This window comes from Centropristis striata, chromosome 1 (genome assembly GCF_030273125.1).
Source record: "Centropristis striata isolate RG_2023a ecotype Rhode Island chromosome 1, C.striata_1.0, whole genome shotgun sequence".
Taxonomy (NCBI): domain Eukaryota; kingdom Metazoa; phylum Chordata; class Actinopteri; order Perciformes; family Serranidae; genus Centropristis; species Centropristis striata.
In genome coordinates, this window is record NC_081517.1 from 3,620,069 (window position 1) to 3,764,247 (window position 144,179).

At 36.3% G+C, this 144,179-nt stretch overlaps 3 protein-coding genes across 3 annotated transcripts; 2 read left to right on the forward strand and 1 right to left on the reverse strand.

Annotated features, from left to right (window-relative positions):
* Positions 1–710: 710 nt before the first annotated feature.
* On the reverse strand, positions 711–27,360 carry tmc5 (transmembrane channel like 5). Its single transcript, XM_059341487.1, has 21 exons — positions 27,238–27,360; positions 26,553–26,739; positions 22,832–23,040; positions 21,748–21,825; positions 18,283–18,399; positions 17,454–17,556; positions 16,508–16,589; positions 14,911–15,171; positions 13,631–13,773; positions 13,312–13,456; positions 12,259–12,411; positions 10,673–10,839; positions 9,173–9,248; positions 8,989–9,086; positions 8,792–8,887; positions 8,574–8,649; positions 7,893–8,026; positions 6,120–6,293; positions 3,645–3,723; positions 3,442–3,534; positions 711–1,436 (listed from the first exon to the last, which is right to left on the reverse strand). Exons 2-21 carry the CDS (start codon positions 26,624–26,626, stop codon positions 966–968), a joined length of 2,829 nt encoding a protein of 942 aa, XP_059197470.1. The 5' UTR covers positions 26,627–26,739; positions 27,238–27,360; the 3' UTR covers positions 711–965.
* A 2,249-nt stretch (positions 27,361–29,609) lies between these two features.
* Positions 29,610–116,439, forward strand: nomo (nodal modulator). Its single transcript, XM_059354245.1, has 47 exons — positions 29,610–29,747; positions 33,590–33,851; positions 35,011–35,159; positions 35,318–35,473; positions 37,475–37,560; positions 37,658–37,803; positions 39,138–39,285; positions 39,912–40,094; positions 41,143–41,288; positions 42,059–42,173; positions 42,774–42,871; positions 43,084–43,267; positions 44,663–44,793; positions 44,949–45,104; positions 46,585–46,663; positions 48,064–48,270; positions 68,717–68,941; positions 70,347–70,436; positions 70,520–70,565; positions 71,453–71,553; positions 72,653–72,759; positions 73,974–74,046; positions 79,248–79,400; positions 79,737–79,874; positions 81,498–81,587; positions 81,722–81,827; positions 82,764–82,914; positions 85,060–85,237; positions 87,814–87,955; positions 89,641–89,772; positions 92,859–92,995; positions 93,088–93,175; positions 93,374–93,437; positions 93,535–93,630; positions 95,195–95,416; positions 97,699–97,781; positions 98,652–98,811; positions 102,924–103,050; positions 105,746–105,859; positions 105,993–106,120; positions 107,444–107,585; positions 108,899–108,982; positions 110,274–110,384; positions 110,490–110,591; positions 112,780–112,899; positions 113,103–113,195; positions 114,291–116,439. Exons 1-47 carry the CDS (start codon positions 29,732–29,734, stop codon positions 114,420–114,422), a joined length of 5,997 nt encoding a protein of 1,998 aa, XP_059210228.1. The 5' UTR covers positions 29,610–29,731; the 3' UTR covers positions 114,423–116,439.
* On the forward strand, positions 50,698–67,660 carry si:dkey-75a21.2 (uncharacterized protein LOC794385 homolog). The gene is made up of 9 exons (XM_059354147.1): positions 50,698–50,819; positions 53,681–53,881; positions 54,737–54,864; positions 57,358–57,627; positions 58,716–59,718; positions 62,791–63,004; positions 64,359–64,457; positions 65,769–65,846; positions 67,089–67,660. Exons 1-9 carry the CDS (start codon positions 50,760–50,762, stop codon positions 67,316–67,318), a joined length of 2,283 nt encoding a protein of 760 aa, XP_059210130.1. The 5' UTR covers positions 50,698–50,759; the 3' UTR covers positions 67,319–67,660.
* Positions 116,440–144,179: the final 27,740 nt, after the last annotated feature.

The window sequence follows — 144,179 nt, forward strand, 5'->3', positions numbered from 1 at the left end:
AACACACAGTAATGTTAATAAGCATCTTGTAAGGACTTACAAGGGCCTTATTACTTGTTAATTAATGGTTATTACAAGGACCTTAATATAAAGCGTTACCAAAAATCTTTATATATAAATACTGCCCTAACAAGGATTTGTCATATTTTGTTCTTTTCTAATGTTAGTTATTCTTTTCTCATATCAATATATTTATTTCAGAAAAAGATTGGCCTATTTTATTTCATAGGCTATTTTTATTGAAGATATTTTTTATTCTAAATGTGCACTTTATGGAGCTTTGATTTTTTTAAAAGGTACTCCTGTTGTTATACAGTATTAGGTAACACTTTACAATAACCAACTAAGTGATGTTTATAGACCGATTATTAACCATTTACAAAATGCTATCCATATTTAATCTTTAAATGTTTTAAACCAATTTCTTAAAGGTATATGAATCATTTCAAAATCATTAACATACTTAATATGGTGTTTAAAATGTTATAATGAGTGCAACCAAAACTATTAATAAACTATTAATTATAATTTAATTGTTTGTTAATGATAAAATAACGATAAACTTACATTAATATACCATATATTTGCCATTTATAAATGATTTAGTTAGTTAAACATTAATAAAAATATATATTTACCATTCTAAATGGCCTATATACAGTTTATAAATGCTGATTAAACATTAATAAACTATCTGTTTACCATTTATAAATGATGGTTATTGTAAAGTGTTACCCAGTATTAATGTTCACTTAAATAAACGGTTTCAATAAAACTACTTATATGTCATATTTGGCTTTGACTGAACATTTGCTCTCACTTTGTGATAAAAATATCAGGATATATATCATGTATCAATATTGAGCCTAAATATATCAGGATATAACTTTTGGTCCATATCGCCCAGCCCTAGCTCATACAGATTCATCTATGGGTGACAACAGAATTTATAATCTGACAAACACTTAGTAACCATCATCATACTCATTCTGGGCCTGTTGCCGTGCCAACATGGCCTGTATGAGAGCGCTGGAGCCTGCAGGAGCTTGGTTCTGATGCCTGTCCTCCTCCTCTGCTCTCTGTCTGGCTTGCATAACCTGCATCATAACACTTGACACAGAAGATGGTGAGTCATGTGCATCATCTGCTCCGTGTCTGGCTTGCATCACCTGTGTGACGGCGCTGGATGTGCTGATAGAGCGCTCAGAAAATCCACTGCTGTAGTATTCATCCCTCTCTTGAGCCTCGGCCCTCTGCCGGGCCTGCATGGCCTGGATCAGAGCGCTCGGGGTGGAGATGTCGGAAGGAACGGGCACTCCACCAGCACCGCTTCTCTCTTCGTCCTTTTCAAGCTGCTGGCGGGCGAGTAACGCCTGAACCACGGCGTTTGAGTTGGAGTGACCGCCCGAGGGGTCGTCTGAACGCCGTCTGGTGTGCTGAAGAAGAGGAGAAAGGTTGATAACAAATCTCAGAATGAAAAGGTGATCAATTTGTATGGAAGAATTATCCTATCTTTATTCAAGAGCGTAGATTTTCAGTTTGAGAGCATAATTTGTCTTTCTCGTGCTCAGATTTGTTCTCCACATGCAACCTGGGATCACAGAAATCCGTGAAATAGCCACGGATTTGCTTAACTCAAAATCCGTGGAATAGCCACGGAATCGCTCAAATTTCCGCTTAACTGACACGGATTTCACTACAATGCAAGTTAATGACAGTCATATCCCGTGGCTATTCCAACATACAAAGTGATTATGTACATTCACTGAGTGAATATTTAGAAAATAAAACATATATTTCTCGCTAGAAATGTGATCAAAATCCATTTTTATGCAGAAACTAAGTCAAAATATTGATTTTTCACTAAAAATGAGAGAACTGTCCGCCATGTTTTTTGTTCTGACCGCTGGGACCTTGAAAGTCACGTGACTGGGGTGGTCCGTAGCATAGTGGGTTACACATGCGCCCCATGTATAGAGGCTACAGTCCTCGCTGCGGTGGAGCCGGGTTCGAATCCGGCCTGAGCTCCCTTTGCCGCATGTCCTCCCCTCTGTCACCCCCTTTCTATCTGTCTCTCACTTTCAATAAAGCATGTAAAATGCCAAAAAAATAATCTTTAAAAAAAAAAGAAAGTCACGTGACTTGGAACAAACCAATAGCCACGGGATATGACTGTCATTAACTTGCATTGTAGCGAAATCCGTGTCAGTTTCACGGAAATTTGAGTGATTCCGTGGCTATTCCACGGATTTTGAGTTAAGCGAAATCCGTGGCTATTTCACGGATTTCTGTGAGACCATGTTGCCTCATGCTCACATTTTGCACTCGAACTCTTCTTGGACACAAACATTTCACTCGCACTCAAATATGTCCTGTGTGCGCTCAAATCTAAAGTCTACGTGCTCAGATCTCAACTCTGCGCTCTCAAAACTTTTGTGCTCGCACCCAGAACACGCACGTCCTCTCAGGTTGAGGTGTCTGCTCAGACTGAACGATGTCCCGCCCTGCGCTTAAAACAGTGTGTTTCACCAGCCAATAGTGAGACAGCTAGATAGTGGCCCGTCTTAGGTGCGTTCCCTCGCCTTTTTGAGCGCTCCGTCGGGGCGGGTATATGGTCTGTTTGTAAAACTGCTTCTCTCTTAAAATACACCAATTTACCATATTAGCCAGCTATTTGAATCGTCACCTATTTAAGACGCAGCATATTTATGTAGAATTAATCTTAAGTAGTCCTAAAAAGAGTTATCGTAGTTTAGATTATATATACACTACCGGTCAAAAGTTTTAGAACACACCAACTTTTCCAGTTTTTTATTGAAATTCAAGCAGTTCAAGTCAAATGAACAGCTTGAAAGGGTACAAAGGTAAGTGGTGAACTGCCAGAGGTAAATAAAAAAAGGTAAGCTTAACCAAAACTGAAAAATAATGTACATTTCAGAATTATATAAGTAGGCCTTTTTCAGGGAACAAGAAATGGGTTAACAACTTAACTCTATGGAGTCTTGGGCTATTTTTTTTCCATTTTTGAATTATTTTCATGTCTTTGTAAGTCATCTTGTGTCTTTTTTTGGTCATTTTGTGTCTTTTTTTAGTCATTTTGTGTCTTTTGGTGTCTTTTTTTAGTTATTTTGTGTCTTTTTTTAGTCCTTTAGTCCAACATAAAATTTGATTTTGAATCTTTTTTTTACTTTCAAAACACTATCATGCTTAATAAAGAATTTTAAATGTTGCAAATGTGCATTAATTTCAGAGTACACTGAGACATTAAACTGCATCATTTTCAATTAAATTCTGGAAAAGTTGGTGTGTTCTAAAACTTTTGACCAATAGTGTATATAGGCTATATATATATATATATATATATATATATATATATATATATATATATATAAATATATATATATATATATAAATGTGAATAAAAGGATCTCTTCAGCAAACCTTTTTTTGTTTCTTCTGTTTGGATTTCTTATCAGGCTGAGACTTCTGCAGGTTCTGGAGTTTCTCTAACAAAAAGGACTTGTCTTTCCCTTCCTGGTGAGAGAAAAAGGAAGAGAGAGACAGATTGACTTTAAAATGCAGCCAAGGGATAAACAGGCATGGTACCAAATAAAAGCTAAAGCATAGTGTAAAAACACACTCACATTAACAATCTGCTGTCTCAGTAGACCAATAAGCCGCTTGCGGCCCTGAGTGATTTGCCAGAAGATGTATATAGTCACGCTGAGTAGGAAAATGTGACAACATCAATGACATAATATTGTAAACACACTTTGCATAATGACACAAAGATGTAAAATCATATATAAATACACACACGCGAACCCAAGCTGATTGCACATCCAGTCTTTGTCCGTATGTTTTGTTAGTCAAATGAATGTGAGTAAAGGATCGGCCACATAGTGACTGCTTGGTGTGATGCAGCTTTTATGTGGCTGAATTTAGCACCATAGTTACTCTGCATGGCTGATTTACTGATAATGTCCCAGGAAACCTTTAACTCAACCAACTGAAAGGTTACTGCTCTAGACATGACAGTCTATCACAGTAGTACATACACAACATGCCTAATTATCCATTTTATTGACACGTTACCTTGAGATTTCTTAATATAGTCACAATAAATGAGTAATCTTTTCTTTCCAGACAACACCAAACATTTTGCACACTTCCTTTTCTGTATGGCTCATATTCTATTGACATGTATAACAACATTAAAGCATGTACATAGAGTACATTTAACCAGTTATTATTCAGAGGTGTTTTGTTTTGTTTTTTCTTCCAGAGGGCGTAGCAGGCTCAATTTTAGGAGTATACTAAAGATGCTGCAACAACTTATGGGACATAGTTGAACATCAAAATGGACTTCAGAATGTGCAATAGTAATGTTTTTTTTATATAGTCTATGGTTATGACCCTTTATATACCCTTATAGGTTTCAATGAATAATTAATTAAGTAATTTTTTATTAGATATTTTTGACCAGAACAACTTGACACACTAATCTCTATGTGGCATTTATTATTGACCTGCTATCTCCCCCTAAACATCCACTGCCCACAACCACCAATTCTTAAAAAAAAAAAAAAAAAAGGACCCCGAATGGTAACTGGTTAAGAAACAAAATATCTAAATTCTATCAAAAAGCATTGTCATGACATACTGTCCATGGTCCCCTGAGGATGAATCCTTATGAATTAATGTTTAGTGCTAGTTAGCGAATGTTAGCATGCTAATACTCTAGGATCATAGACTGGAGAAAAAGTGAACATAGCCTCCGGGTCTGAAAAATGAAGCCAATGTGGAAGTTCCTTTAACCTGCATTATTTCTAATGGGCATCAAAGGGTGACTGGCTTCAAAAATAAGCCTTACTGTATAGAAGTCTATGAGAAAATTAGCATTCTTCTTACTTGATTTCTTACCTCAATCAAGATTTTCTTAATGAATTTATGATCTCAATCACTAGTTTCAAGTCTTCTTTAATACAGCATGATGTTAATTTGGTAAATTATGGCCCCATTGAGGGTGTGGCTACCATGTGATTGACAAGTTGCTACCATGGCAAACTGTCAAGGATAGTGACGAAAGGGACTTTATCCTTTCACAGTGTGGTTTTAGTTCATGAAAGTTAATTGTAACATTTTGATAACCACAGAAATGTCTGGTTTAGCATATTAAAATTGCTGAACATGTGTCTGTTAGCATGCTAACATTAGCATTTATCTAATTGCACTGCAAAGCCTGAGAACAGCCTCATAGCATAGCTGTACATTTAGAATTTTTTTCTGCAAATCCAAAACACACTCAAATATTCTGCTGATGAAAATCATGTGATTTGATGAAAAGCTCCAGAACAGCTACTACATGGGCCTTGAGGTGATCTTGTTTTGACCAGATCAAGAGTAGCATCTGAGAAGAATATAACCAGACTAACCAGACAATAAATTATGGTTGTTTGATCTGCAGGCACGGAGTGAGTGAAAATCATAGACTGTATAAAATATGGACGTAGTCTCCGTGACGTCACCCATAGGGTTCTGGAGAGCTCAAATGAAGCTTTGTGGGCGTTCCCACAGTCGCCATTTTGGCAAAGGTGACTCCGCCCAACTCCCCCGGATAATCCAAAAATGGGCATAGAGCTCTCGCTGAGGCGGCCAAAACACGCCCATTTAGCTTGAAGCTACCAAGCTAGCTTATGCTACTGGAGCTAACAAGCTAGGCTACATGCTACATCGGGACGGACAGCTGCCAGCCGGCTCGCTGACTAACACTGCCGTGATGTTCCCGTCTGTTGGTGTCCCAGTTTACACTGCTTAACTCACGGTAAGTTACTCTAAAACTTTACCACAGCAGCTTCAACTTGTTTTAGATATATAATTAGGGTCATTTGAAATACCGGTTTTGTCGAGACTTGCAGTAATGTCGCCAGTGTTACCTTGATAAAGATAACGTTTACGATACTGACATGAGGCAAACATGTTAACCTGAATTTTAATTTTAAATTGAAAACGTGTTCAGCTAAAACTGATCCACAGCTGGATTTTATATGCGCTTACACAATCCATATTGTACACACACACAACATATACACAACATAACACACGCACTATTCACTTACAGGATGATTAGTGAGATAAAAAAGTAGAAGATTTCACTTCGGATGACATTTTGGTAGATCCACACAGCCCAGTCAGAAGTAGAGATTGTTTCCAGACTATCCATCCACACTTCAACCACGCTGAAGGTGTTGTTGAGTCCTCGAAAAGGCCCACACTCCTCTGAGGGAGTCAGTCTTCAGAGGACGACAAAGTGGAAAAAACAAGACAGAGGTTTGGTTTCGGGGGGTATTTGTGCACTTGTGTATTTAACCCATAAGAACCCGGACCTATTTATCCTTGAACGAAAATTATGGGGGATATACCACAGACCAAGTGAACATTTCTGATGTTGTTTTTTTAAAATACTACCCCTAAATGTCAAAGATCTGCGATGTGACATATATGTCACCTTGGGTGTTTATGGTATTTATTTTTTATGATATTTCTTATTTTAATATAAATAAACTCAACACCTTTTCTGCTTACAGAAACACAAATTTGCCCTTTTCTCTGCATCTCCACAACATATATTTAAATTGTGACATTAATAGTGCAATAGTGTAACAACAAATTATTTTTCAGATTTGGTTTTAAGTAACAAAATAATAATAAATCAATAATAAATAAAAACAAATAACAAACCCTAATAGGGTTAAATGCAATAAAGGATTAGAATTGTTAAATGGGTTTAAGCTACTTTTTTAGATTTCTGTTTCCAGTCACACCCAGGGTGTTAAGTATGTGTCGCTTTGGGATTTAATGAGTTAAGGTGAAGCATAAAGCTGAATATGGGAGATTCTAGAGGATTTAAAGTGTTTGTTACACCCGTGGCACCGTGGGTTCTTATGGGTTAATTTTGTTATTGTTGAATAATATTCTTTGAAACCATGTGGTATCAAATAGGGCTGGGCGATATGTCAACATTAAAGAAATATCGATATATTCTTAAATGAGATATGGAATTAGACCATATTGCATATATCGATATAGTTCTTTTTTTTCCTTTCTTTATATATAAATGCTGCCCTTACTAGGGTTTGTCATATTTAGTTCTTTTGTAATGTTTGTTATTCTTTTCTCATATGAATATATTTATTTCAGAAAAAGATTGGCCTATTTTATTTGACAGGCTATTTTTATTTAACATATTTTTCCATTTAAATGTGCACTTTTTGAGCTTTGTTTTTTTTTAGAGGTACTCCTGTTATACAGTATTTGTGTTCACTTAAATAAACGGTTTCAATAAAACTACTTGTGACATCTCATATTTGACTTTGACTGAACATTTGCTCTCATTTTGCGATAAACATTTATATCGTATGTCAATATTCAGCCTAAATACAGTACAGGCCAAAAGTTTGGACACACCTTCTCATTCAATGCGTTTCCTTTATTTTCATGACTATTTACATTGTAGATTCATCAAAACTATGAATGAACACATGTGGAATTATGTACTTAACAAAAAAGTGTGAAATCACTGAAAACATGTCTTATATTCTAGTAAGCAAAGGGTGGTTACTTTGAGGAATCTAAAATACAAGACATGTTTTCAGTTATTTCACACTTTTTTTGTTAAGTACATAATTCCATATGTGTTCATTCATAGTTTTGACGCCTTCAGTGAGAATCTACAATGTAAATAGTCATGAAAATAAAGAAAAACGCATTGAATGAGTAGGTGTGTGTCCAAACTTTTGGCCTGTACTATATATCAGGATATGACTTTTGGTCCATATCGCCCAGCCCTAGTGTAAAAGTTTATAATGGTGAAATAGGTAATGTTGTCATACCTCCAGGCAGTGTATGCAACCATGGACAGGGCTCCCACAAAGCAGGGGAAGAAGAGGAGGGCGATGAAGATTGTTTGCATCTGAGCTGCTCTGCCTGACCGCCGTGGAGGCTGGCAGTTCTGGGTCAGGCTGACCTGGGAACACACTCAAATTAACAAAAACGTAACACAAAAACACCATTTATCAATCATTATCATTGCCGAACCTCATATAAAGTTGACAGAACCATGGGCTCATTTCAGCCTAAACATCATATCTATTTCACTCCATAATGGAGAACATGAGGATCTCATCTGAGCTTTGAATAGCATTGCTTCAAAGGTCATTCAGCATGTTCATGAAACATTCATCAACAGCCGATCCAGCCTGGCTCAAATTACAAATTGTACTGAATGAATTTACTGTGGATTGATTGACCTTGCTTGGAACAGTGCAACCAAAAGGTTGACTCCATAAATTCCAAACCCTACCTGTCTTTTTCCATAACACAAAGTAAAGCATGCTGTCAGTGTAATTAAAGGATTTAAATCAATTATTGAACCAGGTGCACAAATAGGGTAACGTGAACCTAAAACAGTATACAGAGCAGCTTGGGCAGCAGTGGCATTGTATCTGCCTTTGGCTGTATTTCCTTATGGCAGTTCAGTTTACAACCTCTAAACCATATAAACCTGCATTTACCTTCTTTATGTAAAACAAGATGAAAAATTTGAGGATCTGGATGGCCGGTAGCAGAGGAGAGAAGTAGATTCCAATCCTAAACAGAGAAAATAAAAGGGTAAGCCTAATTCAAACAGTAAATTAGCATTGAGACCAGGAGATAAAACATAAATCCTGATTTTTTAAAATGCCATTGAGTTGTTAGATCCTGTAGTAACTGTTGAATTTATTGTCCTTACCAGGCCAGAGTCTGGGCATAGATGATTTCAAGAACATTTCTGGCTACGTCAAACTCTGGAACCCCCAGGCGTGGCAGTAATCTCGTCCCAATCACACTGTTACAGAGAATGATGAATATAATTTAGATCTGAGGCTTATCTACCCCTTTTCTACAAGATATTTGTTAAAGAATACGAACTGAAAAGGTATCACATACTTGCTTAGAAACTCTCCAAAGAAGGATCCCAGCAACAGAAAAAGGAAATCAACAATGACCAGACGATACAAAGCCTGTCCCACCATGGACTCCCAACACTGTGGAGATTACATTAAGAACATGAATGTGCATATTGATGTCTACTGACAAGACTAATTTTGGTATTTAAAGCTGTCAAACATACCGAAAACTTGTTTGCCACCACATTCATCCAGTAGTAACACAAGACAGCCAGAATGGACAGCTTGAGTAACACGTTTCTTGAAGTGGAAAAAGAGAAAAAAAATATTTCAAACATTGTTGATGGTTAGAAGGAATAATTCAATATTTTGGGAAATATGCTCATTGATCTCTTGCCAAGAGTTAGATAAGAAGATTGAAACCATGTTTAATGTGGGTAAGGTAAATATGAAGCTGGAGCCAGCAGTTGGTTAGCTTGCTTAGCATTAAGCTAACCTGGCTCTCTGAAAGTAACACATTTGACATATTAAATGTAGTTGGTTTACCCTTCACAAAAATGTGTAGAAATAACGATAATAACAGGATAAAAATGGCTTGTTGTGGTGTTATGTGGGAATAGTCCTATGCAATGCTAAGCTAAGCTAATCAACAATCCTGGAACCCATTGGTTATTGGTCTAATGACAATTTAGCTTTAAGGACTGGTATTTCTGGGGTTCCAGTGTTGCTAGCAAATATCTGAATAATCAATTTTTGGGCGAAAACTTCCTCTACACAATTTACATACATAAATTGAGATGTGGCATCTACAACTGGATTGTTTCACAAATAGCCAGATTATCTAAATTAGCTAAACTAATAAGAAGCTAAATCATCATGAGACGATTGCCAATGGGCAATTGTGTTTCTAGCCCGCTCAAACTGAGCTGTAACACTTTCTTTAACAACATGATGGTCCAGTTGTCTAAAGCAGTAGTTCTCAACCTTTTTGAGTCGCGACCCACAATTTAACATGCATGTTGTCCGCGACCCCCGCTCACTGAACAGAATCTCGCGCGCACAGTTCAGATCACCCAAAAAAAGAAACAAAATGACAAAAAAAAGGAAACAAAATGGTCAAAAAAGACACAAAATGACCAGAAAAGACACAAAATGACCAAAAAAAGAAACAAAATGATCAAAAAAGACACAAAATTACCAAAAAAGACACAAATTGACCACAAAATGATCAAAAAAAGACACAAAATGACCAAAAAACACACAAAATTGACCACAGGATGATCAAAAAAAGTCACAAAATGACCAAAAAACACACAAAATGACAAAAAAACAAACACGAAATGACCAAAAAAAGACATTAAATGACCAAAAAGACTAAAACACATTAACACATGAACACTTTAACACAGTGGAGACAGAGCTGACTTCCAAAATGATTTGGCGACCCCCAGATATCATCTCGCGACCCCAATTGGGGTCCCGACCCCAAGGTTGAGAATAGCTGGTCTAAAGAGTTTACATTCATATGCAGAATCTTTTTTATAGAGATTTATTGGCTACTGGCTCCAGCTTTATATTGACCAGACAGATATGAGATGATGCCTTCTCATCTAACTCTTGACAAGAAAGCAAATAAACGTGTTCTGCTAAATTTCCTAACTCATTGTAAAATAAAGAGCTAATGTCCTTTAATTCAGAAACTATAGGTGTTCCTGCTTTCCAACCTGACTACCAGAGCGTAGATCTGTTTGCGCTGGCTGGAGTAGTGCTCAAACTTGTTGAAGAGGGAGAAGAAGAGCGGGACGACCAGGTTCATCAGAGACACCACGAAGGGAACCAGGAGAGTCTCTGCCTCCTGGAGCAGAGACCAGTGGGCTGCATCTGTTGACCGCTAGAAAGATAACAGACAGAGTAAGATCGCGATTAACGATGAATACTCACTCAAAAAAAGCCAACTGGGTGTCTGTTACCTTATCCTTAGTCTAACATGTAGCTTCTACTAAATAAAATTATGTTTTGAGGTTGAACAGTTTTAAAACATGTAGTTTTAGCATAAAATGCAACACTTTAAAATGTACTAGAATACTTTATGTTAAAACAACTTAATTCTAATGGGTTAAGATTGCAAATCAATTCTGCTTACAACTCCAGAGCAGTAGGTGGCAGTAATGTGCACATTCCTAATTAGTAGTAGTTCAATTTACGACCAAGGTGGCCTTTGCGCTCCTGTCAAAGTTCCAGTATAAACACAACGCTAACCCGACCCACTCCCCTTCCTTCAGACATGTGCATCAACACATGGCTCATTTGAATATTCAAATGAGCCATGTGTTGATGTGCAGCACAGGTAAGCTAGCGGGACAAGCTGTTTTGATATGTTGTGACTGAAGCATGTGGTAGTATTTGACAGGACTTAACATTTACGTTTTTATAGAAAGAACTATTGATAGGTAATTACTATTATATTAGCCTATTTAAAGTCGACTCGTTAACGTTACCTTTTTGCGTCATGAAAACTAGCGATAGCTAGCTAGTTGATAGCGCTAACATCTTCCTTACCTCAGGGACAAGGGCTCGACATTTAGCTGATGTAAATTTCACCTCAGCAGGTTCCTTTTTTATGGCAGGAGGAGGCATTTCTCTTTCTTTACTCTTAGATGAACTCAGCAGGAGATTAATTTTGCCATCTTTTCAAAATATATGCATTTGCCGTCTTTTCAAAACAGGTTCATTTGTCATTTTCCAAAAAGGTCCTTTCTAATATATTTAATATATTGTGCATTAATGTTTCTTGGTGAATGAGAATGTTAAGGTATTAATCTGAAAGGTAAAACCAGCGTAATTTAACCAAACGGCCTTTATGCCCTGTCATGTGGCCTTTGTGCCCTTAAAATAAGTGTGAAGAGGAAGGCCAAATGGCCTTGCCCCTAAAATGACGAAATTCCAAGCCTGGTTCTGGGAACAAGTTATTTTTTCGAGTGCTGTGTGCAATAAAATGAATGAAACCCTGCGCTGCCAGTAAATGACTTGACACTTACTTTCAGTAAGTTACAAGCTCATGACACATGCTGATGGGGGAGTCAAAGACCAAATACTTTATCATGCCATAAAGTGTTATGATATGCAGGTTCTTTTCACATGCAAAGCAAGGGGATTTGCAACTGAAATTGTTTTCCTGTTATTACTCTCCCAGATGCATCTCCCAGATGGGAAATCGCCTTTTTTTCTGTTTTCTGTAGTCTATATCCAGGAAAAACAATCATTTAACAATTTAACAATAAAACAAAAAATGCATTCTTGACTTGTGTACCTTCTGTTCATACTGGCAGAGATAATAGACGCTAGTTGCACAGCCAACAGCCAAGCTAGTGGAGAGGAGCCAGGAACCCAGATGAACCCCAAAGTGCTTGAGCTTTTCAGAGAGGGTTAGCAGCTCCCTCTGGGCCTTCTCTGACAAAGACTCCTGAAGAGATGGAAAGAGGACAAACATGACGATAATAAATAAATAATGAGCAGGTACAGGAATTAGCATCTGAGAGAGCCTCAAATGTTTTGAAAACTTATTGTGAAAATATCATTTCAGCTACAACTGATTTACTTACTTAACTTAGAGTGGTAACTTGGAAAATATAAAGTTGAAGATATGTACTGTACAGCAAAATCTGTAGTGTTGTTTTTTCAGTGTTGATAATTTTGAGTTGGTGAGTGTTGATTTTGGAGTTGTTTTAACACTTTAGTGATCAAAAAGCTCTGCCAGCGTTGTTACATCACCTGAGTTAGATTCACTTCAGTTGGAGTTGATTTTCAGATTTTGTGACTTGTATGTTAGGCTAAAGACAAAATTCCCCTTTAATGTATCGTAAAAACGAAACAATGAATGTTAATTATCACATGAGTGAACGGAAATAACATGATTTTAGGGTTAAAAATACACTTTAATGTGTCAAAGTAACACAATGAATGTGAAAAACTAACACTCAAAGTGAAAAGGAATAACACGATTTTAGTGTTTAAAATACACTAATACGATGGATGTTAAAAATGAACACTCAAGTGAAAAGGAATAACACAATTTCGAGTTAAAAGTGCACTTATGTGGTGTCATAAAACATTAAATACAATACAATATTAACACATTTCAAAGTGTAACTGTAACTCAGAATCCATCAGAACTATATAAACTCAGAAAAGTGTTAAATTTAACACTCTGTGAGTTGAATTAACACTCCCAATTTTGCTGTGTAGTGTATATTAAACATGTGATTCAGATTTGCTTGTTTCAGATATAATTCATGACATGTATCTTTTTCTTCACTTGGTGTCTTGCTCTACTAAATGGAGTCTGTAACAGAGTAATAGTCACCTTGAGCTGGACTCGTAGATTGTTCTTGCGCTGTTTCACTGCTCTCTCATTAGTAATACTAAAATCCCAGCTGCACAGAAGCTGCCACGCACTGTTGGAAGATGCGTCTGCTAGTACATAGTTTTTCCTGAATGAGCTGGCCATGCTGCGTAGGGAAAAAAGGTAATATGCTTGTTTTTAGATACAAACTTTAGGCGACCTGCAGGCAAAAATTGGGACAAATAAACAAACCTGACTTGAGATCAGAAGGGTAAATTCAAGGAAATGTACAATAAACCCCAAATATTGTAATCTGCATTACACAGACCATTGGACTGACCTGAAGATAAGTGCAATTGCACACAGAACCATGTAGACTGCAATGGTAAAGAAATAGGCCAACTGCATGTTGTAATCCACCAGACCCTCAAGGGTTCCATTGCTGTAGCCACCGTAGTACATGACGGTGTATTTGAAGTAACCCTGGAGAAACCCAAACACAGTTACATTTTTGCTGAGCGTCTATATATTGATTAGACATCCAATAATATATACACTACTGGTCAAAAGTTTTAGAACACTCCAACTTTTCCAGAATCTTAATGAAATGATGCAGTTTAATGTCTCAGTGTACTCTGAAATTAATGCATATAACAAATAAACAACTGAAGTTAAAAAATAAATCATAGAATCAATTTAGAAAGGAAAATGTATTCTAAACTGTTGACTCATGGAAGTAGCACCTTAACAGATAGAACAGCTGAACACACTCAATGGAAATCAAATATTCTTCAGAAAGTTCTTCCCAACTCTGTTGCAGAAGTTCCCTTAAATGTGGAGCAACTTGTAGGTTGTAAGTGATCAAGAAAAGTTGGGACACCTTTAGGAATTGGTAGCAACTTAGCAACTTTCAAGGCTTGATCAACCTCTATTGCTGCATAACTGCTTTAAGTTTTTAACCCATTTCTTGTTCCCTGAAAAAGGCCTTTTTCTATAATTATGAAATGGACATTCTTTTTCAGTTTTGGTTAACCTTACCTTTTTATTTACCTCTGAAAGTTCACCACTTACCTTTGTACCCTTTCAAGCTGTTCATTGGACTTGAACTGCTTGAATTTCAATAAAAAAAATTAAAAAATTGTGGTGTTCTAAAACTTTTGACCGGTAGTGTATATACACACACACATACTGTATGTATTTACATATGTATAAGAAGACTCGAAACTTACGAAAAGCTTTACTGGCGTAATAAATCAAGTAAAAAGTGGAGTTATTTCTCATTGATACTCATACAATTGGACTTACTTTTGGAACCAGCAGAGTCGCCCCCTGCTGGCCATTAAGAAAAGCAGCTTTTAAGTATATTTTTGTGTTTGTTTTGCTTTTCAGACCCAGAGCTTGCTGCTTGATATTGACACATCCAGCAAGCACAGAGTAATATTGATGTTCATTTCGGCCAGTTAACAAATGTACGTCAAATAATCTCTTCATTTGTAGCTCTCTTTTGTTCTCCATTAATAAAATAGCTGGCTCTTTGGCAGTTAAGTGCTTTACTATGTCCACTGGGGAGTGTTTATTCTAAGTTTTTTTTTGTACAGTGTGGTAAGATCCTCCACTTACAGCTCCAGTCAGTAGCTCCAGTCCTCTGAAGCTCACATTCTGGGGTATGTTGGGGGAGTGGTCATAAACAAGCAGCGGGATGGTGATGAAGCCAAAGTTGACCAGGAAGGAGAAAATGTTGAACATGAGCAGCCACTTGAGGAACAGGAAATAAGTGAGGACACCAGTCCCAAACCTGCCCCCGATCTCTTTCATGATGCCTTGCCACAGCTCCAGGGTCTGCCTGGCTGACCTCAGACTGTAGCCACACCTGCGGAAAGACTGAGAGAACAGCTGGTGTTATGTGTGCTACACAAACATAGGTTATGAATCAGATAACTAATTACTTGGGAGCCCCCCCCTCTAAAACTGTTTGCCCTCCCTGTGTTTATGTCCTTCTGGCTAGCTTATTGCTTCATGCACTGGGGTTAGCCAGACGTCCATGCTGACATCTTGGGGCCAATGGCTAACCTTTACCAAGTTGCTACGCATGCTGAATCTTTAGGCCGGACACTGACAGTCCTAAAAGGCTTTTAAATGTCCTGTCCGGCTGCAGACACAGCCTTAAGCCCACACTCATTTGTCCTCCTTTTAAGAAAATAACAAAAAAGGTCCCTCTTTTGACATGTTACCTTGTACACTACTGGTCAAAAGTTTTAGAACATACCAACTTTTCCAGAATTTAATTGAAAATGATGCAGTTTAATGTCTCAGTGTACTCTGAAATTAATGCACATTTGCAACATTTAAAATTCTTTATTGAGCAAATCACATTTTATGTTGGACTAAAGGACTAAAAAAAGACACAAAATGACAAAAAAAAAGACACAAAATGACAAAAAAAAAGACACAAAAAGACACAAAATGACTAAAGAAAGACACAAAATGACTTACAAAGACATGAAAAGAATTCAAAAATGGATTCAAGCTGTTCATTTGACTTGAACTGCTTGAATTTCAATAAAAAATTGAAAAATTGGGGTGTTCTAAAACTTTTGACCGGTAGTGTAAGTTTAATACTTATTTGCTAAAAATGTGTGTCAAAAAAGCTGTGTTGTTGTGTCAGGGATTGTTAATTGTATTTGTTAAATCCTGCACTTCTTGTTTGTTAAAAATAAGGACCTACTGTCTACTTTGTGATCATAATGAACATGTGTCCAAATAAAAATATTTTAAATTAAAATAAGTAATTTCGTTGGTTCCATTGGCTAATTTGAATATTCAAATGAGCCACGTGTTGATTCGCCACAACAGGCTGTCAATCAAGCTCTCAGACTGAAAGTCTGAAAATGCCAAACGAAAGACCTCCTTTAACCCGGAATGGGCAAGAGAACACGGGTTTGTTACAAAAAGTAAGAGGGATGAGTTTAATTTATTTTTGTACATTATGTCTAAGTGATGTAGATGTGAGCAGCAAAGGCAAAGCAGCTATCAGAGACATGCTAGCACTGACTAGCATCGAGCTAATCGGAGTACAACTCTGCTTAAAACCAGATCATACCAAACAAATATCTGTCTGAGTGTCCCATATATGCAAAGTGTCCTCCTTTTTGATGTGAAGGAAATGTCCACCCTAGTACAGCACCTTTAAGTATGGCGCTGCATAATGTTTACTTACCAGTGACATATTCTCTGAGAAATCTGCAAAACATGTGAACTGGCGAGATTTCTTGGAAGACTTGAATGCCAGCACTTGGCTCCTGTGGAGGTTATTAAGAACATAATTAAGTGTGATAATGACATTTGTACCTATAAAAAAAATCTATATCTCCTGATAAAATACATTAGATCAGGGGTGTCAAACTCTGGCCCGTGGGCCAAATTTGGCCCGCAGTGTAATTTTATTTGGCCCGCGAGGCAATACCAAATTATTATATTATTATTAAACTGTAAAAGCTGACCCGCCGGTATTATATATACGGCGCATTTACCGCTAATACTAGATTTATTATTGTTATTTTATTTTTAAATGTATTAACCTGTTGAAAAACTTTATTTTGATATTTAAATCAGAAGGATGCAAATAGAAAATAGGCATACGATTGTTATTTAATTTGTATTTAATAAATTAATGACATTGATGTGTTTTTTATTAGAAATTTGATTTTGCATGTCTGCACTATTTAGTTATATATTGTATGTTTATAAGCGTTGCTGGTTCCATATTTAATGTTAAAGCAAAACATGTTTGGTATATATTAAAAGGTTTATTTGTTCAATGTTGGCCCGCGATTTTATTCAAGTTTTAAATTTTGGCCCATTGTGTATTTGAGTTTGACACCCCTGCATTAGATGAAATATTACACAACATCTGAAAAACAACCTCTGGACTTTGTCATTTTATCTTGTGTAATTTACCTTGAAACAAGGAAACAGTGTGTGCTATATATATGTGTGTTTGCACACTTGTATGTAATGTTTGGTGCTCTACATTGCAACACAATACCACTTTGTCTTTGCACACAAAACGTTATTTTATGGTCTTCAGCAGAGTGTAATGGTTAACTCGGTGATACTGCCGAAGAGAGCTTATCACCTTTAAGTGCTTGTCAGTAACAACCCACCTGATATGTTTCTTCTCTTCAAAGCTCATTGGAAGGTCCCGAATGGCCCGAATTCGGTCCCGTGTTGACAGGGCAACCAGCTCCTTAACCAGGTTCTGTTCCTCTATATCACACACAAGATGCAAGACAACCCTCCCTGTTATCTTTACACAGATTACCATGCAGAATGTAGATCAGGTGTCACACTTCACATCACACACTCAAAAAAAGCAAACTGGGTGTCTGTTACCTTCTCCTTAGTCTAACATGTAGCTTCTACTAAATAAAATGATGTTTTGTGGTTGAACAGTTTTAAAACATGTTGTTTTAGCATAAAATGCAACACTTTAAAATGTACTAGAATATTTTATGTTAAAACAACCTAATTAAATTGCTGAATATAATACTGTGTTTAAAAATTATTTATTTCCTGAACAATTACAATTATGTTCATTTTCATATGATAAAGGTAATCTTTTAGGCTAAATCACTTAAACCTAACTTTGTTTTGTTTTGTTCAGCACAATTAATTCATGTACTTCACTATTTTAAAAAGTAGTTGTAAATATCCTATTAAATAAAGTAACTCTTAATAATGTCATACATGTTTAAATGGCCCAAGAAAATTATGTTAGTATGTTACAATTACCCTTACAAATCTAGTTGGACTGACCCCTGGTAATTAAGTAACAGTAACGCAAATACATCATGTTGACCCGACATATTTACATTTTGTTCACTCAACAGAACTGTTTCTCGCTAAATTAAAGCATTTTATTTAGGTGGAAATAATTTCCATAATTTTATTTTGTTCTGGGAACAAGTTATTTTTTTGAGTGCAGGCTCTTACCATTCTCCATTTCGTTCCTGATGGCGTCCTCTGTGAAGGCTGATTGGACAGGATCATCGTTAGGAAACATGCTCATCCTTCTCATCGTCATTCCCCTCCATCTCATCGTCATGTTACCTGGACAAATAAACATGAACACTCAAAAAAATAACTCAATGGATGAACTCAATTAAATTGGGGGCAGAATTTCCATCCAACAAATATATGTAGCCCAAACTCAAAACAAGTGCATAAATGCAATAGAATGTATTTGAGTTAATGTAGCTCACTTTTTTACATTTTGGTCGAACTCAAATTAAAAACATGTATACTACCGGTCAAAAGTTTTAGAACACCCCAATTTTTCCAGTTTTTTATTGAAATTCAAGCAGTTCACGTCAAATGAACAGCTTGAAATGGTACGAAGGTAAGTGATGAACTGCCAGAGGTAAATAAAAAAAGGTAAGCTTAACCAAAACTGAAAAATAATGTACATTTCAGAATTATACAAGTAGGCCTTTTTCAGGGAACAAGAAGTGGGTTAACAACTTAACTCTATGGAGTCTTGGGCTATTTTGTCCATTTTTGAATTCTTTTCATGTCTTTGTAAGTCATTTTGTGTCTTTTTTGGTCATTTTGTGTCTTTTTTGGTCATTTTGTGTCTTTTTTTAGTCATTTTGTGTCTTTTTTGGTCATTTTGTGTCTTTTTTCACTCATTTTGTGTCTTTTTTCACTCATTTTGTGTCTTTTTTTAGTCCTTTAGTCCAACATAAAATGTGATTTTGAATCTTTTTTTTTACTTTCAAAACACTATCATGCTCAATAAAGAATTTTAAATGTTGCAAATGTGCATTAATTTCAGAGTACACTGAGACATTAAACTGCATAATTTTCAATTAAATTCTGGAAAAGTTGGTGTGTTCTAAAACTTTTGACCAGTAGTGTATGTATTGTATTTAAATTGAGTTACGTCAACTCATTTATGTCAAGGAGAGCTAAAATAAAGAAATTGTGTTCGTTCAACCTAAAAACATAGAATTGGAAAACTGAAACTCATTCTTTTTGGGTTGAAGGGAAGGACAGGGGAGTAAATTAATACATTTTAGGTTACACTTCTTAAACTACTTTTGATTTGATTTTAATTGATATATATTCATTAGACAAACAAAACATTAATGTGTCACATCTAAGAAGGGCTTGAATCATTTTTTTGAGTGAAGAGAAGAATGTGTTTTGCTAATCAGCAGCGATTGGCAGAGTTTAGTAATTAATTTGATATCTGAAGGTAAACTCTGAGGCAGATAGGAAACACAGGAGCAGGGTGACAGTCATTGAGGTTGGCATTTTAAATGTAACTCAGCTGATCACACATGCAAACAATGACTCAGTTTGACAGAAATTTCCTTTCTTCTCTTTATATTTTCCCATTGACTACAGCACATAAAGCCTGTGTGTTTTCCCTACTGTAAATAAACTGATTTAAAGTACAGCTGATAGCAGTATGAGGGTGCTACCACTGACTTTACATTATCTTTACTCTGATTAAACCTATGATATTGTAGCTGTTGGCACGACTACTGTGTTACTAAAGTGACTACTGCTATTCAGAGGTAGTACATAACCAATATAGCTTTCAAATTACAGTGTAATAAAGATGTATAAGGACAGTCTATTGCCATGCTAGCAGCTCTGTGAGTCTGTACTTAGGCCAAGCGGCAACCTCCTGGTCTGGAGAGTAAAGCCAGTGCAGAAAGACTGATTATATAGAAGTCTATGAGAATATTACCCTACTGATTTATTACCTCAGTAAACATGAGGTAATGAGTTTATGCTCTCAATTACAAGTCTCAAGTCTCCTTCAATACAGCATAATGTCCATTTTGTCATTTCAAGGTCCCATTTATAGTAAGATATAGCCTACAATAAAGTATAGTAAGCTTTAGGGCCTGGATACGTTGAGATTGTTATGTCGCTACTATGGCGCACTGTGTGTTTTCGTCTTCCATCTTTGACCCTTTCACAGTATATTTTCAGTTCATATCACTTAATTGTAACATTTAAGGCGCCTAGAAATGTTCTTCAGTGTTGAGTTGTACTAAAAGACACTCTATGGAGACAGCTGTTTATTTCAATTACGCATACATCTTGCTAATTAGCTAGCACTAGCATTAACTGAAACTTAGCATCGTCCATCGACCCCAAATTTGGTCATTTCTGCCTCCAAAAAAATCAAGATTGCAATGGCCAAAATATCAAACTGAAGGTTTCAAAAGTCCACAAACAGATGGTTGATGTCAAGGTGACTACATCCACTTCTTTTGTACAGTCTGTGACTAAGACAAAGCGATGCTTTGAGCTTGCTTACAAGCAGCATGCTTACATGCTCACAATAACAATGCTATTCGGCTAATGATTAGCATAATTAAGGAGGTTACAATAGTGATATAATGTTTGCCAATGTTACCATATTCACAACCCTTAGTTAAATGCTAATTTGCTTTAAAAGCACGGTACAACTGTGGCAGATTTTAATGTGACCAAAGTACTGAGCAAATTCAAATTTTGATCTGAAGACAGTGCTACACAGAAAGTATCACAAATTAAGAAATTATCACAATTTATCCTGAGCAACATATGATTGTTTGCAGCCAATATCCAATAGCTGATGTGATATTTCAGTCTGGACTAAAGTGGTGAGCCAGCAGACACAGTGACAGATAAACAGGCATCAGGCAATTCTGCTTTCAAGGATAAAAAGGTAAAGAAGTCTTCATGATGAAAACATAAGCTGAAAGCTAAATATATGGTCAGTTATTGTAAAGGGATTTATGTAGAACACAGTATATACTATATACAATGTTATATAAGACTGTACAACACCTGCACAATCTGAACATTTTTGCATATAATCTGCACTCTGCACATTCTCCACTTAATTTGCACTAAGTTGTATATAGTATATTATTATTATTATTTTGTATATTTTGTATATTGTTAAATGTCTTTTCTTAGATTGTTTTTTATCTTATCTTAAAATTGTGTGATTTTCTGCAGCTGTAACAAAGAAATTTCCCCGCTATGGGATTAATAAAATCAAATCTAATCTAATCTAATCTAATATATACATCCTGAGAATATTAAATGCTCAATTATTTCTTTTACAGACAAATTTGCACAACCTCCAGATTAAAAAAAGGTATTCCTCACAACCCCCATCGCTCTGTTTTATTTTCTTGGCCAACTTCCTTGTGAATTGCTGCAGTGCGGAGCTTCCATTAATAATTATCCAGTAGGACTTTGCTTTGTTGTTGATAATTAAAGTCAACAGGTTCCCATAAATGTCACATTTATTTTAAACTATTATCTTCTAATGCACTTAATAACATACTTGTATGTGTGTGTGTTTAGCGATAACCATAGCAACAGTGTGAGAGCTTACAATAACGGTAAAAAGAAACCGTGGAGTAAGATCAGTTTAACTATTACCTGACATCACAGAAGGAAGGCGAACAGAATGGGCTCGATCATATTGAGAATCAGGCGGGATCTGGAACGTACTGTGATCTGAACAAAAGTGAGGAGATTGAGTGTCAACACAAGTATCACTTAGCAACACATGAAAGTGACAAGGAAGTTGAACAAGTAGTCAACACAGACTAATGCAGTTTAAACATCATAATGTAGAGACAGACTTAGTAGATAGATAGATAGATTACTTTATTCATCCCCGAAGGCAAATTCGGTTGTCACAGCAGTCCGGTATTCAAGTACAATAAAAATAAAATACAATAGAATAAAATAAAATACTGAGGTAGCATAAATAAAAACAACAATAGAAAAAAACACAGAATAGAACAGAACAAGGACGCTTAAGAAGTTAAAAAAAGCAGATCAGTTGCTAGGATGGTTGACAAGATGAAGGTAATTATACTGATGATATGATGGCAACAATGCTATAGTGACTAGACGGTATATAATAATAATAATAATACAGTATATAATATATATAATATAATATAATATAATATGATATGTAATAATAAATAATAAACAACATAAAAAAAAATGAAAAATATAAATAAAGTAATTATAAGTAAAACAATATAATTATAAAATAAAATAATATGATATGTAATATATAATAATAATAATAATAATAATAATAATAATAATAAATAAATAAGGCTGGTAAGGCCGGTATTATAATAATAGTAGTATATTATAGTATATAGTAATAATAGTAATGGCAGCAACAGTATATAATAATAATAATAATAATAATAATAGTAATAATACAGTACATAATATATATAATATAATATAATATGTAATAATAAATAATAAACAATATAAAATAAAATGAAAAATATAAATAAAGTAATTATAAGTAAAATAATATAGTTATAAAATAATATGATATGTAATATATAATAATAGTAATAATAATAATTAACAAGGCCGGTAAGGCCGGTATTATAATAATAGTAGTATATTACAGTATATAGTAATAATAGTAATGGCAGTATTGTTTTATAGTTTCAGTAAGCTCAGTTAGAGTTGGTCTACTCACTGGCGTCATGCTGCCATGAAGGACTCCCGGGGCGTGTGGAGATGAGGCCCATGGGGATACTCTCCCTCCCCCTCCAGCTCTCCTCCTGCCAGCCCCCCCAGGGCACTCTCCCTGCAGCATCATCGCTGCCGGTCTGACTGTGAGAGTAATGCCCGTCTGCCCTCTCACTCCTGGCGTAGGGGTTAGTGTGGTTGGCTTTGCTGGAAAATCTGGAGACCAGACAGAAAAAATGATGTCAACGTGAATGACGGAGGTCAGTTTGTTTGTTTGTTTGTTTGTCAGTTTATGATACCTAAGAGCAGCTATTCTCAACCTTGGGGTCGGGACCCCAACTGGGGTCGCGAGATGATTTCTGGGGGTCGCCAAATCATTTTGGAAGTCAGCTCTGTCTCCACTGTGTTAAAGTGTTCATGTGTTAATGTGTTTTAGTTTTTTGATCACTTGTGTTGTTGTTTTTTGGTCATTTTGTGTTTTTTTATTTTTTTTTAATTTTGTGTCTTTTTTATTGGTCATTTTGTGGGTTTTTTTGTTTTTTTTTAATTTTGTGTCTTTTATATTGGTCATTTTGTGTTTTTTTTATTTTTTTTATTTTGTGTCTTTTATATTGGTCATTTTGTGTATTTTTTTTTATCATTTTGTGTATTTTTTTTTATCATTTTGTGTATTTTTTTTATCATTTTGTGTATTTTTTTTATCATTTTGTGGTCAATTTGTGTCTTTTTTGGTCATTTTGTTTCCTTTTTTTTGGTAATTTTGTGTCGTTTTTTAGTCATTTTGTGTCTTTTTTTGGTCATTTTGTTTCTTTTCTGGGTGATCTGAACTGTGCGTGTGAGATTGTGTTCAGTGAGCGGGGGTCACGGACAACATGCATGTGAAATTGGGGGTCGCGACTCAAAAAGGTTGAGAACTACTGCCTAAGAGCACTCTGTTATCAGTTTAAGAAAGTCATGATCATTATCTGTAAATTAGTGTCATAAATACAGTACAGGCCAAAAGTTTGGACACACCTTCTCATTCAATGCGTTTCCTTTATTTTCATGACTATTGACATTGTAAATTCATCAAAACTATTAATGAACACATGTGGAATTATGTACTTAACAAAAAAGTGTGAAATAACTGAAAACATGTCTTATATTCTAGTAAGCAAAGGGTGGTTACTTTGAGGAATCTAAAATACAAGACATGTTTTCAGTTATTTCACACTTTTTTTGTTAAGTACATAATTCCACATGTGTTCATTCATAGTTTTGATGCCTTCAGTGAGAATCTACAATGTAAATAGTCATGAAAATAAAGGAAAATGTGATGATGATGGGTGTGTCCAAACTTTTGGCCTGTACTGTATGTATGACCAATAAGCAGGTGATGTAGGTGTGGACTCTAGTCCTGAGTCACACTTGAATCACAAATTTCATCACTTTAGACTTAACTTAACCCATAAGAACCCACGGTGACGCGGGTGTCACAAACATTTTAAATTAAAAGTGTGTTTTTCAGCTACAGTAGCTTGAAAAGAATGAAATTTGTTGTCCAACAGCACTATTAAAGTCACAATTATGATATATGTTATGGAGATGAAAACAAAAAGGCAAATGGTTATTTGTTTTTATTTATTATTGATTTATAATTATTTTGTTACTTAAAAAGAAATCAGAAAAATAATTTGTTGTTACACAGCACTATTAGTGTCACAATTTTAATATATGTTGTGGAGATGCAGAGAAAAAGGAAAATGTGTCTAGTTTATTCATTTAAAAATAAGAAATATCATAAACATAAATACCATAAATGCCCAATGTAAGGTATATATGTCACATCACAGATCTTTGACATTTAGGGGTAGTATTTTTTTTTTTTTAAAACATCATAAATGTGTTCTCTGTGGTCCACTTGGTCTGTGGTATATCCCCCATAATTAATCTTTAAGGATTACTGGGTCTGGGTTCTTATGGGTTAACAAAATAAAAAAGACTTGAAAATGGTCTTGGGTATTAACACCAATAAGTGTGTTTCGACTGAGTACTTTCTGAGTACTTCCTGCAAAGCGGCCGCGTGGAACTAAGTAGGAGGCTACACCTACTTAGTTCCCCTCAGGTACTTTTGTGTCCAAATGTGACAACAGATCGATGCGGCAAGCAGCGTTGCCAACTTAGTGACTTTTTCCACTATATTTAGCGACTATTCAGAACCCTCTAGCAACTCTTTTTGCAAAAAAGGTACTAGTAACAACTCTAGCGACTTTTTCTAGTGTTACTGGAGACTTTTGGAGACTCGTTACTCTTCTTAACGCCGTCCCAAAGCACTCACAAGCGGCCCAGCCCTCCCACAACAGTCTCTCCCAGCTGCAGTCAGAGCAGGAGATGTTAACCCCTCAGCATCCAGTTTGCACCAGTCTGCAAATGAGTCACGCATGCGTGAATTGCTGCTCAGCATCGGCTCAGAAAGTGAGGCAGGTACTTTCTGAGCTGCTACCTGAGCTGCTAACCGGTGAAGTTGGGCGGACTTGAGACTATAAATATATGCTACCTTCAGCCAAGTCCTGGTAAATGCTCTATGCTAGAAGGCACATTCCCATTCAAATCAACATAGGTTAGTCAGAGGGACGAGGATTTTTACAAGGAAACATCACGCCAAGCTGCATTTAAAAACCTGGCACTTTATTACCACCTTCCTTATCAGCTAAAAGGGAACAGGAAATTCTAAATTAAAAAGACAGTTTGCAGAATCAAACCATTAAATTATAGCCATTTGGATTAAATGTTTAGGGTTAGGGTTAGGGTTACATAATAGTTTAAATAAGGCTCCTAATGATTAATCTGGCCACATTCAGAATGTATTATTACGCGATGTGGCAGACAACCTTCCTTATAAAGTAAATTGTGGCAGTAACAAATCAAACAAGCAGTAGTAGCCCAAAAAAAAAAGTAAAATTGAACAAACTTGTGCTTCATCTACACACTTTTTTCACAGCGAAAGAAAGCAGCTATCCACAGATAAGTTCCAACTTTGTTCGGCTCATTTTCTGTAACCAGTGTAGAAGGAAAGCATGGTGGAACTAGCAGGCAAGCTAACAAGCTATGTTAGGTAGATAGTTTGCTAATTCCTACATATTTTCATGCTAAATGACCACAGTCAAAAATGCAATGCCTCTCCTATGGTTGCACTTAAAAAACTTGTTTAAACAAACCATAAAAAGCAGTCATGATTTTTATAAATGTAGTATATATTAATACTCTGTTGTTAAATGGCATTACATGGTGTGAAGAGCTTATTATCACTTGTTATGGATTTGAAACTCAAAGACATACGCAAAACAATGACTTGGACCTTCCTCTTCTAGGGATTTAATTCTACAAGGAAGTGCAGGATTAAGTTTCTGAATGGAGACCAATTGAGTAATGTTGTTGTCTTTGAACTTTACTGTAATGCTTTTTAAGGAACTGATTCTTGAGAGATTAACGTTCTTTCCCAAAAGATAAAAAAAAAAAATGAATCCCTCTTACAGCCCTGATAAATACCACACAGCTGCTGTTCCTTGGGGACATCCTGTTCAGTCTTTCTCATGCCCTTTGATTACAAGTACAAACAACACAAAGCATTCACTCAGCCACATTCCTTGATACATTAAAATAAGGGAAGCAGATTTTTCACGATAAATGATTCACTGATGCACATTTGAAGACAAAACCACATTTTATGTTATCATATTACCACAAACCTTCTATCAATCTCCAGAGTCTCGCTGTCATGGTAGGCAGGGTTGAAAAATCCTCCGTTGCTGTAACTTGTCATGAGATTCTTCAAATCGATCCTTCTGCTCTTCTTTGGAGACAACGACGATCCTTCAGCTCACCCTGTCGCAGTCACTCCTTTATATGTTTGTGTAGTCCACTTCCAGTAATACACTGCAACAAATGTGCTCTTTAGATGACTATAATAGTGCGCTGAGTTATCATAGGAAAGATAAGAGTACATGCCTTCATTACATGTTTCATGTTCAGGCTTCAGTTGCCTGCTGTAGCCTAAACAAGTAGCATGTTGAGGTGAAGTGCTCAGAGTGACAGCTACATTGTAGCAGGGAAGCATGTGCAATTTAATCTCCTGGACCCATCCTCATCTGTCCATCATTAATTCATACATTAGGTTTGGTTTCCACCACATGTACTGTCACTCTAATGGATCTCACACAGAGCTACTGAAGGATGGCAGGGGAGGAAAATCTGAATAACAATGAACCAACAAATCGACAATAGAAGTTAGACAGAAAAAAACTAATTAAGTGGAGCCACAAATAGTGTCAGTGTGGGATAATGGGCTGTCATATAATTATTATATAGTGCAGTTAGTAAAAAAAAATCTTCATCAACTACATTCTGCTCTGTTCTCAAACCTTAATTGCTTACCTGGTAAAAGTGTTGTGATGGTGAGAGAATATACAGAAGAAAGTCCAGAAAAAGTCTGTAGAGTTGGAGAAAAAAGTCTTGTACTCTTTATCCCAGAAGCCTGAAGAATGACCTGTGAATCAGCCTAACAACCTCCGACAATGAGATAAAACGAAAGGCTACCAGCTACCAGGAAGTGTGTGTGTGTGTGTGTGTGTGTGTGTGTGTGTGTGTGCTGAGCTTATAAAGGTAAAAGTCCACCTCTTCTCAATAGGCCATGTAAATCCCATGTGTTCTCTTTATCTTACGACAAATATAATTAAACCCCTAAGGTTGAAATTTAATTGCCATCCTTATTAGTACTTAAGGTGGGTGTCCTACTGTCGGTCAAGATGGCCGATGGTGGTGCTTAGTGATGCTAGAAACTCACTACACTGTCTCCTCAAAATTACATTTCAACACAATAAAACTGCATTTTCAATGTATGTATTTCCTCCCAAACTATGGTTGCAGATTTAAACACCTTTTTTTTTTGACTGATTGATTTGATTGAGTTTATTTTCAATATGAAAACAAAATAATAATAAAAAAGAGTCAGACAAAACCTTTAACATGACATGTAACCTGTTGTGAAATGAAATTAACTACATGATAACACAAGACACAAACAGTTGTTTCCTGGGTGAAAGTCCTGCAGTTATTGGACATATCAATGCACCCTGATGGCCTCCCACTGCAGACTTTCATGGACTTTGATTAAAAACACATGAGTGATACATTAGGGGATATGGCTGCCATCCAACACAAGGAAGTGCTTTTGCAAATTGGATTTTGTTTCCCTGATCATTAACCAAAGGCAAATTCCCTCAGCAGGATCCATGCAGCACTCAATGTAGCACACTTTAAGCACTTTTATTATATTCCAACTGGTTATGGTCAGAAATTAAATTCACATAAACATGAAACAGCTGTTCGAGTTACTTTAAAACACTTAATTTTGTAGGATATTTAGTGCATTGTTGCTGTGTATCTTGAGATCTTGTTCCTTCTCATTTCTTTCCCTTTTCTTTAAGCATAAACATTTTACACTTTACTGCTTCCACACATGAAGGTCAAGCTTTTAGGACACAACCTGAAAAAACAGTTATGTATTTTTTGGCCTTGGAGAGAAAGGTTTGAGAAAAACAGCAACTAAGTCTTCTAACTTAGCCTATACCATTTTACAAATAAAAAATGTATATGCAATATGTGAATTAATAATAAAAAGTTTTAAAAAAAAGTCTTACAATCAACCCATCATTTACTGTCCATCCTTTTTTATGCATGATATGACGTAAACTCTACAAGTCATGCACCAAAATGTTTGACTTTTATTTTTATTTTATTTAATCTTTATTTAACCAGGAAAGTCTTATTGAGATTAAAAATCTCTTTTACAAAAGAGTCCTGGCCAAGACAGGCAGCAGCACAGTTAGTTACAGACAATCATTTAAAAACAACAGAGAAGATAAAAATAGAGTCACAGTCAGAACATCATCAAACAAAGCATGTACAGACAGAAGAGCCAGCTTCAACATCATGAAATAAGGATTTAAACGTGTTTAGAGAAACCAGCTCCTTAAGTTTTAGCGCATTTTGCAGCTGGTTCCATGAAAAAGGAGCAGCATAACTAAATGCCCTTTTCCCCAGTTCAGTACGGACTCTTGGCACAGTCAGTAAAAACAAGTCCTCAGAGCAGAGCTGATACTTTCCTGTGCTTTTCTGAATTACATACTTCTGCAGGTATGTAGGAAGAACACCGAGGATGGTTTTATAAATAAGGATATGCCAATGATGGAGTCTGCAGGTGGACAGGGCAAAATTATCATTCAAAGACCTTTTTGGTGGTTGTGGGCAGTGGATGTTTAGGGGGACAACAAGGGTGGTCTAATAATTTTTTCCATGGTTGTATATTTGATAATGTGGTGATTGTAACAATTTACAATGCTAACTTTCTATTTCCAACAGTTAAATATTATTAAAATTGACGGACTATGAAATGTAATAACTTCACGAGTTGACTGAAGTAAATTACTAAATGTCATGACAGATGGTGATGTTTTGAGACAGTTTTAACTCTCTCTCTCTCTCTCTCTCTATATATATATATATACATATATATATAAATATATATATATATATATATATATATATATATATATATATATATTGTATAAAGTTAAAACTACTATAAATAAACAAAGAAATAAATACACACAAAGACAGAATTAAATAAGAAATGTTACAGTTAACTGACATTAATATGTAGCAAACATCAAAGAGAAGTCTGTGGAGCTGCTCCTCTTGTGTCCACATCCAGGAAGTTACAGTCTCTGGGAAAGACTGTTTCTGTCTGTCTGTCTGTCTGACAGCGGAGAGTCAACTCCCAGTGGACTGACCAAGTCTACTAGGTTCATATTTAGCTGATGTGATCCAATAACTAGTTGTTTTTTTATCCTGTTCAGAAAAAGGGACGATGGAGGCGGACTCAGGTAAACATGAAGTTACTAACTAATAACTGAGCTCGCTCCATTAAAACTACTGCAGCTTTAAGCTAACAGCTAGCTACTAATGCTAGCCTCAAACTTTAAAGAGTTGCTAACAACAACAACAACTTTGATAAAAGTGTTTCTGGAGGCGCACGAGACAAGTTAGAGAGCTTTAAGAGCTGTTTGGTTTCGTCTGAACGTGTCCAAACTGCGCTGTGGGAATGTTTCTCTGCTGAGTGTGCTTCTTTGTTAGCCATTGTCTTTTGTTGGATAAACACAAAAATAGTGTCAGCAAGTGTTTGTTGTTTGTATTAGAAGCCCATACTGTAGTTAGACAGAAGTAACACTTTGTCTTATTGATGTTTTGATGTTTAACAGACATTAGACACACTGTCGGGTGTGATCAGATACATTCCTTTGTAACTGGATACTCTCTTTTATTTTAAACACATTGTGAAATATCTTATTCTAACAATAATGAAAACCGATCCACAGATATGATCAATAAATATACACTTGTCTTCATGGCACTATTGTTGCTTGTCCATTATTGTGACTTTAAATCATATCAGACCACATTCATGACTAAATGATGTCATAATGTTGTGGAAAAATCCATCTTAATCCAAGTGGATCACCTATATATCGCTTATATATATATATATATATTATATATATATATATAGAAGAAAATTGAACTATATTGATATATGCGATATGGTCTAATTTCATATGACATTAAAAAATATATTGATATATCATTTATATCAATATATCGCCCAGCCTTACATTGTGAAATATCTTCTTCTTACAATAATCAAAACCGATCCACAGATATGATCAATAAATATACACTTTATTGTTGCTTGTCCATTATGGTGACTTTAAATCATATCAGACCAATAAGTAAATATGACAAACCCTAGTAAGGGCAGCATTTATATATAAAGAAATATATATATATTTTTTAACTATATCGATATGCGATATAGTCTAATTCCATATCACATTTAAAAGTATATCGATATATAATTTATATCGATATATCATTTATATCGCCCAGCCTTACAATAATTTAAACCGATTCACAGATATAATCAATAAATATATGCTTGTCTTCATGTCACTATTGTTGCTTGTCCATTATAGTGACTTTAAATCATATCAGACCAATAAGTAAATATGACAAACCCTAGTAAGGGCAGCATTTATATATAAAGAAATATATATTTTTTAACTATATTGATTGATATGATCAATAAATATACGCTTGTCTTCATGGCACTATTGTTGCTTGTCCATTATGGTGACTTTAAATCATATTAGACCACATTCATGACTAAATGATGTCATAATGTTGTGGAAAAATCCAACTTAATCCAAGTGGATCACTTACTGTTTGTTGGCACTGTGAGCCAATAAATATATTTATATGGGAAAAGAATAACAAACATTACAAAAGAACTAAATATGACAAATCCTAGTAAGGGCAGCATTTATATATACAGTACAGGCCAAAAGTTTGGACACACCTTCTCATTCAATGCATTTTCTTTATTTTCATGACTATTTACATTGTAGATTCTCACTGAAGGCATCAAAACTATGAATAAACACATATGGAATTATGTACTTAACAAAAAAGTGTGAAATAACTGAAAACATGTCTTGTATTTTAGATTCCTCAAAGTAACCACCCTTTGCTTACTAGAATATAAGACATGTTTTCAGTTATTTCACACTTTTTTGTTAAGTACATAATTCCACATGTGTTCATTAATAGTTTTGATGAATCTACAATGTAAATAGTCATGAAAATAAAGGAAAAACATTGAATGAGAAGGTGTGTCCAAACTTTTGGCCTGTACTGTATATATATATATATATATATATAGAAGAAAATTGAACTATATCGATATATGTGATATGGTCTAATTTCATATGACATTAAAAATATATTGATATATCATTTATATAAATATATCGCCCAGCCTTACATTGTTAAATATCTTCTTCTTACAATAATCAAAAAGAAGAAGAAGAAGATCAACAGATAAATATATTCTGGTCTTCATGTCACAATTGTTGCTTGTCCATTATTGTGACTTTAATCATATTGGACCACATTCATGACTAAATGATGTCATAATGTTGTGGAAAAATCCAACTTAATCCAAGTGGATCACTTACTGTTTGTTGGCACTGTGAGCCAATTTTTTTCCTGAAATATTTCTATTTATATGGGAAAAGAATAACGAACATTACAAAATAATTAAATATGACAAACCCTAGTAAGGGCAGCATTTATATATATAAAAAAGGAAAAAAATTGAACTATATTGATATATGCGATATGGTCTAATTTCATATCACATTTAAAAATATATTGATATATCATTTATATCGATATATCGGCCAGCCCTACATTGTGAAATATCTTCTTCTTACAATAATCAAAAACGGTCCACAGATATGATCCATAAATATACACTTGTCTTTATGGCACTATTGTTGCTTGTCCATTATTGTGACTTTTATCATATCAAACCACATTCATGACTAAATGATTTCATAATGTTGTGGAAAAATCCAACTTAATCCAAGTGGATCACTTACTGTTTGTTGGCACTGTGAGCCAATAAATATATTTATATGGGAAAAGAATAACAAACATTACAAAAGAACTAAATATGACAAACCCTAGTAAGGGCAGCAATATATATATATATATATATATATATATATATATATATATATATATATATGTTTGTTGGCACTGTGAGTTTTGTCTTGTCCACTTATCTGTCTCAGATCATCAGATCTGTCATGACATTTAGTAATTTACTTCAGTCAACTAGTGAAGTTATTACATTTCGTAGTCTGTCAATTTTAATAATATTTTAACTGTTGAAAATAGAAAGTTAGCATTGTAAATTGTTACAATCACCACATTATCAAAAATACAGCCATGGAAAAAATTATTAGACCACCTTGTTTTCTCCAATTTCTTGTTCATTTTAATGCCCGGTACAACTAAAGGTACATTTGTTTGGACAAATATAATGATAACAACAAAAATAGCTCATAAGAGTTTAATTTAAGAGCTGATATCTAGACATTTTCAATGGTTTTCTTGATAATAACCAAAATCATTATCAAGAAAACCATGGAAAATGTCTAGATATCAGCTCTTAATTAAACTCTTAAGAGCTATTTTTGTTAATATCATTATATTTGTCTAAACCAGCTATTCTCAACCTTGGGGTCGGGACCCCAATTGGGGTCGCGAGATGATTTCTGGGGGTCGCCAAATCATTTTGGAAGTCAGCTCTGTCTCCACTGTGTTAAAGTGTTCATGTGTTTTAGTCTTTTTGGTCACTTAATGTCTTTTTTTTGGGTAATTTTGTGTCTTTTTTGTGTCTTTATATTTGGTAATTTTGTGTCTTTTTTGTGTCTTTTTTTGATCATTTTGTGGTCAATTTGTGTCTTTTTTGGTCATTTTGTGTCTTTTTTTGGGTCATTTTGTGTCTTTTTTGGGTCATTTTGTGTCTTTTTTGGTCATTTTGTGTCTTTTCTGGTAATTTTTTTCCTTTTTTTGGTCATTTTGTTTCTCTTTTGGGTGATCTGAACTGTGCGTGTGAGATTGTGTTCAGTGAGCGGGGGTCACGGACAACATGCATGTTAAATTGGGGGTCGCGACTCAAAAAGGTTGAGAACTACTGGTCTAAACAAATGTACCTTTAGTTGTACCAGTCATTAAAATGAACAAGAAATTGAAGAAAAAGATCTAAAATTGTTACATGACTGTAAAACTGATCTGATCCTTTTTTTCCCACCTTTTCTAGTCTTCTACACTGATCACAGTGGGGGAGTCCGCAGTAACCCGCTGCTGGACCAGCTCCCCAGCTACCAGTCCCTGCTGTACCGCAGGAAGTCTTCGACCACCACCAAACGTAGAGGCAGCTCCAGAGGCCGACTCGGCTCCTCTGGCAGCGGGAAATGGGGCATCAGCACTTTCAGCAGACGTGAGGAGAAACAGAAGAGTCAGACGGAGGAGAGGGCGATCAGGGAGCTGCCCAAGGCCATGGCCGAGAAACGCAGAGACAAGTAGGAAAGACATTAAACAGATGTTAAACAGATCTGCTTGAAAATGATACATTTATTTTAAAGTTATCAAGATCACAGGGTTCATACGGTTGCTTGAAATCCTTGAAAATGCTTCGATTTTAATGTTGGATCTTGGATTTTGGACCTGTCCGATCTTGTCAGAGCTCCAAACGTCCCAAACACACTGTTGCATTATGCAGTTCGTTAGCCACCAGCTAACATTAGCTAACAATTAAAGTTGTTTTGGTTTTAATCACAAAAAGCTACTATTACTTCCTGTCGCTTAACAATGCCGCTTTCAAAATAAAAGCACAGAATCCACCTCAGAATTTACAAGAAGACTGTCAAAATAAGATGCCGTAAAAATAAATCATAGAAGAATTATTCTCCTTCCTCATTAACAACTTTTGAAAGATACTGGAAAAGCTTGAAAATGGACCTTGAGGTGTTGCCCTGTTGTGACCCCGTTTTGGTTGAGCATACATCAAATTCTAGAGACTGTGTTTTCAACAAAAATAACTTTTTGTTTCAATTTGTTATATTTAGTGGATCTAGAGGAACTGGAGTGGAGGAATAAAGATAAATATTTACTGAGAATATTATTGGTGGCCTGTAAGAAATCAATAACAAAGAAATGGCTGAAGAGGGAGGCACCTAGTACAGATGAATGGATTGATATCGTGTACAGTATCTTTGTAATGGAAAGAATTACTTTCAATTTAAGAACACAAAAAGAGGTATTTATTGAAAATTGGCAAAAATGGATTACATATGTCTCTACCATAAAACCGGATTTCAGGTAATCTCAGATTGGACGATCAGAATACTTTCATTTCTTTGTACCTTTCCCCTTTTTATTTTATTTTATTTATCCATTCATTTTTGGGTGTTTTCCAATCCCCTTTTGTACACTTTTACTTTTTTCTTTGATATTTTCTGTATTTGTCTATAGGTCTTCATGTTGATTGTTTGTTTGTTCATTTCAAAAACCAATAACAAGTAAATTACAAAAACAAAAAAAAAGAAAATGGACCTTGAAAGTCCTTGGAAAGTGCTTGAATTTGACCACTGAAAAAGTGGACGAACCCTGTAAACAGATGAAAATGATAAATTTATTTTAAAGTTATCAAGTTCAACAAACAATGTGTTTGACTGTCAGAACGCAGCGCATGGAGGAGGATCGAGAGCTCAGCAGCTGGAGACAGTTGAGTCAAAGCACCCGCAGGAACCTGAAGAGGCTGAAGGATGATTGCCACCAATGGCTGAGCTCCCTGAAGCTCTGGAGGGGAGACATCCACCTGATCGAGGGTGAGGGATAAAAAATGAGATAGACTGTGTGTATCTATCCTCAGAGGCACTTATTGATTTCTACTCAGGTTGGCCGACATGAGTAAATATGCTTGTTGTTGTTGAAAGTTGTAGTTTTGTTGTTTATTTCTCCCTCTCTTCTCCTTTTAACTCAACAGGGATGTTCGGCACGGGGATCCTGTCGTACTTCTCCTTCCTGCGCTTCCTGGTCATGCTCAACTTTATCATCTTTGTGCTCATGTTCAGCTTCGTCATGTTACCCATCATCGTGGCCCGCAGCGCCTCAGGGAATATCACCTACAGCCAGGATGATGGTGAGGAGATGCTTTTTTTTATTTCTTATAATTTGGCATTCAAAGTTTTTATTATATTTTCATTATTACGACATATAAACAAACATCAAACAAAACAGACAGGATGGAGGTCATAAAAAATACAGGTAACACTTTACAATAACATCTAAGTGATGTTTATAGATGGTTTATAAACCAATTATTATTAACCATTTACAAAATTCTATACATATTTAATCTTTAAATGTTTTCAAACAATTTCTTAAAGGTATAAGAATCATTTTGAAATCATTTACATACTTAATATGGTGTTAAAAATTTTATAATGAGTGTAAAGCTATTAATAAAGTAATAATTATGTTTGTTCATGGTAAAGAAATCTATTTGGCATTTATAAATTATAGTTCAACATTATTACATTTTCTATTCACCATTCTAAATGGCCTATATACAGTTTATAAATGATGATTAAACATTAATAAACTATCTGTTTACCATTTATAAATGGTCTATTTACCATCTATAAATGATGGTTATTGTAAAGTGTTACCAAAAATACAATAATAATAGTAAATAAATAAAAAAAAAAGATAAAATAAAATATAAAAAAAATAAAGGTAACACTTTACAATAACCATCTAAGTGATGTTCATAGATGGTTTATAAACCGATTATTAACCATTTACAAAATTCTATACATATTTTAATCTTTAAATGTTTTCAAACAATTTCATAAAGGTATGAGAATCATTTTGAAATCATTTACATACTTAATATGGTGTTAAAAATGTTATAATGAGTGCAAAACTATTAATAAACTAATAATTATAATGTAATTGTTTGTTTATGGTAAAGTAATTATCAATTTACATTAATATACCATCTATTAAAAAAATGAATTATAGTTCAACATTAATACATTTTCTGTTTACCATTCTAAATGGCCTATATACGGTTTATAAATGATGATTAAACATTAATAAACTATATATATATATACTATATATACTATACTATACTAATAAACTATTTTTTTTTTTTTTTATCTTATCATTTTCACAATTTAATCTCCCCAAACATCTTCTCACATGCCACAGTCCCAATCATCTTGGGGTTCCCTGCAACACCTCAGAATAGTCCGTGCACATGTTATTAGGCCAGTTTTATTTTCTTTTTATTGATGACAAGGCATGTATAAGACAGCCACTGTACAGGAAGAAAATTTATTATTTTTTTGTACAACATCCACCCATGATACAACACAAACAACTGCCCAAACATCCGAACATAGAAATACATATACAGTCACTGATATAATATTGTAAATGGACAGTAAAAAAAATTAAATTATATATATATATATATATATATATATATATATATATATATATATATACACACATATACACATATACATCTACACACACATATATATATATATATATATATATATATATATATATATATAAATAAAATTTTAAAAAAAGGATTAACAACCAAAAGGATGAAATATATGGAAGAAAGAAAAAGATGGAAGAAAATAAATAGATAAGTAAATAATAGAAAATAATGATACTAATAAAAAATATTAGACCAGTTTTTAATATTCTGAAAACTGTATTTGTTCAACAAGGGTACCATAGTTCTGTCTCCAAGGAGACATAGTCTTGGTAACCTGGGAAGTTCACAATTTAATGATTTGCTCATATAATCTATAACTTCTTCCCACAAGGGGAGGATCTTAGAACATTCCCATAATGCATCATGGATAAATGTGCCACTTTCTGCCCCACACTTCCAACATAGATCATTATTAATTAATAATTAAATAATAATTAATTAATTAAGTCTTGATGGGGTAAAATAATATCTATAAATTATTTTATACTGAATAAATTTGCGTCTGGCTTCTCTTATGTACTCTTCAGTGTTGGAAAGAATCCCCGGTGAGGGGACGCTTGTTTTTCTCAACATTGAGCATAAAATACTCTTAAGCTTATGCTTCTCTGTGTTTCACTCCAGGAGGTGTGTGCAGAGTGTATCCCAGCAGTGCTCGGCTGGGTCTGGTCATCTTTCATGAGCACATTACAGATCTGCTGTCTGGTGGAGTGAGTCCTTATACTGAATATTGAATGTCCCGTAGGAAATGAAGGTTTATTTTAATTTCCTTACTCACCGTCTGTATGTACTTTTCTTAATCTGCAGGGCTTCCTGGAACAGACGTATCTCTTCTACGGCCACTACAAGGCGGATCAAATACACTTTCCCAACACCACTTACAATTTGCCACTGGCCTACCTGTTGGCCACCATAGCCTACCTGTTCCTCAGCCTCATCTGGATTGTTAAAAGGTACCAAAAAGAGAAAAAACACGAGACTCATCTTTTTATATAGATACTTACACTACTGGTCAAAAGTTTTAGAACACACCAACTTTTCCAGAATTTAATTGAAAATGATGCAGTTTAATGTCTCAGTTTACTCTGAAATTAATGCACATTTGCAACATTTAAAATTCTTTATTGAGCATGATAGTGTTTTGAAAGTAAAAAAAAGATTCAAAATCACATTTTATGTTGGACTAAAGGACTGAAAAAAGACACAAAATGACAAAAAAAGACACCAAAAGACAAAATGACTAAAAAAAAGACACAAAATGACTTACAAAGACATGAAAAGAATTCAAAAATGGACAAAATAGCCCAAGACTCCATAGAGTTAAGTTGTTAACCCATTTCTTGTTCCCTGAAAAAGGCCTACTTGTATAATTCTGAAATGTACATTATCTTTCAGTTTTGGTTAAGCTTACCTTTTTTTATTTACCTCTGGCAGTTCACCACTTACCTTCGTACCCTTTCAAGCTGTTCATTTGACTTGAACTGCTTGAATTTCAATAAAAAACTGGAAAAATTGGGGTGTTCTAAAACTTTTGACCGGTAGTGTATATATATATACATTATAATACATTGCTACACTACAGGCCAAAAGTTTAGAAGCAATTTTACTATATGATCAGGCTTTACTTTCATTGAATTGAACCATTTTCCTCAGTTTACCTTTTGTGTTCTGAAATGTGTTCTAATAAGTGGCTCTTTATATAATAATCATGTTTATTTTGTTGTTTTGTTGTTATTTTATTGTTTGTACACATGTATTTTAGCCTTACTGCAGAAGCTGAGATGGGAATAACAAGAGCAAATAAAAATACACAATCTTGCCAAAGTTCATGCCAAATGCATGAACACAGCCAAAACTATTAACAAATGAAGAATGAAAAGCGCGTAAAATGCGCTCAACCTGCCCTGAGAGAGCTTTCAGGACGTGTCTGAGGTTGTAATGTTTAGACAATTATTAAAATTGAGTAATCTGCTGATTATTTTCTTACTTAATTATTTGTTTTATAAAATGTCAGAAAATAGTGAAATATGCTAATCCTAGTTTTTTTATTCATGGTGATATCTTTTAATGTCTTGTTTTGTCAGTCTAAACCCAAAGATATTCAGCTTAATATGAAATAAAACAGAAAAAAATCCCTAAAATCTCCATATTTGAGAGGCTGAAAACCGCATTTTCTGCCATTTTTGCATATCGAAACCCAAAACACAAGTATGAACTTGAAAATGAGAGTAAAAATTTTTATTGTAGTTTCTTAAAAAATGTTCACTTCGATAAACTTTTCTTCCAGGTCTGCCACAGGATTCAAGCGTAACCTGATTCAGGATGAGGATCGCTTTCAGAGCTTTTGCAACAAGATTTTTTCCGGCTGGGACTTCTGCATCACCAACGAGAACGCCGTGAGGCTGAAGAGGAGCAGCCTGCTCTACGAGCTCAGGGTCAGTGGATCGCTTCTGTTGAACAACATGTTTTATAAAGCCAGATTTAACATTGATTGATTGATTGAGAATTTATTTGAACACAAGAACCCAGATTCACCACTTTAAATCTCATAAATCTACGCATTTTTTTCTCGTAGATTTGCCACTTTAATCTCGTGGGGTTTTTTTACACATTCTGGCTGTATGTAATATCCTCCAATATTCTCTAGGGTTGAAATTTGGAATTTGCAAGTATTTCAATGAGTGCCCTATTAAGGGTTAAAGTGGTGAATCTGGGAGAAAAAATCGCTTTTTTCCCACTTTTTTCTCGTAAATCTGCGATTTTTTTCTTGCAGATTTGCCACTTTAAATCTCTTAAATCTGTGACTTTTTTTCTTGTAGATTTGCCACTGTAATCTAGTAAACTTGCAACTTTTTTCTCGAAATATTACCTGAAGTTACCAAAAGTTACCAAAGTTACCAGTTATATACATGCTTTAGACCCATGGTGTGCATCAAAGGGTTAAAAAGTTCTACTCAGACATATAGACAGATCATTTTCCCTCAGAAGTTTGTTGTTTGATCTCTGTATCCACTGAATGTTTGCCTCCTCATTCCGTTGTTGCATGTTCTAATATCTCCAGACGGATTTGGAGGAAGAAAGAATCAAACAGAAAATAGCCGATCGAACCCGTAAAGAGAGGTGTCGGATCTACGTCCTGCGCCTCATTCTCAACCTGTTTGTCATCGGCGTGCTGGCTGCCTGCTTCTACAGCATTTATGTTGCTACCATCTTCTCCCAGAAGGTTCAGATGGATAAAATAAAGGTAATTAAATATGACCTCCACCTATTACCCTGTTTATTATTATCCTTCTGTTTTTAGTTACATCCATGTTTGTCACCATGAGAAATTTAATTCACTCTTGAATCCAGATTTTATTCGAGTGATATCACCTTCGTTTTTCTCTTTTCTATAACAGGTGCATCTCAATAAGTTAGAATATCAGAGAAAAGTTGATTTACGTCAGTAATTCAATTCAAAAAGTGGAAAAAACACATTATACAGATCCATTACACACAGAATGAAACAATTCATGTCTTAATTAATTAATTAATTTCTAATTTTAATGATTATGGTTTACATTTAATGAAGACCTAAAATTCAGTGACTCAAAAAATTTTAATATTACACAGTGGTGTAATGTTACTAAGTACATTTACTCAAGTTCTGTACTTAAGTACAATTTTGAGGTACTTGTACTTTACCTAAGTATTTCCATTTTATGTAACTATATATTTTTACTCCACTACAGTTAGCTGACAGCTTTAGTTACTTTACAGGTCGAGATTTAACATAAAAAACACGATAAAATTAAAGTTAGACAAAATATTACAGCTCATAACAGTATATTAAGTAGTTAAAATGAGCCCTACCTTGAGAAAATAAGAACATTGCTTACATAAATGCATCAATAATAATAATAATCCAATAATATATTTAGAATGTATAAAACAATGAAGCCATTCTGCATAACGAGTACTTTTACTTTTGATACTTTTAGTACATTTTGATGCTGATACTTAAGTAAGTTTTGAATGCAGGACTTTTACTTGTAGTGGAGTCATTTTACAGTATGGTAGCAGTACTTTTACTTAAGTAAGAGATCTGAATACTTTTTCCACCACTAATATTACAATATTTATGTTTAAAGTGGAAATGTATGTCCATCTATATGACTCAGTACTTGGTTTGGACAATTTGACTTGAACTACTGGAAATTAACTTTCCCATCATATTCTAATTTATGGAGAAGCACCTGTAGTTCTTAAGTTAATCATATTTAAACAGATATTACCTTTTTGTTTGATTGCAGGAGAATTTCATCGTGGATCTGATCTACGAGTATCTACCCTCCATCGTCATCACTCTGGCCAACTTCATCACCCCCCTCCTCTTCTCCGTTATCATCAATTTTGAGGACTACTCTCCCGCCTTCGAGATCCGCTTCACTCTCATGAGGTGCAGTTGACTTTTAATTCATTGACCACTCACTCATCCTTTTATTTAACCCATTTAGGCCTAAAACGCCTGTAAAAAACGCCTGTAAAACCTCTGGGCGATTTTGAAAGAACCCACTAAAACCTGAAGTTTCTCTGGAAATTCAACAGGAGATTTTTCAGCCTCTGTAGCAGATAGAAATGAAATTCAAAAAGTATTTGAGAGCTTATACCCGTGGCTTTCATGAGAAGTTGAGTTTATTTGTCCAAACCTTCAATAAAGTTTTTTTAAAAATCAACAAACTCAGCAAATGTTACATTTGACTGAATAAAAATCCTTTGCATAATACTAATACATGCCCATTAGCAAGATGCAAACATGATATGACCATTGGAAGAAATAGACATAGTTCTCATTAGACTATTGTAATAAAAAATAAAAATTATCATAATAATAATAATAATAATAATAATAAATAATAATAATACATTTTTATCTATATTGCACTTCAATTCAAATTTAACTTAAAACAGGAACCCAAATGTGACGACTCAATCTGCACTGTGCAAACAAAATCACAAAAAGGACAAAAAATATAAGCAGCTTCAGTCCCAACACAAATAAACAGGTGGGCTCAGACTACACTGCACTACAAACAAGATGCAGGTGAGGTGATGTGCACCTCATTTAATTGGTTTATTATATCGGCGTGTTGGCTGATGATAATATCTATATTCTTCTCTTTAAAACGTGTGCTCAACTACTTTTTGTCCTTCTTCCTTTCTCTCCAGGTGTGTCTTCATGCGGTTGACCAGTATCGGGGTTCTGCTCTTCTCTCTCTGGTCTCAGATCACTAAATGTGAACAGGATCCCTGCCTCTGTGGTTATAACCACGTTCTTTACTCTGTAAGTCATTCATCAGCATTCAGTGGTTCCACATTATAATATTCAGGTGCCAGCATCAACACTTTTATCACTCTCTTTCCTGAAACTAGTGGTTTTATGTCTTTTTTTCTGTCATTTTGTGTCTTTTTTTAAAATAATGTTGTGTCTTTCTTAGTAATTCTGTGTATTTTTGGTCATTTTGTGTCTTTTTATTTAAAGTAATTTAGTGTTTTTTCAGTCATTTTGTGTCTTTTTTTGTGATTTTGCGTCTTTTTTTGGTCATTTTGATACTGCCTCCAGCGGCCCCCAGGTAACTTGAGTTTGAGACCCCTATTCTACATGTTTCTTTTACAGCGTCACCAAAAGTAAACCATTTGTAAAAACAAGATCCTGTCAAAAACATGAAAGTCTGTCCTCCTCAACGCTAGTAGGAAGCCATGATTGGTTTAGCTGAAATAAAAAATGTATTCACTAAAATCTGACAGAACACATTCTTTAAGCTGTAACACATGATGGGACTGATCTTTGGATATGCTTTAGGAATATCTTATAGTGATATATTCAGAGTCTTGTGTATCTGTGCTTCTTTCTAACTCTTTACCTCTGTGTGGTTGTCCACAGTGCTGGGAGACCCGCGTGGGCCAGGAGATGTACAAACTCACCATCTTTGACTTCATCATCATTGTTGCTGTCACCATCTTTGTGGAGTTTCCCAGAAAGTAAGTCTAGTTGCAGCAGAAAAATTGAAAGCAGTTTTTCCAAATTCAGTATTTGTCCGAGGAACACTGAGCATTAAGCATTAATATTTTTTCTTTAAGCCTTTCTCAACTATAATACTCATTCCAATCATTTTTCTTGCCTTGGTGGAGATGTTTGTCCCTTTGTTCTTTAGCTGTTTGTAACAGTGTCCTTGTGCTCCTGCTCTGCTCAGGCTGATAGTGACCCACTGTGACTGCGGCCTGGCTAAGTGGTGGGGGGAGCAGGAGTTTGCTATTCCTCAGAACGTGCTGGAGATCGTCTACGGTCAGACCATCTGCTGGATCGGCACCTTCTACAGCCCGCTGCTGCCCGCCATCTGCACCATCAAATACTTCTTCATCTTCTATATCAAAAAGGTGACTTTTTTTTTTTGGTGGGTCGAAATCAAGGTTATTATAGTTAATGAAAACTAACGAAATAACAAAAACTACAATTGAAAAAAACATTTTTGTTACCTGAAATAAAAATAAAAACAAGAGTTTTTAAAAATAACTAACTGAAACTGTAAAACTAAAAAAAAAAAATAGTGAAAATGTCCTTCGTTTTCGTTTTTTGATCAAGGTCTTTTTTTATTTTTCAAATTTAAAAAATGCATCAGACAAAGAAAATACAATTCTCACATGAAACAATCAAGTCTTTCGTTTTTGTCAACTTTTTTTAATATGTCAATCTTTTGGTTAATATGAAATCTATTTCATCTATTTGGTTTTATGACTTAGTAAACTTATTGGGGCTGAGATGGATCAGGCAAAGGAAATAAAGGAAACATTTATTGTGACCTTATTGAATCTCGCACCCAACAAATACCCCATTACAAAAAACTAACACTAAAACTAATAAAAACTAAACAAAAACTAAGCTTTTTTCCAATAAATAAATACTAATTAAAACTAGCAAACACACTCTAAAAACTCATTAAAACTAACTGAATTTGAAAACAAAAATTGACAAAGAAATTAAAACCAAAACTAATGACAAATCCAAAACTATTACAACCTTGGTCAAAACCAGATCAGTAGAAGTTTCTGGATTTTTTTTTATTATTCTTTTATTGTTATTAGTTTTTCTTTTCTTTTAAAATGAATAATAGAATTATAATAATTTAGTGTAAATATTGCTTTCCTTACTGTTATCTTTTTTTTCTGACGCTTGCTTTGGCAATATGTACAGTGTTACGTCATGCCAATAAAGCCAATTGAATTGAATGGAATTGAATTGAATTGAAAAATTAAAAAAAAGATGTTTTTATTTTTTTATTATTATTATTATTATTATTTATTTATTTGTTTTTTGTTTTTTTTCTCTGTCTGTTTTTGGTGTCTGTCTCAGCTGTTTGTAAGTGTTTGTATTATATGTTGAAAAATTAAATAAATACTTTAATAAAAAAAAGAGTTTTCACAATGTAATATAAATTGTTTATAGTATATGTATATATATAATTATTTATAATATTTGTATGTGACTATACTGATTATTCACATATATATGTATATACTGACCCGTTAAGGGGTAGGACTAGATACGTTTTTTTACTTCCTCCTACCCCCTTTCGAGCTTGCAGAAAGTGTCTGTTTCTTTTCAATTTTTTTGCTTTTTTGTTTTGTTTTTTATTTATTCATCTATTAATATTTAAACTTGTTTTTTTATTGCCTGCATGTTCGAAATAAAGACAATCAATCAATCAATCAATCAAAAAAAAAGAAAAAAAAATGAATTGAATTGAAATATAAGGTTTGTGCTCCTGGCCGTAGGTGTCGCTGATGAAGAACTGTCGCCCGGCAACACGTCCGTTCCGAGCCTCCAGCTCCAACTTCTTCTTCCTGGCCGTGCTGCTGATCGGCCTGGCTCTGGCCTGCCTGCCTGTCACTTTCAGCGTGGCGCAGTGAGTAATGCACCGTTGGCGGCCATGTTTTATTTTAACTTCAGTCTGTCGGGGAGTCTCATGTCAGTGTTTGTCTGATAAATATCCCGTCTCTGTGTGTATTTGTCTTCTGTGTTTCACTGATGAAATGTTCCTCTCCATCTGTTGTTGCTCAGAATCAACTGCTCCCAGGCCTGTGGACCGTTTGTTAATTACAACACCTCCTGGGAGGTGCTGCCAACTACTGTATCTCAACTACCCACTGAAATGAGAAACCTCCTCTTCGCTCTCTCATCAGAGGCGTTCGCTGTCTCCTTCTTCGTGGTCACATGGTACGTGTTTCTGTCAGCTCTTACAGCGTCGATCCAGTTTAAAAAAACGGTACAAACACATGGTTTTCACCAGGTAGATAGATAGATAGATAGATAGATAGATAGATAGATAGATAGATAGATAGATAGATAGATAGATAGATAGATAGATGTACTTTATTTATCCCAAGCTGGGAAATTACAGTGTAGCAGCAGCATTACACACAGAGACAATAACAACACAATTAAATAATTAAATAAAAAGAACAACCTAGGCATACTTCAAGCAATAAAATATAAAAATACAATAAAATACAATAAAATGTAATGTAAAAATACAAATAAAGTGTCTAAAGAAGGAGTATGTATTAAGGAGTAGAATTCCTGTGCAGAATAAATATGAATATGCAGTATAAAAATGTTGGTGCTATGAAACAAATAAGGTGCAATGAACAGTGTGCATAAAAAACACATAAAGTGCATAACGACGGTATGTAATGAACCAGGTTATTATTTGTTATTGTACAGGGAGGAAGAAGGGCTTTAACAACCGGGTGTTTTCATAAATGATAAATTATTCATGTATTTGTTTATTTAATCTATTTATTTTCTTTTTTTTTTGTAAATATGTATTATTTAAATATGTACACTACCGGTCAAAAGTTTTAGAACACCCCAATTTTTCCATTTTTTATTGAAATTCAAGCAGTTCAAGTCAAATGAACAGCTTGAAAGGGTACAAAGGTAAGTGGTGAACTGCCAGAGGTAAATAAAAAAAGGTAAGCTTAACCAGAACTGAAAGATAATGTACATTTCAGAATTATACAAGTAGGCCTTTTTCAGGGAACAAGAAATGGGTTAACAACTTAACTCTATGGAGTCTTGGGCTATTTTGTCCATTTTTGAATTCTTTTCATGTCTTTGTAGGTCATTTTGTGTCTTTTTGTGTCTTTTTTTGTAATTTTGTGTCTTTTTTTTTGGTAATTTTGTGTCTTTTTTTAGTCCTTTAGTCCAACATAAAATGTGATTTTGAATCTTTTTTTTATTTTAAAAACACTATCATGCTCAATAAAGAATTTTAAATGTTGCAAATGTGCATTAATTTCAAAGTAGACTGAGACATTAAACTGCATCATTTTCAATTAAAATCTGGAAAAGTTGGTGTGTTCTAAAACTTTTGACCAGTAGTGTATGTTTTGGAAAAAAAAAAAAAAAAGTGTTAATTGAGTAGTGGAGAAGGTTTAAATAAGCATATTATGCTTCATCCTACTTCTTTTCGGACATGTTGCGTTCACGTTATAGCTTTTGTTTTGACTATTGCTATTTTTTTTGTTTTGATTATTCTCATTGGATGTATTTGTTTTTGAGTTTACTTTGTTGTGTTACTCGCACATGTTCGAAATGAAAGCTGAACTGAACTGAATTGATGATCATCGCAAAACTGATGTTTCAACTGTTCTTTTCTCTCTTTCACTGTAATTTTACTGGAATTTTTCTGCAGTTTGGCCATGTTTTATGTGATCGCACTCGCTGGAGCTCACAAGAGAGTTATTAACCAACTGAGGGAGCAGCTGGCAATGGTAGGTTGACCCAAAAATCTGCCTTCTAGTCTATTTCACCTGTCTCTATTCTCTCTCTTTTCTTTATCAGACATTGATCATCATGTGAGTTATAACCAAAGTTTGGACCAACTGTCTATTAGGGCTGGACAGTTCATATTAATTAATTTTGAATCAGGATTTTGGCTTTGAAGAATTATGAAAACAAGATAATGGAGATAAAGCATTTCACAATGATGCTATAAATCAAGCTCACACTGGTCCTCTACTTTTCTCTGAGTTACTGATACTTGTATAGTTTACCAAAATATTAAATATTTGTTTAATTTTTCTTTCATTTATTTCTTATTTTGTTGGATTGAATTTGTTTATTTTTTTCCCAGTAGGTTGTGGAAGTGCAGTAATTTTATAAGATAGGCGTAATTATTATCTAGATGTTATTTATTTTTTAAAATAAAAATGTATGTATTTAAAAATAATAATTATCTAAATATGTATTTTCATTATTTATTTATTTATTATTGATTTACTTTATTTATTTATCACATTTTTTCCATTTTTAAAAAAAATGAGTTTTTCAGTTTAATTATATTTAAAGTTCAATAAAATCAGATTTTTTTTAGTTCAGTAAATGCAGGATGTTGCCAAAGTAAATGAGTAATTGTGATATTAAATTTTTCCCCAAATAATCCTGATCATGATTTTTGACTAAATGTGTAATATTTTGTTTCCCAGTAGGTTGTGGAAGTGCAGTAATTTTATAAGATAGGCGTAATTATTATCTAGATCTTATTTATTTTTTGAAATCAAAATGTATGTATTTAAAAAAAATATATTTATCTAAATATGTATTTTATTTATTTATTTATTTATTATCGATTTACTTTATTTATTTATCACATTTTTTCCATTTTTTTTAAATTTGTTTTTCAGTTTAATTATATTTAAAGTTCAATAAAATCAGATTTTTTTTTAGTTCAGTAAATGCAGGATATTGCCAAAGTAAATGAGTAATTGTGATATTAAATTTTTCTCCAAATAATCAAGATCATGATTTTTGACTAAATGTGTAATATTTTGTTTCCCAGTAGGTTATTATCTAGATCTTATTTATTTTTTAAATCAAAATGTATGTATTTAAAAAAAATATATTTATCTAAATATGTATTTTAGTTATTCATTTATTTATTTATTTATTTTATTATTGATTTACTTTATTTATTTATCACATTTTTTCCATTTTTTTAAAAATTTGTTTTTCAGTTTAATTATATTTAAAGTTCAATAAAATCTGATTTTTTTTTAGTTCAGTAAATGCAGGATGTTGCCAAAGTAAATGAGTAATTGTGATCTCAATTTTTCCCCAAATAATCCTGATTATGATTTTTGCCCTACTAAATGTGTATTATTTTGTTTCCCAGGAGGGCCGTGACAAGCGTTTCCTGATCCAGAAGCTGTGTCAGGCCCAGAGGCTCTCAGCTATTAAATCCCCAGCAGCCTCGTCTCAGCCTCGCAGCAGCAGGAGCAGCAGGAGCAGCAGGAGCAGCCCCTGCTACCACACCAGCTTCTCCAACAATTTCAATGAAAGTGTGTTCCTGGCACACCCACCTCCTGACTCCTCCACACACGTGTGAGGCCAAGGCCGAATATTTCACACCAAAAACCAGAGAATGGACAGATGGATTGAGTTGAAAACTGAATTAATATGTTGTTATTTTTATTGTGAAAACACTACAAATTGGGAGCTTTCATGGACCTGCCTGCATTATAGTCTAGACGGAATTGTCCAAAAAGTGAAAGTGAGGAGCATTTATGGGTACAAGTCAGGAACCGGCCTACTTTACTTATTTCAAGGGTGCTGAATCCAAAAAAATGGTTCCCAAGCGAAATTTTGAGTTTTTGACCTTCTCATTTGCATATCAATATGGCGGCCAAATTGCCTATCTTGCTCAGTTGTTGGACCATTTTCCCCAAGTTTTTTTGTAAGTAGGCAATCAAAGATGAGGAAATTAAGTTTCTAGATCTATAGTCTAGGGTCAGAGCAAGAATAAAGTGGAGGCTCAGTCTCTTTTTTATGTATATCTATATATATGCAAAATACCAACTTTTAAGGTGAAATTAAGCATTATTTGTGTGACTAGACTATAGATCCAGAAACTTAATTTCCTCATCTTGATTGCCTACTTACAAAAATACTAAGGGGAAATGGTCCAATGACTGTGCAAGATGGGCAATTGGCCATTTGATATACAAATTAGAAGGTCAAAAACTCAAAATTTCGCTTCGGAACCATTTTTTTTGGACTCGGCACCCTCAGGTAGGCCGGTTCCCGACTTGTACCCATAAATGCTCCTCACTTCTTATTGAAGGCCCTTTTTCTGAAATCCGTCTAGACTATTAATGTGTTTTGTCTTTTCACTGTTCTTTTGTTGACAATCTGATTATTCTAAAACTTTAAAGAGGCCACAATGATCAAGTATTTTAAAACCGAGATGATGATCATGCTGGTCAGATGTTTTGTGGTGTTTTTCCTCACTGTATTTACTGTCATCTTTTCCTTCTGAGAAGGATTTGAACTACTATAACCACTGGAGTTGGAAAACCTTTCTGTATTTTAAGCACTTTAAATGTATTAACACTACCGTTTTCTTACTTTTATAACTTTTATGTTTACAGAACAGCATGTTCATTGTGTGGCTTGTGTGTTTTAACATCTATCGTGTATCAGTGACTCTGATGTTGTATAATAATTAATGGAATGGAATGGAATACATTTCAAAGTACTAAACTGTAACCATGCTCATTTTTACCATTACTGTGACTCTTTTTTACCTAAAACATTCAATCTACAACATTAACACTAAATAAACCTAACCCTAAACTATGAAAAAAACATTCCTAATGCCAAAACAGAACATATTTTTGCAATGTAGTACTGGAGGAGGTATGTGGATTTCCAGTGTTTGAGTATAAATTAAAAAAATGATGGATTAAATTATATTTCAGCCCCAATATCTGTAATAAACTTTCTCAAACTATAAAACCAAACGTTTTCAATTTTGTACATCTCCTAAAAAGAGAAGATCACCGAAACTGTAAATTACAAATTTTTAAACAGCTCTAACTAATCTTGTCTGATTCTTAACACTGTCAACCAGAAGATTACTACCAAAAAGGTCACTCAGTTTTGTAATGTAACTTTTGGATGGCGGGTACATTAGGTCTATAATGTTTTAATCAGATATAGAAGAAATTCGGTTTCACTTTATTATTACTACGTCTTTTTCTATGGCTATGATGACTGTTTGTTTTTAACTGTTTACATGGAAATTAAATTTAACACTCTGGAGTCCATCTATTTATTGAAAATACACACGTTTTATTTACATTAATAACATTATTTATATATGATATGTAGACAAGCTGAGAAAGCCAGTTAAAAGAGCAATCAGGAGTTTTCAGTGTGCCATTTATGTTTCTAGACCATTTTTCAAATGTGAATTTTCTTTCTACAATGAAAACTATTACTATTCTTAATTTACATGCAAATAGACTGCTTTGTAGTTTTATTATTTATTCTTTTTTTCCTGCTGTTTTTGTGTGTGTATAAATGGTAAAAAAAAAAAAATAATAATTCATCGTACATTTCCATAGACTCCTGTGTCTTTTGTTTGTATTTTGGGTTCCTGGCAGCTTTATACTTTGTTAATTAAAATAAAATGAAAAATCTGACTGATAGCCAAGTTTGTGTGGAGAAAAAGGAGCCATGCATGTGATGTAAGGACAGACTGAAAGATGCTGAACAGAGACAGAAATGAATGCATAGGAAGATGACACATTTGAAACAAAATCTCTCTCTCAGTCTTTTTCTTTTCTTTTCTCCACTCTCAGAGGTGTTGTACCACCTCCAGCCCAGCAGGGGTCGCTGTCTTCAGTGCCTGAAAGCGTCTAGCCAATCAGAGGCCGAGTAACGGCTTCCCGCAATGCATTCTGGGTATCAAGGACCAGCTAGTCACTCCTTTGAATTTCCAGTCAAGACGCAGCGAAACTTTAAGTTGTTTATTTATTAAGTACTTCCAGTGTTTTTATTTTTATTTTAATTATTTGTATATGTGACATGTGGTGCAAGTCCTGTAATAAAGAAACAGAGCCGGAGCAGTCGCTGGCGTTGCTGGAGGTCAGATTTGAGTGAGACTTTGCTAATTAGCTAGCCAGCTAGCTATTTGTAAACAAGTCATAACCATATGTCATAACATGGGCAGCTGGAGTAAATTACTGTACTAATAACCACTTAGAAATATTAGCTACATAATGCATTTCTCTTAAGACGCCACATTTTCCAGATAAACCCACACACTGACATTTCTACGTATTCTCCACATATAGTGGTTCTGAGATTGTGGGACTGGATTAACTCAGGATACATCAGTGTTGGGAAATTTACTTAAAAATCATTGCTTTGCAAGCTTTTGGTTACTTAACACTAGGAAAAAGTTGAGCTAGCTACCCTAATAATATAATTCGGATTCGGATAATTCTAGTTTGGTGAACTAAAGCTGCTACAAAGCTGCTTCAAACTACTTTGTAAAAAAAAAACCCTTCATGACAATGTGACAATATATCACATTTATTTTATTTATTCAGGGAGGGGCAATTGAGAGCGAGCTCTCATTTCCAATGGTGACCTGATTACAGCACAAATACAATTCAACACATTACAATACATATCCATATTAATATACACTCAACAGAAGCACATAATGAATTAAACAAGCACATGAACATTCAGAAATCATAATCAACAAAAATGTATTTAAAATGATTAAAAGGAATCATTGTATCCAACTGAAGCTGAGACAGTAGATTATTCCATTTAAAAGGAGCAAAATAAACAAAAGCGAATTTCCCTACCTCCGTTTTAACAGCAGGGATATTAAGAGCCAGTGGGTTATGTGCACGAGTGGAATAGTTAAAGAGATCTGAAGCTCAGTATGCCACTCAATTCCCTCTTTCCTTTTTCACTTCCTAAATAAAATTATCCATTATTCAGGGTAAAGTGCAAGTAATGTTTGCCAATCAGTCAGACACTATACAGGTGCATCTCAGTAAATTAGAATATCATAGAAAAGTTTATTTATGTCAGTAATTCAATTCAAAAAGTGGAAATAACACATTATATAGATCCATTACACACAGAATGAAACATTTCATGTCTTAATTTATTTAATTTTCTTCTAATTGTAATGATTATGGCTTACATTTAATGAAGACCAAAAATTCAGTGTCTTAAAAAAATGATTATTACAAAAGAGGAATTTTAAAAAGTATGTTTAATATGGAAATGTTGGCCTCTGAAAAGTTTGTCCATCTATATGTACTCAATACTTGGTTGGGGCTGTTTGACTCGAACTACTGGAAATGGACTTTTCCATCATATTATAAATTATTGAGATGCACCTGTAGATTCCAGATTGGGGTATTGCACCAAGCAGAAACACGGGGAACTCTTAAAATAACATGCAACAACTTCTCTGAACATTTAACAGCATTTGTGACTATTGAAACCTACCATATTCAATTTATTTGAACAAATACAGATTTAACACATAAAAAAACTACAGCCAGATAATCTTCACAGGTGAGCTGACAGTTCAGCTCAAAGATGTCGAAGGGTTTTAATTACAGTATTTAAAAAAATATGCAATTTATTTTTTTAACTGATATTCCAATTACAATACTATTTATAATATGGGAGTGTATAATCATTTTTTGCATCTCTTTATTTGCATTTAAAAATATATGAATGATCATGGTGAGATGAGTCTTATGAGGATCTGTACAAGCACAAATACTTGCATAAAGACCACCACAATACCACAATACTTGATTTAGAAGGGTATTTTGACACATATTTAGCATTGAACAAACATTGCCTGTCCTGCAATTTGGATATAACACCATGTTGCGATTCCAACATTTTTATTAGTTGTGCAGCCCTAATAGGGAATCAATAGCAAAATTTAAATGAAACTGAAATTAATTTCTTTTTATGGCCCGAAATAGTTTGTGGTTTCAGTAATTAACTACAAGAAAATGGCAAAAAAAAAAAAAGTAATTCACTATGCAGATATGAATGTAGTTGCATCCCAACAAGCTACTGCAAAATGTAGTGAAACTACTAGTTTAATTACATGTAGTTCACAACTCTCCAACACTGTATATTATAGAGGTGGGGGAAAAAATCGATACAGCATAGTATCGTGATATTTTGCGTGGCAATTTTATATCGTTTCATGGCCGCCAATTACGATATTTAGCGTTTATTTAGTGCCAGTGTTTTTGCCTTTTTTTTCCGGAGGCTGTAGCGGGCTCAATTTTAGGAATATACTGGAGATACTGGTATCATGAGAACTAGAAGATCTAAGGAATCTATAGTCACCATGTGCGTCAGGAAGTTTTTGAAATAACGCTGAAAAGTTAGGCTTTTTAATGTTTGTAAACAAATCTAAATTCAGAGCAGAAGCTTAAAGTTGAGGAAAGTTTGATAAAATGCTGCAGTTGTCAGTTCAGTTCAGTTTGACTGAATACTTTGTTGGTCAGTCTGTGGGTTTGACTCATTGTGGAGAAATAAAAAGACTGAAGTGAGATGAATAGACTGAGAATTTTCTCTTATTTGACAAAACAATTCTTGATTGAATTTAATTTTGTGGACACAAAATGCAGTTAATCAGTCAAATTGCTATACATTGTATCGCAATACTCACCATATCGCGAAATGCTTAAAATCGCAATAATATCATATCGTGACTCAAATATCGGGATAAAATCATATCGTGGGGCCTCTGGTGATTCCCACCTTTAGTATAATATTGTAATTATATTATTATTTTTTTCAAAGAATTAACTCTCAAATCTTAACATTTCTTGCAGTTTAGTAAGAAGTAGGATTCTGTTTCAACCTCTGTGTTCTGAGTGAAGCCAGCCTGTGATGACCTGTTTCTGTCCACTCAGTCTGTCTCTCTCTCTTTATTTTGACAGCAACTATTGCCGGAGCAGTACAGCCACACAGTGTGCAGCTATGTGACGTTAGGAGAGACACATTTCAGGGCAAGCATTAAGTTAAAGCTGTCGAGTGTTGAAGATGCAAAGGGATGGTTTGAAGACTTCCAGAGCTCCTCAGGCTTCACATGGCGAATCTCTAAAACCTATCCTAATGGTGGCCGCTACAACAAGTATCGAGTAAGTTTCACCCTCTCAGCCTCCCATCCGTCCTCTTAATGTAACTTTCAGTTTAAGCTTTAATGAGGCTGTCAGGAGGAAAGCAGTTTTTTATGTAAAGAATTATCTCTTAAAGGCACAGGAGCAGTAAAACTCTAAGAGCTTTTTTTATTTTTTATTTTTTATTTATTTTATTTTATTTTATTTTTTATAAAACTTTATTGATCCCTTGGGATAGCTCCCTCAGGGAAATTGAGTTTCCAGCAGCAAACAGGTTAAAAAGCACACATAAGAGAAAAAAAGAACAATTTATATACAATAAATAAATAAATATGATATGAGATGGTTTTTAAATAGTCCTTATGTATGTCTTATTGTGTTAGTTATTGTTATTGTTATTGTTATTGTTATTGTTATTGTTACTGCTCCTTCCTTGTATTCAGCCAGAAGATTACAACCAAAAAGGTCACTCAGTTTTGTAATGTAACTTTTGGATGGCGGGTGCATTATAATGTCTATAATGTTTTAATCAGATATAGAAGAAATTCGGTTTTACTTTATTATTACGTCTTTTTCTATGGCTTTGATGACTGTTATTAACTGTTGACATGGAAATTAAATTTAACCCTCTGGAGTCCATCTATTTATTGAAAATACACATGTTTTATTTACATTAATAACTTTATTTATATATGATATGTAGACAAGCTGAGAAAGCCATTACTATTCTTAATTTACATGCAAATAGACTGTTTTGTAGTTTTATTATTTATTATTTTTTCTGCTGTTTTTGTGTATAAATGGTAAAAAAATCAAAGAAAATCGTACATTTCCATAGAAACCTGTGTCCTGTGTATTCATGTATTATGTTCACAGATGGACTACAGGTGCCAACATAAGACATTTGGGTATGTGTGCAAGAAGAGGAGCAAGAACACTGATTGCCCTGCGACTCTGTTCGTGATCTTGAAAAGGCGGCCAGAATCTGGAGAGCGGAAGTCGAGGTCAGTAGATCCAGAATAGATGTTAGAGCCATTTTGTACATTGTGGAGAAGCTGCTAAATAATTCAGATTTGTATTTCATAAGTTTATAGTTCTTTATTGAGGTTGTAGGAATGCCTATTGGTTCATAGGAATTGCACTCTTCTTATTGGCTGAGATGTGTGTAACGTCATAATTGCTTACTTTGCTTTAATTAGGATTATGGAGACGAGGAGAGCACACTAGTTTTTGACCGTGCTCATAATTATTATTATTTTGGATTGCTGCAGTTTATTGTTTGTAATGCTCAAACGAAAGGTTTTCAATAAACCATAAGAAAGAAACTGTGGTATTTTTTCGGCTTAAGACACGCGTCAGCTACATCCTCACGCTCCATAATTGAAGTGTGCGTTTTAAAGTAAAACTAGACGGAGCCACACTAACAATAGACTTGAAAGAGACTTGAAAACAACACAATTTGTAGTTGTGATTATAATAATAATAATAATACATTTTATTTGGAGGCGCCTTTCTTGGCACTCAAGGACACCGTACAAAAGGATAGAAAAGAAACGGTAATAAAATACAATATAAAATGCAATAAAATACACAGAATGAATAACAATACAATACAATACAATAGACATATTGGACAGGGTAAAAGTCATCAAAGGGAATAAGCAGTTTTAAACAGATGTGTTTTAAGTATTAATTTGAAATGAGGGAGTGAGTCAATGTTCCTGAGTTGGGGTGGTAGTGAGTTCCAGAGGCGGGGAGCCTAAGAAGATTACATCTTCTTACTCTTTTTTCATTCGTATCATCAGCACATCTCTCTGATCTTATATCTGTCATGATTCTTCAGCCTGTTTTTATTGAACAAAGAGCCGATACTTTGTTACCAAGACGATGTCTAAATTCAGAATTTGTGACGTGCTAGTTTTTCTACAGTTTTGCAGGTTGCAGGTTCAGCCTGCATACACATTTTTCAGTATAACTTTGTTTACTTCACGACTCTTTGTCTTATGATTGGGAGTCTTGAAGTTGTTGTGGTTTTCACAATATGTGACTGCCAAGCAACAGGGGGGTCACACACGACAAGATAAGATATTCCTGTATTAGTGCCACAACGGGTACATTTTTGTATAGAAAATTAGAAAGAAGAATCAATAAAATAACAAGAAATAGACACAAGAAATGTAAAAGTATTAATACACTTTAAACAATAAGATACACTACCGGTCAAAAGTTTTAGAACACACCAATTTTTCCAGAATTTAATTGAAAATTATGCAGTTTAATGTCTCAGTGTACTCTGAAATTAATGCACATTTGCAACATTTAAAATTCTTTATTGAGCATGATAGTGTTTTGAAAGTAAAAAAAAGATTCAAAATCATATTTTAGTGTAGTTTACTAAAGGACAAAAAAAAAGACACAAAATGACCAAAAAAAGAGACAAAATGACCAAAAAAGACACCAAAAGACACAAAATGACCAAAAAAAGACACAAAATGACCAAAAAAAGACACAAAATGACTTACAAAGACATGAAAAGAATTCAAAAATGGACAAAATAGCCCAAGACTCCATAGAGTTAAGTTGTTAACCCATTTCTTGTTCCCTGTAAAAAGGCCTACTTGTATAATTCTGAAATGTACATTATTTTCCAGTTTTGGTTAACCTTACCTTTTTTTATTTACCTCTGGCAGTTCACCACTTACCTTTGTACCCTTTCAAGCTGTTCATTTGACTTGAACTGCTTGAATTTCAATAAAAAACTGGAAAAATTGGGGTGTTCTAAAACTTTTGACCGGTAGTGTATATAAAATTAGGAACAATTCATACAATATAGACAGACCCAACCATTGAAATTGCACCATTACACAGAGATAAAATGTTTAATTGCACAGTGGAATGATAAAACACCTGATTTAAGCAGTATTTATGTTGATTAGTGTGTCAACCGCAGTGATGTGGTCAACTAGTGGGTCAGACGGGTTCCAGTTTACTAGAAAATATCCCAGGTTCAGGCGTCAAAAAGTGGGGGTCGCCAAATCATTTTGGAAGTCAGCTCTGTCTCCACTGTGTTAAAGTGTTTTAGTCTTTTTAGTCATTTTATGTCTTTTTTTAGTCATTTTGTGTCTTTATTTGGTCATTTTGTTTCTTTATTGGGTCATTTTGTGTCTTTTTTTTGGTAATTTTGTGTCTTTTTTTGGTAATTTTGTATCTTTTTTGGTAATTTTGTGTCTTTTCTGGTCATTTTGTGTCTTTTTTTGGTAATTTTGTATCTTTTTTGGTAATTTTGTGTCTTTTTTGGTCATTTTGTATCTTTTTTGGTCATTTTGTGTCTTTTCTGGTAATTTTGTGTCTTTTTTGATCATTTTGTGGTCATTTTGTCAAAAAGTGACAAATCAGTGCTCCGGATAAATGAGTAATTAGGCCTACTGCAGAAACATTATGTGCAATCATCTTTGTTCTACTTTCTCTTTATGGCTCCTTGTCATTATTCACCTCAGATCTGGAGATCCTCACATGAGGGACGGACTCGTCTTTCATGTCAACTTACGCCATGAGCACAACCATCCTACTTCATGTGCTAAAAGCGTGACGAAGAGAGATGTTTCAGGAGAAACCGTTGAAAAGCTGACAAAGCTGTTTGAAAGTGGCCACTCCCCTTTAACAGCATTCGAGACGCTTAAATACGATGTCCAGGAGGAGGTACGAGACAACTATGTGTGTGCTGCTGGAGATAGTTCGGCTTGTCCCGATTTGCAGTTTTGTCACAGGTCAGTAACTAATCCACTCAATCACAAATGCCACATTTATTTAATGAGAATTCTACGGTGGCCTTGAGAGCTCACAGCGCTGCAACTTAAGAAAACACATGCAAATACACAAAACACAAGCAAATTGAGAAAACATCTTCACCAATTTGACAACACAAGAACAGTATTTAGAAAACGCTGCAAAGACCACAACACAACAGAAGTGTTTCCAGAGTACACTTAAAAGTGATGCACACATCTGGACACGCATGTGATATTATCATGTTATTTCATAGCATGCTAACGTTAGCGGCCGATCGATAGCATGCTAAAGTTAGTGGCTGATCGATAGCATGCTAAAGTTAGTGGCCGATCGGTAGCATGCTAAAGTTAGCGGCCGATCGATAGCATGCTAAAGTTAGTGGCCTATCGATAGCATGCTAAAAATAGCGGCCGATCATAGCGTGCTAACATTAGCGGGCTAGTAAGAGCAAGACCAACTCGGTGCTATTGAGAGAGACCAACTAAAACGTGTATCCTTCATTTATTTGATTTGTTTAACTGCAATGTGATTGATACGGGCTAGCAGGCTAACGCTATATATCACGTTATAACATGAAAATTAATGATATAAATCAAGTGATGATTTATGATTTTATTTCAAATATGCAACAACAATACTATAATAATAATAATGCATCAACAGGAGTCAGCCCTAGTGACTCCTGCACTGATAAGGCCGCCAAGCACTCTATAAAAATGCAACAACATATTTGAAAAGGGGTAGGAAGAAGTAAAAACTTGTTCAATCCCACCCCACTTCTTTAAACAATACGAGAGTGTTATACGTTATATCCAGACATGTGCATCACTTTTAAGTGTCCTCTGGAAACACTTCTATTGCGTTGTGGTCTATTTGCAGTGCTTTTTCTAAATGCTGCGCTTGTGTTGTCATGTCAAGATGTTTTCTAAATTTGTTTGTGTTTTGTGTATTTGCATGTGTTTTCTTAGGTTGCAGCGCTGTGAGCTCTCAGGGCCACCGTAGAATTCCAGCAAACTATTAATATAATAAATAAAATATTATTACATATTATTTTTCTTTATTGCAGACTGTACCACAAACTGTTCAAGAAAGCATTTGTTGCAGCAGAACAGGAAGAAATGCTCAAAGACCTCGAACAAACCCTCGATGGTTACAATAAGGAGCAGGGGGACGTCTGTGCCAGGATCGGAAAAACCACCGACCATCAGCTGGTGATCGCCATGTGCACGCCAGTGATGAGGAGGGTCCATTCCCGGCTGAGAGAGAGCAGTGAGATGGTGTTTGTGGACTCCTCTGGGCATTGTGACTGCCACAATAAGACAAAAGAGAAACAGACTCACCGCCTTTTTCTCCTCCTCGCCCCTTCCTCGGCTGGCGGGTTGCCTTTGGGCGTCTTTATCACCACGTCTGAGTCCCAGGCAACCATCTCAGCTGCTTTGGAGCTGCTGCAGACCGTCTTTCCACAGGACCGGTTCTTTGGCTACCCAGATGGACCTCTGGTCGTCATGTCCGATGACTGCCCCGCACTCAGGCAGGCGCTGCAGGGAGCCTTCCCCGAGGCCACATTAGTCCTCTCTGTGTTCCACCTCCTTCAGGCCATGTGGAGGTGGCTGTGGAGCAGCTCCAATGGGGTTCCCAAGCAGCACAGGGCCCCCCTCCTGAAGTCCTTCAGAGGTCTGGTGTACGCTTCCACACCAACGGCTCTCATGAAACGCTACAACAGTCTGTTAGGCCACCACGTTGCCTCACAGAACCCAAAGTTTGTGCGACACCTGCAGGAGGTGTTCATGCGGCGGGAGGAGTGGGCCATGTGCCTGCGGGTGCAGCAGCCCATCAGCGGGGACCACACCAACACCAACAGCTACATGGAAAGCGTCATGAGGGTGGTGAAAGAGAAGATCCTCCACCGACTGAAGGCCTTCAATGTCAAACAGTTGTTGGACTTTGCGGTCACGAGGATGGACTCACACTACGTCCGCCGGCTCACAGACGCTGCTAACAGCACGCTGCACACTTCTCCTCAGAGGCTGCTGGAGACGGAGGACATCGGGAAGTACTCCATAGCACAGGTAGCTACACCACAGGGGCATGCAGATGTACAGAGGCCAGACAGTTGTTTACACCAGCTATTCTCAACCTTGGGGTCCCGACCCCAATTGGGGTCCCGAGATGATTTCTGGGGGTCGCCAAATCATTTTGGAAGTCAGCTCTGTCTCCACTGTATTAAAGTGTTTTAGTCTTTTTAGTCATTTAATGTCTTTTTTTAGTCATTTTGTGTCTTTATTTGGTCATTTTGTGTCTTTATTTGGTCATTTTGTTTCTTTTTTGGGTCATTGTGTGTCTTTTTTATGGTCATTTTGTGTCTTTATTTGGTCATTTTGTTTCTTTTTTGGGTCATTGTGTGTCTTTTTTATGGTCATTTTGTGTCTTTTTTGGTAATTTTGTGTCTTTTTTTGGTAATTTTGTATCTTTTTTGGTAATTTTGTGTCTTTTCTGGTCATTTTGTGTCTATTTTGATCATTTTGTGGTCAGTTTGTGTCTTTTTTGGTAATTTTGTGTCTTTTCTGGTCAGTTTGTGTCTTTTTTGGTAATTTTGTTTCTTTTTTGTGTGATCTGAACTGTGCGTGTAAGATTCTGTTCAGTGAGCGGGGGTCGCGGACAACATGCATGTTAAATTGGGGGTCGGGACTCAAAAAGGTTGAGAACTACTGGTTTACACCAGGGCAAAATGATTTGACAGCCTGAATTAGGGCTGGGGGATATGGACCAAAAGTCATATCTCAATCTATTTAGGCTGAATATCTATATACGATATATATCCTGAAAAAAACCTAGCTTTTTAGGTCGCAACAGCGGTCAGTGCGATACTTGTCACAGTCGTCAGTGTAGATCAAGAGTGAAGGTGTTCAGTAAAGAGTTTAGTCTCTTCTTAAAGATTGAGAAGGACTCAGCAGATTGGATGGAGTTTGGAAGTTTGTTCCCCCACCTATAGGGGCTCTACAGAGGAGAAGAGTCTGGTTTAAAACATAGAGGCCTTCAGCGGTGGAGGAGCCAGACGTCTTTCACTTGAAGAGCGTAGTGGGCGGGAGGGTTTGTGGACCTGAACAAAGGAGATCAGATAAGAAGGGGCTGTCGTAACGTGGAAGAAAAAAGTGACACTGCTGAGCAAATGTGTTATATTTTATTGCTCAATGCAACAAAAGCCCCATGATCCGAGTCAAACCGGCGAGCTGTTCACGGATGCGAGCCGAGAAGCTCACTGAGACACACTTCAGATATCTGACATTCAAAATATCTGGATGTGTCAGGGAGGGATGGCTAATAAGAGCCCAAGAAAAAGTGTCTGTGTTATGTGCCTGTGTATGTGTGTGTGTGTGTGTGTGTGTGTGTGTGTGTGTGCGTGTGTGTGTGTTCTTCTACTTCCAACATAGTGAGGACCACAACACGTTTTTAACCAACAGAGTGAGGACATTTTTGCAAAGTGAGGAAGTTTCAGCCGGTCTGCATTAAAACTAATGAAAAATCCAAAACTATTATAACCTTGCAAGGGAATTCACTGTTCCAATGAGGGTCCTCACAAAGATAGAAGTACAAGGATGTGTGTGTGTATGTGTGTGTGTGTGTGTGTGTGTGTGTGTGTGTGTGCGTGTGTGTGTTCTTGTACTTCCTACATAGTGAGGACCACAACACGTTTTTAACCAACAGAGTGAGGACATTTTTGCAAAGTGAGGAAGTTTCGGCCGGTCTGCATTATAACTAACTGAATTTGAAAACAAAAATTCACAACAAAATTAAAACTAAAACTAATGAAAAATCCAAAACTATTATAACCTTGCAAGGGAATTCACTATTTCAATGAGGGTCCTCACAAAGATAGAAGTACAAGGATGTGTGTGTGTGTGTGTGTGTGTGTGTGTTTGAGAGAGAGAAAAAATAGGCCGCGCTAGTGTGTGTGTATGTTTTTGTGCAAGAGAAAAGAGAGAAAGAGAAGGTGGAAAAGAAACTATTATAAAAATATATTATGTTTTATGAATAATTTATTGGCAGCTCTGCGATGTCACTTTTTGTCCCACCTGGCCAAACCACTGTTATATTCTTACGGTATAAGCTTGAAGACTGTATAAGGTTGGAACTCGCCTGTCACACAGGTTTACAAAAAAATAAATCTGTCACGTTTTCTGAATTTAGCTATGGACTTGATGTATCAGCTCTTGTGACATATTTGGAGTCTGGGGTGAAAACCTACAATCCTACACTGCAAAAAAAGAAAAGTTGGGTGAACCCAAAATTTCAAGGCAACAAACTTCGATAAAATTTTAAGTTGGACAATTAAACTAAATATTTTAAGTTTTGTTTTTGAGTTTGCTCAACTCTGAATTCTGATTTTTGTCAACTCAACTGTAAATTGTACTAACTTATAATTTTACATTGTAATAACTTTTAATCCTTACTTCTGCTAACTTCTGCAATGTGCTGAATTGGCACGATTGTAACGCCGCTATGAAATGTCAGCTAATGTTGTGACCACAAGTTTGAGTTAGCATTGATACGCTAATGGCTACTCTTGTTGCTGTAACAAGCAGCGCCGCTAGCATCAGTTAGCCGCTGGCATCAGTTAGCCGCTAGCATCAGTTAGCCGCTAGCATCAGTTAACCGCTAGCATCAGTTAGCCGCTAGCTTTCGCTAATGAATTTCACCGTTTTCCCGCATTTCACAACAAATAAATAAGAGTTAGCAGAACTATTGGCCCTTGTTTTGAACCCCAACTTAAAGATATAAGTAACAACAACTCACAAACTTGTTTTTGAGCAGACAACTGGCTTCCTTTGTTGTGCTAACTTACATTATTGCCCTAAATGTCAATAATTTATATTTCCAAGCTTTACCAACTTAAATCACTGTTTTAGGCCAAAAAATACAAGTTGGCTTTTTTTTGCAGTGTACAGGCCCTTTACTAGAATGGGTTTGACTTTCCTAATGTGAATAAAATAAATACCCTTATTGAGACGTTAAAGATAAAAAGGTTTTCATATCTCTATCCCAGTAGTACATGTATGTTGTATGGCCTCAACTGTAATATTTCCAACCTGTGCTTCCACACCTTCTAAAATCAACTTTGTCTCCTTGTTTTAATGCTACAGGAAGACCAAGACAACTACACTTTGGCGAGCTTATCAAACGCTGCAGTGTCCTACCATGTCAACATGGCGCTTGGCTGCTGCACATGCTCAGTAGGGCTTCACGGCCGCCAGTGTAAGCATCAGAGTGTGGTAGCTGGGACGTTTGAACATAAAGACAGCTTCTTTCTTTGGGTGCCACCAGACATACGGAAACTGTTCTATCAAATTGCCACTGGTGAGTTTCTTCACGTTATTGAAGTTTATTTATATGTATTTCATGCCATGAAGTAGTAACAACTCTTCACTCACATTTCCTTCAGTTGTTCCATAACAATCATATGTATTCAAACGCATAATACAAAGGAAAAACGAGAGAGTAATTTTTCCAGAGTTAACATTATTTTCCTCAGAAAGAGTCATTTTTATTAATTTTGGATTGTAATTATTTCCGGTGGTCACCAGAATGGGAGTAAAAAAACTGAAATTTAATTGGAGTAAAATTAAGAACAAGCTTTTTCCCCCCAGTTCTATTCATAATAAAGTTAAACTCATAAAAAGTCATAATAAATTCTATTTAGAGTAAAAATTTGTTCTATTTCTAATAAAATTGTTTTCTAGTTTGAGTAAAATTCAGCTCAATTTATAATAAAATTTGATTTCTGTTTTTCTGTCAAATTCACTTCTGTAACAAATAAAATTCAGTTCCATACAGAGTAAAACTAGGGTAGAGTTGTTTTTATTTCATGCTAAATGGAGTGAATTGTCATCATGTAGAGTAAAATGTTTTCACTAAATAGTTGCGGAAAGTTTAGATTTAGTTTTTTTATGTTACAGTCTGGTTTACCTTTTTTTTTTTTTTTTACAATTTGACGAGGCATGAATTTATATACCTATTTCAGTCAATCTATTGTTTATTCATGCAACTTTTGTTTTGGAGTGACCCCTTTATTTGAAAGCTAAACAGGTATAATTAAAGAAAAGTGTGTAAAAGTTTTTAGTTGTCCTTTATTTATTCATTTTGTTCTAGCTGTTAAGACAAAAAAACCTCATTAAATGCATTCTAAACCAGGACCTTATAAAAACCTAAACATAAGTTAAAGATTACCTTATTAGTCCCACAATGGGGAATTTCAAACTCTGCATTGAACCCGTCCTTTTTGGGGTTAGGTGCTTTGCTCAAGGGCACTTCAGGCCTTGACCTGTCAGTCCTGGGATTCAGGATACAAAAATAAATCAGAGAGGATGATTTTTTTTGTATTTCGAGAATGAAGTTGACATATTGGCAATAAAGTTGAAATGTCAAGAAAAATGATGAAATAGATCATTAAACTAGAAATGTTGAGAATGAAGTCGAAATGTCAACTCTCAAAAGTTCGACTTTCAAGCTACAGTTAATAACGTGAAAGTTTTTGTCATATTTGTCAAAAATGTCACTATATCCTGACAGTAATACATGAGGCAGATAATCTGAAAAAACCTGTGTGCTTCTCTGCTTCCTCCTAATGGCTTTTAAATAACGTGTGAGAGATTGGAAGCAACAAACAATTTCCCTTTGCTAACATTCAAACACTGTGTTTTCCCTCTAACAGGAAAGGACATTCCAGATGACTGGTTTGAGACGCTGATGCAGGACAAACCACCTCCGTCTGAGGGAGCTGCTGCTGAAATCTACTTTGATCCTGAAACAGGTAAGTCACAAAGTTACACTATTACACTCCCCTGTCTTATGTCACTGTTCTGAGGGTTGTGAAGCATGTGTCTGTCAGGACATTTGGACAGAGGCGGTTCTACACAAATCAAATTAATAATAAAATGATCAATTTATAACAATGAACAATGGAACAATTCTAACCTTTTTTTTGTTCAAACAATATCTCATTGTACACAAAAGGAACCCAGAATGTGAACATTGTATAATTGTTAAACTCTATGGAGTCTTTTTGGGCTATTTTGTCCATTTTTTAATCCTTTTCATGTCTTTACGTGTCTTTGTAAGTCATTTTGTGTCTTTTTTCTGTCTTTTTTGGTCATTTTGTGTCTGTTGTGTCTTTTTCAGTTATTTTGTGTCTTTTTTTGGTCATTTTGTGTCTTTTTTTGGTCATTTTGTGTCTTTTTTTGGTCATTTTGTGTCTGTTGTGTCTTTTTCAGTTATTTTGTGTCTTTTTTTGGTCATTTTGTGTCTTTTTTTGGTCATTTTGTGTCTTTTTCAGTTATTTTGTGTCTTTTTTTGGTCATTTTGTGTCTTTTTTTTGTCTTTTTTTGGTCATTTTGTGTCTTTTTTTGGTCATTTTGTGTCTTTTTCAGTTATTTTGTGTCTTTTTTTGGTCATTTTGTGTCTTTTTTTTGTCTTTTTTTGGTCATTTTGTGTCTTTTTTGGTCATTTTTTGTCTTTTTTTGGTCATTGGTGTCTGTTGTCTTTTTTTAGTTATTTTGTGTCTTTTTTGGTCATTTTGTGTCTTTTTTTGGTCTGTCCTTCGGCGGATGTCGATGATGTAGTATCCTTCAAATCCAGCTGTTTGAGGATCCTTCCTTGACATTCAGATACAGCTATTGTTTAGCAATAAATACAGGTGTGGCACCAACCAATAACCCTAGTATGTTTAACAGAAATGATCTAAGTGATGCAATGTAGGGTACCCAACTTACCTACGCCCCAACCTCACCACCACAAAATTGCACGAACAAATCAAATCTGAAGTTTGGCAGCACACAAAACACGAGTCTCACAGGCAGAGACAGAACAAGGACAAGATGGCCGCCGGTGATCCTGACAATGGCCCTTTTTCAACTGGAACACACCACCTCTGATTGGTCAGCTCCACAGGTGGAAATCAGCTTTCCAGGTGGATCCCAATCAAGTTGTTAACACCTGGGAAGGAAACAGAAACAGACACACACAACCAGTCCTCTGGCCCGTTACATGGCTGATAAGAAATCTAAAACACACACAGCTGTGACCCCAAACGGCTTGTTGACTGTTTTATTCTCTTTCTCTGTAGACAGTGATGCTGACAGCTTCACTGAACCAATGGAGTCCTCACCGATCCCATCAAGTACCTCAGTGGAGACAGATTCTGGTAAAATGAAAATAATAAGTTCAGAAATGTAATGTGTGAAAGAGTAGGTGGGTTTCCATCCACCACATTTTAAATTTGTGCAGTAAAACCCTCAACAGAAACACCGAACATTTGAAGAAGCTTTTATGCTCGGCTGAGTGGAAAACACGACCAAGTGCAAGAAGCATTTTAATGAATAAATTATGATATTTTATACAGTCTATGATGACGACATAAATGAAGCATGTGACTTCAACATCCACTGATATGAAGCTTCTGCTCTGTTAAAGAGACAAAAAAGTGACACAGATCTTCGTCACATTAATACATAAAACAAACATTTCAGTTTTCCACATTGCTTTTCAACACTTTTAATTGCCCTCTTCTACCCTTATATAATGGTTGTCTGATTGGAAAATCAGCGCTGCCTAATATATATATATATTTTTGAATGCGATATGGAATTAGACCATATCGCATATATCAATATAGTTCAGTTTTTTTTCTTTCTTTATATATAAATGCTGCTAGTTAGTTATTTTGTAATGTTCCTAATTCTCATATAAATATGTTTATTTTAGAAAAAGATTGACCTATTTTATTTCATAGGCTATTTTTATTTAAGATATTTTTTCTTTTAGATCATATCGCATATATCAATATAGATCAGTTTTTTTTCTTTCGTTATATATAAATGCTGCCCTTATTAGGGTTTGTCATATTTAGTTATTTTGTAATGTTCCTAATTCTTCTCTCATATAAATATGTTTATTTGAGAAAAAGATTGGCCTATTTTATTTCATAGGCTATTTTTATTTAAGATATATATTTTTTTTTTAAATGTGCACTTTATGGAGCTTTGATTTTTTTTAAAAAGGTACTCCTGTTGTTATACAGTATTTATGTTCACTTACATAAATGGTCTCAATAAAACTACTTGTGACATTTCATATTTGGCTTTGACTGAACATTTGCTCTCACTTTGCGACAAAAATATCAGGATATATATCGTATTTTGATATTCAGCCTAAATATATCAGGATATGACTTTTGGTCCATATCGCCCAGCCCTACTGCCGTACACCCATTACAATTAACCAACTCATCATAATCGCACAACAGTAGTAGATGGAAACAAACATTTATTTGCAACTTTTTTCTTTTGCCTAGTTTGGTAAAAAAAAAAATATATATATATATATATATTTTTAAATTGAGATACATTTGGATGGAAACCAAACTCTCTATTCATTATTTTCCCAGGTGAATCTCTCATCAAGGACAGACTGAACAGCGTCTTCCTGGACATGACCAAGAAATTGGACAACCCAGACTTCAATCATTCCATCACTTCATTCGTGAAGAACTATGAAAACATTAAAACAGACCAGTGTGCCATGGTTTCAGCTCTTTCCTCATTTGGAAAGTCTCTCCAGAAAAAGTCCCGAGGCTGCAAAAGAACAATGGAAGTAGAGCCGACAGGATTGTCCTGAGCAGTGGACGACCTCCACACACTGTGTGGAGAAGAGCTTGTGCCTTTGGGACCACCCACTAACAAACCCCCACCCTCCCCACAGGTTAAACACTCAAATGATGGGATGCTGGAATTATCAGTCAGTCAACAAATGGATGTTGTGGCTGGAGAGAGGGGCGCCTGGAATGCCCTGCTCAGCCTGCTGCCCCCGCGACCCGGCCACAACACCCTAAAATTTAATTTGTTGTCACTGATACCTATTGCTTTTTTGCTTTCATGTATATTACCATGTGTTTACACTGTTACGACCATATTGTCTTTATTTTTTGTGGATGAGAATGGATGGATGGATGGATGGATGGATAGATGAAACAAATGTAAGACAGTTGTGATTGATCAATTTGTTTCAAAATCACCATTTTTGAAAAAGCAAGCAAGTTATCTGTGTGGCAGCTGTTGGGTGTTTCTGACTGACAGAAATACGTCCACATTTAAAGTTTGACCACAACTTTAAATAAAGTTGTTTTAACATAAAGTTGTGTTAACTTATTTGTACCAAACATTGTCCTTTAAACTTTTTTTTTTTTTACTACTGACCCTCCACTTCTGTTCACCAGAGTCTTTTCATGATCAGTAGCAGAATTTCTAATCATCTGTCCATGTTCATTTTCTGTACTACTAAGGCCATGGGTCTCAAACTCGCGGCCCGCGGGCCAATTGCAGCCCTGTTACAATATTTTGTGGCCCCCACCTTGATATGAAAGTTTAATGTTTGTTTTATATGAATGGCACTTTACCATGTTGTGTGTGGAAGGTCCCTTTAATTACTTTTTTTGGTAATTTTGTGTCTTTTTTAAAATGTGTGTCTTTTTAGTAATTTTGTGTCTTTTTGGATCATTTTGTATCCATCTTTTTAAAAATAATTTAGTGTCTTTTTAAAATAATTTTGTGTCTTTTTTGGTAATTCTGTGTCTTTTTTAAGTAATTTAGTTTTTTTCTGTCATTTTGTGTCTTTTGGGTCACTTTGTGTCTTTTTTAATAATTTTGTGTCTTTTTTGGTAATTCTGTGTATTTTGGGTCATTTTGTGTCTTTTTTTGTAATTTTGTGTCTTTTTTGGTAATTTTGTCTTTTTTTTTAGTAATTTTGTGTCTTTTTTTGGTAATTTTGTGTCTTTTTTAAGTAATTTAGTTTTTTTTCTGTCATTTTGTGTCTTTTTTTGTTGTTATAATTTTGTGTCTTTTTTTGGTCATTTTGATACTGCCTGCAGCGGCCCCCAGGTAATTTGACTTTGAGACCCCTGACTAAGGAAATATGGGTTTCCTCCTCTGCTCTCACTGGCCTGTCACTGACGTCATGTAATACCACCTCCGGCCTGCAGGGGTCGCTGCTGGCGGCGCTGTGCTCCGTCACTGACAGCGGCTCAGCTGGTCCGGAACCGGAGGCAGCGTGCTGTTGCTCGGCTCATCGAGAGATCGGTCAGCCAAAATGTTGAGAATTACGATCCGGGCAGACGTGGGAGCCCTCTGGGTTTTATTCTGTATCACCTATTCCCAGTTCCTGACTGTCTCCTCTGAAGACATAGTGGTGGCATGCGGTGGATTTGTGAAATCTGACGTGGAGATCAACTACTCTCTGATCGAGGTGAGAGTGCAAACCTCCCGGCTAGCAGCTAGCAGCTAACAGTTAGCCGCTGTATCGTAGTAAGCTAAAGCTAAAGGTTAGGCGGAGGCTGCAGATTTGTTTGAATGAAATGACAATAACAGCAGTGGCAAATATGTCAAATGTGCTTCTATGTCTCCGATATACATAAATTAAAGCATAAAAAGTAGTTTAACGGTAATTAATCTACTAGCTACTTTGCTAATTCGCCAATTGGCACTCACGGATGTCTGAAAATCTGTGTGTTAGCATAGATTAATTTAGTGTGTTAATATGTTGGAGACACGTCACTGCACACTCTTAAACCTGTCCGTCTGTCCATGAGGAAGCCTTCAGTCCTAATCCCTGCTCATTCACAGGCTCCAGGGGATTAGCCACTCGCTTAATTGGTTAAATTAACTAAACCGCAGACAGACTGGTCTGTTTGTGAATGACAGCTCATACAAACTACTCAACACATTTTGCTGTTATAAGTAAAGCAACTGAGACCGATCCGAGGTTATACTAGTTTTGGATTTTTTTTTATTTCGTTGTCAATTTTTGTTTTCAAATTAATTTAGTTTTAGTGAGTTTTTAAGAGTGTGTTTGCTAGTTTTAATTGTTTTTTATTTTTTGGAAAATGCTTAATTTTTATTTTGTTTTTATTAGTGTTAGTTTTAGTTCTTTTGTAATGGGGTATTTGTTGGGTGCGAGTCACAATAAATGTTTCCTTTATTTCCTTTGTCTGATCCATCTCAGCCCCAATAAGTTTAAGTCATAATACCAGATGGATGAAATAGATTTCATATCAACCAAAAAGGTTTACATATGAAAAAAGTTGACGAAAACGAAGAACATTTTCACTCTAATTTTTGTTAGTTTTGTAACCACAAAATACAGTTTTAGTTATTTATCTTTTTTTTTTTTTTTTTTTAAACTCTAGTTTTTACTTTTTCAGTTAACAAATATGTTTTTTCAATTCTAGTTTTCATTTTTCGTTAGTTTTCATTAACTATAATAACCTTGGACCAACCTCTACTCGACCTGAGGGCATCAGAGACAGTTCATATTTTTAAGAGCAAACTTAAGACTTTTCTTTTTAATTTGGTTATATATATATATATATCCAGTGTTTCCTCACTGCTCCACGTTGAGATGGCGCTTCCTCAGTTTGCTTTATTTATAATGGGGTTGGGTGGATGGAGGGTGTTAGCTCGTTTCTAAATTTTATTAGTAATATTATTTTCTCTCCTTTTTTATGTGAAGCACTTTGTGTTGCATTTCTCTTGTATGAAAAGTGCTATACAAATAAAGTCTGATTGATTGGTTGGTAATGGTTCAGGTTTAGCTTGTAACAAATCGAAATAGATGTAATGATCAATTTGTCTCTATTCTCTCTACTGCACAGATTAAACTGTACACCAAACAAGGCTCCTTGAAGTATCAAACGGATTGTGCGCCAATCAATGGCTACTTCATGATCCCTCTCTATGACAAGGTATGACATTCACCCCTTTGAGTGCCTTTAACTCTTTTATTCACTGATGATGATTGTAATCTATAGACATTTCTTTCACACAGGGGGACTTTGTTTTGAAGATTGAGCCTCCTCTTGGGTGGAGTTTCGGTAAGATTGTACAACAGCTGCATTATTACAATTCACCAAATATTATTTATGCAGACCAGGTTGTTTACATCAGCTATTCTCAACCTTGGGGTCGGGACCCCAATTGGGGTCGCGAGATGATTTCTGGGGGTCGCCAAAACATTTTGGAAGTCAGCTCTGTCTCCACTGTGTTAAAGTGTTCATGTGTTAATGTGTTTTTGGTCACTTAATGTCTTTTTTTGGTCATTTTGTGTCTTTTTTGGTCATTTTCTGTCTTTTCTGGTCATTTTGTGTCTTTTTTGGTCATTTTGTTTCCTTTTTTGGTCATTTTCTGTCTTTTATGGTCATTTTCTGTCTTTTGTTGGTCATTTTGTGTCTGTTTGATCATTTTGTGGTCAATTTATGTATTTTTTAGTCATTTTGTTTCCTTTTTTGGTCATTTTCTGTCTTTTATGGTCATTTTGTGTCTTTTTTGGTCATTTTGTTTCCTATTTTGGTCATTTGCTGTCTTTTCTGGTCATTTTGTGTCTTTTGATGGTCATTTTGTGTCTTTTTGATAATTTTGTGGTCAATTTATGTCTTTTTTGGTAATTTTGTTTCCTTTTTTGGTCATTTTCTGTCTTTTCTGGTCATTTTGTGTCTTTTTTGGTCACTTTGTTTCCTTTTTTGGTCATTTTCTGTCTTTTCTGGTCATTTTCTGTCTTTTTTTGGTCATTTTGTGTCTTTTTTTGGGTGATCTGAACTGTGCGTGTGAGATTCTGTTCAGTGAGCGGGGGTCGCGGACAACATGCATGTTAAATTGGGGGTCGCGACTCAAAAAGGTTGAGAACTACTGGTTTACATGATCTCACTTCCACGTCTTCTGATTTATCTTTTCTTTCTTCTTCTTGGGCTTCCCCTGTCATTAGAGCCGACCAGTGTCGACCTCCATGTGGACGGAGTGAGCGACATCTGCACCAAAGAAGAAGACATCAACTTTGTGTTCACCGGCTTTTCCGTCTCAGGAGCGGTGAGAATTCTCATTTTCTACCTCATTAATGTACACAAACCCTCTAGGAACTTATCTGCATATAGAGTGGGCTTAAGGCTCAGAGTTCTGACTGAGATTAGAAAAAAGGCTCAGCTTTAGCTTCTCACACTTGCATCAGTGCCTTTTATGTGTGTATGCAGTTAACTTTACAGTTCTTCCACTTCTTAATCATACACAATAGTAGGGTTAGGCAATATATCAATATAAAAGATATCTTGATGTTTTTTTAAATGTGATATGGAATTAGACCATATTGCATATATTGATATAGTTAAGTTTTTTTTCTTTCTTTATATATAAATGCTGCTCTTACTAGTGTTTGTCATATTTAGTTATTTTGTAATGTTCGTTATTCTTTTCTCATATAAATATAAATATTTCAGGCCATATTATGCTCTAATATGTTTCAACGGACGATAATTGACACATTTTCAGCCTTTTTTGACAAAAATACACATGACTTCTTTTTCGAGGGGTTCATTTTTGGACATCCCATAATATGGTAATTTTTTGCTATTTTTTGACAAATAGTTCTTGATCCATAAGTCCTGGGATTCGAACCAGCGATCCCTGTGGTAACAAGCTGATTTCCTAACCTCTAGGCCACAGGACACCCATATACAAATGTATTTTTCAGCTACTTTCAGACAAACTATACCACCATTGGCCTATTCTATTTTATAGGCTATTTTTATTTAAGATTTTTTTATTTTTTATTAAATGTGCACTTTATGGAGCGTTTTTAAAAAAAAAAAAAAAAAAAAAAAAAAGGTACTCCTGTTGTTGTTATGTTCCTTTAAATAAACAGTTTCAATAAATGTCATATTTGACTTTGACTGAACTTTGCTCTCACTTATTAAGATATTGGGATATATATCCTATATATCGATATTCAGCCTAAATATATCGGGATATGACTTTTGGTCCATATCGCCCAGCCCTACACAAAAGATCAGAAACCCAAGTTTTTATTTGCATCCCCAACCTCTCTGTAATCATTTTCTCACAAAAGTCAGTCTAGGAATAAATGAATAAATGTGGAATAAAGAGGAATAAATGTCTCTCTCTCTCTCTCCAGGTCCTGAGTAAAGGTCATCTCCTGGGTCCAGCTGGAGTTGAAGTCAAACTGACGCGAGCAGGAACAGACGAGAAACTCCAGAGTGTCGTCACACAGCACGGAGGGAAGTAAGTCTCTCCTCTTGTTGTTTGTTAGGAGGACGTAAGGCGGGCTGAGTCACTAACTTCTTTTAACCCTTTGATGCACAACATGGGTCTAAAGTGAGCCAACAAAGTTTTTATATTTTATATCTTTACAATAAATTCATTTCATCATTCAGTATTGCAGGTTTTCCTCAAATAACTTGTTTTTGATCATCATACATCCTAATTTTTGTTTTAGTTTCTTACTTTTTGAATAAAAACCTTTTTTTTAAAATCACTATGCTTCAGGTCATTTTTGAACCATGTTGTGCATTAGAAGGTGTTTATATGTTGTGCGTCAAAGGGGTCAATGTCACCAATTCACAAATCACCAATTTAAAACCTAACAAAGAAGACACAAATATTAACTATCCTTTTTTGTTAAATTGGTGTTTTTCCAATGGAAATTATTATTTGGTGGCTCTAATAAGTCTCAAATGTTAAAATATGTGATTTTCCAATGTAATCTGGTGGTTCTAACAACTCTTTTAAAGTTAAACCTTCAAAATAAGACAAACATAGTTACACATATACTCAAGTTGTTAATTTAGTGTATCACTTTTTGCATCACTACGCTTTTAATGCACAAGAACATTTTTTTTTTCACCCATGTGTGTAAACTTGATGTAATAATACAAAAACTATTTTTCTTCATAAAATATGAAAAGAAAAAATGGATATAATGATCTGTTGTAATAAAAAAAAGAAAGATATTCAAACACACAGCCAGCATGAAATAACATGGGAAATGAATGCAGGTCGTTTTTGACCCATGTTGTGTATTAGAAGGTGTTTATATGTTGTGCATCAAAGGGTTAAATCACTTCTTAAAACCCACTTTTATAGACTTGCTTTTATGTAATGCTTTCTATCTCACCACTCCTTTTTACTTCTTCACTTTTTACTTTTTTACTCCTTTTACCTTTTATTTTCTGTGAATGTCTTGTGTTCCTCCTCCGTCTCTTATTGTTTTTCTTTTAATGTTAGAATTGTTTTTTGCCTCATGGCATCATTCTCGTTGTGATTTACTGCTCTGTCCAAGCACTTTGCTGTTTTTAAAAGGTGCTATATAAATAGTTATTTTATTATTATTATTATTATTAGAGCTTCGCACTGGCTTTTCTTCACTAAACCTGCTTTATGTCTGTTCAAATGTTTGTTGTTTCATGGGCTCTCCTTCTTTGCTCTTTCTAACACAGGTATACCTTTTTAAAAGTACTCCCTGGAAATTATGACATCACAGCTACTCATCCCTCCTGGACTCTGGAGCAGGTTGGTACCATCAGCTTTATTAATGGCAGACTGTAGGAACATTAATGTATTTGATGTCGCTCGTTCTTCCTTCTTCCTGCTTTGTCATTTATTGTCATGAATTTAATCATTTTTGATCATATGATTGATGAGCTAGTCTTTCCTGTGAACCTATTATTCTAAAAAGAAAAAAAAAATTAATCTTGGAGACATTTAAAAACCTGTTATCAGAGCTTTTTGAGCCCAACCATATAGTTGCAAAAAATGTATATACTATTTTTAAAAGATTGTAGAACAGGGGTCTCAAACTCAAATTACCTGGGGGCCGCTGGAGGCAGTATCAAGATGATTAAAGAAAGACACAAAATGTCTGAAAAAACACTAAATTATTTTAAAAAGACACAAAGTGACAAAGAAAGACACAAAATGACAAAAAATGCACAGAATTACCAAAAAATACACAAAATGACAGAAAAAACTAAATTACCTAAAAAAGAAACAAGATGACCAAAAAACGACACAGAATTACCAAAAAAGACACAAAATGACTGAAAAAACATTAAATTACCCTTAAAAGACACAAAATGACAAAAAAATACACAGAATGACAGAAAAAAAAAATTACTTAAAAAAGAAACAAAATAACCAAAAAACGACACAGAATTACCAAAAAAGACACAAACTTACCAAAAAAAGACACAAAAATACCAAAAGAAGTAATTAAAGGGACCTTCCACACACAACACAGTAAAGTGCCATTCATATAAAACTCACATTAAAATTTCATATCTAGGTGGGGGCCACAAAATATCGTCACGAGAGAGAAGAAATCTAAGTCAATATTGCATCATAAAGCACTTTAGCTCTGCCTTCAAATTGTTTCTCACAACATGAGATTCTATTTGTGATGATAGCTGACAGGGGTGGGATGTTGAGTTAGGAAAAATATTATTAATAATAATAATAATAATAATATATTGAATTTATATAGCGCTTTTCAAAGATGCTTAACAGGGAATAAATATAGAAACAAAGAAAGATTGAAAGAAAGAAAATAAGAGAAAGAACATAAGAAAGAGAGAGAGAACATAAGAAAGAGAGAGAGAACATAAGAAAGAGAGAGAACATAAGAAAGAGAGAGAGAAAGAACATAAGAAAGAGAGAGAGAAAGAACATAAGAAAGAGAGAGAGAAAGAACATAAGAAAGAGAGAGAGAAAGAACATAAGAAAGAGAGAGAGAAAGAAAATGAGAAAGGGAGAGAGAAAGAAAATGAGAAAGGGAGAGAGAAAGAAAATGAGAAAGAGAGAGAGAGAAAGAAAATGAGAAAGAGAGAGAGAAAGAAAATGAGAAAGGGAGAGAGAGGTTCTCAGCAGCTGAAAGGCTGAGGGATGGATGGAGGCGGGATGTGTTCCTGAGGTGGAAAAAGTCTGTTTCAGTGATGTTCTTGATGTGCTGGTTGGAGGAGAGGGTCTGGTCCAAAGTGACACTGAGGTTACGGATGTGAGGAGAAGAGAGCAAAGTGGAGCCGTCAATGGAGAGGGAGAAGTTACGGGCAGATTTGGCGAGAGATATGGGATCGATGATTTTTGATGGACTAACTTGTCCAAATTAACTTCAGCGTTTGTAGTCTAGACAGATTTCAGAAAAAGGCCCTCTATAAGAAGTGAGGAGCATTTATGGGTACAAGTCGGGAACCGGCCTACTTTTCATATCTCAAGGGGGCTGAGTCCAAAAAAAATGGTTCCCAAGCGAAATTTTGAGTTTTTTACCTTCTAATTTGTATCAAATGGCCACCAAATTGCCCATCTTGCACAGTCATTGGACCATTTCCCCTTAGTTTACTTGTAAGTAGGTAATCAAGATGAGGAAATTAAGTTTCTGGATCTATAGTCTAGGGTCAGAGCAAGAATATAGTGGAGGCTCACTTTTTTATGCATATATATATATATATATATATAAAAAAGACACTGAGACTCCACTATATTCTTGCTCTGACCCTAGACTATAGATCCAGAAACTTAATTTCCTCATCTTTGATTGCCTATTTACAAAAAAACTCGGGGAAAATGGTCCAACCACCAACGGCCGCCATATTGATATGCAATGAGAAGGTCAAAAAACCAAAATTTCGCTTGGGAACCATTTTTTTTGGATTCAGCACCCTTGAAATAAGTAATGTAGGCCGGTTCCCGACTTGTACCCATAAATGCTCCTCACTTTCACTTTTTGGACAATTCTGTCTAGACTATTGTGCAGAACTCCAGATTGGTTGCATTCAGGAATTCAGCCAGACGTTTTCTCTGCAGGAACAAGCCAAACAACAATCCTTTCTCCCGGGCATGATCATAAGATAAGATAAGATGTACTTTATTCATCCCAGCAGTGAAATTTAGGTGTTCCAGCAGCCAACATACACACAACACAACACATGTATACATACAGTTGAAACCAGAAGTTTACATACACTATATGAAAAGACACATATGCTTTTTTTCTCACTGTCTGACATGAAATCAGACAATCACTTTTCCTGTTTTAGGTCCGTTAGGATTACCAAAATTATTTCTATTTACTAAATGCCAGAATAATGAGAGAAGGATTTTTTTAGAATTTTTTTTATTACTTTCTTCAAAGTCAGAAGCTTCCAAAGACATGACAGCATCATCTGGGCTTTCCCAAATTGTTTCAAGGCATAATAATGTTAGTGTATGTAAACTTCTGACTTTGAAGAAAGTAATAAATTGTCTAAAAAAATCCTTCTCTCATTATTTTGGCATTTAGTAAATAGAAATAAGTTTGGTAATCCTAACGGACCTTAAACAGGAAAAGTGATTGTCTGATTTCATGTCAGACAGTGAGAAAAAAAGCATATGCGTCTTTTTATATAGTGTATGTAAACTTCTGGTTTCAACTGTACATATTTCACCTATACAGAAAATGAGCCCACAATACATAGCCTAGGATAGAAAAAGTGGAATGGATGGTTGATGTGCATTAGAAGCTGTTACTCATAGATAACAGTTACAGCAAGTGTGTAAATATACAGGTGTGTAAATAAACAGGTGTGCAATATACATGTGCAAAAATACAGTTTGATACATACAGTATAAGCAGTTTAAGCTAAAGTTTAAATAAATATTCTTCTGTCCTTACTAAAAGGGGAGTCATTATAAAGTGCAAATGCAGTAGGTAAAAAAAGTATTCTTAAATCATGTCTCGATACAGAGAGTGCATGAAGAGGACGAGCTATTCACAGATGCTCCCATTGTCGATGTGTTTTTTAAGAGAGATGGCGAGATATCGGGGCAAAGAGGGGCCGAGTAAATCAATGTGCTATGCTCAGCTCGACAAATAAGATTTTAACCATTTCAGATTGGGAAAAGAAAAGAAAAGAACCAATTTGTGGCAGGCAATGTTGATATTGTGGCCGACCTCCACAAATAAATCAATGTATGGACAAAGCACAGACCGTTTATTGATGGTGGATGGTGTCTTTCTCTCACAAAGATGAGAAAAATAAATGAATAAAAAATAAATGCCAAAATGGGTCACCAGATGTACTTTGGCAGCTGTTAATATTCTCGGGTAGCCTGCTCAAGTAGATGGTTCATGGAAAAAAACACCCTTATTCTTCAATTTCTTGTTCATTTTAATGCCTGGTACAACTAAAGGTACATTTGTTTGGACAAATATAATGATAACAACAACAATAGCTGATAAGAGTTTAATTTAAGAGCTGATATCTAGACATTTTCCATGATTTTCTTGATAATAACCAAAATCATTATCAAAAATTACCCGCATTGATTCCCCATGTTATTTAATGCTTGCTGTGTGTTTCTGTGCTCTATCTTTTGATATCAACTTATTTTATGTTTGAATATTCCAAGTATTCTTTAAATATCTTGTTTTTATAACAACAGATCATTATTTCCATTTTGCCTCCCATACTTTATGAAGAAACAAAACGTTTTTGTATTATTACGTAGCTAACTACTTGGCTAAGTATTTAGCTAACTAGTTAGCTTAGCAAGCTACTTAGCCAAAAAGTTAGCTAAGTAGTTAGCTTAGCAAGCTATTTAGCCAAAACGCTAGCTAAGTAGTTAGCTTAGCAAGCTACTTAGCTAAAGAATGGATGTGGGTCATTTTTGACCCATGTTGTGCATTAGAAGGGTAGTGACACAAAAAGGGATTTTATTAAAAAATTAATAAAGGGAATCATAAAATTAGGATGTATGGTGATCAAAAACAAACTAATTGAGGAAAACATGTAATACTGAATGATCAAAATAATTATTTGCAAAGATATAGAACATAAAAACTCTGTCGGGTCACTTTAGACCATGTTGTGCATCAAAGGGTTTTGTTGTCATGCTCAGATTTTTCTTTACTCTCCCCAAGTACAGTTCAGATACTCGTGTTGCTCACAAAATAAACAGAAAAAGGTCCTTGTTTTAAAACGGCACATCGTAGAGTGGAGACATCTGTAACAAGAGCAGCTTTGTGACTTATATCAATATATCAATTAAATGTATGCACGTTATCCATTTTTCAGAATACATGCACTGTATATGACGTATATTCATATATTTTAGACTGCTTAGGAACTGAGTTGGAAATTACATAAATACATGGCCAAAATGAACATATCTATTTGATCAAATAATCATCTAGGGATATTCTCAAGAGCTTTAAATGATTCCTTGACCCAGAAAATGTATTTTTTGACACCAAGATTGACCTTTTAAGTGGCTTGGAAGATATACTGGTTCTCATAGACTTTATATGGGTGCCATATCCGTTCCGGAATCTTGATGAAGTGGCTCCTACCAAAAATTGAAACCTATGGTGATAGAGAGCATGTGGCAAAAATGTGGTGCTTTTGTCCGGCGTGTCCCCTTTTTTTCGCTAAGCCGCCTGACTATTAATGATTTCAGTCAGATTGGACCTGTGTCTGACATCATTTTCCTTCTCACAGTTCAGTACAGTATGATGTCATTAATACAGCGAAGAATACATGATCTCAGAGGTCTTTTTAATTCGCTATCACCTTACTGTGGAATACTTCATTATCCAGCTACCTGCTCAGCTGATAAGGTTCCCTGTCAGCTCAGCAGCTTTATAACTAATGACCTCCAGCAGTAATCTCACTGCTCCTGACACGCCCATCATTCTGACCCTCACTCTAACTGCCGTGTTGACCTTTGCCGTCTTCCTACAGAGCGCCACCTCAGTGCTCGTCTCCAATGCCAACGCCCCGGCCGCCGACCATCTGGTCGTCGGGGGTTACGATGTCTCGGGGGAGGTCCGCAGTGATGGAGAGCCCATGAAGGAGGTCACCTTCCTGCTGTACTCAGCCACAGTCAAGAAAGAGGTAAACTGACGTTATTAAACCCTCAGGGCAGGCTGAGCGCAGTGAACATTTTCCGAAAGTATGATTCAAATTTTTACTCTCATTTTCAAGTTCATACTTGTATTTGGGGTTTCGACATGCAAAAATGGCAGAAAATGCTGTTTTCAGCTTCTTAAATATGGAGATTTTAGTGATTTTATCTCATGTGAAGCTGAATATCTTTGGGCTTAGACTGACAAAACAAGGAATTAAAAGACATCACTGTGAACAAAAAAAACAATTGAAATAACTTTTTGTTCCGATTTCAAACCGCAGAACTTAAGTTATATCACTACATATTAAATTGCTTGTTTTCAGGACGTCAGTGGCTGTAACTCGTCCCCAGTGGAGGGGGCCGACTCTGGAGACAGCTCCCTGCTCTACCTGTGCAGCGCTCTGTCCAGAGAGGACGGCGTCTTCAGCTTCCCGTCGCTGGCCAGCGGAGAGTACACCGTGGTAAGCTTTCTGTTAAAAAGCAGAAGAAGGCTGTTGTCATTTATCTCACTCCCGCTTGATTTGGTGACATCTGTTACCATGGTGACAGTAAGTGCAGGAGCAAACACTCCTGTAGCACATATGTCTCCCCTGTAATTGTACAGGACTGGCAGAGCAATTAGAACCGCCAGGCCAAAAGAAAACTGAAGCCAAATATCCTTTCCAGTGTTTCCTCTATAATCATTCAGCAGCGGTGCATCGCTGTAGTTCACATGTATGTAACAGCAGGCCAGTAAACTGCTAGTCAGTTGAACAGGTTGTACATAATTTGTCAGCATATGGAAACTAAATTTACATTTACATTACGTCATTTAGCAGATGCATTTATCCAAAGCGACTTACAGGAAGAAATAAGGCATTTTCTGTTAAAATAAGTGCTGTGCAGGGAGTCTAATCTATGTCGATGCGAACAATGGTTCATCTGGATTTTGAAAAGTATCAACAACAAATTTTTAGTGGTAGAATAACACACTACACTATTTAAACCTGATCCACTGTCAAAATTCTGAAATTTACCGTGTCTGCCTTTATAGACACATTTTGGATTAACTATTGTGGTTAGAACCAATGCAGTGACATACAGTTAGGGATGGGTACCGAATTCGGTACTGTTATAGGTACCAACCGAATTCCGTCGGTACTACGAGTACCGATTCATGTAAAATCAAACGGTACCATGTTTCGTCTTTGATTAACAAGCGTGCTGACGATCGCACTATTTTTTATTTACCTCCTCGTCTGGTCCTGTCTGCTCACCGCGGCCACTAGCTGCTGCCCTCTTCCACCCCAGCGCAGAGACCAACAGCCGGCTCTAGGCCTGCTAGCCGCCAGCTGCTATCTCTCCAATGTCTCTACCCGGGCTTGGCCTTCGTCTGCCTCCAGATTGGACCTTCCTTACTCCGTTTGCTCTCTCCATCCTTCTGTAGACCAGTCATTAACAGCTAGCAGCTAGCTGCTGCATCTCTGGTCCTCTGCTAATACTCTGCTCTTCAACTCAGGAATATTTCCTGCCACTTTACTCCAAACTGCCTCGCTGAAATTAAAGCCCGACTCAACTTTGTTTATTCCAACCATGCCATACCCACAATACTGTCTGACCGGTGCTCCGCCGAACAGCTACGACGTCATCACAACAAATCACACGTGCACTTGCAACTTTTTTTTTTTTCTCCTCCGTGCACTTGCAACCTGAGACCGCTCCTCTGCATCCTTTGATAACACTGCAACCTTCATTTTAATGACTGCTACAACTAAGGGTACACTTGTTTGGACAAATATAATGATAACAACAAAAATAGCTCATAATTGCTGCATAATTGCTGCATTAATTTAAGAGCTGATATCCAGCCATTTTCCATGGTTTTCTTGATAATAACCGAAATCATTCTCAAGAAAACCATGGAAAATTGCTAGATATCAGCCCTACTAGGTAATGCAGAAAAATGCAGACAGATTGGTATCAGATGTGGGGTTTGATTTCATCACATTGTAACTTTTAACTGCACTGACAGCGGCCCTGCTTCTCTCTAACGTAAACAGTGTTTCTGCCTCTAATTCTGCCTCTCATCAAATCCTTCCCTGCAGGTGCCGTTCTACAGAGGAGAGAGGATCACGTTTGATGTCGCTCCTTCTAGGATGAACTTCAAGGTGGAACACAACAGTTTGAAACTGGAGGTAAAGACTCAAATGATGTCTTTTGTTTTTCAATATGAAATGTAATATTTGTCATTATATTGTGATGATGACTACGTTTTAAGCATGGTGCTGAATTCTGACACGTCATTCTGTTTCTGTTGCTCGGCCTGCAGCCCATCTTCCGGGTCATGGGCTTCTCTGTGACGGGCCGAGTCCTCAACAGTGTCGGAGGGGAGGGCGTCTCTGATGCCACAGTGTCCCTCAACAACCAGATCAAAGGTGGCCATACCATGACCCTCACTGCTTTAGATGCATCTTAAAAAGCATAAAAAATATCCAAACACAGGGTTCATACGGGTGCTTGAAATCCTTGAAAATGCTTAAATTTAAACATATTTTCAAGGTTTAAAAAGTGCTTGGATTTTGGATAAAGTGCTTGTAAATGCTTGAAATTCTTACTGTATTTCTCTTGCAATCTGACTATATCCATCTATAGACTATAGATAATCACATGTTCAATGTAAAAATAATGAGTAGCCTATCTGAAATGAAGACCGTTCCTCCTAAAAGTGTAATACCATCGCTGTTTCTATGGTTAACCCTTTATCAGGCGAAGAACCGTATTTGGTAACTTTAGCGGATATCCAAAATAAAAAATAAAAATATTTTGAGAAAAAAGTTGCAAATTTACTAGATTAATGTGGCAGATCTACAAGAAAAAAAGTTGCAGATTTAAGAGATTTAAAGTAGCAAATCTGCGTGGAAAAAAAGTCACAGATTTATGAGAAAGAAGTGGGGAAAAAGCAACTTTTCTCACAGATTCACCACTTTAAATCTCTTAAATCTGCGACTTTTTTTCTTGTAGATTTGCCACTTTAATCTAGTAAATTTGCAACTTTTTTCTCGACCCCATTTTGATATCCACTGAAGTTACCAAATGTAGTTATTCACCTGATAAAGGGTTAAGTGAAATCTCCCCCTTTTAGTATGCAAGTACTCATCTAAAACATGCAATTTACAACAGGTGTAAGATACTGGAAAAGCTTGAAAATTGAGCTTGAAAGTCCTAAAAAATGCCTGAATTTGACCACTGTTAAAGTGTACGAACCCTGCAAACATTTATAGTCAATTTGTGCATTCAGAGGTTCTCATTATGAATTATTATTATTTATTGTTTTCACACTGTAGCTGCTAACGTTGCTCTTCTGTCCTCAGTGATCAGCAAAGAGGATGGATCTTTCCGGTTGGAGAACATGACGGCTGGTACCTACACCATCCGGGTCAGCAAGGAGCTCATGTTCTTTGAGCCAATCACAGTGAAGATCGCCCCAAACACGCCCCAACTTCCTGACATCATCACAGCAGGGTACGTCCAGGCCTGTCACCATAATTACTATATCGACTTATCGTTCAGATGCATCTCAATAAATGAGATTATCATAGAAAGTTTATTTTTGTCAGTAATTCAATACAAAAGGTGAAAATAACATATTATATAGATCCATTAGACACAGAATGAAACATTTCATGCCTTAATTTATTTAATTTCTTCTAATTATAATGATTATGGCTTACATTTAATGAAGACCTAAAATTCAGTCTCAAAAAAAATTTATATTACAAAATACCAATTCTAAAAAGTGTTTAATATGGAAATGTTGGCCTCAATACTTGGTTGGGGCTATTTGACTGGAACTACTGGAAATGGACTTTTCCATCATATTATTTATTGAGATGCACCTGTAAAAATGGACGCAATAGTTTTTTCTGGACTCAATATATTGTCGTTTTTGTGTTGTCTTTAAAGTAAAACTGCTAATGTTTGACAGGCAGTACGAATTGCTGAAAAAAAACTATATTTCCCACGCAGCCATTCAAGCTGTTTATATTTAATTTTTATAATAAAATAATATAATACATGCAATGTTTTGTTAACAGAGCCTAAAAGTCTATTTTCTTTGTTTTGGTTGTAGTTTTTTTATTTGTTTATCTACGATATTTTAATATTTCTTTTCCACATTTCAATTCTAATGTTTGATATTCTCAAGATTAAAAAATGAATTGTTGTGGAAAAGGATGTGCTTATTATGCTCTAATATCGTTATAAAACTAAAACAACATCGATACAACAATACTATCGTTCATCCTGATAGTTTCTGAGAAAATATATCGTCCTTAAAACATTTTGTTATCATGACAGGCGTAGGTTAGCCTGGGTATACCCAGACTGCCTTGCACGCTCGATTACGTTTCCAACTGCGAAAGGGTCTGGTGTCTATAGCGGATTCTTAGTCCTGTTTTAGGGATCCAATCACAGAACGGGGAGGGACGGCAAGACGATGACGCGTATTCTTGGACAGGCGGAAATCTTGTAGTTTTGTAGTTTTCTTACGGATCCAACATGGCTGCAGCAGAAGCGAAACTCTCTTTACCTGTAGATGGTGTTTTAAATAGTTTAGAGCCAAAGTTTGTTTTAAAAGAAGAACAACGTTTGACTTTACACTCCTGTTTCACCACCAAAAACGGATGTTTTAGCCTTGCTTCCAACAGGATTTGGCAAAAGCCTAATCTACCAACTAGCCCCGCTACCGCTCGCTGCTGTAACCACGGTGATCTGGCTACGAGCCGGGGGACAGTGGAGCCCCCAGAGACCCCTAGCAGCTTGTCTATTGACCATAAAATCAGTGGATGTGTGTGGCTGAATAACATGAGGGGGGATAAGGCGTAAAAATAAATAATCTTGCAGAAAGTTAGAACTGGAGAAGCAAAGCAGCAAGCAACACTCTCTCACAGACACACACACACCAACACTGCCGGTAGACTGTGAGCTGAAACTACAGAGCAGCCAGAGTCAGAACATGCTGCAGGAAAACTTTGCAGAAGCAGAATTGAGCATTTTAGTCTCAAAGTAGAGATGGGCTAGTCTGGCTATGTAAACATCAGTCGTCTTCTTGCTCGATGCTTCCTCAAATTTCTGTCGCTCTACATACGTCATCTGGTATAACTGATACGATTGGCTAAGAGCTACCATTTAGGTTTTTTTCAGTCATTTTGTCTCTTTTTTTTAAAGTAATTTAGGGTTTTTTTCAGTCATTTTGTGTCTTTTTTGGTCATTCTGTCTTTTTTAAGTAATTTAGGGTTTTTTCAGTCATTTTGTGTCTTTTTTGGTCATTTTGTGTTTTTTTTCTGTCATTTTGTCTTTTTTTTGGTTTGATTTGATCCAAAACTTATTTAAAGACAAAAACACATTTAAATATCCAAGATTACTGTGAAAACTAACCTCAGACGCTTTTGATAGACATTCGTAGCGCCCAATAAACGGCTCTGGAGGATTGTAAACCACGCCTCCTCTACGGAGAAATGAATAGCAGGTATCCAGACTAGATCTCCTTTGTGATTAGTCTGCTGTTAGCCAGGCTAGGCCTAGCTATGTCTGTTCCAAAAATTCAGCTTCAAGCTTGGTTTTCACATCACCACATGGGTTTATCTACGTTCTGTTGTTCCCACTCAGGTTCAGTGTGTGTGGTCAGATCTCCATCAGCCGGCTGCCTGAAGGCATGAAGCAGCAGGGGCGCTACAAGGTCTCTCTGACCTCGCTGGGCCAGGACAAGACCTGGAGCAGGACCATCGACTCTGATCCCCAGGGAGGCTTCTGCTTCCAGGCCAAACCTGGAGACTACAGCGTGCATGTAAGACTCAGCAGGCTCTAGTTTTTATACTAGTGAGGACTTTATCTGCCGGCTTAAACTGCCGGAGCCTTTTAGTCATTTAAGCCTCTGAGCAGTTTCAGGGTTGTTTTTTATTTTTGCTCCCGCCACATTTTACTCAGTGTGACCTCGTTTTTTCCACTGAAATATATAAGTGCTGCGCCTCCATGGAAACAGCACAATCAGGCTAGAAGCAAAACACTCAGACACTCAGAAGTGTCTTTGGTGCAATATAACAGTTATAATGCCATCATTCTAGAAAAAGGAAAAAGCAAGTTGAATTCTTTTTGACTGCTTTTCAGTCAAAGTTTAATTGAACTTTTGTCACTCCACTGCTTGTCTGTCTGTTGTAAAACAACTTTTAAATGAGACATGTGGAATGAAGTGATATTCATTGAAATGTCACTATTTCAAGCTTCGATTTGGTTATTTTTCCTGATGAAAGTGTTTGTCGGACATGATCTGTTCAGTGACTCAGAAATGTGAAAATGGGACAATAATTTCTCTCTTTACAGTTTCTGGCAGTGATAAATGGCACATTAAAAAAAGAAAAAAAAAATATATATATATCTTTCAAACCTAACTTCAAAATGTTAAACGGAAGAAATTAACTCACATGCTGTGCTACCATATGAAAAGGTAGATCTCAGTTTAAATGGGGTCTTTTTTTCCCACTAATTCCATAGGATCCCTAGCTGACTCTGCTGAATTACAGCTGGAAGTCCAATATTCAGATTTCTCTCATTTGACTGGAATATCTCAAAACCTAAATTTAGTTTTCCTGCATTTTAGTCTCCAATTAAATGGACCGTCAATACTTGATTTCATTTGTTCCATATTTGTCTATTTAAACCATAACATGGAAGATAGTAGGTCGTGTCAAAAGTACTGCCTAAATGTTTTATAGACATTTAGAAATTATCCTGAATGAGTGAGTAGTATCTAGATTTTAAGGTTTATTCCCAGAGACATGATTGGCTTCACTACTTATCTAGTTTAGGGCTGGGCGATATGGACCAAAAGTCATATCTCGATATATTTAGGCTGATTATCGATATACGATATACATCCCGATATTTTTATCGCAAAGTGAGAGCAAATGTTCAGTCAAAGGCAAGTATGACATGTCACAAGTAGTTTTATTGAAACCGTTTATTTAAGTGAACATAAATACTGTACAACAACAGGAGTACCTTTTTTTTTTTAATATTTTTTTTTTTTCAATCAAAGCTCCATAAAGTGCACATTTAAATAATAAAATATATTAAATCAGGGATGGGCAACTGGAGGCCCGGGGGCCGCATACGGCCCGCACCCTCACTTGAAGTGGCCCTCAGTACAACTACATGCATTTGAGCATGAAATCTTTAAAGTGCAGTGTAAAAATGCACAAAATTACTTCTTGAAATTAATGTTGTTCTGCTGTTCTTGCACTGAAAAAAAAAAAAAATCACAGTAAGTGGTTATTTTTTATTTGCTTCAAACCTTTTGTATTCCTATTTATACTGTTAAACATGCATTTGAGCATGAAATATGTTAAGTTACTGCACTGTAAACATATTTAAAATTGCAGTTTCATCATATCTGGTTAAGTGCACGGTCCTATATGTGGCCCTGTGATAGTGAACATGAAGAACTGTGGCCCCCTCCAGCATTTAAGTTGCCCATCCCTCTCTTAAATAAAAATAGCCTATGAAATATAATAGGCCAATCTTTTTCTAAAATAAATATATTTATATGAGAAAAGAATAACGAACATTACAAAATAACTGAATATGACAAACCCTAGTAAGGGCAGCATTTATATATAAAGAAAGAAGAAGAAAAAAAAGAACTATCGATATTTGCAATATGGTCTAATTCCATATCACAAAATTAAAAATGTGTCAATATATTTTTTATATTGATATATTGCCAAGCCCTACTAGTAATCAGTGGTGGAAGAAGTATTTAGATCCTTTACTTAAGTAAAAGTACTAATACCACAGGGTGAAATTACGCCACTACAAGTAAAAGTCCTGTATTCAAAACTTACTTCAGTAAAAGTACAAAAGTATCAGCATCAAAATGTACTTAAAGTATCAAAAGTAAAAGTACTCTTCATGCAGAATGGACCCATTCAGATTGTCCAAACATATTCCAAATACTGTTTATTATTGGATTGATATAATGATGCATTTATGTAAGCAGCATTTAATTTGATCAATATAGGGCTCATTTTAACTACTTAATATACTGTTCTGAGGTTTAATTAAAAAAAAAACGACCCAAGTTTAATCACTTTAAATGTATTTTTATGTTAAATCTCGACCTGAAAAGTAACTAAAGCCGTCAGCTAAATGTAGTGGAGTAAAAAGAACAATATTTGGCTCAAAATGTAGTAAAGTAGAAGTATAAAGTGACATAAAATGGAAATACTCAAGTAAAGTACAAGTACCACAAAATTGTACTTAAGTACAGCACTTGAGTAAATGTACTTAGTTACTTTCCACCACTGCTAGGAATCCCATCAAACTTTTCTCTCTCCAAGGTAACTTTGGTTGTATTTCCATGTCCAGGTGTCTCTCCCGGAGGCGGAGGTGAAGGCGGGCCTGGCTCTGCAGCCTCAGGCCCTGGAGGTGTCCCTGGTGGACCGGCCCCTCACAGACCTACTTTTCACCCAGTTCATGGCCTCCGTCTCTGGAAAAGTCTACTGTTTAGGTACCAGCTTGGTCATTTACACACATTTGTCATTGTCTCAATTGTGGCCTCAACCAAGGTTATAATAGTTTTGGATTTTTCATTAGTTTTAGTTTTATTTTCGTTGTGAATTTTTGTCTTCAAATTCAGTTAGTTTTAGTTAGTTTTTAGAGTGAGTTTTCTAGTTTTAGTTTATTTTTTATTTTTTGAAAATGCTTAGTTTTAGTTTAGTTTTTATTAGTTTTAGTTTTCTGTAATGGGCTATGTTTTGGATGCCAGATTGAAAGAGGTCATAATAAATTTTGTCTTTATCTCCTTAAGTTTATCATCTCAGCCCCAATAAGGTTATTAACTCTTACAGTTCTGGGTGTTTTGAATTTTGGTTCTAGTGTAAACATCCCAGTCTCAGTAAACATATTTACCATGTGTTGCATGTTAAAATAGAAACACTGAGTTATGAATGAAAAAAGTTGACAAAAACGAAAACTAAGGACATTTTCACTGTAATTTTAGTTAATTTTAGTTAGTTTTGTAACCATACAATACAGTTTAAGTAAGTTATCGTTTTTTTTAAAACTCTAGTTTTTATTTTTATTTCAGTTAACGAAAATGTTTTTTCAATTCTAGTTTTCGTTATTTCGTTAGTTTTAGTTTTATTTTCGTTGTGAATTTTTGTCTTCAAATTCAGTTAGTTTTAGTTAGTTTTTACAGTGAGTTTTCTAGTTTTAGTTTAGTTTTTATTTTTTGAAAATGCTTAGTTTTAGTTTAGTTTTTATTAGTTTTAGTGTTAGTTTTAGTTTTTTTGTAATGGGCTATGTTTTGGATGCCAGATTGAAAGAGGTCATAATAAATGTTTCCTTTATCTCCTTTGGTTTATCATCTCAGCCCCAATAAGGTTATTAACTCTTACAGTTCTGGGTGTTTTGTATTTTGGTTCTAGTGTAAACATCCCAGTCTCAGTAAACATATTCACCATGTGTTGCATGTTCAAATAGAAACACTGAATTATGAATGAAAAAAGCTGACAAAAAAGAAAACTAAAGACATTTTCACTGTAATTTTAGTTAGTTTTAGTTAGTTTTTTAACCACACAATACAGTTTAAAAACTCTAGTTTTTATTTTTATTTCAGTTAACGAAAATGTTTGGTAACACTTTACAATAACCAACTTAGCGATGTTTATAGATGGTTTATAGACCAGTTATTAACCATATTCACAGTACTATACAAATTTAATCTTTAAAAGTTTTCAACCAATTTCTTAAAGGTATATGAATCATTTCAAAAATCATTAACATACTTAATATGGTGTTAAAATGTTAAAATGAGTGCAACTAAAACTATTAATAAACTATTAATTATAATTTAATTGTTTGTTGATGGTAAAGTAACTATAAACTGACATTAATATACAATCTATTTGTCATTTATAAATTATGTAGTTAGTTAAACATGAATAAATTATGTATTTACCATCCTAAATGGCCTATATACGGTTTATAAATGATGATTAAACATTAATAAACTATCTGTTTACCATTTATAAATGATGGTTATTGTAAAGTGTTGCCAAATGTTTTTTCAATTCTAGTTTTCATTATTTCGTTAGTTTTAGTTAACTATAATAACCTTGGCCTCAACCCCATAAACTCTGAGCACTTTGTGTGGTTGTTTGTTGACATGTGTGTCCTCTGGTCGTCCTGCAGCGTCCTGCGACGACCTGTCCGTCACGCTGCAGCCGGTGAGCCGGCAGGGAGAGAGGAGGAGCGTGGCTCTGTCTGGCAGCGGAGACGTCCTCAGCTTCTCCTTTGATGACGTTTTACCAGGAAAATACAAAGGTCAGAGTTCACCATCAATAACACTGCTGCTCTTTTCTTAATAACAATAATATTAACCCTTTAAGACCCACCATGGACCAATTGTTGCCCTTTCTAGGTCACCAGTAGATACCACATCATCAGGAAGCTGCAAACTAATTTGAGACAGCTCAGTAGAGTTCACAGAGGCCACTTATGAGATCATTAGCTGTGTTTCCTTTAGGGCATGGGTCTCAAACTTGCGGCCCGCGGGCCAATTGCGGCCCTCGTGATGATATTTTGTGGCCCCCATCTTGATATGAAAGTTTAATGTGAGTTTTATATGAATGGCACTTAACTGTGTTGTGTGTGGAAAGTACCTTTTTTTGGTAATTTTGTGTATTTTTTTCATAATTTTGTGTCTTTTTTTTCATAATTTTACTTGAATTTTGAGTCTTTTTAAAATAATTTTATGTCTTTTTTAATAATTGTGTCTTTTTAAAATAATTTTGTCCTTTTTTAGTAATTTTGTGTCTTTTTTTTGGTAATTTTGTGTATTTTTTTCATAATTTTGTGTATTTTTTCATAATTTTGAGTCTTTTTAAAATAATTGTGTCTTTTTTAATTATTGTGTCTTTTTAAAATAATTTTGTCTTTTTTTTTGTAATTTTGTGTCTTTTTTTGGTAATTTTGTGTCTTTAAAATAATTTTGTGTCCTTTTAAAATAATTGAGTGTCTTTTTTGGTAAATCTGTGTCTTTTTTGGTCATTCCGTCTTTTTTAAGTAATTTAGGGTTTTTTTCAGTCATTTTGTCTCTTTTTTTGGTCATTTTGTCTCTTTTTTTAAGTAATTTAGGTTTTTTTCTGTCATTTTGTCTGTTTTTTGGTCATTCTGTGTCTTTTTTAAGTAATTTAGGTTTTTTTCAGTCATTTTGTGTCTTTTTTGGTCACTTTGTGTCTTTTTTTGGTCATTTTGTGTTTTTTTTCTGTCATTTTGTCTTTTTTTTTTGGTTTGATTTGATCCAAAACTTATTTAAAGACAAAAACACATTTAAATATCCAAGATTACTGTGAAATCTAACCTCGTGCCTCTTCGGGGGCTAAAACAAAAACATTGAACTCCTTGACGTTATCTTACAGAATCATCTCACTTAGTTAGTTTTACCATCGACAGGATCAAGTTTCTTTTCGTCCTTTCAAAATAAAAGCGTTATCAAAACAGGCCACACCAGCGGTCCCATGGGCTTCAGAGGGTTTCACATTGTGACATTTATTCTTTTATTCCTTCCAACAATGTTTCATTTGTGGTTCATTCGAGCCATTATAAATAAAAAATGTGTTGTGGTCATTAGTTGCAGTTGTATAAATGAACGTTTAAGGAGAGAACAAATATTAAGTCAGCAGAAGAGTTTTGACTGTGAGAATTCAGGCCAATATAAACTGATTCCTCCATCTTATGTACATTTCTCCTTCAGAACTCACACTAATGACTCTCTGACGATTGCAGGGAAATCAATTAGTAATTACCAGCTTCCGATCATAATTGATATTTAGCAGCAGCTTCCAGGGAGAACACATTATTCAGCCAGTGTTTCTGTACCTTCTGGTGCTGCATCCATCTCACTCGCTGCTCAATACACACAATCTGTTTTGTGTGCCTGCAAGCTGTCTATCTGCACACACAGCACATTTTGAGGCGTGTTTACTCAGCTTGTAGTGTAGCCAGGCCCGGGCAGAGCAAGAAGTTTACTTTCTTAAGCGTTTGTTAAAAGATGAGATAATTCTGAGGTGGCAAAGCTAGGCCTGTCACCATAATTACTATATCTACTTATCATTTGATATATGTATATATATATATATATTCGACTTAAAAAAAGACACAATGACTAAAAAAAGATACAAAATGACTAAAAAAAGATACAAAATGTCTATAAAAAGACACAAAATGGCTAAAAAAATGACCAAAAAAAAACAAAGACACAAAATGACCAAAAAAAGACACAAAATTTCCAAAAATGCCAAAAATCCCCACAAAATAACTAAAAAAGACAAAACAGACACAAAATGACCAAAAAAGACACGAAAATGATTAAAAAAATGGACAAAATAGCCCAAGACTCCATAGAGTTAAAGTGTTGTGCAAATGTTGGACAGGCAGTACGAATTGCCAAAAAAAAACCCCTATATTTCACAAGCAGCAATTCAAACTGTTTATATGTTATTTGTAGTATACTTATTAGTATAATTCTTTACGTTTTATTTATCTGGGATATTTTAATATTTCTTTTCGTCAATCCAATTCCATTTTTTGATATTCTTGAGATTTGAAAAATAATTGCTGTTGAAAAGGATCTACTTGGATTATTATGCTCTAATTTCATTATATCAGTGGCATAAAATCGTGATAGTTTCTGGGAAAATGTATCATCTTAAAAAATGTGTCATCGTGGCAGACACACACACACACACACACACACACAGACAGTGCGGACGCTAGCCATTTCAAATTTCACTGTTCAGCACTGAACAGCTAATTGTAAACAAACAGGCATCGCTTACTGTGCACAGAGTGTCCGTTGCTTGTTGTAAACAAACGGAGGTCGCTAACTGAACACATGCTGCTGCAGCACATACACACTGTACTGCTACAGTGCTAACTGTTAGCCTATTAGCATTGTGCTACTGCGCACACTGATTGTTCTGCCTCTTAAAGGAGCCACGTCACTCTTATAGTGGACGCATTTTAACGCAGACTTTTTGTGCTATTTCAGTAATACTTGAAATGTTTGACAGGCAGTAGGAATTGCCAAAAAAATCTCAGAAGCAGCTGTTTAAATATTATTTATAATATATAATAATATATTTATCTCAGTGCATTTTCTGTTAACAGAAGACAGATTTAACAGATTTAAAAAGTCATTGCTGTGGAAAAGGATGAACTCCACAATACTATCGTTTATCGTGATAGTTTCTTAAACATATCATCATTTAAAACTGTGTCATCGTGACAGGCCTACTCATGAGGTTCTTTTCCTCCTCAGCTGGTGTGGCAGATTTAATCCTTAAAAAAACAAAACAATCACAGCTGTTACTCTGAGTATTTGTTAATTATTTGTTTGTCTCTCCCAGTGAGCATTACTCATGAGGAGTGGTGCTGGAAGCATAAGTCCATGGAGGTGGAGGTTCTGGACTCTGACGTGGTCGGGGTGGAGTTCAGACAGATCGGCTACATCCTGCGCTGCTCCCTCTCTCACGCCATCACCCTGGTCAGTAACCACCACCTGCTGCCTGTTCCAGCTGATGGTTGCACGTCCACAATTATCTTATCTAATTGCATTTTTTGTTTTTTTTTGCACAGGAGTTTTTCCAAGATGGCAGCAAACCTGAGAATGTCGGCGTTTACAACCTCTCCAAGGGAGTTAATCGCTTCTGCCTCTCCAAGCCAGGTGAGCTCCGTCCTGCTGACCTCTCATTAGCTAAACATAGCACGAATTAGCATATCTAGAAAAAGAACATATCAGTGCACCAAGTGTTCCCTCATGCATAGTTAGAGTGCAGCGTTTTGAGCCAAAAGGTCAGTGTCAGACTTATCTAAATATAAAACTGGAGCAAAGTGATTAATCAACTAAAAACGGCTTGTCCAGGTGTTTACAAAGTCACCCCGCGCTCCTGCCACCAGTTCGAGCAGGACTTCTACACGTACGACACGTAAGTAAAGAGACAATGTGTCCGTTTTTTTCTGGGTTAAAACAGTGTTCTTCATCTATTCAGTTCAACCAAATGACTGTTGTCCCGTGTCCAACAGCTCGGCGCCCAGCATCCTGACCCTCACCGCCGTGCGCCACCACATGACCGGCCTCATCACCACCGACAAGATCCTGGACGTCACAGTCACTATCAAGTAAGGACTCAATATAATACAAGATAAATAGTATTAAAAAGTATTCAAGTATTTTTTAATATATATAAATGTTTTACCCTTTTGTTGCTTTTTCCCATGAAATCAAAAAACCCTACAGCAGGGATGGGCAACTGGAGGCCCGGGGGCCATATACGGCCCACACCCTCACTTGAAGTGGCCCTCAGTACAACTACATGCATTTGAGCATGAAATCTTAAAAGTGCAGTGTAAAAATGCACAAAATTACTTCTTGCAATTAATGTTGGTCTGCTGTTCTTGCACTGAAAAAAAAAAGAAATCACAGTCAGTGGTTATTGTTTATTTGCTTCAAACCTTTTTTATTCCTATTTATACTGTTAAACATGCATTTGAGCATGAAATATGTTAAGTTACTGCACTGTAAACATATTTAAAATTGCAGTTTCATCATATCTGGTTAAGTGCACGCTCCTATATGTGGCCCTGTGGTAGTGTCCATGAAAAATTGTGGCCCCCTGCAGCATTTAAGTTGCCCATCCCTCCCCTACAGATTTTTTACAAAATAATGTTAATTAATTAAAAATATATAAGGTAAAGTAAATGATTGCATAAATATTCACCCCCTTGGGAGTAACTGATCTAATTCAACAGAGTTCCAGTTAGTTGATTCCAGCAGTGTCACAGTTAGTGAAATGGAGATCACCTGAGTGCAGCTGATGTGTATCAAGTGATTATTAGGCCTGTCACGATAACAGATTTTTTACTATATATTATGACGATAAACGAAAGTATTGTTGCTGTTGATGTTGTTTTTTTATGCCGCTGATATAATGATATTAGAGCAGGGGTCTCATATAAATTACCTGGGGGCCGCTGGAGGCAGTATCAAAATGACCAAAAAAAAGACACAAAATTACTAAAAAAGACACAAAGTGACAGAAAAACAACTAAATTACTTAAAAAAGACATAAAATGACGAAAAAAATACACAAAATTACTAAAAAAGACACAAAGTTATTTAAAAAGGACGCAAAATCACTAAAAAAGACACAAAAATATATATTAAAAAAAAGACAGAAAATTATTTAAAAAGGACGCAAAATCACTAAAAAAGACACAAAATTATATATTTAAAAAAGACACAAAATTATTTAAAAAGGACGCAAAATCACAAAAAAAAGACACATAATTATATACCGGTATTAAAAAAAAAAGACACAAAATTACCAAAAAAAGTAATTAAAGGGACCTTCCACACACAACACGGTAAAGTGCCATTCAAATAAAACTCATATTAAACTTTCATATCAAGGTGGGGGCCACAAAATATCGTCACGAGGGCCACGAGTTTGAGACCCCTGATTTTACAGTATTTTGTGAAAATCTGTTATCACTTTGATATTAAAGAGTTGGGTTTTTCTTTTGCAAATTCTTGTCAAATAATTCTATTGACCATGATTTCATGTGTAAAAGCAACAAAAGGGTGAAACATCCAACACTTTTTATAGGCACTGTGTCTCTCAGAGAGCCTGTGTGCTCGTTAGCTGCTGCCAAATGCTTTTTTTTTCCTCCTCCCCTCCTTTAGATCCTCCATCGAGAGCGAGCCGGCGCTGGTGCTCGGGCCCCTGCGGAGCCTGGAGGAGCAGCGGCTGGAGCAGCAGCTGCAAGAGATTCAAGTGCGCCGGCAGGAACGGGAGCGCCGCGCCGCTGAGGAGGACGGGGGAGGAAGAGACGACAGCCCGCCGATCCAGGAGAAGGCCGACGAGCTGACGGGCCCCTTCCACTACGAGTTCTCCTACTGGGCCAGGTCAGACACTCTGTGCTGTTATATATATATCAGGGATGGGCAACTGGAGGCCCGGGGGCCACATACGGCCCGCACCCTCACTTGAAGTGGCCCTCAGTACAACTACATGCATTTAAGCATGAAATCTTTAAAGTGCAGTGTAAAAATGCACAAAATTACTTCTTGCAATTAATGTTGGTCTGCTGTTCTTGCACTAAAAAAGAAAAAGAAATCATAGTAAGTGGTTATTTTTTTATTCGCTTCAAACCTTTTGTATTCATATTTATACTGTTAAACATGCATTTGAGCATGAAATATGTTAAGTTGCTGCACTGTAAACATATTTAAAATTGCAGTTTCATCATATCTGGTTAAGTGCACGGTCCTATATGTGGCCCTGTGGTAGTGAACATGAAAAATTGTGGCCCCCTGCAGCATTTAATTTGCCCATCCCTATATATATATATATATATATATATATATATATATATATATATATATATATATATATATATATATATATATATATATATATATATATATATATATATATATAAGTTTGTGTTAGTAAATAGACAGTTGTTGAGGCAGCACTCACCACGGGGCAAAGCAACTTTGACGAGTTCTCATTCCAAAAATTGACAGTAATTAATCTTGATCCGTGTCTGAAACTATCCCGTGTTTGCTTCTTGAATTTGAGAGATTTGGGCATGAAGGGTCCTTGATTTGATTTTTCAGGAAGTGTGTAAATCCTGGCCATAGTGTATATTTTAAATTAATTAAAGTGCCCATGAGCCTGAGCATCTGTTGCTATTAGTCAGACAGAGGCACAAATCTAAGATTTAGCCAATTAAAATTTCTTGCAGCCGATTTCTAACAGCTGAGTCAAATTTATTAGTTTTCTAAAAAGTGAAATCTTTATCTTCCACTTGTGTTTTGCTGCACATGTAACAGAATCAGTGATTGGATCTTTCTTTAACCCTTTATGGGGCACTCCTGGAAATTGAAAATGTCAATTCCAATGTTATTTATAAAGACTTTTTGCAAAATGTTTCCTTTTTATATTGCAAATCGAGGTCAATTGAGTCATTGTTATTATTATAGTTATTATTATTATTATTATTATTATTATATTTATTACAGTCTCTTTCCCACAGCAACCCTAAATAGACAATAACACATCATCTGCATCCATCACCACTTTATCTTTTACCTTTAAACTATTTATTATCTTTTTAGACTACTTATTACATATGCGTAATGTCTGAATGTCTTTTTTAAAGCACGTTATATATGAGAAGCACACGTAAATTAAGTTGTATACTTTTTTAATACAATGACAATAAAGTTACCAAATATTGTTCTTTGCCTGATAAAGGGTTATGGCAGCTATTCTCAACCTTGGGGTCGAGACCCCAATTGGGGTCGCGAGATGATTTCTGGGGGTTGCCAAATAATTTTGGAAGTCAGCTCTGTGTTAAAGTAATCATGTGTTAATGTGTTTTAGTCTTTTTGGTCACGTAATGTCTTTTTTTGGTCATTGTGGGTTTTTTTTGTCATTTTGTGTCTTTTTTTTATCATTTTGTGTCTTTTTTGGTCATTTTGTTTCCTTTATTTGGTCATTTTGTTTCTTTTTTGGGTGATCTGAACTGTGCGTGTGAGATTGTGTTCAGTGAGCGGGGGTCACGGACAACATGCATGTTAAATTGGGGGTCGCGACTCAAAAAGGTTGAGAAATACTGGGTTAAGGGACCTTTACTGATTTTCAACCAGCTCTGTGTCATTGCATTGTGGGTAGAACATGCAGATGAACGGTGTTTGTTGTCAGCACCCAGAGCCCCACCCCCCCCCCTGTGCTGGCACAGCGTTACGTCTCCATTTGGCAAAGTTTCACCAACAAATGAGCCGGGCGCTGCAGGCAGTGACATCATGGAGGGAAGCCAAACACGGTTCATCTGCATATTCTACCCACACAGCAACGACACGACACCGGTTGAAAATCTGCAAAGTTTTATTTTAATCAAATGCACCTTGAAGATTTGTAGAAAACTTCTGTTAACGTCCACAAGCGTTTGATCCGTTCTGATGCAGCTTTGAGTCTCCTCCGACTGAGTCACCTAAAGTGTTCTATGAAGAGAATTAACAGGACTCTTACCGTCAGAATCCTGGAACTCATAATAGCTTCTATCACTTTGCACCGTTATTATTAGCAGCTGGTTTATTCACACTAATAATAAGCGCCACGTCTCAGAGTGTTGCGTGTGATGATGCAGTGAGTTAATGTCGACTGTTTGTCTGTTCAGAGCTGGAGAGAAGATCACGGTGACGCCGTCATCCAAGGAGCTGCTGTTCTACCCTCCAGAGGTGGAGGCCACCATCACTGGAGGTTAGTGCACACACACACACACACACACACACACACACACACACAGAAAAACGTACACACACAGACTAACACACAAACTCACAAAAACACACACACACACACACACACACACAGAAAAACGTACACACACAGACTAACACACAAACTCACAAAAACACACACACACACACACACAGAAAAACGTACACACACAGACTAACACACAAACTCACAAAAACACACACACACACACACACACAAACTCACAAAAACACACACACACAAAAACGTACACACAGACACACACACACACACTCACAGACACACACACAAACTCACAAAAACACACACATACACACACACAAAAACGTACACACACACAAAAAACATACGCACGCACGCACACACACACACTCGCGCACACAGACACACACACAAAAAACGCACACACACACACACACACACACACACACACAAAAAAACAAAAACACACACACAAAACCACACACACACACACAAAAAAAAGCACACCCACACACAAAAGATCGCACAAAACACACACACACACACAAAAAAACACACACACACACACACACACACACAAAAAAAACACACACAGAAAATCGCACAAAAACACACACACAAAACCACACACACAACAAAAAAACACGCAGACACAAACCCCCCCCACACACACAAAAACCACACACACACAAGAAAAATCACACAATTTGTGTGGTTGTTACAGCAGCTTTGAAATTCTTTACAAGATTGTTTGCATGAGTGCTTGTAACTGATCGGCTTCATGGAGGAAAAGAATATAAATAACACCTGAGCTCCGTAGCTCCAACAAGCTTCCTGTAGAAATAACGACTCTCTCTCTGTCGGCAGAGTCGTGTCCGGGGCGGCTGGTGGACATCGCCGGGCGCGCCGGGCTCTTCCTGGAGGGCGGCGTGTCACCAGAGCTGCAGGGCGTGGAGATCTCCATCACTGAGAGAGGAGCTGCTGCTCCGCTCATCACAGTGGCCACTAATGACATGGGAGCATACAGGTAGGAGAACCCAGCACTTAAAGACAAAGTGCAGATAAAGAGTCCAGATCTTAGCGTTCTGCTATTCATTAATGTGCTTAAAAAGCCATTAATTCATCCAGCAGTCAGTCTATAAAGACATTTGAACCCCGTAAGAAGTGCAGACGCAGCAGCAACACGGGGGTCCAAGTTAAAACCCTCTCAGTAACCTAATTTGCTTTTCAAGCCCTGAGAGTTTAAAAAAAAAAAAATCCCTGTTAGTGCTGGTCAGCCAAATAGATAATTAAATCACAATCTGCGCCTGAGAGACCAAGCAGTGTGTGCAGTCTGTTTAAAAGGACCTCGGGGTAAAGGCTGTCAGAGCTGCACATATGAGCGCCAGAGCCCAGAGTTTTTAGTTCATGAAGTGCTGCATCTGTCCCGTCTGTGGCATCACAACAACACTAACATTTTCCACTTGCCCTGTTTGTTAAAGCATGCTCAGTTTTTCTCCTCCAGCGCTCATACAGATGTTGTTTTACATGCAGATGTGCAGCTAGCAGAGCATAGCTTTAAGCCACGCCAGCAGCTAGAGGAGCCACCAGACGTCCCCAAACATTTGCAACAGTCTCCAATCCTGTCCTGTTTGTCCCGGAAATAAAAAATTTAAAAGCTATAGCCTAATAAAAGATTAAATACGGATCCGTGTGAGACATTAATGTAATGTTGCCCTCCTAACAGGCACTGTTATATCCGTAGAATACATGAAATGCTCTCCGCTGAGACTGTTTACCAGCCAAAGCTGCTCAGACATGACTGGTTAATACTGCTGGGACTAGAGTTGGACTACAAACACAGACGGAACACTTCTAATACCAACATCTTGTCCTGTTTCCAACAGATTCTGCATTCATTTACAGATATCTCTTTATAGAGCTAAACTCAGTCTGACTTGTCCTTTCTGAGGAGATCATTGTCTCTGATGTCCATCAAAATCCGTACAGTCATGGAAAAAATGATTAGACCACCCTTGTTTCCTTCAGTTTATTGTTTATTTTAATGCCTGGTACAACTAAAGGTACATTTATTTGGACAAATATTATAATGACAACAATAATAGCTCATAAGAGTTTCATTTATCAGGGTTGGTACGGGTGCTTGAAATCCTTGAAAATGCTCAAATTTAAATGTTGTATTTTCAAGGTTTAAAAAGTGCTTGGATTTTGGATAAAGTGCTTGTAAATGCTTGAAATTCTTACAGTATTTCTCTTGCAATCTGACTACCGTACTTTCCGCACTATAAGGCGCACCGGAGTATAAGCCGCAGCAGCTAAATTGAATGATGTGTACATATATAAGCCGCACTGGACTATAAGCCGCAGGTGTTTTAATGTTTAATTACCATATGTAAGGGTTGTCGGGAAAGAGATGGCTGCTTGAGGAAGCTTCTTTTACAGCCAGATTGACTGTCTTTAACTTAAAAGCTGCATCATATGCATTTCTACGTTTGTTTTCCATAATGAGGGTTTGTGCATGAAAACTTGCACAAACTATCTCGCTCTCGTAATGTCGTTCTGTCTCTCGTTCTGTCTCTCGTACCACTCTCGGTTTCACTTTTACTTTTGCGCGCTTTCACTCTTTTCCGGCGCCCTGCCAGATTGGCTCGGGGTCCTTCGTCTGCCGCTGATTACGGCACGGCGACTCCAACAAACTAAGTAGCTTTCGACACAAATACACACAGACAAGTGAAAAATAGCTTAAAAGTATCTGAAGGACCCGAGCCGATCTGGTACGTACACCTGCCTCCAGCTTTTCCTGCTGGAGCCCTCCAATTTGTCAATTTGACCACTGCTAAAGTGTACGAACCCTGATTTAAGAGCTGATATCTCGACATTTTCCAGGTTTTCTTGATAATGATTTTGGTTATTATTATCAAAAAAACCATGAAAAATGTCTAGATACCAAGTGATGTCTTGTTTTGTCAGTCCAAAACTCAAAGAAAGTTGCTTTACTTTAAGGATGGACAGAGAAAAGCAAGAAATCTCCATATTTACGAGCCTGATAACAGGATTTTTCTGCCATTTTGGCATTTAAAAAAAACAGATTATCAAATAGTTGATTATTTTTGTGGGCCGACTAAACAATAAGTCGCCTAATCGTTGCAGCTCTGGTGAGAACTTCAGCTGAAAAAGTTAGAGCATGATCATCTACCAGAAAGCAAGACAAAACAATTATAAATCCATTAATATCTTTCCTTTTCATGTTGCAATATAAATACTTTTTTACATTACTGATGCCCACATACATGCCTGAAAAAATAGCTTGATAATGATTTTGGTTTCAAGAAAACCATGGAAAATGGCTAGATACCAAGTGATGTCTTGTTTTGTCAGTCCAAAACTCAAAGAAAGTTGCTTTACTTTAATGATGAACAGAGAAAAGCAGGAAATCTCCATATTTACGAGCCTGATAACAGGATTTTTCTGCCATTTTTGCATGAAAAAAAGTTTATTTTTGTTGGCCGACTAATCAATAAGTCGCCTAATCGTTGCAGCTCTGGTGAGAACTTGAGCTGAAAAAGTTAGAGCATGATCATCTACCAGAAAGCAAAATTATAAATCCATTAATATCTTTCCTTTTCATGTTGCAACATGAATATTTTTTTACATTACTGATGCCCACAAAAAATAGCTTGAATAATGATTTTGGTTATTATCAAGAAAACCATGGAAAATGTCCAGATATCAGCTCTTAAATTAAACTCTTATGAGCTATTTTGTTATAATTTGTCCAAACAAATGTACCTTTAGTTATACCAGAAATTAAAATGAACAAGAAAGTGAAGAAAAATGTCTTTTTTTTCATGACTGTACATCTGAACTTCAGACCTTGCTTGAGATTCATCACATTTTTAATTTTTCTTCAGTATCAAACTAATCCAGCGCTAGTTATCTGTTCAACCATTGACCCATGCATCACAGACAGGAACTGCTGATAATAAATCTGCATTCTTTTAATGCTGCCAGTTTCCCAAAGTGTTAACAAACGTAGGCTTTTAAAGCATTATGGGAACAACTGCAACTAACAATTATTTCCATAATTGATGATTTCTGCTGATATAATTGTTCGGCCTATTAAATGTCGGAAAATAATACAAATTGTCCAAAGTGATGTCTTGTTTTGTCACTTTAATATAATGACAAACAGAGAAAAGCAGGAAATCTCCATATTTATGAGCCTGATAACAGGATTTTTTTTTCTGCCATTTTTGCATGGAAAAAAAGTTGATTATTTTTGTTGGCCGAATCATCAATAAGTTGCCTAATCGTTGCAGCTCTGGTGGAAACTTGAGCTGAAAAAGTTAGAGCATGATTATCCACGAGAAAGCAAGACAAAAAAATATAAATTCATTAATATCTTTCTTTTTTTATGTTGCAACATAAATATTTTTTGACATTATACATGCCTGGTACAACTAAAGGTACATTTGTTTGGCCAAATATAATGATAACAAAAATAGCTCCTAAAAGTTTAATTTAAGAGCTGATATCTAGACAGTTTCCATGTTTTTCTTGATAATGATTTTGGTTATTATCAATAAAACCATGGAAAATGTCTAGATATCAGCTCTTAAATTAAACTCTTATCAGCTATTGTTGTTATATTTGTCCAAACAAACAATTCCTTTAGTTGTACCAGGCATTTTAATGAACAAGAAATTGAAGAAAACAAGGGTCTAATCATTTTTTCTATAACTGTATATCGTATAGTTGCAATTTTAATGGTGAAAATGAATCTGCAGGTTGAATTTCCTTCTCTTTGTGCTCTGTGGAAGATCCTCTGGAGGTGTTTGTTGTCTCCAGGGCTCGTCAGGAGTTGCCTTGAGCAGAAATAGTTCTTGGTTCTGCATTTGCATTGAAAGCAAAGATGTCGGTTTTGCAACATTATGCACTTCATGTTCTTCTTCAGTTGTATTTTCCCATTTGAAAGTTGTTTTTGGTTCAAGTTGGATGGAATTCTGCACCATTATCTTTACCTTATGCATGTCATTTTGTCTGCATGTGGGATAGTATAATAATCACACCACACAGAGTTTTAAAAGCCCGTCCTTGAGATTTGCAGTAGAGCTGACTGTTGTGTTCCTCTCCCCTCAGCGTGGGTCCGCTCCACAGCGACCGGCAGTACGACATCAGCGCCAGTAAAGAAGGCTTCGTCCTGAGTCCTGTGGAGGGAACACAGGGGGACTTCAAGGCCTTCGCTCTGGCTGGAGTCACCTTCAAGGTACCATGCAACCAATTAGGGCTGTGCCATACAGTGGCGGTAAAGACTATAACAGCAAAGATTATATTCAAGCATTCAAAACCTTTATTTTAGCTCATTTAAAAATCTCATTGAAGTATATTTGGAAGATACAAATACACTGATTGAAACAACGAGACTCACCAACAATAATTATTTTTGCACGATAATGACATTTCTCATTTTTGTGCACAATTACTTTTTATTTTATTTTGAAAGTGCAATTTTTCTATGAGTAAAAAAAAACTTCTATAAGTCTCTATAAATACAGACGTGGTGAAAAGAACAGAAGTGAGAAAGGGAATTTCATTTAATTAATTTAATTTTAAAAAAAATTATTTATTTTCTCTGATAATTAAAGAAAAGGGAATTTATATATAAACACATTTCCAAATGTCAGTTTTGTTACAAACACAAAATGACACAAAAAGACACAAAAATTACACAAACTGACCAAAATAACACACAAAATGGCAAAAAAGACACAAAAATGAGACAAACTGACCAAAATAAGACACAAAATCACAAAAAATACCAAAAAAATACCAAAAAAAAAGACACAAAATCACAAAAAGACACAAAATGACCAAAAAGTCACACAAAAAAACATGCATACATATCATGATATCATGTGTATATAATGGAATAGTGACATTAAAATGTGTGACAGACCACCAAATGTGGGCTTTTATGAAAAAAAAAAATTCTCCAGGGGGGCTCCACTGTGTCCTAGTGGAGCCCTGTCGACTGTGAAAAATGCCATGTCACATATTTGCTTACATTTATTTGCTCTCAAAGTGGACGAGATTTATCACGTTGTACTTAAAAATGTACAAAATTTACACCCGGGGAGGAGTCGAGAGTCATTTTTGTTGTATTTGGCTGTTGAGATTTAAGATTTATATACTTTTATTTATCCCACGAGTCAATCTCTCCAATTAACCCTTTATCCTTTTTTACTCACAAGGGAACACACCATGCAAGGAGCAGTGGGCTGCATATTGCTGCGCCCGGGAAAAAAAACATATTTTCTATATATTTTTCAGTATTTTGTAATACCGTCAAGAATATCGTTATCTCAAAAATACCCGAAATTATTGTGATAATCTTTTCGACACCCCTATGACCTATCCTCACTGGCATACACATTACATCCCATTAATAATCAGCCTCTTTCACATCCGCACTGATTCATCCGACACTTTGATCCAGACGATGTGACAACTGCAGCCCTTTGTTCACATGTACTTCTTTCACTGATGATGTGGTTTAAAGTGAATATAAAATGACATGATGATAGTTCCTGCTTTGTTTTCACAAAATACAATTAAAAGAAAAGATGAGTGATGATAGTTGAATCACTTCTCTGCTTTGCTGTGTGCTGCCACTGCGTCGCCTTTGTACTGCTTTTGTTAAAAGGGTCTGCAATTATCTGCAGCGACCATGAGATCCTGGCACAAACCAGCAGCACAGTTTCCCTTTCAAACCGTCTAATGAAGTGCTTTGAAATCTTCTGAACAGCTTTTATCTCTTTTTTTTTTAAAGTTTTGTTTCCTTATTTATCCTTTATTTGTAAATCCTCTTTGGAATAGACCACTAGAGACACGAAACTCATCAGTCGGTCTTATTAAACTCACAATTTGGCTCTTAATATTGGAATTGGAGCCACGACTGAGTGATTTCAACACATCTCTCTATATCAGGGGTCTCAAACTTAAATTACCTGGGGGCCGCTGGAGGCACGATCAAAATGACACAAAATGACTGAAAAAACACTAAATTATTTAAAAATATACAAAATGACCAAAAAAAGTCACAAAATGACCAAAAAATACACAAAATGACTGAAAAACACTAAATTATTTTAAAAAGATATAAAATGACCAAAAAAGACACAAAATGACCAAAAAATACACAAAATGACTGAAAAAATACTAAATTATTTTAAAAAGATACAAAATGACCAAAAAATACACAAAATGACTGAAAAAACACTAAATTATTTTAAAAAAGAAACAAAATGACCAAAAAACAAATTTGCTTTAAAAAAAAAATAAAAAAAGACACTTACTGAAACAAATATATTTATATGAGAAAAGAATAACGAAACTTACAAAAGAACTAAATATGACAAACCCTAGTAAGGGCAGCATTTATATATAAAGGAAGAAAACAAAAACAACTATATCGATATGTGCGATATGGTCTAATTCCATATCACATTTAAAAATATATCTATTTGTCTTTTATATCGATATCTCGCCCAGTCCTACTTGGTGCACCACTTGTTACAGTAACCGTCACTGCACAATAAACAGCACTTTCACCTTGTTCATATACAGGCACATAATGTTGATGAACACGATGTATCCTCCATTTGCACTACTATGTATATATTTATATATATGTGTGTATGTATATGTATGGATGTATATGTATATATATCTACTTGCACTAATGTACAGTTAAATCTGCATTTATTATTTATCTTATTTATTATATAATCTATACCTATATATATATATATACTGCATTTTTATACAATTCATTCCTGTATATATTGCAATATGATTCACAATTACTGCTTAATGCACTTCTGGTTAGATAAAGTTGAATCTAATCTTATTCATGCCATAATTGACATGTCCATGTGTAACTTGTACTCTTTGTGCTGCAGATCAGATCTGAGGACGGCGTCCCCCTGTCAGGCGTCCTCCTGTCTCTGAGCGGAGGACAGTTTCGCTCCAACCTGCTGACTCAGGACACCGGCCTGCTCACCTTTAACAACCTGGTATTTGTTTATTTGCTTCCACCATTGTAATCTTCCTAGTGTAAGATGTAAAGCTGATTGTAGGGATGTTCCAGCTAAAGGCCATGTTCCCTCTGCTTTCCATTTACTGTAATGAGTGCTTCTCCCTCCTCAGAGCCCTGGTCAGTACTACTTCAAGCCCATGATGAAGGAGTTCCGCTTCGAGCCGGCGTCTCAGATGATCACAGTGGAGGAGGGTCAGAACCTCAGCATTGATATCACCGGCATTAAGACTGCTTACAGGTCAGTGCTGCTTTCCTCAATGAAAATTATGACTAAATATCTTCCTCAACTAACCTTCATCACGTGATGAAGACGAGACGAGGCGCAGTGTAAATGCTGGTCATGTGACGATAACTTTAATTAAGATTCTGTCCAAATGATCGCATCTTTCACTGCCTGAACATACCCCAAAACTCAGCAAACTTTGAATATAAGTCACACATGATGAAAATTTTTATAATCTATTGTCATCCTGAATTTCCACCACTAGGTGGCACTATATTAAAGGAAAGTGTGTTTTGGCTAATAACTCCCACATACTTTATCGCCCATTCAAAAACCTTATATCCACGCGTTACCTGACTTGTGCTGAATCTTGTGATATAGGCCACGCCCATTTTCGCCTACCGTTTTTTCCCCCCGCAAATTCGCGAAATGTTGCAAACCTACTTTTTCGAACTCCTCCTCGGCAATTTCATCGTGTTGCACTAAATTTTGCACACAGCATCTCTGGACCCTCATAACTAAAAGTTATTGTGGGACCACCTCAGGGTCCCCCAGGAGGAGCTGGACGTTGCGGCTGCCCTGCTTCACCTGCTGCCCCCGCGACCCGGCTCCGGATAAGCGGAGGAAAACTGATGGATTGATAAAACTAGACTAAAATGTCATCAGTTTTCGTCGACTAAAACTAGACGAAAATAGTCCCGGATAATACTGACAAAAATGCTCAGACTTTTAGTCGATCGAAACTTGACTTAGACTAAAAAGAGTATGGACGTGACTAACACATTAAATCCCCAAGTGACGTATATATTATGGAAATGCAAACAAAAAGGGGCAGCTCTGTTTTTATTTATTATTGATTTTTTCTTATTTTGTTACTTAAAAACAAATCTGGAAAATGATTTATTATTAAACAGCACTATTAATGTCACAATTTTGATAAATGTTGTAGAGATGCAAAGAAAAAGGCAAATTTGTGTTTCTGTAAGCAGAAAATGTGTCTATTTTTTTAAATTTTAAAATAAGAAATATCATAAACATAAATACCATAAATGTCGAATGTAACGTATATGTCACATCACAGATCTTTGATATTTAGGAGAATATATATATTTTTTTAAACATCATAAATGTGTTCTATGTGGTCCACTTGGTCTGTGGTATATCCCCCATCATTTTCCTTTAAGGATAAATAGGTTCTTATGGTTAAAACAGGCTGCCAAAAACAACACTATTACAGCTACATGTATACGAATGTAGCTCGATGCTGTTTGTTCTAGACGTCTTGAACTAAAAACGTCCGCCTCACTGTGTGTCCTGATGTCCTGCTGTCGTCCTCAGCTGCTACGGAGCGGTGCAGTCTCTGAGTGGGGACGCAGAGAGGGACGTGGCCGTGGAGGCGGTGGGACAGGGAGACTGTAGCCTCTACAGCGAGGACACCGTCACCGATGAGGAGGGTCGCTTCAGACTCAGGGGTCTGCTGGTGAGGAACATGTCCATCTAATTCAGGGAGGGGCAACTTAAATGCTGCAGGGGGCCACAATTTTTCATCAACACATATATGATGAAACTGCAATTTTAAATATGTTTACAGTGCAGTAACTTAACATATTTCATGCTCAAATGCATGTTTAACAGTATAAATAGGAATACAAAAGGTAAAGGCAAATAAAAAATAACCACTTACTGTGATTTTTTTGTTTATCAGTGCAAGAACAGCAGACCAACATTAATTGCAAGAAGTAATTTTGTGCACAGCACTTTTAATATTTCATGTTCAAATGCATGTAGTTGTACTGAGGGCCACTTCAAGTGAGGGTGCAGGCCGTATGAGGCCCCCAGGCCTCATGTTGCTCATCCCTGATCTAATTGGTAGGCCTGCCACGATAATTACTACATCGACGTATCGTTCGATATACAAAAATGGACAGAATAGTTTTTTTATGGACTCAATATATTGAGTGACGTGTTTAAAGTAATGCTGCAAATGTTTGACAGGCAGTATGAATGCCAAAAAAATAAATATATTTTCCAAGCAGCCATTCCAGCTGTTTATATGTTGTTGTTTTTTTATTATTAAACTTTTTATTTGAAGAAATACAAAACAGCACATGTTGCTCTACATTTTGCAACATATCAAGTATTTTCATCAAAACATAAAAAGAAAGAAAATGGTTTAAAAACGTAAAAAGACAATAAAGAGAAGAAAAAAAATAAATTAAATAAAAAATGTAATTAAATTAAAAATCAAAATCACATCCTTGCAAAAGCATTTACACTTCTATGTTATTTTGATAATAAAATAATAAAATGCATAATGTTTATCTCATTGCAATGTTTGGTAAACAAAGCCTAAAAGTCTTTTTAAGATTTTATTTGTTTTGGTTGTATTTATTTGTTTGATTTATCTAGGATATTTTAATATTTTCCACATTTCAATTCCAATGTTTAATATTCTCAAGATTTAAAAATGCATTGCTGTGGAAAAGGATGTACTTATTAAGCTCTAATGTCATTATAAAACTAAAGCGACATTGATACAACGACACTATCGTGATAGTTTCTGGGAAAATATATCGTCTCAAAAAATGTGTTATAGTGACAGACCTACTGATCGGTTAGAGAAAAGTGTTGACTTGAAACTATAAAACACATTGTGTAAACAGTTTCTGAGCAGCCATAACTGGCTGTACATGTTTATACACAACAAGTATGCTGAATGTCTAAAATTCTTTGCTTTCACTGTTTCTAATTTGCCTTCTATCCCCCTTGTCACCTTGTAATGTTTCCCTGCAGCCGAATTGCAAATATCTAATTCAGCTGCGAGCTGAAGGCAACGACCACATAGAGAGAGCTTTACCACAACACAGAGCCATAGAGGTAAGAGGCTTATTAAAGCGTTCCCTTGGTTTCTAATATTCACACACAGGAATTTGCAACTCTGGAAAGTTGTCACTGCTGCAATTATTGTCTCTATCATAACAACAGTGAGGCGGTATAAAGTAGAAATACTGTGTTTACGTCACAAAAGAATAAAAACCGCAATGTGCCAGATGAAGTCGTGTTCAGCCTGGTTCAACTTCCTGACAGGGACGTCTAAGAGTTGTTTTCCTGAAGCCCACTGATTTATTGATTTATTTGAAATGTTCAAACTTCTAGTCGTAATCCCCAACCCATGCTGACTCAGGTGACCTGACTTTTTGATAAATATAATCCTATTATTTATGTATTTTATTCAGAATGCTGCCTTTTCACTTTTTGATCCACCATGCCCAAACAGTATCTAACTAGAGGCAGTATCAAAATGACCAAAAACAAGACACAAAATTACTTAAAAAGACACACAATGACCAAAAAAGACTACTTAAAAAAGACACAAAATGACAAAATAATAGACAGAATTACCCAAAAATACACAAAATTACTAAAAAAAAAGACAATTAAAAAAAAAAAAGACACAGAATTACCAAAAAAGACACAAATTTACTAAAAAAGACAAAATTATCAAGACCTGGTCTTTGATATCTTCCACTGGTGTTTTAGTGTTGCTACACATATATTCTGTTCGTTTTGAGTGTATAACAGTACAATGTTTACTTTCAGTTGGTTGCTTCTTTTAGTTAGTTTAGTCCCTCTGCTGATGAATATCAAGGGAGATGATCAAAAGCTCCAGAACAGCTACTAAATGAACATCGTTGTTTCCAAAGTGAAGAATAAACTTTGAACCTCGACTTCAATGCCATTCTTGATCATCCAGTACAAACAGTGACGCATTTTCAATGTCACTGTTTTCTTTTATACATGGCACAGAGACTAGATAGGAGTGTGTGGAAAACTTTTTTTGTAATTGAATTGTTAAAATAACTGTGGGAACCCTGTGATTATGACTTATCAGCAGCCTTATCACATGGATCCTTTCTATACGCAGAACAAAAGCAGCAGTAATCCCATTGCAAGTTTCAACCTCTCTGTTCATAATTTTAGCTCTTCTGAAAAGTGCAGCCCCCCCTAATCTCTCTGGCAGGGCTGGAAATGCCTTAATTCCACTTAATTCTCTGTTATTATCACACCGTGTGACTTGTACGGAGCCTTATCCACTGCTCACATTAGCCGTTTTCCTTTAAGAATCCAAGGTTGCGTCTGTACATTAAGCTCTGTTTTGTTCCCTCAGGTCGGCAGCACTGACATTGAAGGGGTCAACATCATCGCCTTCAGGCAAATCAATCAGTTTGACCTCAGTGGAAACGTCCACACGTCCCCTGAACACCTCCCAACGCTATCGGTAGGACTGCTCTCCGTAGTTTGGTCCCTTTTATTCAACATTTCTGTAACTCTCGACGAGTTTATGTTGAAATTTTGCCGCTTTTTCTCCACTTTCTTTCTCCAGGTGAAGCTTTACAAGAGTGACAATCTGGACAACCCGATCAACAGCGTCTCTCTGGGACAGTCCCTCTTCTTCAACTTCCCTCCTCTGGACAGAGATGGAGAGGTAAGACATGACAGCTCTTACATAAAAGATGAACATATGGCATTATACACAAGGTGGTGGATCAGTCTTACATTACACAAATGTCATTCAGGTGCACATCAGATCTTTTAATAGAGTGGAGGAAAGGCCTGGTCCGATATAGTCCAAAAATGGAAGCCACACTCTGTAGAACTGATCTACACTGTGATGTATGACGTTGGTAAAATATTCTGAAGGGATCAGATCAAAAATTATTTTGCACCAAACACAGACAGAAGGAACCTTGTCACTGACCCATTGCAAAAGGATATTCTTCCTAGCTGCAAACGTTAGAATATTGTACAATCTTTTGTTGACTGCTGTTTAGAGCAGGAGATTTTAACCCCTCAGCGTCCAGTCTGCCAATGAATCACACATGCGTAAAGCCGCCAACTCAACCATATTAAATGAGCATCGACTAGTTAGTAGCGGCTCACTAGAGGGAAAATTACTTAATGGAAACCCGCCTAATAACAAAAACTATCTAAACGATGGGGGCTGTAACTCCTGGGCTCTGTCGTATAAAACTACAGTTTTTGTCAATAGAGTTTTGTAGCTTTGAAGAGAACCACTTCAGTTCCCCGTCAGAAAGGACTGTGTGATAGCAAGGTGAAGCAGTGACTATATTAAACTGACATTGATATTTTTTAGGGTAGTGATACTGTTTTGCTGTCTCAGCAGTACATTGTTTAGCTTCTATTTTGGTTCTCCTGCCCGCTTCTCCAAACTGGGGCTGTGCCGACCTCCATCTACTGTAGCAACACACTGACTATGGAGAAGTTCCTCATACAAACACACTTGTTGTAGAAAAACTTCAAAGAAAAACACTTGACAACCAGGTAGATTCGAATTACAGCCTTGTGCAGGATTTAATTGGCAAATATCAACAAACAGATGAGAGAACAAATCCAAAAATCAGAACAACACTGAGCAAGACGACGCCTTGTCTTGCTTTTTCACCTCTCAATGTTCGTGCCACATTGTTTCTTTGTTACTAAGGTTTTAATGTCCTGTACTTTCCTGTTATGACAAACACTTTTATAAGAGCACACTTGGGAGGTCAGATTCCTATTCTAATGTTATCGTATCAACCAGAGCATCTGCTTTGGACATGCTCTTGTTAAATATATTTTCAGCAGTGTTTCCCACACATAGACCATTCTGTGGCGCACCCCCACATAATGGAGACCGACCGCCACAAAATGATTCTGTTATTTTTTCCCCTCTCTAGGACAGTAAGAAAACTGTAACGTCCGTAACGTTAGCCTACGCACAGAAAACACCATATTCACATCAATAAATAAATGTTTTACAATGAACTGGGCCGGTCTCAGAGCTGGCGAGACTCTCCGGTAACGTTAAGGCATATCGAATGGTTGCCGCAAATGCCGTTAACGGGACGAGAGCAGTCCAAACGGCTGCTTCAAGCTAGCTACATCGAGTGTAGGTTCGCTTCCTGTTTTCAAAGTAAAAGCACAAATTCTATCGTTATAAAGGGCAACGGGCGTTTTATTTTTGTAAATGTAACCGGAAGTACGTTGCTCACGACAGCTAGCTTGAGTAGCGCCGAATTCGTCCGAACAAAAGTGTAAACAGCTGGTATTTAGACAAATTAACGACGCACTGGGGATCTAAGTGGCTACTTTCTCGCCTAAAAATGTTTGAAATGTCAATAAAGTGATATATTTAAAGAATTTAGGACTTTACTGGTGTCAGTGGAGCACCACTGTTGCTATCTGGTCTGTGGGAAACACTGTGTAGATTTATCTACTGGTCAAATTGCATCAGAAATAGGTTGTCAAATTAAACATTGTACATCACCGTAGTGAATACTTTTAATTACTGTAAATCAAAGAATATCATAAAACTTTAAATTCAACTGCCATAAACTGCAGAAAACACACAGTTTTAGTGTAAAAATATAACATTTTGATGTAAAATTAATGGAGAAATACCATGATGACACAATTATCCTAAAAGTAATGGGATTATTCAGTATAAATTACAGTTTTTGCTGATATTTACATTTACATACGCTCACTGTATTTTTTACAGTGAAGTTCTGGCAACCAAAGCTGCCGGTATTTTACCGTAAATTAAACAGATTTTTTTTTACAGTGCAGGAAGTGGCGTTGTTGGATCTAATGTCCTCTTTCTCTTCCTCCTCCAGAGCTACGTCCTGATGCTGTACTCCACGCTGTCCCGCTCCCAGTACGACTTCACTCTGCCTCAGGTCTCCTTCACCTCCAACGGATACCACAAGCACGTCACACTCACCTTCAACCCCACTGTAAGATTGGTTTTAGTTTATTTTTTTAGTTCTGTACCCAAAGTGCATAACATTTCAATGATATTGTGTAAAAATTCAGTGCAGAATGTTCTTTTTTTTAACTGCTAAGAGCTACAAGGTCCCTGAGTTGTATTGTGGTGTATTTTGGCAGGTTTTGTATAAAAGCAGTATTGATTGGACTGTTTCTCTTCTCGTCCTCACAGCGTAAAGTGCCTGACCAGGACGTTGCCCAGGGCTCGTACATAGCTCTGCCCCTCACCCTGCTGCTCCTGTTAGCAGCTTACAACCACGAGAAGGTACACAATCAACCTCATCCACACAGTATTTTTTTTTTTTTTTTCAAACTTCTCTTTATTGTTTTTTTTTTCTTTCGTTCACATACAAAAATAAAGAATGTACATCTATCATCATCTATGTTCATTTATGCTCAAAATCAACACGAAAGAACAGAATGATAGTAGAAAAATAAAAGCATCCACACAGTATTTTGATGGATTTCTCAATGTTTTCAGTTGGAATTAACCTCACTGGAATATGGGCTCCTTCTGGCCAAGCCTAAAATTAGGAATTACATCACAAAAAATGTCCTATTTATTGTTTTATATTCAGTCCATAGTCATGTTAATTACCTTTTTTTAGGGATTTTCTTTATATGTTATATGAAAGCCCTGAGAGCCAAGTTTTTATGGAAAAAAAAAAAAACCTTTGGTCAGGATAATCTAAAATTTTTATTTAATTTGTGAAAAATTCTGAAATTTTTTTTTTTATATTTTCAACAGTGAATTAACAAACAGACAAACACACAAACAATAATAATAATTAAAAATAATAATAATAGTAATAATAAATAATATGTTATGGAGATGCAAACAAAAAGGCAAATAGTTATTTGTTTTTAATTATTTATTATTGATTTATTCTTATTTTTACTTTAAAACAAATCTGACAAATAATTTGTTGTTAAACAGCACTATTAATGTCACAATTTTGATATATGTTGTGGAGATGCAAAGAAAAAGGCACATTTGTGTTTCTGTGAGCAGAAAATGTGTAATTTTTTAAATTTTAAAATAAGATTAGACATTTAAGGGTAGAATTTATTTTTTTTAAAAACATCAATGTGTTCTATGGGATCCACTTGTTCTGTTGTGTAACCTCATAATTTTCCTTTAAGGATAACGGGGTCTGGGATCTTGTGGGTTAACACTTTTGTAGTGTATTTGTCCCCCATGTCACCTTGTTTGTTACGTCATTTCACCAAGTACCATCAGGTTGAATGCACTTATTGTAAGTCGCTTTGGACAAAAGCGTCTACTAAATGACATGTAATGTACGGTAATGTAATGTAATGAATTTTTTTTAAATAACCTTGTTGTGGACCTGTTTTGCAGGTAATCCCCCTCCTGTTGCAGCTGGTGAACCGTATCCAGGGCGTGCGGAGCATGGCCCAGGCCGGCGGGGACAACGCTGCTCTGGATGAAGCCAAACGTCAGGCCAAGAGACAGAAGGCCCGGCGCACATGAGGACGCTCCACGGTTCACCCTTACATCATCTTTCTACACTAAACGCTCCATGTGCACCCATGGTCCCAGCCTCAGAGAGCACATCAACCTCTTTAGTGGCTAATCGTGGGTGCTAGTGAAGCTTTTAGTGCGCTAAGATGTGATTTTGCCCCGAGTGAAGCCCAACACAAACCACTTGACGCTCATTACCGCCACCTCATCAGCCACTCAGACTCACTGGACTGACAGCTGACACTTTACAGGTTGTTTTTCTCCTCATTGTCTAAGAAAAATGTTAATATTTGTGATAGAAGATGAGCCATTTTTATACCTTTGTAATTTATCTAGGTCAACTAAACTCTTTTTGCTTGTGTTTTGAAAAGCACTTGAACGCGTCTGATATCAGTCCGAGCTTAGTTCAGGACCATCAGGCACCGTGGACGATCCTGTGTCTCACCTACCAGCATTTGGGTCAATTCAGACAAAGGGTTGTTCATCAGAATATGACCGGAACGAGATCAAATCTAATCTGAACTTTAAGTATTTACGTTAGGATGTTTAAAATGTATAGTTTAAATTGATTTCTATTAGTGCTGCAATCATGATTTAGTTTCATTATCGATTAATCTGCATTTTTTGTTGGTTTGTTTGTGTGTTTTATGCAACCAACAGTCCATTTTATTATCATAAATGACAAAAGAAACGCATAATTTAAGCAGCATATGAACAGCAAATGTTTGACTCATTTGCTATGGAAAAAAATTATAAGATCAAAATAGTTTCCAATTAATTTTCTGCAGCTCTAATTTCTCTGGGATCAGTCGGGGGTCAATAAGATTAAGAGCTTGTGAAATGATTGTCTAGTAATTGTTCATCAACCTTGTAAACCTGAAGATGTTTGTGAGAAAAGATTTGTGTTTGTCTGTCCAAATTGATGCCGGAATTTCACAAAAGTGCTCATTTTTTCAGAGTTTTTGTGCAACCTCATTGTTGTTTTTGGACATTCTGAACTAGAAATCTTTTCCACAACATTTTTTATCTTGTCTACAAAGGATGACAAACAACCAAAAAGCTTTGTATTTCTTCTTAAAACTTCATTTCACAAGCTCCAAATCTATTTGGCCCTTTTTATTTGACCCTGTAGATCTGATATGAAACTGAATTAGCCCCCCAGCTGAATTGACTTCTATAATGTGGGATTGCGTAACCGCTAACTGATTTGAAAGACGGCCAAAGATGTTGACAGGCTAATAAATGCTTAATACCTTTGTCAGTCATGTCATATCACTTTAATGTAAAACACCCACAAGTTACTGTAACACACTCCACTTCTGAAGGTGTTTTATAAGCTCTTGGGTGTGATGCAAGATTGACTTTCTGTCAGTTTCAGCTCAGGAACGTGGTGGTCGATAGGATGCTGGAAATTTCAGTTTGAATACTGTGAGGAGATGTTTTTTTTTTTTCTTTTTCTGCAGGGGTGGGAGGGTGGGGAGATGGGGGGATATGATAGTTGATTAATTTATTAACATATGTCTAATCAGATGTGAACCTAGTTTGTATGCTGGGGAATGTCTTTCAAAAAGTGTGTTTGTGTTTTTTTTAACTGATGTTCTGCCAGATGAAGTGTTTTAAAGAGCATGAAATTTAAAGATTGACATCCACAGAAAGGGAGAAATGACTGAGAATAATCTACAGAAGCGACTGTCATGACCTTGAGTCAAACTGAGATAGATAAGGCAGAATTGTAATTTCATGAGCTCATTGTCTTACCGCTGAGCTGTGTAATGCACTGTGAAAACTATGGACCCCAATTATTTTTCTGTATTTAATTCATCTGCTCTCAGTTGTGTCTGTCTGTCGCTGAGAGATGAAAAGGCCACTGACTATTTACTGAGTTGAAAGATATTCCAATTAGTCCACATTTAGGGGGAGTTGATTAGTTTGGTTGGGGTGGGTGAGGGAGGAGGGTGTAATTGTCATTTGGTCAGAACCTGTTAATTTCTTTTGAGATAATGAATAAAGTTTGACTGGAAAGAAATTAACTTGACTGTTTTATGGATTTGCCTCTAGGGGGCAGTGTAACTTTAGGCATAAATATGTTCATAAAGATGGTAAGAACTGTAGATCCTTCAAAGCAGGGGTCTCATACTCAAATTACCTGGGGGTCGCTGGAGGCAGTATCAAAATGACCAAAAAAAGACACAAAATGACAGAAAAAAAAAACTAAATTACTTCAAAAAGACACAAAATGACCAAAACAAGACACTAAATTACTTTAAAAAGACACAAAATTACCAAAAAGACACAAAATTATTAAAAAAAGACACAAAATGACACAAAAATCCACATAATTACCAAAAAGACACACAATTATTGAAAAATACACAAAATGACCCCAAAAAACACAAAATGACTGAAAAAACTAAATTACTTAAAAAAGAAACAAAATGACCAAAAAAAGACACAGAATTACCAAAAAAGACACAAAATTATTAAAAAAAGACACAAAATTACCCAAAAATCCACATAATTACCAAAAAGACACAATTATTAAAAAATACACAAAATTACCCCGAAAAACACAAAATGACTGAAAAAAACTAAATTACTTAAAAAAGAAACAAAATTACCAAAAAAAGACACAGAATTACCAAAAAAGACTCAATATTATTAAAATAGACAATTATTTAAAAAAGACAACTTTTTTTTTTAAAGACACAAAATTACCAAAAAAAAAAACAAAATTACCAAAAAGACACAAAATTATTAAAAAAAGACACAAAATGATCCAAAAATCCACATAATTACCAAAAAGACACAATTATTAAAACATATACAAAATGACCCCAAAAAACACAAAATGACTGAAAAAAACTAAATTACTTAGAAAAGAAACAAATGACCAAAAAAAGACACAGAATTACCAAAAAAAGACTCAAAATTATCAAAAAAAGACACAATTATTAAAAAAAGATAACTTTTTTTTTTTTTAAAGACACAAAATTACCAAAAAAAGTAATTAAAGGGACCTTCCACACACAACACGGTAAAGTGACATTCATATAAAACTCACATTAAACTTTCATATGAAAGTGAGGGCCACAAAATATCGTCACGAGGGCCACAATTGGCCCGCGGGCCGCGAGTTTGAGACCCATACTTTAAAGTGTTTAAGTACAGAACTCAAATACTGTATTAGTTCTTGGTTTAAAAAGAACTAAACCGTAAAGATCAATAAATATTAGATTGACTTCTGGCTCCTCCCAGGCAGCATGTGGTATAAAAGGCTGCAGCCAGGACAGGCTGGTGTTTGGCTCAGAGGTTAAAATGCTCTTACAGTAAAGCTGTCTATTCAGGGCCAAATTCCTGGTTTTCAGCCTAAATCTTGCTTGTTCTAATGTGCAAAGGCGGTGAAAATATGAAACACACATTCCCTCTGCACTCTGCCTTGAGAGCTTCGGCCCTCAGCCTCTCTTTGCTGTCCATTAGATAATGTAAAATGTGTCAGATAGCAGATGGCAAAGATTTTAATGAACGTTAGTAGGCTCAACTCCAAGGGAGGCTGGGAGGGAAGAGGACTAACGGAAGTCATTCGCCCACTTTATTAAATCAGCAGTGCTTCAAAAAATATATGCAGCTTCATATGAATACTGAAGCTTTGACTGAACTTTAGCTTCTATCAGGGATTTGTGGCCTTTCAAAAAGACTCTGTGGTTTGAAAGAATGAGCTAAAAGAGTCTCCTGACTAGCTTCCATTGTCAGCTAATAATAGGCTAAACACATAAATCATTTATAGTGTAACCAGTGGAGGAAGAAGTATTCAAATCCCTTACTTAAAACTGATATCAAACTGTGAAATTACTCCATTACAATCAAAAGTCCTGCATTCAAAAACATACTCAAGTAAAAGTACAAAAGTATCAGCAACAAAATGTACTTAAAGTATCAAAAGTAAAAGTACTTGTTATTTAGCCCTTTATCAGGCAAAGAACTATATTTGGTAACTTCAGGTAATATTTTGAGAAAAAAGTTGCAAATTTATTAGATAAAAGTGGCAAATCTACAAGAAAAAAAGTTGCAGATTTAAAAGATTTAATAGTGGCAAATCTGCGCGAAAAAAGTCACAGATTTACGAGAAAAAAGTGGCAAAAAAGCGGCTTTTTTCTCCCAGATTCACCACTTTAAATCTCATAAATCCGCATATTTTTTTCTTGTAGATTTGCCACTTTTATCTCGTAAACCTTTTTCTCAAAATATTATTTTCGTGTGTTTTTTTCCCACATTCTGGCTGTATGTAACATCCTCCAATATTCTCTCGGGTTGAAATTTGGAATTTGCAAGTATTTCAATGAGTGTCCTATTAAGGGTTAAAGTGGTGAATCTGGGACAAAAAAGTAGCTTTTCCCCCACTTTTTTCTCGTAAATCTGCGACTTTTTTCGTGCAGATTTGCCACTTTAATCTAGTAAATTTGCCACTTTTTTCTCGAAATATTACCTGAAGTTACCAAATATAGTTATTTGCCTGATAAAGGGTTAAATGACCCTCTCAGATTGCTTTATATATTTATGTATTATAACATTATTATTATTATTATTATTATTGATGCATTTATGTAAGCAGAATTGTACTGTTGTCCTGGTAGGACTCGTTTTAACTACTTCATATGCTGGTATGTGGTTTAATGAATAAAAATACATAATCATTTTGTATTGATCACATGTTTTTTTATGTTAAATCTCGACCTGAAAAAGTAACTAAAGCTGTCAGCTAAATGTAGTGGAGTAGAAGTAAAAAGTTACATAAAATGGAAATACAAAGTAAAAGTACCTCAAAATTGTACTCATATACAGTAGTAAATGTACATAGTTACATTCCACCACTGAGTATAACCACAGCAAATTACTGTACATCGCAGCTTGTCACAGATCTAGAGTTAGGATGCTAAAATATTAGCCACACTCGTGTGTTTATGCTAGCTGGAATGTAATACAGCTTCAGATGAATACTGAAGCTTTGGCTGAACTTTAGCTTGTATCAGGTATTTGTGAACTTAAAAAAACCCCCACTGTGGTTTGAAAGTATGAGCTAAAAGAATTTCCTGACAAACTTCCATTGTCAGCTAATAATAGTCTAAACACATAAATCATTTATAGTATAACCACAGCAAATTGCATCACAGCTTGTCACAGATCTAGAGTTAGGATGCTAAAATATTAGCCTTTATGCTAGCTGGGAAGTAGCTGGGTGGTGTTATGAGGTGGGTTTGAGCTCAGCTATTGTTTGTTATGAATAAAATTGTAGTAATGTTTCAATAATACGGTTAATGAGCTGCTGAACTGAACTCCTAAACATTTACAGGAGCATCTCAATACATTAGAATATGATGGAAAAGTCCATTTCCAGTAGTTCAAGTCAAACAGCCCCAACCAAGTACTGAGTCATATAGATGGACATACTTTTCAGAGGCCAACATTTCCATATTAACCCTTAATAGGGCACTCATTGAAATACTTGCAAATTCCAAATTTCAACCCTAGAGAATATTGGAAGATATAACATACTGCCAGAATGTGTAAAAAAAACCATACGGACAAGGGGAGGGGGATATATTTTGAAGAAAAAGGTTTACAAGATTAAGGTGTCAAATCTACAAGAAAAAATGTGCAGATTTATGAGATTTAAAGTAGTGATTCTGCAAGAAAAAAGTTTTTTTTTTCCCCACTTTGGTCTCGTGAATCTGCGACTTTTTTCGAGAAGATTTGCCACTTTAAATCTCTTAAATCTGCGCATTTTTTTCTTGTAGATTTGGCACTTTAATCTAGTAAATTTGTAATATAGTTCTTCACCTGATAAAGGGTTAAACATACTTTTTAAATTTGGTCTTTTGTAACATTCAGTTTTTTTGAGACATTTAGGCATTATGCAATAATTTTATTCATTTTCCTCTCCCCATTGCCCCCACTCCTAAATTAAAGAAAATACCTGAGAAAACAAACATTAACAAGCATTGTTTTTTATCTGGAGACCGATCAGAGCATCCTGTTATTATTAAATAAAAGATGCTCCATTATATAGTTTGTAGAGGCTATTAACTGAATTTGAATATCATGTCAGCTTCCCGTTGGGCAACAACTGTATTTCACTTTGTCATTATGAATTATTTTATTCTATTAACATAATTAAGATTGCCTGGCCCTCATGCACAAAAGAGTGTTCAGCAGCAGTAAATAATGTCAGCATGCCCCATGAGGATCAGCCATTGTCACACCGTCAAAGGCTCACGCTAGGTGTTGCTGACGAATGCTAACAAAACATGTTTGTTTTCTTTTCTTTGTTAAAATGCCAAGAGTATTTTACAATGCAGTGCACCAGTAGCCCAGAAGAATTTGGACAGAAAATCCCCCAAGAATAGCAGCCCGTGGAGCCAAAAAGCCATGAGAATAAACAAGAGAGGATACATAAATTCATCCTCAGTATTCTTCCACTGCACATAAAAAACTTTAAAACTCATGACTGAAATACACTACTGGTCAAAAGTTTTAGAACACACCAACTTTTCCAGAATTGAATTGAAAATTATGCAGTTTAATGTCTCAGTGTACTCTGAAATTAATGCACATTTGCAACATTTAAAATTCTTTATTGAGCATGATAGTGTTTTGAAAGTAAAAAAAAGATTCAAAATCACATTTTATGTTGAACTAAAGGACTAAAAAAAGACACAAAATGACAAAAAAACACACCAAAAGACACAAAATGACCAAAAAAAGACACAAAATGACTTACAAAGACATGAAAAGAATTAAAAAATGGACAAAATAGCCCAAGACTCCATAGAGTTAAGTTGTTAACCCATTTCTTGTTCCCTGAAAAAGGCCTACTTGTATAATTCTGAAATGTACATTATTTTTCAGTTTTGGTTAAGCTTACCTTTTTTTATTTACCTCTGGCAGTTCACCACTTACCTTTGTACCCTTTCAAGCTGTTCATTTGACTTGAACTGCTTGAATTTCAATAAAAAATGGAAAAATTGGGGTGTTCTAAAACTTTTGACTGGTAGTGTATATGTATTTAATGTCATCCAACTAAACGTGAAGATCTCTAAAGCTTGTGTAGACCATGGATTTTTATTTTGGGCTGCTAACCAAAAACTCATTGATTTAGAGTTTAAGGAACCAGAAGTGAACACTAATTTCTTGATTTCAGTTCAGTTCAATGCAGCTTTTAGCCGTTTTTATTTCATTGTTTTGGTTTATGGAGCGAGCTGATAAAAGAGCTCCTTATATTAGCAAACACGTTCAGAATAGCAATAGCCTATGCTAACTTGTCAGCACAAAATGATGGAAAGCTAAATAGTAAATGATTGTGAGCAAAGTTCTCATTTACCCAGAAAATGTCCACAGGAGCTGGAGTCTCAAACCAGGGCTAAAAAGCACATACATACAGGTGCATCTCAATGAATGATAATATCATAGAAAAGTTTATTTATGTCAGTAATTCAATTCAAAAAGTGGAAATAACTATAATTATATGCTGTATGTTGAATGAGTGACCAAGGTTGCCTATGTTATATCACTGTCCCTTTAAGCCTTTATCAGGCAAAGGACTATATTTGGTAACTTCAAGTAATATTTCGAGAAAGAAGTTGCAAATTTACGAGATTAAAGTGGCAAATCTACAAGAAAAGAAGTTGCAGATTTAAGAGATTTAAAGTGGCAAATCTGTGCGAAAAAAGTCGCAGATTTACGAAAAAAAAGTGAGAAAAAACAACAACTTTTTTCTCGCAGATTTGCCACTTTAATCTCGTAAACTTTTTTCTCAAAATATTATTTTCGTATGGGTTTTTTTACACATTCCGGCAGTATGTAATATCCTCCAATATTCTCTAGGGTTGAAATTTGGAATTTGCAAGTATTTCAATGAGTGTCCTATTAAGGGTTAACGTGGAGAATCTGGGAGAAAAAAGTTGCTTTTTTCCCATTTTTTTCTCGTAAATCGAAATATTACCTGAAGTTACCAAATATAGTTATTTGCCTGATAAAGGGTAAAGCCTTTCTCTTTCGCTGACCCTGCCTCAGTATCAGCCATAACCACAAAAAATGATATCAAAAATCTCCTGCTTCCTTATAGCTGGCTAACGTACAACTCACTGCCAAACTTCAACCTTTAAAAATGTTGACATTATTATGATTTATGATATGATTATCATTATTATCTTTATGTTATTTTTTTTCTGATTTTCAAGTTGCCTATCAATTTAGGTATAAGTATGCCTTTGTAAGAGTATTGTGATAGACTTTAAATGCTTTTGCAAGGATGTGATTTTGATTTTATTTATATTATCATTATTATCATTATTTTTTTAAACCATTTCTTTCTTTTTATGTTTTGATGAAAAGACTTGACATGTTTACAAGATGTAGAGCAACATGTATGTGCTGTTTTGTTTTTCTTCAAATAAAAAGTTTAATAACAAAAATGTTGACATTGGCTCTTACAGTGTGAGTGCCATAAAGCATTTTGTCTGTTTTTTGCAGGAATCAGACCTGGGAACAAGCATTATATTAAGATTACATGGAAATAGCCAATCTTCTCTCTGATGGTCTTTGCCTATATCAGTCTATTGAGATAGCAGTATGAACTTGTTGTAGCTGATTTAAGATTAAGATGCTTAACATTTCATTTTATCTGGAAATGAGCCTATTCTGCTCTTCTCCTGTTCATTATTCTCATTTTTGTCTCTTCTTTTCAGTTTAACCTTTAAAAAGTGAGCTGATGGAGGGTTTTTTTTTTGCTCATCATTATTTCTTATCTCTCTCCTCAGCATTGTTAGTGTTTGCCTTTCCTTCCGACACAGACACATCTGAGCTGGTGCAGCCTTATGTAGCTTATGTGGATCATGCGTGGAAGGGCTACCTCCTTATACTCTGTCCACTCCTGTGGAGACGAGGGCCCATTGTCTGAGAGCTTGTCGCTCAATGCTCGGCCTTTTGACGGTCGTGGAGACTCAGCGCTGGGCTCATCTGCTGGCATTTTGTCCTGATGAGATGCAGCCAATTAGTGTGAGCCTTTCAGCTCAGCGTCTGTCTGAGGCGACCTGAGGACTCATGAGAGCAACAACAACACACATCAGGGTCACCAGTTCCATCGCTCAAGTTCATAACAAATGGCAGCTTGCTGTAGACATGACTCATAGTATCCTATTTTCCCCGACTTATTTATATTTCTTGAAAAAAACTGTTTGGGTATTTTTCTGTTGCAGCCATTTCCCCTGCAGCAATCATTATGATACAATTTGCTGACATTCTAGTATGATTTTATGCAAACAGCTGTTTCACGACATGTATCACTCACTGTCATTACCAACACTTTCAAAAGCACTATGTGTGCTTTACACAGCCACTAAGTAGCTCCCGAATTGTATTTCAGGGACCTTTCTGGATCCCTGAGGGCTTTTAGAAGTCCCCATCAAAGTGTGGATTAGTGGAAGCTTTTTAAACCAGATGATGTGTAGTATTCCTTGTCTCATGAGAAGTATCCACACCTACAACATAACAGCTAAATCTTTCTAACAAAAAACCTTTTGTACGGTGGCCCTGAGAGCTCGCAGCAACTGCAACTTAAGAAAACACATGCAAATACATAAAACACAAGCAAATTGAGGAAACATCTTCATCAATTTGAAAACACAAGCACCGCATTTAGATGCAGAGACCACAACACAACAGAAGTGGTTCTAGAGGACACTTAAAAGTGATGCACACGTCTAGCTGGCGATTGATAGAATGCTAACGTTAGCGCCTATCATAGCATGCTAACCTTAGCCGGCAATCGATAGCGTGCTAGCGTTAGTGCCGATCATAGCATGCACCAACTAGGTGCAGTTGAGAGAGAACAACTAAACGTTTATCATTCATTTATTTGATTTGTTCAACTGCAATGTGATTGATACGGGCTAGCGGGCTAACGCTATATATCACGTTATAACATGAAAATATCATTATCATGAAATAATGTGGTAATTTCACAGTATAACATGAAATTATCATTATCTTGAAATAACATGATAATATCAAGTGTGTTCAGACGTGTGCATCACTTTTAAGTGTCCTCTGGAAACACTTCTGTTGTGTTGTGGTCTATTTGCAGCGCTTTTTATTATTGTGTTGTGTTGTGGTCTTTGCAGAGTGTTTTCTTAATGCTGCGCTCGTGTTGTCAAATTGATGAAGATGTTTTCTCAGTGCTTGTGTTTTGTGTATTTGCAAGGCAAAGCAAGGCAAGTTTATTTATATAGCACAATTCGGACACAGGGCCATTCAAAGTGCTTTACAGGGGCAAGATTAAAATACATAAAACACATTAGAAGACATTTAAAAGCGAATTTAAATAAATAAATAAATAAAAAGTGAATGAATAAAACATTTAAAAGCGAATGAATAAAAATTACAGGTTAAAATGGAAACAGAAAAGTCTTCAGACTTGATTTAAAAGAGCTGAGAGTTGCAGCAGACCTCAAGTTCTCTGGGAGTTTGTTCCAGAGATTTGGTGCATAAAAACTAAACGCTGCTTCTCCTTGTTTAGTCCTAACTCTGGGGACTGTAAGTAGACCTGTCCCAGACTACCTAAGGGCTCTGTACGGCTCATAACGTATCAGCAGATACGTGTGTTTTCTTAAGTTGCAGCACTGTGAGCTCTCAGGGCCACCGTACTTTTGAATTGAGATGAGTTTCTTGAATGCAAATGATTAGAAAGTCCAGAAATCGGCACAGCATCGTGACCCGTCTTGCGTCTGCCGCATTTGAATCAGTGTGTCACCTAATATAACCCCTCTCCATTCATGTCACCCCACACTCCAGTGGCTTGCTGCCCAGCCTGAGTCACCCCTAACAGTCATAATGCATTGGCCAGGACACAAGTCATTGTGGAGCAGACGAGGGAGGAGGCTGAGAGGGGAGCAGCACACCGTCTGTGGCACATTCAGACCAGACGCTTGATGAGAAGGCCAGAGAGGGGGGAGACGAACTGAATATTCATGGAGGGGGGGGGTGATGACAAGACGGGCAGCGGCGGGGAAGATGTGTAATAGTATCTACTGGCTGCTTTTTGTGGGAGCTGAAGTCTGTGTGTGTGTGTGTGAGAGACACGACCCAGACAGACTCTAAGTGCCAGTTTCTATCAGAGCAAGAGGTGTGTCATGTCACCCTTTTATGAAAACTAATGCCTACTCACTGTATGCCAGATGGGATGATAGCTGAGGTGGCTGCGTCCCCAATAATGTAATCAGAGAGATCAAAAGTGCACAGAAGGCATTAAAAGTCTTGCATCATTCATACAAACTGTGGCTCAGAATAAGAATATTACTGTACTATAGGGCTGAGTCACAGCGGCCCTTTTTAACAGCAGTATTCAGAATTATTTTATTACAGTTACATTACCACCATCATCTTGTCTCGGAGAGGCAGAGGAAATTTGCAGAATGCTTAGAGCCAGCTTGGGTGAACTTTGACATGCAAATTTGTACTGTTGATGAATGGCAAACGGTCTCGACAGAGCTGACCTTTGAGGGCATGGAGAATCCGGAGAGCTCAAAATGAAGGAAGCTATCATATTAGCTGCTTTGCAAATCCAATTTTATACAACCCTGCTCTGCTGAAGGAACGGATGGTACGATCGCTCCATTGAATTAACCGTGTAATTCAACTGTGCAGCTGCAATTGCCAATATTTGTATATACATTGACTACTTGTATATGAAAGATATTGCTTGTAGTAATAACCCTGGCAAAGAAAAATCGTCTGACCCTGTATCCCCCTCAGCTTAACCACACAGCTTTATATATATCAAAATTGTGTTTATGCCTATAACAGGGACTTAAACCAACAATGGCTGAAGGACAGCTACAGCAAAGCATTCCAACAGGTTTCTGTAGTATTGAGCAGTAGTTCTCAACCTTTCCGAGTCGCGACCCCCAATTTAACATGCATGTTGTCCGCGACCCTCGCTCACTGAACACAATCTCACAGTTCAGATCATACAAACTCAGTTGATACGACGAATTCTGGACAAATAATGAAGCAGAGAACAACTAAAACATCTCTCTGTCTGTGCATTTATATATGTTTTATATTTTATTGTTACTTTTAAAAAATGACCTAAAAATTCCATAAAATTAAGCAAAAAAGGACTCAAATTGACCACAAAATGACAAAAAATGACCACAAAAAGACACACATTGATAAAAAAAGACACAAAATGAACAAAAAAACACGAAATGACCAAAAAGAGACACAAAACGGCCCAAAAAAGAAAAAAAATGACCCCAAAAAGACAAAATGATCAAAAAAGACTTGAAACGGCCCAAAAAAGAAACAAAAAGACACAAATGACTAAAAAAGACACAATATGACTAAAAAAAACAAACACAAAATGACCAAAAAAAGACACAAAACAGCCCAAAAAAGAAACAAAATGACCTAAAAAAGACACAAAATGACCAAAAAAGACTTGAAACGGCCCAAAAAAGAAACAAAATGACAAAAAAGACACAAATTGACCAGAAAAGACACAAAATGACCAAAAAAGACACAAAATGAAAAAAAAAACAACAACACAAAATGACCAAAAAAAGACATTAAACGACCAAAAAGACTAAAACACATGAACACTTTAACACAGTGGAGACAGAGCTGACTTCCAAAAATGATTTGGCGACCCCCAGAAATCATCTCGCGACCCCAATTGGGGCCGGGACCCCAAGGTTGAGAATAGCTGGTATTGAGTACAGCAAACCAATAGACAGTGAGTTACAATGTCATGGCTGTTGCTGCTGAAAGTCTCTAATCTGAAAAAAAACAAGCACTTTTTAGTGAACATACATTGAAGCTACGCATTAGCTTCAGCCCTTAATACTGGACTGGTTTAAAAAGTAGTTGTTCCCATTTTTATTCATTATTCACAAAAACATGGGAAAATTAGGCCCAGGTTGAAAAATACCCAAATTCCCCACAGCTACAACTGGATTGTTTTAAAAGTAGCCAGTTTAGAGGATTGTAAGAATAACATTCATTTGTATTTTGGAAAATATACATGCATGCATGCGACAAGACATGATTGAACACCTACATCAAACATCTTTGATCATACAGGTGCATCTCAATAAATAAAAAAATATCATAGAAAAGTTTATTTATGTCAGTAATTCAATTTAAAAAGTGGAAATAACACATTATATAGATCCATTACACACAGAATGAAATATTTCATGTCTTAATGTATTTAATTTCTTCTAATTATAATGATTATGGCTTACATTTAATGAAGACCTAAAATTCAGTGTCTCAAAAAGAATTTTGATATTACAAAAGATCAATTTTAAAAAGTATGTTTAATATGGAAATGTTGCCCTCTGAAAAGTATGTCCAGCTATATGATTCAATACTTGGTTGGGGCTATTTGACTTGAACTACTGGAAATGGACATTTCCATCATATTCTAATGTATTGAGATGCACCTGTACTCACATACTCCAATTCTGTCTGACTGGATGTATCAGTAACTTGCTTTCACTTTAGCAACAATAACGTGAAATGCTAATAGGGTTTAAGGAAGCAATTCTGCCTCTTGTGGACAAAAATATACCCTTTTTTTCCATAGCAGACATTTTGACATGAAATGGCCAGAATGCACATTAGCAGGGCCCTGGAAGTGGCATGAACTGAAGCCATTGTTAATTATGTTAAATATATGGGGTAGTGCCTACTGTGTTTATGAGGACAGTTCATATAAACCCCTCGTGGTATTCACATCCTTGGAAGTTCTTGAGTTGGGAAGTTTGGTGACATTTTCAGAAATGGTGAAATCATGTAAGTCTATTTTTGAGTGGTATTTTTTCCTCTGTGAATAAACTTTTGCTGATCTTGTATGTTACTTGGTTGCTAGCTTGCTAAATTAGCCTTGGTGGCGTCATTGTTGGGTTGGGGTTATTTGACTTGAACTACCGGAAATGGACTTTTCCATCATATTCTAATATATATCGAGATGCACCTGCACTGCAAAAAAGCCAACTTGTATTTTTTGGCCTAAAACAGTGATTTAATTTGGTAAAACTTGGAAATATAAATTATTGACATTTAGGGCAAAAATGTAAGTTAGCGCAACAAAGCAAGCCAGTTGTCTGCTCAAAAACAAGTTTGTGAGTTGTTGTTACTTATATCTTTAAGTTGGGGTTCAAGGGACAATAGTTCTGCTAACTCTTATTTCTTTGTTGTGAAATTTGGTCATTAGCGAAAGCTAGCGGCTAACTGATGCTAGCGGCTAACTGATGCTGGCGTCACTGCGTGTTACAGCTACAAGAGTAGCCATTAGCGTATCAATGCTAACTCAAAATTGTGGTCACAACATTAGCTGACATTCATAGCGGCGGTACAATCGTGCCAGAGAAATTCAGAGTTGTGCAAACTCAAAAACAAAACTTAAATAAAATATTTAGTTTAATTGTCCAACTTAAAATTTTATTGAAGTGTGTTGCCTTGAAATTTTGAGTTCACCCAACTTTTCTTTTTTTTTTTGCAGTGTGTAGCCTATGTATGCAGCTAAGGTAAAAATGTGACTTCCCCCCTCGTCTGTGGAGACACTTATTCCAGTTTTACCCAGACATATGAGCAATGACACCTAAAACACATCTCTGTGTGAGCCTCAGCAGTTCACGGTGTAAGGTGAGCCACGTACGAACACTGCCTTCTAATCCTCTGCCTGTCCACAAATCTCTCCTTGTGTGACACTGACCACCGCCACCGGCTGTCCTCAACATGCCGTCCGTTTGCCTCCCCTCCATCCTGCACAGGGTCAACAAGGTGAACCCTCCTCCCTCCGGCCCTTTCTGACCCTCGCGAGGTCTCGCTGCGCCTCGTCTGCAATGCTCAAGCGCCTTGCGGATCAAAAACGAGCGTTCGGGCCCACTCCCTGTTCAGCAAGGTCTCCGTCGCCGCCGACCCCGTTGGCTGTGAGAGATTTTTGTTGGCGGGCACGGTGATAAAAAGCACAGACATTATGGTAATAAAAAGGCTGACAGGCTCCAGGAAGGACTGACTCTCTTTCTCTGCCTCGCTCTCCCTCTTACTCTATCCATCTCGTTTTGCCTCCTATCTCCTCTCCCTTCCCTCATCGCTCTCCTCAGCTCTTGGTTCCGATAGACTGGTGCCGAAGTCCATACTGTCATCTGTACAATCAACGGAGCCTGACGAAAGGGGAGGAGGAGTGAGACAGAGGGGGCAGAGGGAGACAGAGGGATGTCTGCTGTGTGTATACAGCAGAGAAGTTGATCAGAGCCGAGTTGCAGAAGTCCTTGAGCAAAGTCGCGTTGTGGAGGAGGACAAAAGAGGCGGGCACCGCTGCTGACACCCCGGAGGAAGCATTGACCAAAGGGCTTCCATATACTAAGACCTTTCCTTAGTACATCAGTGGGATGAGCTTTGAATGTTAAATATTTTACATCAGCTTGCAGCGCTACCAGTATCGATTAATGCCCGAGTAGTCATTAAAGCTGCCCTTCCAGACCAGGTGTGGGCCTGACTTAATTCAAACACAGCATAGTGATGGACCAAATTAACAGTTTTTGTGCATAACGTGGGGTTTAAAATCAAAGTTTTGCTTAATTTATGAGCTGAAATTATTCATTACATTCAACTGTGCTGCATATCTCACGTGGATTGACCAGAAACGTCCTGTGAAATGTGTGCTCCGCTTCGGTTATCTGTGTTCTACACAGCCAGCGAGTATGAAAACACTATTCTAATGAGCTTTTTATTAGTTGGCTTCAAGGCAAAGCTATACGCCGCACATTAAACAAACAAACAAGACGTCGTTTCTGGACTCGCAGCCGGCAATTCACGCGTCTGTCAGCACGCGTCTGATCAAAACCAGTTATATAGAATCCATAGCTGTGGTGTCAGGCTTTGAGAAAATGTCATGTTTCGAGATGATTGAGGATAATGAAACAAGGAGGGAAAGTTTCCTCGCCTCACCCTTCACACTTTGCTGAGCAGGAGAGGATACTGATGATGCTGCCAGATACGACACACATGTTTTGATTAGGCGTATATACCTTTTCTGATTAATTGGATTAATTAAGTGGGTGAATAGTCAGCCAAGTGATAGCATAAGAGGGCTTTGTGTGCAAATTTAATTTGATAGGTGTGCAGCGCATACAGTTAGGAGAGCTGTGTAGATGAGGCTGTGCAGCAGAGAGCCTGTTAGAGTGAGGGAAAAGGTTTGTGTGTGTGTGTGTGTGTGTGTGAGAGAGAGAGGAGAGAGACAAATCCTCACTGACCTCCACTGTTGGTTAGCCCGAGGATGAAGAGATGACACAGTGGGAATGGGTAAGCTAGTGTGGGCGGCCTTTGGTGCAAGAGAAAAGACACATGGACGGAACACTGTCAGAATTTAAATGTGCTGTGTGCAGCTTTTACCATCAAAAAATCATTAGCACATTAATTTGCAGACATTAATATATTTAGCGTGAACAATCAAAGCTGAGATGATTTCTAGTATCTACAAGCCACTATGCTGCATTTTAAATAATCCCCACTGAGCTGAAATCTCTATAGACACAGAAATGAGACGCTGTGGGAATAGAGTTGGGGGTTCTAGAGTTGCTTACAATGGCAGTGACAGTGGAAAACAATGTTCAATAAGGAGCCATCAGTTAGGAATGTAAACCATGCTTTATGAAGACAGCAACAAATGAAGATGTTGGCAATTAAACTCAATCAACGTAAAGAATCCACATTAAATGTTGACAGCATTCCCCATGAGATGGTGGTGGTGGTGGTGGTGGTGCATTCGAGTGAGTCTACTGGAACGATCTGCACTTCATATATGATTGAGAAAAGGTGGGCTGTGCAAGATTAGGACTCAAAACACGGTGACAGGAACTGGATATTTAAAGAGCAGCCTCCAACTACCAATTGACTCAAGCCACACATACAGAAAGATGATTCACCAGAGACGCTGTGATGTGAGAATGTGTGAATGGGAGACAGTGACAGAGAAGGTTGTCACAGGAAGAAATCATTTTTTACATTTCTGTCTGAGTACAGATCAAACACAAGATATATATATATAGAGACTGTATCCCAAATCACACCTGCAATGTCGCACTTTCCGGTGTTTTCACGGTAATTGCGAATACGATCGCCACCACCAGTGTAGGTATAATTGATTTATACATATTTAACAATCTATGTGTGAAATTTCATTTATGTACATGGACAACATGAACATGAACAAAACGTTCAAATAAACTGTCATTAAGTGAAAATACAGTGAAAGGGTTAAAGTTTTGAGACCAAACCGCTAAACGCCTTTTTTTATTGACACGTTGCCGCGGATACCTATTATCAGTTTTCTCATTTTGTATTGAAATGAATGGACCAAAATGCTTCTTCAACCTTAGTCACCGCCCCCCTGCTTGAATTTTCAGTAGAATGCAGGTTAAGGCACTTCCTGTCTGCCTCACTACTCAGACCCAGAGGTTACGGATAATGTACTTTTTTTGAGCACAAGTACTATACGAGTAAAATGTGTCAATACCCGCTGTTGCGACCAACCTCCAGAATTACATCGCCCTTTCCAGAGTTCTGCTTCATACAGTTTACGCATACAACGTCCTAATAATCCAATCTCACCCCCTAAACATCACACCTGCAATGCCGCACTTTCCGGTGTTTTCACGGTAATTGCGAAAACGATCGCCACCACCAGTGTAGGTATAATTGATTTATACATATTTAACAATCTATGTGTGAAATTTCATTTATGTACATGGAGATTTACATGTCTAATTACAATACGAAAACAACTTTGATGAGAGACACTCAGGATCTAAAAACTACATCTGTATTTTTACTGTACTGTATTTTATTGTGAAGGACAGAAGTACGGTCCGGGTGTGTTGATAACGATGGTTGATAACGGTGATTTAGTGATTTATTTGGCTTACCCTGAAACATCCAATTTCCCCTGAAAAACTCAGCAGCCCCCATTGTTTAACGACGAGGAGATCCAAGTGTCCGATTAGCGCACGGCGAATTCACCTGCGTTTTTCATCCTTGAACACACAAACTTCAATGAGTCAGGCGAATTAGACTAACATATTCAACTACACACCTCTGCCCTGCACACTGCTACTAGGGGCTGTAGAGAGGGTATGGACAGGTTAACAACAGGGATGCATTTAGGTCATTATGCTAACATGCTAACAAGCCGGATGAAACAAGCAGCCAGTACAGATCATAGACTGTACAAATAATGGCCGTAGTGACCGTGACATCACCCATTGGTTTGTGGTCGGCCCGTTTGAGGCATCAAGTTCAGCGTTACACTCTTCGCCATCTTGTGTCGCCATCACATATTTTCGATATGTGAAGCAGACCATATCTGGACTGTGGAGGAGGAGAGGGATCAGATCACTGACTACAGCCTCTCTACACCTCAACCTGACTGAGAGAAGCTGCTGCTAATTCATGTTAGCATAAACTGGAGCATTAACTTTGATGTTAATATTGGCTAGCAAAAAACAAAAACAAAATGTATGTTATTTACCTCAGAAAAATGAACAGCGACTCCTTGTAGTGTCTGTTAGTCCAACCAAACGCTGAACAAGACATTTTTTTTAAATGAACAAAACGTTCAAATAAACTGTCATTAAGTAAAAATACAGTGAAAGGGTTAAAGTTATGAGACCAAACCGCTAAACGCCTTTTTTTTTTTTTTTTTTTTTAACTTTATTGACACCTTGCCGCAGATACCTATGATCAGTTTTCTCATTTTGTATTGAAACGAATGGACCAAAATGCTTCTGCAATCTTAGTCACCGCCCCCTGCTTGAATTTTCAGTAGAATGCACTTTAAGGCACTTCCTGTCCGCCTCACTACTCAGACCCAGAGGTTGCCGCCTGTTACGGATAATGTACTTTTTTTGAGCACAAGTACTATACGAGTAAAATGTGTCAATACCCGCTGTTGCGACCAACCTCCAGAATTACATCGCCCTTTCCAGAGTTCTGCTTCATACAGTTTACGCATACAACGTCCTAATAATCCAATCTCACCCCCTAAACAAGCTGTGAAGTGTGAAACCAACCTCAAGGAAATCTGGTAGTGTGTCACAGAGCCAGTGTGTTGGTCAGTGAGGGAGAGAAACGTAAGCTTTACCTCGGCTTTGGATCGTGCTGTGAAGTCCGCTTCATCATAGCCAACAAGCCTGGTCTCTGGAGTGTGTCAGAAGGAGGAATAATCCGGTGGCTGTAACATTTTTATTTCCCCATAGGTGAGTCTCCAAGAGTTGTCAGTCTTGGCAGAATTAACACTGCAAATCTGACTGTCTAGTTGCATATGTTGTCAGTTACTTAACTGTGAATGTGCACATATTCTCTTTTTATTTCCTGATATCTGTTGGGTTTTTAAAAAAAATATTTTTGTGACTTTTTTCAGCTTTGTTAGACCGTGACAGAGGCAATGGAAGGGGGAGTCCGGTTTCAAAGCTGGGTCTGCCGCAGCAAGGACTCAGCCTTAGTGGTACAGGTGCATCTCAAAACATTAGAATATGATTAAAAAAAAGTCAATTTCCAGTTGTTTAACTCAAACTTTTCTATGATATTCTAATTTATTGAGATGCACCTGTATGTGCTCTACCAGTGAGATCCAGGGTTGCAGGGAAAACAAAGCTCCACACAAATATTGCTTTTCTTGCTTGATTTAATACACATGCACTCTTCTACACTCTTCACATTCTTCAATGTGATCTACTGTTATTTGAAAAAATATTGTGTATGGCTGCTTTAAAAGTGAACTGTCAGCCTAGTGTATGAGAATATAAAGGTACAAGACCATATTCTTGTAACTGTGCATGTTTTCCGAAGTTTAAAGTTTCCAAAAAATACCCCAATCAAAGCAGCGGTGGCCTCCCACCATGTGCCATTGAAATTGTGTTTATGCAGGATTGCGTTGAAGCCAAACACAAGAGCAGGTGATTTCACTGATTAGTTCCTCCCCTCTGACTGAAGGTGTACTAATCAGTGAAATGAAAGGCTCAAGTGTTTTCTGCAGACGCACGACTCTCAACAGCACATCGTTTGTTCTACTATCAAGTTATCTTCATCTCACTTTTGATCTTGTTATTTAATGTATATCTGTTCCTTCTATCACTTTATCTCTTTCTCACACATTCGCGTCCCCCAAGTGCTGTCGTCTTCTCATCTCCGTCCCGTCCTTCCTCTTTTTCTTCATGCCATCCCTCATGCTGAAGCATATCCCTTGTCTTCCTACTGTATGTGAATAATACATGGCCTCTGAAGCTTCGGATGCAGAGACAGAATAAGATCCCTGGCCTGGGCTGTTTTTCTGTCTGCTCACCTCCTGGGACCCTCACGCTCACGGCGGCTGGCCAGCTGCTGAGAAGAATACTGAGTGAAAAAACACACATAGTCACTGCATTATAAGCAGGTAACCCAAATATATGCAGAAACACATATGCAAACCTACGTGAGCACGAGACCAGAATTCAAATAAAATCAAAGCTGCAAGCAGCAATGAATGGGCCCGAGCAGCATGGAGCTGTCGGGGGAGCCGGCCACGCCAGGTCCACCAATCATTGAAGGGACGAGGTAATCAAGGACTTCCTGCTGAGTACATTGACACCTCATGCAAGTCTCTATGACAAACGGTTCATTAGTTAGGAAAAGGGGGTGTTGCTAATCAAAAACGGCGGGACTTTATGAAATATTGTTATGTAGAACTGTTCAGTGATGAACCATCATCATGCATGACAAGTTTGAGACAGATTGGATAATGTATGGTCAAGTTATAGTGTCTCGTGTTTTACGCCAAAACGCCATATTTTGCCGCCATGCCACATAGTGTGACAGTCTGCAAATCGTTTAATAACGTTTGATGTCAAAGGCCTTTTGATGGTACTGAACAAGTCCGAAGTCGATCGGCTTAAATCTGTAGGAGGAGTTCGTTAAAGTATGCAACGTGGAAATGGCGAAAAACGTCTAAAATGCCATTTTCGATCAAAATGGCCGTCTTCCTGTTCGTTTTTGGTTATGGCTTCTTGAGACTTTTTGGTGCATCTTCCCATGATACATGTATGTACCAAATTTCGTGTCTCTACGACAAATCTGTGTGAGGGGCTGAATTCTAGGGGGCGCTAGTAGGTCATTTTGCCACGCCCATTTCTGAAACCAATGAAATATGTAAATTTTCGGCAGGATTGAATTTTGTCTTAAATTTGGTTAGTTTTAGAATATGATAAAGCCCTCAAAAACGCGATATATATTATATAATTATAATAATAATATATGGACCAATTTCAATAGGGTCCTCGCACTGTTCGTGCTCTGGCCCTAAATATCCAAACTTCATGATCCGCTGCATGGTTATGATACAGTTTTATCTTTCTTAGGATAATGGGCCATCATCACTTGTCGTCTTGTCTTGGGTAATTTATTATGCAAATCCTGAAACCTTCTCTGCATTGGAAACATCTGCTCACAACAAAACAACCCATAATGGAACACCGGCTTCTGGATCCTTTAATGAAATGACAATTACAAATTCACTGCCAGCTCCCCTTCCCCAGAAGCCCTTTTGAAAACACGACATCATAACAGGGACAAATGAGAGCAAGTCTCCCTCTAATTGATAACCTCATTACCTATGTCTACCAAGCTATTAACAGCCCCCCGCTCTGTAGCGCCCGGGTCACTGGGTCACCACTGGGACTCGCATATGAGAGCAACCAGCATTAAATTGGTACAAGCTGGCCAGGCCTCCATGTGCTACATTAGCTGTCTGCTGTCAAATAGCTTCGCCGGACAGACACACATCTCAACGGGGCGCCGCCTGCCACCAGCTGCTCTTTGATGATACAAACAGAGAGAAGGGACACACAGGAATGTTGGGCAGAGGGATCTGGCGATGGAGGTGTCAGGTGTCTGAGATTGTTATCACCAAAGCTGACAATGCCTCTGTTCTTCCACTTTGTGAGATGTCTGGATGTGCTTCAGGAGAAGTATTTGAAGAAAAAGACTCAAGAAATCATACAACTTTAGGTCCCATATGTCTCTGTAGGTAGTCGACTGATGTGGGATAATAACATCTGACCTGGGGCTTTTGTGTGTTCAGCCTCTGAGTGCCGTTAGTATTTAAGTGAGAGGTTAAAATGTGTTTGTCTAATGGCTTAATGGGCTCTGTGTAAAGCTGCCAATAAACCCACCTAATATCAGTAAGGTGTATTCACAGGCTCCGGCACTAATACGGGTAAACAAAGTGTGACTCTAGAGAGATAATTGTCACCAGTCAATGACATTAATTAATTTGCTTATTTAACCCATTTGTGCCTGCAACTGAAATTTGGGTTTTAGTTGGATTTTAATGCTCATGTGTTCCTCATTTTCCTTGATTTTTACTCTTAAAAGTGTGATTCATCATTTGATTTTTTTTTTAAGTAACTCAAAGCATGTCCGTACCAGATTTCAAAACGTTAGATATCTGCTGGTTGCTCTGCCTCGACTCTGTGAATTACAGAGTTTCCTGCTGCTAACCTGTTTGCCCGGTTAGGACTGGGAGCCTGCAGCACAGGGCTGCCTGTTGGTGTTTACATCACTAGCAAAGGAGCTTTGGACCGTAACATTAGTTGGCTTGCGATGTCTTGTGTTGTTGCACTTGCTTGCTGTTTGGCTGTTGTCAACTTGCTAGTTTTTTATTATAAATAATGCAATCACACCAAAGGCTTGTGTATAGCTTGTTATATTTACAGTAGGGCGTCAAAGTTAATTGCGCAATTATTACATAAATTTGCTTTAAATAAATAAATTCCACAATAAAATTTTCTTCTGTGTGGAGTTTGCATGTTTTATCTCCGGGTCTTCTGGTTCAGTCCAAACACATGCAGCTTAGGTTAAATTCGTGACTCTTAATTATCTGTAGGTGTGTATGAGAATGAATGGTTGGGATGTTAGTTTTGGCTAGCAAAAAACAAAAACAAAATGTATGTTACTGACCTCAGAATAATGAACAGCGACTCCTTGGAGTGTCTGTTAGTCCAACCAAACGCTGAACAAGACATTTTTAATGAACAAAACATTCAAATAAACTGTCATTAAGTGAAAATACAGTGAAAGGGTCAAAGTTATGAGACCAAATCGGTAAGCATCCTTTCATATATATTAATATATATATATATATATATAATATATAAAACTTTATTGACTTGTTGCCATGGATACACATTGTTCTGCTTCTCTCCTGATGACAGCTCGCCTTGTTAGTGACCTGTCAATCAAAGGTAGCCGCGCCACAAATCATACAATTCTTTATGTTCTATTTTCTTCTAAATGGGGCCATTATTTGAATTATTAACATCAGATTGTCTTGAAGAAGATTTTTTAGCAGCGACCGAGACCATAGTGTTGTCCTAAAAAAAAATTCTGACGTAGTAAATCAAGTGAGAAGTTTTCTCATTTTGCATTGAAATGAATGGACAGAAATGTTTTTGCAGCCACACTTAGCACGCCCTGCTAGAATTTTTGGTAGAATGCAGCTTAAGGCACTTCCTGGTTTGCCTCCCTGCTCAGACCTGGGGGTTGCCGCCTGTCCAGGGTGTACCCCGCCTCTCACCCAATATCAGCTGGGATTGGCTCCAGCCTTCCGCAACCCGAGTGCGGATAAGCAGTTGAGGCGAATGAACAAATGAAAACGTCAATCAAGAGTAGAGTAGTAGTATGTGTAGATCCAATACTGATGAGTACTTTGATATTTCCTACATGTGCGTCCCTGTTTTTATATCAATAATTCATGCTGTTGGAAGTTGACTGCAAGGCTGCATGCCAAGCCTTTTTGATTAAGCTTCAACTCAACTGCCTCCTTCATTATTATTTTGTTAACAAGCTCTTCTCTTGCCCATGGAGGCAACATTCTTGCAACATTTTAATTTTTTTTTGACATTGATGATTTAAGCCGTGCATTTCTCTACTCAATTGGCACACATTATGTGAGTGCACATAGCAACCGACTTCATTAATTCTAACTAGAGAAGTCACAAGTCAATTTAGTGAAATTGATCCAAGCCGTAGTACACAGTCACACCTAATGAAGCGTGACTTTCATCGATAGATCTTGGTTTTCCAAGCAGACAACTAGCAAGATCCTTTACAAGAACTAAACATCCATCCAGCACATGTATTTTCTTAACATACTGTATTTTCTTACAAAAAAAGGGTTTCTCTTTCAAAATAAAGTACTATTCTGTGTTGGACATTACACACCTCAAGCTGCCTAAATGCTTAAACGTTTATTTAACTAATCTGAATCGTTTTGTTTTCATCTCTTAATGATTGGAATGCATTTAACAAGATATTTTTTGTTATTTTGACCACTGAACTATTTTCCTCCCACAATCAACACTGCAGAATATCTGTATGCAGCTCTTCCAGTCTGACAGCTGTCCAATCAGGCTCAATCATCAGCAGTGCTGACAGTTTATTGGTTCTCTTCAAAGGCCTTAAGATACCAAAACTCGTATGGGAATTCATCAAAGCCTGTGCTGTCATTATTGATGAGCTGTTGAGTGTTTCTCCCATCTACACCAAAACTTTTACTCTTCACAGGATTTAAGGGTTATTTTAACACTTATGCTGACAGACAGCATTACATCATCAAAGATTAACTGAATCGTTGTGAAAAGGGAAAACTATCCTGAGATGCTGTTGACAGGAACTTTTGGGATCCTAGTTTTGGATTTGTATAAGAGTAATGTATAAGAATCAATTTTTCTGCAGATATAGTCTCAACAAACTTTAAAGTTGCACTCACATCAACCTTTTTATTTATCAAATGACTATGTGCAGTGTGGAAGGGATTGCTCATGATGACAAACTCACACAGAGAAACACCTAACTCTGTTTTCTCTCAGCTCTACTGAGCATTTTGTTCTATTTTGGATCATTGTTTTGGTTTTTGGAAAGCCAGAAAAACAATGGTTTTCTCATAAACCTGCCCAACAAAAAAATACCGACATAGTTAGATAGTTACATTAGATAAACATAGTGAAGCATTTAGCAACTAAAGAGCCAAACATTTTTGATGAAGGAGACCAAAACAGAGCTAAAAGGAGTGTACATAGACGACTTAGGTGTCCATGAACACAGCTCCAAATCAGGCGGCAACCTCCGGGTCTGAGCAGGGAGGCAAACCAGGAAGTGCCTTAAGCTGCATTCTACTGAAAATTCCAGCAGAGGGCGCTGACGGTGGCAGCAGAAGCATTTCAGTCCATTCATTTCAATAGAAAATGAGAAACTTCTCACTTGATTTATTACCTCAGAATTTATTTTTATGACAACACTATGGTCTCAATCGCTAGTAAACAATCTTCTTTAAGACAATTTAATGTTAATAGTGTAAATAATGGCCCCATTTAGAAGAAAATAGAAAAGAATCATATGATTTGAGGCGTGGCTACCTTTGATTGACAGGTCACTAACACAGCAAGCTGTCATCAGGAGAGAAGCAGAACAATGCGTATCCACGGCAACATGTCATATGTGTGTGTGTGTGTGTGTGTGTGTGTGTGTGTGTGTGTGTGTGTGTGTGTGTGTGTGTGTGTGTGTGTGTAAAAAGACGTTTACCGGTTTGGTCTCATAACTTTGACCCACTTTCACTGTATTTTCACTGAATGACAGTTTTTTTGTTTTTTTTTGTTTTTTTTTATTTTGCTCATTAAAAATGTCTTGTTCAGCGTTTGGTTGGACTAACAGACACTCGCTGTTTATTTTTCTTAGGTAACTAACGTACAGCCAAAATGAACATCCCAGTTGATGCTTCAGTTACTGCTAACATGAATCAGTCAGGTTGAGGAGTAGAGAGGTGTGTAATCAGTGTCGCCAGATCCCTCTTGCTCCTCCCCAGTCCAAATATGGTCTGCTTCCTGTTTCCAGAAAAAAGATGGCAACACAAGATGGCGACGAGTGTAACAATGAACTCGATGCTTCCAACGGGCCACAAACCAATGGGTGACGTAACGGTGACTACGTCTATTATTTATACTGCTCCAAATACATTTTTTATGTTACTCTGTGTCAGTAAGACAACTTGATGCTATCATATGAAGCTCGATGAGAAGGAAATCATGTCATGTTTGTTTCTCAGGAAGAAGGCTAAATAATATTTCAAAATTTTGGTAAGGGAAAAAACTGCCATGATCATTTTTGAAGGCGTCCCTTGAAGTCAAGATATCTGAATTAAAATTGGTTCTATGTCCCCACAAGGCTCCCCTTTAGAGACGTGCACACTTTGTGGGAGTTCCATGCAGTTTATGGCAGAAACCATCCATTTTTAAAAAAGCTTAATATCACTATAAAAAATGACCTGTTGTGACCTAGAAGATAATCACAGCCTCATGAAACTTTACAACGTCAACAAGAGACAGAGAGCATTCAGAGGACGTCTGGCTGTCCTAGGTATACTGACAATAAGGGGGCTTCTGAGCAATTCATCAAACAGAAGTATTTGTTATCCAATCACCCAAACATTTTTTTTAATATCAAATAGCATGGATCTTATCAGGCGTCATTGACTCCCATCATAATGTCTAAACCCAGGCTTTCAAATGCCAAGTCTATGTGGAATATGCTGTTAACCTTGTTTCTCCCCCTAAATAGAATGAATTAGAATAAAACAATATACTGTATACAGTCACTTGTAGTAAAATCATTATACACCTAAAGAGACTTTTTGGTTTATAAAGTGAATGAGGTTAGTGCTTGACGTAGTTGTACAGGTGCATTTTAATAAATTAGTTAGTAGAAAAGTTTATTTATGTCAGTATTTCAATTCATGTCTTAATTTATTTAATTTCTTCTAATTATAATGATGATGGCTTTTGATGAATTGGCTTATGACATTTAATGAAGACCTAAAATTCAGTATCTCAAAAAAATGTAATATTACAAAAGAGCAATTTTAAAAAGTATGTTTAACCCATTTAGGCCTAAAACGGCTTTAAAAAAAAAGTGCCTGTAAAACCTCTGGGCGATTTTAAAATAAGCCCCTAAAACCTGAAGATTTTCTGGAAATTCAACAGAAGTGTCAACGCTTCCTACCAAATAATAGATTTTTCAGCCTCTGTAGCAGATAGAAATTAAATTCAAAAAGTATTTGAGAGCTTATAGCTGTTATATCTGAGCTCCCTCCGCTATAGTCGTCTTCCGCCATGATTTCAAAGTTCTGGAAAAGTCCCATGATGCATTGCGACACTCCCACATGTATTCTCATTTTGTGTCTTTTTTTCAGTCATTTTGTGTCTTTTTTGGTCATTTTGTGTTTTTAGTCATTTTGTGTATTTTTTTGGTCATTTTGTGTCTTTTTCGGTCATTTTGTGTCTTTTTTTAGTCATTTTGTGTCCTTTTTGGTCATTTTGTGTCTTTTTTTAGTCATTTTGTGTCTTTTTTTAGACATGTTGTGTGTTTTGTGTCTTTTTTTGGTCATTTTGTGTCTTTTTTTAGTCATTTTGTGTCTTTTTTTGGTGATGATTTCAAAGTTATGGAAAAGTCCCATGTTGCATTGTGACACTCCCACATGTATTCTGATGCATTTCATTGGCCAAGAGACTGAAAATAGGTGGAAAAAACTACAAATACTACAAAACGACGTATCCGCTTTCCTGGCTTAAATGGGTTAATATGGAAATGTTGGCCTTTGAAAAGTATGTCCATCTATCTGACTCAATACTTGGTTGGAGCTATTTGACTTACTGGAAATGGACAGACAGACAGACAGACAGACAGACAGACAGACATTCCTAATACTAAACTCTTCCTGGTGGGATGTTTTCCAGCCAGAGAAACAGCTGTCAGTGGGCGGCACCAGAAACATATGGACTACTTAACAAATTGGTGGCGTGGGTGGTGATTCAGACGTCTGGCACCAGGGTATGCTAGCAGACTATAAAGCAATTGGTGCAACACAAATATATACATCCATTTGAATGCTGACAGTGCGAGGCAGGGAAGAGCTCGCTAATAGAGCCAGGCTCGATCGGCCATCCGACATGCAGTCAGGTTTGGACGTGAACAGCGATGGTGGATATATACAAATAAGATCAACAGGATGCTTAGCAAGTGTTTCCTGATGGACGCCCACAGGAAGGTGGACTTGAGTGGCAGTTTGGCAACCAGTGGTGGAGAGATCCATCATGTCATGACAGGAAGGAGAGGGCTCTGACGTGTTGGCCTGCCCTGAGAGGCCAGCGCCTGTCAGCTTAATGAGGCTCCCACTGACAGGTGATGTGGTTGTTAGATTGTGTGTGTGTGTGTATGTGTGTGTGTGTGTGTGTGTGGATTTTCACAGAGGTTGAACAAGTGCCTCGTTAGCATGACTTCCACAGTTGAAATGTCTGTTATTGTATCGAACGCGTCTCAACAACAGTCTTATGTTGGTCTTTGATTTGTTTCTTAGAAAAATCTCACACTCTTTTGTCTCCATTTATATCTTTTAGACTTGGGAGATAACTAGTTGTTTGTTTTCCTCTGCAGTTCAGCTCGGTTCACAAGCAATATTTGTGCAGCCACTGTATCCCACCGGCATCCAAATCGAGACAGATCTCTCAAGTTCCACAAAGTCGTTCTAACCTGACTAAGTTACTCCAACATGTGTGAGTGCACCAAAAACTTTGTGTATAAATAACTCTTTGCCCTCTCCATCTGTAACTTCCTTTCCCCCTCCAGTGAGCCTCCCTGCCTCTGAAACTCCCTCACCTCTTCCCCTCAAACCACCCACTCATCTTCCTTTCCCCCATGCGAGGGTATTAGGTTCACACAGTAGAATATAGATGAATCCAGCATGGACACCTCTATTGATTTCTCCCACACCGCAGACACCGGGGATAATGAAAGGGTTTTCCTTGCTTCCCCCCAAGAAGCCTTGCGTCATATTTCTTCAGGAGGTCTGGAAGTGGAAGACAAATTGAAAGAACTGGACTCGATTCCACTGATGCGGTAGACTGTGCTTGTCTGATGTGTTCACTGTAATCAGTATAAGGTGTGTGGCGAGCTCGTGCTGTAAACAACAACAGGGGAAGAGAAGATGAAAACATCCGCTTGTTTTCTATCAACTGACTATTAGCTGAACCTTGTCCTGTTAGTTACTGTTGCTATGGCTGTCAGTCTTTTTGTTCAAGTTTGCAATAACGGTGTTTTTCATAGAATTACAATTTATTTGTGGTAGCGGGGGGTGGGGCATTATAAGTAATCTTGGTTTTTTTATGTGTAAGGTTTTTCCCCACATTGTTCCCATAAACAGTTTTATTTTAATATTAGTAGTAATCAGACTCTTTCTACTAGATTTTATCAGCTATCTTCCTGTCTATTTTACTGTAAATGTAGATAGATAGATGGATGAATGGATGGATGGATTGGTGGACGGATGGATGGATGGATGGATGGAAGGATGGGTGAATGGATAGATGGGTGGATGGATGGAAGGATGGATTAATGGATGGATTGGTGGACGGATGGATGGATGGAAGGATGGGTGAATGGATGGATGGATGGATGGATGGATTGGTGGATTGGTGGACGGATGGATGGATGGATGGATGGATGGATGGACGGATGGATGGATGGATGGAAGGATGGGTGAATGGATGAGTGGCTGGATGGGTGGATGGATGGCTGGCTGGCTGGCTGGATGGATGGATGGATGGATGGATGGATGGATTGGTG

Coding starts and splice junctions, on each gene's coding strand:
- tmc5 (XM_059341487.1), bottom strand. CDS start 26,626: ATGACAAGTTACAGCAACGGAGGATTTTTCAACCCTGCCTACCATGAC. Junction 18,400..21,747: donor CCTTCCTTCTGTGATGTCAG/GTAATAGTTAAA, acceptor TTATTTGTCCAG/GTAACATGACGATGAGATGG. Junction 15,172..16,507: donor TCTCAGAGAATATGTCACTG/GTAAGTAAACAT, acceptor CTGTTCTCTCAG/TCTTTCCGCAGGTGTGGCTA.
- nomo (XM_059354245.1), top strand. Junction 44,794..44,948: donor GTCACTTTCAGCGTGGCGCA/GTGAGTAATGCA, acceptor GTTGTTGCTCAG/AATCAACTGCTCCCAGGCCT. Junction 46,664..48,063: donor TGAGGGAGCAGCTGGCAATG/GTAGGTTGACCC, acceptor TTTGTTTCCCAG/GAGGGCCGTGACAAGCGTTT.
- si:dkey-75a21.2 (XM_059354147.1), top strand. CDS start 50,760: ATGTGGTGCAAGTCCTGTAATAAAGAAACAGAGCCGGAGCAGTCGCTG. Junction 53,882..54,736: donor GCCGCTACAACAAGTATCGA/GTAAGTTTCACC, acceptor TTATGTTCACAG/ATGGACTACAGGTGCCAACA. Junction 65,847..67,088: donor CTCAGTGGAGACAGATTCTG/GTAAAATGAAAA, acceptor TTATTTTCCCAG/GTGAATCTCTCATCAAGGAC.